The 144179-nt window shown below is 40.5% G+C and overlaps 3 protein-coding genes across 3 annotated transcripts in view; 1 reads left to right on the plus strand and 2 right to left on the minus strand.

Annotated features, from left to right (window-relative positions):
* Positions 1-5985: 5985 nt before the first annotated feature.
* Positions 5986-69595, plus strand: ST7L (suppression of tumorigenicity 7 like). The gene is made up of 14 exons (XM_052636754.1): positions 5986-6193; positions 7820-7902; positions 11205-11367; positions 16165-16219; positions 20329-20444; positions 26432-26510; positions 34610-34764; positions 36278-36375; positions 36759-36873; positions 39424-39496; positions 40409-40511; positions 59309-59459; positions 62850-62942; positions 68851-69595. Exons 1-14 carry the CDS (start codon positions 5986-5988, stop codon positions 69027-69029), a joined length of 1671 nt encoding a protein of 556 aa, XP_052492714.1. The 3' UTR covers positions 69030-69595.
* Positions 69596-89518: 19923 nt separating this feature from the next.
* On the minus strand, positions 89519-103493 carry WNT2B (Wnt family member 2B). The gene is made up of 5 exons (XM_052637390.1): positions 103303-103493; positions 97219-97439; positions 95903-96180; positions 94964-95228; positions 89519-89765 (listed from the first exon to the last, which is right to left on the minus strand). The coding sequence occupies exons 1-5, from the start codon at positions 103491-103493 to the stop codon at positions 89536-89538; spliced, it is 1185 nt and encodes a 394-aa protein (XP_052493350.1). The 3' UTR covers positions 89519-89535.
* Positions 103494-132733: 29240 nt separating this feature from the next.
* CTTNBP2NL (CTTNBP2 N-terminal like) overlaps positions 132734-144179 on the minus strand; it is a 50138-nt gene continuing 38692 nt past the window's right edge. Inside the window, exons 3-5 of the mRNA XM_052637433.1 lie at positions 139516-139746; positions 135875-135982; positions 132734-134662 (exon numbers count right to left, since the gene is read on the minus strand). Coding sequence (XP_052493393.1) covers positions 133181-134662; positions 135875-135982; positions 139516-139746 — 1821 coding nt within the window. The 3' untranslated portion in view covers positions 132734-133180. The remainder of the gene's footprint in view (positions 134663-135874; positions 135983-139515; positions 139747-144179) is intronic.

Below are 144179 nucleotides of genomic sequence, written 5' to 3' on the forward strand. Positions count from 1 at the left end.
AGTGAGTGGGAGGGGACTTTTTACTCATGTCCTTTTCTACCATTTTAATTTTATGCATCTGATTATAGCTCCTATATACTCAAAATAATTTTTAAAAGACTCATGGAAACAGAAGAATAAAGTCTAATGATAAGAAGAATTTACAAGACTGAAATACTAACTGAACATGAGAGGAGAGGTTATGAGTGAAAAAGATGATGACAATGTCCTGAGTCCATGTGACTAAATGAGAATAATGGTGGAAAGAACAGAAATGCAGAGGCTGGCAGGAGGTTCTGATAAAGGGAGAAGGGGAAATAACTGTAGGTATATATTCAAATCATCACCTAGTTCAGAAATCCCCAAGTAGTAAAACTGGCTTATCAAAAAATTATCATGACAAGTTTCCTCTGTCCAAGGTTTTTACTTTCAGGAATTGCTCCACATAAGGACTTTTTTTTCCAAAAAGATGAAGGAATTCGTGCACTTGAGACAGACAAGAGTAATGAAACCTAATTCTATGTGTTTTTCTGAGCTCTAAAGGAAAGGACATATGAAGGAAAAACTTTTATTAGGAGTTTTGCAAGGTATACATAGTCAGCCCTCTGTATCCATGAGTGCAGAAACAGAGAACTAACCTTACTACTTCTTATATAAGGGACTTGAACATCCGCAGGTTTTGGCATGGGGGGGCGGCGTGCGGTCCCTGAAACCACTCCCCCAGATACCTAGGGACAACTGTATAGATACTAATTTTGATATGCAATAAGGCTTCAAAACTTTATTGAGTTTACTAGGAAAATGCTCCCAGGGGGATCAAAGATTCTTAGCAGTGCTGTGACAGAGCACCATGACAGAGTAATTGCAGTAGATGCTTAGGCACTATGTATGCCCAAAGAGGCACCCATAGTGTGGACATATTCCTGAACACAAGAAATATCTACAGATTACCAGAAATAATTGGGGAAGGGGAATGAGGGAGCATGAGCCGGGGAAATACCAAAATGAATGAAGCTGTGATTGATTGGTGTCTTTCATGCCAATAGCTTGGGCCTACACTATGTACCTGGTGCTCTGCTAGGCACTAGATTTGCAGTAACCAAGGATTTCACAGCTTCGTTATCAGGGCAGATGTGCCAAAGCAGATAATGACAGAGACTCCTGGAACATTTTAACATTTCAGTTTTTAAAACAGAGTTTGTTTTAATTTGAAGAGTTTGAAAAGTTCATTAAACTTTGTTCAGTCAGTTTGATCCAATTCCCCTTACCTGTATTAAAAGAAAACTTTTGAGGTCCACCTATTTTAGAAGAAAACTTTCAAGGCTCAGAGATAAGTGATTTTTCCAAAATCACATTGGTAGCTAACAGCACAGCAAGAAGAGACCAAATATCCTGAGGCTTATTCTTGCCCACTACCCCACAATACCTCATTTATAGTTCTTTAAATAGGGGACTTCCCTGGTAGTCCAGTGGTTAAGGATCTGCCTTCCAATGCAGGGGACTCAGGTTGGATCCCTGGTTGGGGAACTAAGATCCCACATGCTGCAGGGCAACTAAGCCTCTGTGCCACAACTAGAGAAGGCTATGTGCTGCAACAAAGACCCAGAACACACACCCCCCACCCCCCCCCCCCCAAAAAAGAATCTAATTCATTAAATGAATTACTCTGATTTTTTTTCATTCATGGATATGTTAAAAATAGTATAGTGAGAAAAGCATGGCTTCTGAATCAGACTTACCTGGGGTCTCAATTATTTGACAAATGCTTTGCTTAGCCTTAAGACTAGCCCTAATGAAATAGCTAGATGTTCTTGAAGAAATATAATAAACCTACACTCTTCACCAAAAATGGGCACCTGAGTTTGTACCTGCTTAGGCTTTGTGCTCCTGTCCAAGATTTTGTAACAGATTATATGAATACTACACAGCAAAGCCAACATAAGATTTAAAAACTAGTATTAATTCTAATGAATGACTTGTTACAAAACAGCCATGGCCATTAAGCTTTAGGGTTTACTTTACTCTAAAGAGTAATCACTCAGGAGGTAACACATAATCAAGGAAATCTGCTTTAAAAGTGTAAGTATCTTCATGATCTCTAACAAAGCCTTCAAATTTCATCATCTATTTACAACATTTTCCACATCTCTCCTATATAATTTTGACAAACCCATTTCTCAAAAAGTGTCTTAAAGATGGTATTATCTAAACTTAAAGCATAGGAATCCAATTTTCAGTTATGGTACTTTTGAAGCTATACACAAACATTACACTTGTTAGGTTGAAGAAAAAAATGTACCAGTGGCACTTTTTTCAACCCTAAAATTCTGTGTGCATTTATGTGTTTAAAATGCTGAATCATGAATTAAAGGAAACAGTCAGTGCAAAGAATCCAAACAAGTAGTTTATCTCATACCTAAATGTCCTAATTATGGCATCTTTTCATTTTGGTCTTGTAAAGCATTTGGAACCATGTAACTGAAGACTCTAAGTACTAGATAAGTAGAGCTCATTCTCAGAAACTGAACTCTAGGATAAAACTAAAAGTATTTATTTCTGCAAGTTATCACACTTTCAACTTCCTGTTTTATTTAGGCAGCTCATCATGACCATTTCAGGTAACAATGCAGAAGTTAAAAAACCCAACTTCCTCTTTATAAAGTGACAAAAACTTCAGCAGTTAGTTATGAGAATGGTTGATCTTACTAGCTTTTACAGAAATATTTGCAAGGAAATCAGAGGCCCTCACCACCAAATTCAGCTCTGGGTTCACTGTTTTCAGAAAATATAACAAAGATAAAAAGCAGTATTAAAATATATTTGGCATCATGACACACGTGTGCTACAAAAAATAAAATCAAATGCAGTTGAGATCTTAGTTAATAAAAGAAAAAAATGAAAATTTTACAGTACCCTCAAGGAAGAATCAATATACAAACTAAGGCTGAAAATATCTTTTTTGTAATAGTGCCTTGGTTGTGAAAGTTTTGTACAACAAGCATCTTGCTTAAAGGTAACTTTTTGTTTATGAATGCTAAGGTAGTCATATCAACAAGTCTTTTCAGAAAAATACTTTTTCAGTTCTTGACTTCAGTTAAAAGGCCTGGAGGAAAAGAGGTCAAATATAAAGTTGAAGGAAAATGGAAGTAATCTTTGAAGTCAAAGCCCTTTATTTTCACCTACTGATCCACAATAGAGAAATACATATCAGTTCATCTCTAGGAATAAAGACTCTAACAAAATTTCAGTAATCTCAGTCATATGGATTTATTATATGAGATTTTTTTTATATCAGCTATTCTTAGTTATCTACTCTAATGAAGACAATGCAGTTAATCTAAAACCTGTTTACTGAATATAAAATTCATCAACATTTTTTGGGCAGTAGATTTACCTTACAATTATGATTTGTTTGCTATGTCATTATTAAAATTAAACTACAAAAGAAGTATGCTGGGCGATAAGAGAAAACTGGTCACACATCTGCTGCTATAAAATTAAGGCTATTTTTTTAATGTCACTAATTTCAACACTGTCAATATCCAGAGACATCTTAATTTACACTTTGAAGTATGTATTTTTTCTCCAAGTTTAATTAAAAAGGCATTCTAACCCTGTCAAAAACAAAAACCCAACACTGGTAAACTTCAAAGTTTATTATCTTAAATTCCTAGTGAAATTTTGCTTAAGTGGGCCATCAGGTTCACAAATGCTTTGCTATCCCATGATTTTCACTGTAATTTAACTTCATCTGAATTATAACTTTTTGCCTTTAGAATAAACTTTATTATGTTAACAGTTTTCTCTCTAGCGTAAGTTCACATACAGTATAAAATGTCCTTGCCCTGCTATATCTTACATTTATGAGAATCAATTTCCAAGTAAGAGAAAATCTAATTCTGAAGTGTTGTTCAATGGCTTGTGAATGTTCAGCGCTTTCTTCAGCATTTCAAAATGGCATGGTGTATATGATATATCAAGTTATTCCACACAGAGGACTCTTGGATCATGAACAGTCCAAGAAAACCCAGATACATTTACAGAGCATTCAGAGGTATACAATTTTTAAGAGTCACTGTGGGAAATTCCTTGTCCTACTACGAATAATGTTGTGAAATCATTGTAATATTCACAAGTTCTAAAATCTTTAACCTATTTACTGAAAAGCCTGACAAACTGTTATGAAAAGTTTGCAGTTGTCAGGAAAAAAATTATTCCACCTAAGGTGGAATATTCTCTTGTACTTAAGACACTCTTAAAGAAATAAGCATACAGAAAAAATAAAAAAAGCATACAAATTACACACTGACAAGTTCAACTATAATCAAAGACATCACAGTGGAGCACCAAAGAAAGCAGGAAGCTTTGTCCAGACTTGCATGTGTTAATATTGTTTATGTGCGACATAAAACCTTTCTGGAGTTAAAAAGAAAGAATTCGTTGGCTAATCTTGTTAAGAAAAAAGTCGAAAACTGTTTTTCAAAAATTATCGTTAAAAGACGCAAGGGACAGAGTCACCGCGGGGGCCGTATACGTACAATCAAAGGAGTGTTACAGAGAAAAGCGTGTTCAGATTCTGAAGCCAATGTCCCTGAGCCTTACACATTTATTACCGCGAGTTAGTTTAGCCGGTAGTATGTGGGAAAAGAGGTGTAGGAGGATAGGTGGCCGATATATTAGAGACCTCTCCCTGTCGAGGAGTCGTGACAGCAAAATCACTTCCTGAGGAAGGAGGAGCAAAAGGGAAGTTAAGAGGCCACCCTGACCAGGAAGTGACTCGCCCTAAACTAGCCCCAATCATATCTAAAAATGGGGGGATGGGGTGAGCCCCAACCGCTAAAGGCGGTAAAATAATTGCTTCTTGATTCGTCGCGACATCATCATCGCCCCCTTTCTCAAATACAAAAAAGGTCCACAGTCACAGTTCAATAACGGAAGGTCTCTTCTCTCGCAGGAAGGTCACCAGGTTGTGCCTCAGGCCCAGGAGTAAAAGAGAGTTGAGGAATGGGGAACTGGGGCCACCGTGAGGCAGAGGAAAGCCCCTAAAAGGGCAGCGAAGCGTCCCGACTGCGGAGAGCGTATGCCGGCACAGACCGAGAAGCTTTCTTCTCCTGGGTGCACTGCCGGGGTTCCCACCCCAGTCAGGTCGGGCCTCCCTGCCCTGTCCCGGGAAGAGGCAAGAGAGAGAGGCGAACCCCTTACCTTCTCCTCATCCGACACCCGATCCTCGAAGTCGGCCATCTTGGGCTGCTCTGGCCCAGCCCGGCCCTGGCGCGAGGGAGGCTGGGAAGAAAGCCGAGTGATGGAATCACAGCGAGGGGCGTCGGAAGGACCCGCCCGGAAACGCCGACCGCGAGAGCGCCATGTCAGTTACGGGCGGGGGTGATGGCCCCCGGCCTCGGCGCCCAAGGAAGTCGGCTAACTTTCATTTTAAATCTATCTTTCTCACTGAGTTACATTCATTTCCCCACTTATTTTGGGGACGTTGGGAGCGTGTTTCGACTGGAATTGCCAGAGCTGCAGCCATTTCCCTATTCATCTATGGGACGTTGGGAGAGTGTTTTGACTGGTATTGGCGCCCGAGCTCCAGCCGACCAAATTGCTGTCGCTACTCCTGTAGATTTTCCCAGTATCAGTGCTCTCCATGATAGCCGAGCCCAAAGGGCTTAGTGCTGCTCGGACTCTGGAACGGTTGGTGGGTTTTTCAACCCTAGGAATGGGGTGGAAGGCGACCCTCATTCGTCTGGAGGCTAAAACACTTCACTCCGGGGGTCACAGTTCAGTTCCTCCAGAATAGGTGTCGCCATCCACCCTTTCCCTCCCTCGGAAGGAATAGGTAGCTCAGTCCTGGGGCGTTCCTCCACTTTCCAGGTCTTCGTCCCCGTTCCCTGGGACAATCAGTTTTCACGGAGACCAACTTTAGGTCCGCCACTATCCCAGGATTCCCGACTCCCGCTTTCCTGCCCTTCTCCCCTCCCAACTCCCGGCGCCAGCGGGAGCGGCAAGATGGCGGACAGTGACGGCTTAGGTGAAGCAGCGATTGCTGCAGCGTCTCCTTCTGCCCCTGTTCCCGGCTTAAGCCCGCCGCTGGGCTGGAGGGAGCGGCTGCGGGCTGGTCTGGCGGGCACTGGGGCCTCACTGTGGTTCGTGGCGGGGCTGGGGCTGCTTTACGCTCTGAGGGTCCCGCTGAGGCTGTGTGAGAATTTGGCAGCGGGTGAGAGGCCCAGAGCTCCCCGGGGACGGGCGGCGGTCCGGGGAGGGGGCAGTTAGAGGTGTCGGGGGCAAAGGCCAAAGCGCTGAGATTTCCTTATCACTGGAGGGCCTCGGAGAATGAGTTAGTTTAAGCGACCGAGTGGATTCTTTTTCTTTGAGGCCGCAGCTGATTGTCAAACTTGAGCTGCAGCCGCCGGCTCCTCCCGGAACTCTTAAGATCCGCCCTCTCTCGTGTGCCCTCTTGCGCCCTAAGAGAAACCACCTGACAAGCAGTAAACTTCAGGTGATAGGGCAGATGAGAGCAATTTCAGACCTGGATGCAGAATTTATGTACACCCTTTGAGTCTCCCGCCACTCAGCTGAGAGAACCCACACCCAGACAACAAAACATCTAACAGAAAACACGATCGTAGCCAACTATTCTCATGTTTTAAAATAGCGTTGTCAAGAAATAGTTTCCGATATATTTTTGTCCGTTCTCTGTTTTAGGCTTTATCTTGAGTAATAAAATAGAACAATACGGGAAGTAAAGAGAAAGAGAGCCACAAACAGTAGTGGGTACTTTCCTTAGTTCTGTCTTTCAACATTCGTAGAGAGCTTGCTGTGTAGTGTGGGCTGAAGACCCAAAGACATCTAAGAGGTGACGATCCCCTGGATTCTGCAAATATCCTTTAGCTGTAGCAGGGTCAGAGTGGATGGGAGCCAGGGCCTCTTACTATGTCATTACAAATCGGCCACCTCAGATTAAAATGAAAGTATTTCTGTTGTGTGACGATTTTGCCTGTCAGTGCTGTTATATTTTTCTGTAGAAAGAGGAGGCAAGTGTTCCGTTTTCTATTCTGTGAGATAACATGAAAGACTGAGATAATATTCTGAAATATTTGGACTTTTAAAGAACTGAGCATGTAAATCAGATACAACTAACACACTAAAACAAGCTAGATAAATTGACCTTCCTAGACTGTTTGAAAATGCTAATTTGGTGTTTCTGTTACAGGTTAATGAAGTGTTTACTAGTGGTTTGTACGCTCAGTGAAATGTTACTCATTGAGTTCTTTTTTTTTTACATATTAATTAGATATGCCATTCAGCTGAGAGTCAATGACTTTACAGATTTTTGTTTCTTGCTAAAACCCAAAGTATTTATGAGACTGTTATTTGAAGTGAAGAGTCTGGTCCAGGTTTTCAGTGAATCAGATATAGGAACCATTTAGTGTGCTGTTCTCTTTGGGCTATTTTGCCTCTCTAGGTGACCTGTCAAATACTACACTATTTCCTTCTCTCTAATTTGAAACACTGATTTGGATGTCACCAAAATAATTAGAAAATAGTTTTAATCCTCCTTTGTAATATATGTGGTGGAACTGCAAAAGTTCTTGTCTAAATTATGATGTTCTTGGTTTTATTCTCAACAGCAAGCTAAATGATCTCCTTACATGTGTGAAGGCATTTTTAAGATATGATACAATGAGAATGCAAAGTAGCATTTTAAAAAATTACAACTTTTTCAAATGAATCTCATACTAGATATTAATCTACTTATATTCCTCCACTCATAAAGACACCTACATATTTGTAACTTCAATACTTTTAAACGTTGATTTTTCTTTTTTTTTTTTTTTGGCAGTGACAGTATTTTTAAATTCATTGACACCCAGATTCTATGTGGCACTTACAGGGACATCTTCTCTAATATCAGGACTAATATTTGTAAGTAGTTTCATTTCCTTCATGCTTTGGTGTTTATCTAAAAATCAGATCTCTTTAAATGGTTATAATAATTATAAATACTTATAGATTAGCATTCTTAAAATGTGAAAACATTTTAAAAAACACTGCAACTTCCTCTCTACTTTTAGAGATTGGTAGTATTCATTTGTATATAAAAGACTGTATGTTGTGGGGAGTGTAGCGGGAGGCGAATTCCCCAACTAAATGCTCATAAGCTTGGCTTAGTAACAAAAATGAGTAAAATGGGCAGAGTGTAAAAAATAAAATTTTTATTTACTTTGAAGACTTGATAATCTGGACAGTACATGTTCCTTCTAGAAAAGGCTATGGTCCTTCTAGAAAAGGCTAAAGATAATTGTTGCCATGTAGATTTGCAGACCGTATTACTGGAACTTTCAGTTTTTTTCAAATGATTTCAAGAAAACCTGGATGTAAAGTTTTTATCTAAAGTCTTCCAGTACTTTAATGCTGGCAACATTGAGCAGACTAAAAATTTATATGTGTCTTGAATTGGGCTTATAGTCTACTTGCCTAGAGTGTTTTATCTCTCTAGAGTGCTTAAGAGTAGAGTTTGGAAACTAGACTAACCATCACTTTAGTTGTGTAACTTCAAGCAAGTGAGTTAACTTTTCTAAAGCTCCAATTTCCTCATCTATACATTGGGGATTATAATAGTATCAACTTGGGAATTCCCTTGTGGTCCATTGGTTTAGGGCTCCCTGGTTTGACTGCTGAAGGCCAGGTTGGATCCCTGGTCCAGAACCTTTAAGATCCCATGAGCTGCCTGACTTGGCAAAAAAAAAATAATAGTATCAGTTTCACAGTTATGAAGATTAAATGAGATAATGTGTGTGAAAACTTGCAACAACATAGTAGCACTTGATGAATTTTGGCCATGTTATTCTAAGAAGTTACACAAAAACCTGTTTAATTCAGTTTCCTCTTGCTTTATTTAACCATGGTATCATTTTTAATTTAAAAAGATTTTTAAAAATTTTGTAATCTTTATTAATATCCTTAGGAGCTAGTGTTTCCTAGTATCAACTTTGGAAAAATACTGCTACAGATAAAAATCTTAGGAAGTATTATGGCATGCATGGCGAATGAAATTTTTCTGAATTTTTTCTCATCTCTAGGTGGTGCTCTGTAACTATAGTAGAAATGTAAAAATAATAGCATTTGTGTTGGAGGTTTGTTTTTTTTTTCCTATAGGGACACTTTACCATTTTGTTAAAGAGAAATGCCAGATGAAAAAGAGACTTTTCTCTTGACTTAAATTGTTGAATTCTGGATGAAACCTTTTCATAATTTAGCATATTTTGCCATAGAATAAACTGCAAGGAGATCTAACCAGTCCATCCTAAAAGAAATCAGTCCTGAATATTCATTGGAAGGACTGATGTTGAAGCTGAAACTCCAATACTTTGGCCACCTGATGGAAAGAACTGACTCATTTGAAAAGACGCTGATGCTAGGAAAGATTGAAGGTGGGAGGAGAAGGGGATGACAGAGGATGAGATGGTTGGATAATATCACTGACTCAATGTACATGAGTTTAAGTAAACCCTGGAAGTTTGTGAGGGACAGGGAGGCCTGGCATGCTGCAGTCCATGGGGTCGCAAAGAGTGGGACACAACTGAGTGACTGAACTGAACTGATAAAGATCTAAATAAAGGAGATAAACTATATTTAAACAGCTGATATAGTGGAAAAAGCACTGGTCTTGGAACCAGCAGATGTAGTTTTGAGTCTTGACCCTGCCATTTGGGCAAGTAACATGAATTGAGTCCTAATTTTCTCATTTATAAGGAGGGGAGAAAACTTAGACGCACACACACACATATATATATAATATTGATTCATAACATATAATATGTAATCAATTTTTAAAATTTGTTACTTTTTTCAAATCAGAGTTTTAAATTTATAAAAATTAGGAATTCAAGTAACATTTTAAAGGTTGAACTGTGTCATTACCCTTGAAATATTGATGAGTTTTTATTAGCAAAGTTTATTTATAATTTCTTTTACCACCTGAAATGAGGAGGCTAGTTGTGCTGTGTTATTTCTACCTGAAGAGGTTGTATGCTTGGGAGCTTGAAGAATAGCAGCAAAGCCAGTTGTTTAGTTATTATGAGTACAAAGATTACTCTGAAAAGGAAAAAAGAGCCTATGGGAGTGCATAAAATAGTTTTCCATTCTGTGGAATCAGGAAAAATTCCCTTTGGACATATCGTTTAAGCTCACACCCAAAGAAGCCAGCAAAGGGAGTTGAAAAGGCTGGAATATCCAAATATGAAACACTCTGCTAATTCAACACAGAGAGCTGCTTTCGATTGCCTCTTATAATAGTGATAAACTGTGGAAACAGAAAGAAAGGAATATCCTGATTTTTAAGTAGTTCAGTATGGGAAACAACCTGACTCTTAACCTACGTTAATAGTACTGCCAAATACTGGATTAGTACTTTATTGTTCAGAAGAACTTCTAATTCTTGTCAACCCCATTTGCTCGATAGGACATTGAGGCTCTGAGAATTTAAGTGACTTACACAAAACACACAGCTAAAGTATGGCTGAATTGGGAGTCACTGTGGGCATTCTAACCCTAGTCTAGTGGTTAAGCACATCATACTGCTGCTGCTGCTGCTGAGTCACTTCAGTCGTGTCTGACTCTGTGTGACCCCATAGACGGCAGCCCACCAGGCTTCCCCGTCCCTGGGATTCTCCAGGCAAGAACACTGGAGTGGGTTGCCATTTCCTCCTCCAATGCATGAAAGTGAAAAGTGAAAGGGAAGTCGCTCAGTCGTGTTGGACTCTTTGCGACCCCAGGGACCGCAGCCTACCAGGCTCCTCCATCCATGGGGTTTTCCAGGCAAGAGTACTGGAGAGGAGTACATCGCCTTCTCCAAAGCACATCATACTAGTTGTTTCAAAATTATTTTTCTTTTAGTTGTGCTACAGATAGACTAAAATGACATTGTAACATAACATATTATTAATAGCTTAGACACTTACTGTTTTTTAAATGCTTTATTTACAGGCCTATTTCTTCTAGTGTTGCCTAAGCTTGTCTGAATTTTATGACAAAGCTATAAAAAGGCATTTTACCTCAGCTTCGTATGTGTTATCAGGGAATCTTGTGTTTGGCTTGTTTTTTGAAAGGAAAGTACATTTAAAAGACTGAATTAAACAGGAATGTCTTGAGAGAATGTTTTGACTTGAGCTCATATCTGCTGATCAGTTCTGTTTTAAATGAAAGATGTTTTCTCTTTGTCACAGATATTTGAATGGTGGTACTTTCATAAGCATGGCACATCTTTTATTGAGCAAGTTTCTGTAAGCCATTTGCGACCATTGATGGGAGGAACAGAAAGCAGCATTGCAGAGCCAGGTTCTCCTTCCAACAACAGAGAGAGTGAAACCAGCAGGCAGAATTTGTCAGGTGAAATGAAATGTTTTCAGAGCTGTATAGTTAAGATTGTGTTTGACCATGGCAGATAGAAAACGTTTAACAATAGAAGTTTGTCTGTCCTTTAAATATAGGTTTAATGGCTGATATGGAGAGCAATGATCATCAGAGGCCTATTTTTTTTTTTTACTCCTTCTGTTTTATTAGCCTGCCAGCTCCTGTGCAGTTTTTCCTTGTGTTCCCAGATAGTTGCTCTGGCTTTAGCCATTAAGTCCACATTCTAGTCAGCAGGAAGGAGAACAGGCCAGGAGAAAGACACTTTCCCCACAGCAGCCAAGGATACTTCCCAGAAGCATTACATACTATTTTGACTTACTTTCTACTGGTCAGATCTTTATCAAATGGCTAGAACTAGCTGTAAGGGAGGTTAGAAATTGTAATCATTTTCTCAGTGTACATGTGCCCAGGTGATAAGGGGATCTTATTACTGATAAAGGAAAGAACAGAGACAATTAGCCATCTCTGCCAAGAGAGCAAAGTTAGGAAAAATATTTTTTCTTGTCAGTATATTTACAAAGACATCAAAATCTGTTATCAATGTATGAATATTCTGTTGTCATACTTAAATTGTAGACCATTCTTCTATATGTATCTAGTAATTATACAATTAGGAAAGTAAAATCTTTGAAGCCAAATAGAAGTGACATTTTTGGATTATTGTTCCTTTCATTTGGTATGAAAATCCCATGGACAGAGGAGCCTGGTAGGCTACAGTCCATGGGGTCTCAAAGAGTTGGACAGGACTGAGTGACTTCACTTTCACTTTCATTTGGTGTAGGTTATAATCATATGGTAATAATACAAATGAGTTAATTCTGTAGAATGCCATAATGTTTCATTTGTTCAGTAAACTAGACATGAAATTTATATTAGTTTAGTAGAAAAATACTACCTGAGTGAAATTGATGGCACTTTTTATGTGTGGTCAGGGAAGTTCTCTGAGAAAGAACCATTTAAACTGAGCCATAAAGCATGAGTGGGAGTTAACCAGGATTAGTAGGGATGGGATTGACAGCCATTCAGGAAGTACGGGAAGGAACAATGGTAATTTTCTTTCCTCTTCTCCTTTCTCCCCTTTCATAAAATAATTATAGAACTCTTAAGAATAAGGCATATTGGATGTGAGGGTGATCTGGTTGTGACATCTGTCACCCTGTTGATTGCCAGGGTTGATTCGGCTCATCTGGCTGGCTAGGCAGGTGTCCCCTTCCTCCCTCACTGCTCCATGTGCATCCCTCCCAAAGCTGCGCGCTCGGTGGAAGAGTATGACCATCCCCGAGAGAGGAGGACCAGTCTTTGGTCAAGGATATACGAGTAGCTGTGCTGCCCTGCTAGAACCTCCAAACAAGCTCTCAAGAATAAGGCATGTTAAAATGAATATGACATAGATCTGTCATAAGGAAGCTCATGGTCCAGTTGTAAATAATTATAACAATAATGCATTATACAGTCTTATACCCTATTATGAGACTGAGTCAAAGTTCTTTGGTTCCACTTTTTCTCCCTGGGTATCTGCATTTTACTCTATAATATTGTCTTCCATAGACGTATATATTGGGAGAGCCAATTTTAAATTTCTGCCCTCAAGATCTCTTTTATATTCTAGACCCACATTTCTAACTCTGCTAGAAATCTTCACCTTTGATGGCCCTCAGCAATCCTAAGCTTACAGTCCAAAGTGAAGCCACTAATTTTCTTTCAATAGATACTCTCCATAATCCTAAAATCTATTAATTTCCATAAGAGAAACCTTTGAATTGTTTTAGATAATATCTCTTTTATTTCCCCTTCTTCTCCAGACTATTGATCCTCATTGTTTTCCCCTCAAAAATTATCTTGACTCTGTTCTACCTTTTAGTTCAGCATTCATTGCCCATATCTGGGCCTTAAATATCTCTTTCCTGGATTATTGCTGTGCATCCTAACTAGTTTCCTTGCCTATGATACTTCTCCTTTTAGCACATTCTCTTCCCTTACTATAAGAAAGTGGTTCTCAAAAACTTTTTAAATCTAGGAATCTTTATACTCTTCAAAATGATTGAGTACCTCACAGAGCTTTTGTTTAAATAGTGATTATATGCCCAATATTTACCATATTAGAAATTGAAACAAATTTTAACAATATTAATTATTTTAAAAATAACAGAAACCCATTGCATGTTAACATATTTCTATGAACTGAACTCTCTCCCACCTCAAATTCATGTGTTGAAGCTCTAACCTCTAATATAACTATACCCAATCTATGGTATTTAGTTATGGTAGCCTGAGCTAATACACATATCATGAAAAATAATTACATTTCCCCAAATAGGAAATTTTAATCAGAAGACTGCCATTGCTTTACATTCATTTAAATCTCTTTATTATCTAGCTTAATTTAAAAAAAAATAGCTTATTCTCATATCTGCTTCTGGCATTGCCTGTTGTGAAATGTTCTGGTTGACATCTATGAAGAAAATCTGTTTTCACACAGATGCATAGTTGGAAAAAGGAAAAATAGTTTAATAACCTTTTCGGAAAGTTGTGGATATTCTTTTTTAATACAACAGCAAAATTTACTGAGAGATACTTTCTTAAAGTTTAGTTGCAGTATGAAATCTGATGCTATACCAATTAACTCTGCATGTTCTGTTACATTAAAATCCCTTGGTGTCCCATTTTGAATGGGTCTTTCATTGTTCATTTAGAAAATACTCATTCACTGAGTTATGTATGTCTTCCAAATATTGATTCATTGTTAGTTTTTTAAAATGAGATTTATTAATATCTCCACTAATTTCACAGAAAAGCCTGTAAGTATTGGGAAATTGTCAAGTTCATGGTAACTAATATAAGTTTTTCAAAATTCTAATATGTACTTGAAAGTTCAAATTTTATCATCAGCAGCAAGTACTGTTTTTTCTTCCTTGAATTTGGCAGACCTACTTTGTTCATTGAGAAAAATGTCTGCCAGGTATTTATCTGAATAATCATAAAGTTGTCTCTTGGTGATTCTTTCAGATAAAAGTGATACTCCACAGGAAAAAAAAGTTAGTTCAGCTCAAAAAACAATTGCTTATATTGAAGACAAGTTTCATATTTGTTTGCCTGTTTACTAGATTAGGGGTGAGGAATCCAATGACTACTAGTTTAAAATACCAGCAGTTAAAAAAAAAATACCAGCAGTTTTACAAACCATTGATTTTGTACCATCAGCCCAACTTTGCAGGACTTGCACTAGTATGAGGCAAGTCAGATGCTTGGGGCACAAAATTTAAGGACGCCCTCGCTCTCAGGGTGGCTCAGACGGTAAAGCATCTACCTACAATGAGGGACACCTGGGTTCAATCCCTGGTCAGGAAGATCTTCTGGAGAAGGAAATGACAACCCACTCCAATATTCTTGCCTGGAAAATCCCATGGACAGAGGAGCCTGGTAGGCTACAGTACGTGGGGTTGCAAAGAGTCAGACATGACTAAGCGACTTCACTCACTCAAAAAGTTAAAAAGGCAAATAATGCCTTCTCATTTATTATGAAATGTGTTGTTACTTTGTAGTTCCATGAATGGTACTTTGACAACTACTGATCTAAACAAAGACCTGATATTTGTTATCTTTCTATTTATAAACATTTGATGGCTTCTTACTAAGAATAATATCTAAGCTCTTTATGTAGTGTATAAGCTCCTTCATCAGTTTCCCCCAGTCTGTTCTGTAGCCTCATTTACATCTCTCCTCACCTTCTTAGGTGTTACTCAGTCATCTCCGACTCTTTGCAACCCATGGACTATAGCTTGCCAGGCTTCTCTGTCCCTGGAATTCTCCAAGCAAGAATACCGAAGTGGGTTGGCCTTCCATTCTCCAGGGCATCTTCCCAAACCAGGGGTTGAACTCAGGTCTCCCACATCGCAGGCAGGTTCTTTACCATCTGAGCCATCACAGAAGCCCTCTCACCTTCTACTGTGTACTTTAATCTTCCACCATGTACTCTAATTGAACTATGGTGTGTGATTTTCTAATACTACTTCTGCTTAGAATGTTCTTCATCTGGCAACAATCTACTCATTTTTTACAGTGGTTCAAGTTTAAAGCCTGGCACACTGCAGTCCATGAGGTTGCAAGGAATCAGACATGACCTAGTGACTAAGTTCAGTTCAGTCGCTCAGTCATGTCTGACTTTTTACAACCCCATGGAGCGCAGCATGCCAGGCTTCCCTGTCCTTCACCAGCTCCCGAAGCTTGCTCAGACTCATGTCCATCGAATGACTAAACAACAACAAAAACAAGTTTAACTGTCACCTCCTTTCTAAAGTCTCCTGTTATTTCTCCAGAGCAAACTTAATCACTTCCTTTTTATTCTTAGACCAAAACAGCTCTCTACCATAGCACTTTTCACACAGTTTAGGTGATACTTTACATAACTGATTCTCATGCCACATGTAATTCAGTTAAACAAGTTAGTTCAGATTCTGTGGTAGGTTCTAGAAATGCAAAAATGAGCAAAGTTTTAAAAGGAGAAACTTATATTTTAAAGGGAGAAACTGTAAACCAAACAGTCACTTTGTAATATGGTAAGCGCTGTACTTGAATTGTAGACCAAAGGTCATGGAGGCAGAAATAAGGGAATAACTAGATTTGATTACATGCTGTGTGACAGCAGGGATGATCCATGCCTTATTCTTCTTTGTGTTATACGTGGCCAGCACTGTGTTTACCATGTTGGCTAAATTAGTATTTAACTACATTAAACTGTCTTAATTCCCCCCTTTTTCTCTTTGTTTTTTTTAGAATGTAAAGTATGGAGAAATCCTCTAAATCTTTTCAGAGGAGCAGAATATAGAAGGTATTACATTTTGCTTTCAGTATAATTATGGCATTGGTTTTAGAGTAAATGTATTATGGAAACATTTATTTTTACAGATATATCAGCTCTTCTAGTTGGAGTTGTGGATATATAATAAGGTAAAATGATTAGCCCAGAGTTTAATTTTCTGCATCTTGAATATGTTTACTTTTATCATGAGAAACATTGCTTCAAGCCATGTTTGTGATATATAATAAGTGTACATTTGGTCCTTGGTTTATGACAGAAAGCCTTTTCAAAGAATTCATGAGGTTAAGAAAAATTATAAATGTCAGCATATTCCTGTGCATATGTGCTCAATTTCAAATTTGACAGTTATTTGACAGTTTACTAGAAGATATCAATCTGAATGTGAATATAAATTTCATTTGTGCAACAGTACAGGGTATGCTATTTTTATATTGTATTTTATATTACCATTCCCTGGCTACACTATTGTGTCCATTGTTCTTCTGGTTTTTACTCTAAATGAGAAAACTTTTGAAACTTATGACAAAAGATAACTTTATTTGTTTGGAAAGGGGCTGTGTTTTACCTGGGGATAGCATGGGGTATGTCATTTAATTCATTGAACAAGGAATAGTTTATGTCTACTGTATGTGGACATTGTACAAAATGACGGGGATGCAAAATGATTAAGCAGTAATCCCTGTGCCTAAGTACTTGATAGTGTAGGACAGTCACATCCTGGGAAGTCAAAGCTAGCCTTTTCTGATAGATGCAATTAGCCTATATTAAGGGATTCTGCAAGAAACAGGTCCTTGAACTTCTCACTGTGTTTATTAAAAAGCTTTTAGGCTATTATTCTTGTTATCTTATAGTATCTACTTCATGAAAATCTTAAAGAGAAATTTCTTATCTTAGTATAAGGAACTCTTTTTATAATTTTACTTGTTTATTTTTGGCTGTGCTGGGTCTTTGTTGCTGCGTGGGCTTTTCTCTAGTTGTGGTGTGCTGGCTTCTCATTGTCATGGCTTCTCTTGTTGTGGAACACAGGCTCTAGGCGCACAAGCTTCAGTAATTGTGGCACATGGGCTCAGTAGCTGTGGTTCCTGGGATCTAGAACAAAGGCTCAACTGTTGTGGTGCACAGGCTTTGTTGTTCTGCAGCCTGTGGGATCTTCCCGGATCAGGGATTGAACCCATGCCTGCATTGGCAGGCGGATTCTTGACCAGCGAGCCACCAGGGAAGCCCAGGATAAGGAACTCTTAATGCTTCTTTTTGAATGATTAGTTTGTCTTAATGTGAAAGTCTAAAATGCATTGGTAATTATTGTGTGGTTCTGGGAAGCTTCAGTTCAGTTCAGTCGCTCAGTCGTGTCCGACTTTTTGCAACCCCATGAATCGCAGCATGCCAGGGCTCCCTGTCCATCACCAACTCCCGGAGTTCACTCAGATTCACGTCCATCAAGTCAGTGATGCCATCCAGCCATCTCATCCTCTGTCGTCCCCTTCTTCTCCTGCCCCCAGTCCCTCCCAGCATCAGAGTCTTTTTCAATGAGTCAACTCTTCGCATGAGGTGGCCAAAGTACTGGAGGTTCAGCTTTAGCATCATTCCTTCCAAAGAAATCCCAGGGCTGATCTCCTTCAGAATGGACTGGTTGGATCTCCTTGCAGTCCAAGGGACTCTCAAGAGTCTTCTCCAACACCACAGTTCAAAAGCATCAATTCTTCAGTGCTCAGCCTTCATCACAGTCCAACTCTCACATCCACACATGACTACTGGAAAACCATAGCCTTGACTAGACGGACCTTAGTCGGCAAAGTCATGTCTCTGCTTTTGAATATGCTGTCTAGGTTGGTCATAACTTTTCTTCCAAGGAGTAAGCGTCTTTTAATTTCATGGTTGCAATCACCATCTGCAGTGATTTTGGAGCCCCCAAAAATAAAGTCTGACACTGTTTCCACTGTTTCCCCATCTATTTCCCATGAAGTGATGGGACTGGATGCCGTGATCTTTGTTTTCTGAATATTGAGCTTTAAGCCAACTTTTTCACTCTCCTCTTTCACTTTCATCAAGAGGCTTTTTGGTTCCTCTTCACTTTCTGCCATAAGGGTGGTGTCATCTGCATATGTGAGGTTGTTGATATTTCTCTGGGCAATCTTGATTCCAGCTTGTGTTTCTTCCAGGCCAGCGTTTCTCATGATGTACTCTGCATGTAAGTTAAATAAGCAGGGTGACAATATACAGCCTTGATGCACTCGTTAGACTTGTATTATAGCCCATCTTTAGCAAATTTATAGAACTCTTTGCTGTGGGCCATTTTATGGCCCAATCCTTGTTTTACTTTATTGAGAATTTTAAAATTTGCTTCTAATTTAGATTATTGATTTGTTGTTTTGTTGTGTAGTTGCTAAGTTGTATCTGATTTTTGTTACCTCATGGACTGTAGCCCGCCAGTCTCCTCTGTCCCTGAGATTTTCCAGGGAAGAATACTGGACTGGGTTGCCATTTCCTTCTCCAGGGGATCTTCCTGACCCAGGGATTGAATCCACATACTGCACTACAAGTGGATTCTTTACCGCTGAGCCACCAGGGAATCCCTAAGTTGTTGATACTATTCATGTATTTTTTAACTGCTTCAAATCATTTTGGGATTAATATAGATGGTTAACAGTTTTTATTATTTTAGAATGTGTACCAAACTTTGCTAAGTGAACAAATACTTGCTTTTTCTTTTTTCTTCATGATAATTTCTCGCAAAATAGCTAAAAACTTTAAATAGCAAGACAACTTATTAAATAACTTAAAAAATCTTTGATCATGTATATATAATGTGCTTTTAAAATACCTTTTCTGATTGCAAAATATATACCTATTCATAGAAAGTTGGAAAATAAAGAGATGTATAGGAAGAAAGTAAAAAAAAATCACCTTTTTCTACCATGAAGAGACAACTGCTATTAGTGTTTTCATCCAGACTCTCTTCTATATATGCATATATAGAAACAGAACTTGAGCATCATAATATATGAAATTTACCATATGTGAATTTCCCACAGAATTTCTTCAAAACATGAATTTTGACAGTTGTACTATATCTTATTGTAGAGGTAACATATATAACTTACCTACTGCTCCCCTCTCCAGATCACAAATTGTATAGTTCACTGTTAACACTTACTCTAGAAGGATATCTTTATATATAAATATTTTTTCACATATATGATTATTTTCTTAGGGTTGATTTGTAGCACTAGGATTACTGAATCGAAAGGTGTGAACAGTTTTTTTTCTTCCCTTTGAATTTTTTCTTCTTTTGATGTTGAAAAATTTCAAAAATAAAAGTAGAGTGGTAAAATGGAATTCCATTTGCCCATCCTCTAACTAGGTTTGACTATTTTTAAGCCTCTTTTAAAACTAATTGATTAATTAGTTTTTGGTTACGCTGAGTCTTCATAGCTGTGTCCAGGCTAATTGTGGCAAGTGGGGGCCACTCTTCCTTGCGGTGCACAGGCTGTTCATTGCTGTAGCTTCTCTTGTTGTGGAGCATAGGCTCTAGGCATGCAGGCTTCAGTAGTTGTGGTGCTAAGACTCTTGATACTATATAATTGATTTCTGGAAAGAGAAATGTATATACCAATTTATAACAGGAATATGTGTGAATCGATATCCGACTTCACTCTTGATGACATAGATTTGCCAATTTTATAGGTGAAAAGTAAAGATCAGTTATTTTAATTTATTAGCCAGGTTGTTATCTGCTATTAATTCCTGAGGGTTTTAGGGTGTTTTCTTATAGCTTCTTTGTAGTTTTACTTCTCATATTTAATTCTAATTCACTGAGAATTTAAGTATACTTAATGAGGTATATGTTTCAGTCAAATTGTTTTATCCATTCAGATTCAATTTTGAAGCACTGTTTGTTGAATAATCTAGCCCTTTCCCTTTTGGTTTTAGATGTTTTATTATTGTACTCTAAGTAGTTTGTGTAGGTTATCTCTTTTGTTTTATTGATTACAATAAGCTTTTGAAATATCCTTAAATAAAATTTGTAGTAGTAAATTTTGAATTTTAAGTAGTGTCTATTGTAGCTGATTGATGCTCTCTCACGTTCAATTTACATATTTTCTTGTGTTTTGGTAAAGATACACTTGGGTGACTGGTAAAGAGCCACTTACTTACTATGACATGAATTTGTCAGCTCAGGACCATCAGACCTTTTTCACCTGTGACACAGACTTTTTACGTCCTTCAGATACAGGTATGTGTCATATCTGTTCTTGGGGTAAATAGTAGTCATTAAAATTATTTTCAAAGTTTTTTAGTGTAATTTATTACACAGAGTTATTTGGCTTGGAGTTGTTTGTATCATTGATAAGAAACCCAGAATAAGTTGAAACTAATTATGATTGTAAACTAGGTTATTATTATACTCTTTTGTCTTATACAGAATTTAAATTATTTTATACAAAGTTAGTTGCTTCTTTTACAACTTAAAAAACCTTTCAGATCAAATCCAACAATTGCTTATGCAGAGAATAGTGTACCCAGTTTTGGTTGGGGAAATTAACACCTGAAATCATACACTGAAAAAAAAAAAGAGTAAGGCAGAGTTAAACATTGGGGCACAGCATGCAGAGAAAAATTGGGTATATTTTATTCCAGTCATAATTCAGAGAAACATTGTAAAGTTGTGCAATATCATAGAAGTGTCTGAGTTTAGTTCTCTCTAAACTTTTCTGTAGAAGTGAGTATGGAGACTCTTAAATATTTGGCTTAAAGTTGTTATTTTGTTGCTGAATCATGTCCAACTGATTGACAGGGATCTTTATCACAACTATTTTGCCCTCTTTCACCTTATCTATGCTTCTACTTTTATCATTCAAAATTAAAAGTCTTATTCTTTGGGAAGCCTTCTCTGATCTTCTCTGCAGTTCAACAGTACTTGGTCCAAACCTCAGTAAAATAATTTTAGTTAGTTTATTCAATTGTGAACACTTATTTGTTAATATTATGATGTTGCTTTAATGTTTGTCCTCCCTAATAATGTGTGAAACTTTGGAAATAAGAGACTATACTTGTCATCTTTGAATCCTTATCATCTAACACACTGCCTGGTGTACTGTAAATATTAATATTTATTCTTTGATGGAAATATAAGTGATTGAATAGCTTTGATGTTGCAGATGTCTTAAGCAGTTTCATTAATAATAGCTAACAATTGTATAATACTTATTATATATGAAGCACTGTTCTAAGCAATTTATATAAAGATACTAATTTAATCTTCCCAGTCACTTTATGTTGTTCAGTTGCTAAGTCATGTCCGACTGTTTGTGACCCCATGAACTGCACCATGCCAGGCTTCCCCGTCCTTTACTATCTTCTGGAGTTTGTTCAAACTACATCCATTGAGTCAGTGATGCTGTCCAACCATTTTATTCTTTGTTGCCCCCTTCTCTTCTTGCCATGAATCTTTCCCAGCTTCAGGGTCTTTTCCAGTGAGTTGGCACTTTCACACTCCAGAGTGTCTGGCTCTAGGTGAGTGACCACACCATCGTGGTTATCTGGGTCATTAAGATCTTGCCACTTCTTTGTCTCTTCTGCCTTTTATTGTACTTATCTTTGCATGAAATGTTCCCTTGCTATCTCTAATTTTCATGAAAAGATCTTTAGTCTTTCCCATCCTATTATTTTCCTCTATTTCTTTGCATTGTTCACTTAAGGCTTTCTCATCTCTTCGTGCTATTCTCTGGAACTCTGCATTCAGTTGGATATATCTTTCCTTTTCTCTTTTCCACTTCTCTACTTCCTTTTCTCTTTTCCTTTCTCTTTCCACTTCTCTTCTTTTGCATTTCTTTTTCTTGGGGTTGGTTTTGGTCACTATGTTCTGTACAGTGTTATGAGCCTCTGTCTGTAGTTCTTCAGGTACTCTTGTCTACCAGATCTAATCCCTTGACTCTGTCACTTTCACTGGGGCTTCCCCTGTGGCTCAGAGGTAAAGAATCCATCTGCAGTGCAGTACACACAGGAGACCTGGGTTTGACACCAGGGTTGGGAAGATCCAGGTGGAGAAGGAAATGGCAATCCAGTCCAGTATTCTTACCTGGAAGATCCTATGGACAGAGGACCCTGGAAGACTACAGTCTATGAGGTAGCAAAGAGTCAGACACAACTGAGCACTGTCTAATCATAACCTGAATGGCCTAATGGTTTCCCTATTTTCTTCAGTTTAAGCCTGAATTTTTCAGTAAGGAGCTGATGATCTGAGCCACAGTTAGCTACTGGCAACCTTCGAAAAGGACTTGTGCCAACACACACCTCCCAGGGCTGCTGCTGCCAGTGCCCCATCCCCCAGTAGGCCACTTCTGACCTATGCCTCTGCAGGAGAGTCTCAAACACTGACAGGCACGTCTGGCTCAGCCTTGTGAGGTCAGTGCTCCTTTCCCCTGGGTTCTGGTGCACACAAGATTTTGTTTGTGCCCTCCAAGAGTCTCTGTTTCCCCCAGTCCTGAACAGTTTTGTGTAATTTTTTTGTTAAAAATGTAAGTTTCTTTTGACCACATAGTTCTAAATGGAATCTTGTACTTTATATTTTTGTCAAATTCATAGAGCTCCATATTTGGCTCTTTCAGCTTTGAAAAAGGTCCTCCATATAACTTATTTGGCTGGGTGAGTTCTCATTGTCATTCCTGTCAACCAAATCAGACATATTTTCTGACAGAGAAGTCTGACTTCATTTTTTAAATTCAAATAGACATGTTAGCATTCATCCCTATGACAACCATCTCTCTTCTGAATTCAGATTCTAAGATGAAAAGATAGGTAAGTCTTGGAGCCTTGCCTTGAGCTTATCACTTGGCCAAAACAAGATTCCGCTGCCTTTATTATCCCTTACTAATGCTTTCTTTGCCTTACTATGAGAGAACCTTCCCTTAGGGACAGGGCATGCTTGATAGTAAGAGGAGAAAGGGTGCTGATAAATGAAACTGGTAAAAATTAATACTCCCTCCCCACTCTACAATATACTTGAATTCATAACTTCTAGCAGCCAGAGTACTCGGTTTCTGCATTGGCAGGTGGGTTCTTTACCAGCTGAGCCATGAGGGTAGCCCCTTGTATTTCTAATACTGAGCTTCCCTGTTAAATAAGTGAATGGCACAAATCTCTATTATAGGTTTCTTGATTAAAAACAGTTGCTCTGAAACCCAAACTAGTTCCTGAGGCACCTGTACATTTTTACACTCTAGGGCAATGCACCTTGGAAAGATTCAGGATGGGTGAAAAGTAAGCTTTTTTTAATGAAGTAGGAATAGGTAATATATCTTTAAAGGAGCAGGGTGAGGCAAGGAGCCTGTGTTGGGTAGGAAAGAGAAACCAGCGTAACACATAGACTAATCAGAGGAACATTCTTCAATTAGATCAGACACAGGAAAGAGTCATATAAAGTTGAAGCTTTAGAGGTTGATTCTCTTAAAATTATGTGTCCCATTTTGGTCATTGCAAAATTTTATGTAGTACTTCTAGAGGTATGAAAAATCCCCATTAAAGACTGAACTAGACTTTATCCATGAATGGTAATCCAGAAATGCACTACTGGTTCCATATTGATCTTTACAGATACTTATATAAATATAATGATTTATGTCTAAAGTTTTATATTAAAAAAAGAAAAATGTGTCTGTATGTGTGATGTGAGAAATTTCTCTTGACTATTGTCAGTTCAGTTCAGTCACTCATTCGTGTCCGACTCTTTGCGACCCCATGAATTGCAGCACACCAGGCCTCCCTGTCCATCACCAACTCCCGGAGTTCACTCAAACTCATGTCCATCGAGTCGGTGATGCCAGCCAGCCATCTCATCCTCTGTCATCCCCTTCTTCTCCTGCCCCCAATCCCTCCCAGCATCAGAGTCTTTTCCAATGAGTCAGCTCTTCACATGAGGTGGCCAAAGTATCGGAGTTTCAGCTTCAACATCACTCCTTCCAATGAAAACCCAGGGCTGATCTCCTTTAGGATGGACTGGTTAGACCTCCTTTGCAGTCCAAGGGACTCTAAGAGTCTTCTCCAACACCACAGTTCAAATGCATCAATTCTTCGGCGCTCAGCCTTCTTCACAGTCCGACTCTCACATCCATACATGACCACTGGACTAGACGGACTGTTGTCATTAGTAATTACTAACTTAGTAGATTTTTGTTCTTACTCTGTTGATTTATTTAGGTAGTGAAAAGACATAATCAAGAGGCTATTTAATGTTAAACTCCAGATTTACAATTTTAAGTTGGAAAATATGGACTCATGTTTCCACTTGGCAGTAATCAGTTAGACCTGAACTGTGATTCTTTCTTTTAGACAGTGCGTGTGCTTTTAGTTCTGCAAGGTCTCAAGGCATTTCTGTTTCTGACTCTGGTCTTAGATTGAATGGTAGTCCCTTCTGCTTGTTAGCGTATTAGAATAGTATTTAACTTGAAAAATAGATAAATTTGATTAAATTGTTAATGGCTAGTGTTATTTCTTAAGCATATCACAAATTCTTAACACAGTTCAGAACTTTTGAAGACTATAATAAGTTAGCAGTTAAGTACTAAATCAACTGTTGAATACTAAATGATTTCTAAACCTTATTTTAGAGGGAAGTAAATATTTTCCTTCCTCTTCTTTATTTCCTATTTCCTCTTTAGCTTAGAATTGCATTGGTTGTGAGAGATAATAAGGCTGGATAGAGCATTTGAAAACATATGAATAACAAAAAATAAATGCTTAATGGTAGATTAGATGACTTTACTAGGAATAGAAGAAATACAAATGAAACTGAGATCGTTTTCACGTATTAAACTAGCAAAGATTGACACTACTCAGTGTTACTAAGGAAGTGGGGAAATAGTCACTCTCCTGCACTGCCTGAAAAAATGTGAATTAATACAATCTCATTGAGAGGAATTTGGGAATATATATCCAAAGTCTTTTAAAAGATGCATATGTTTTTAACCATTCCACTTCCACTTCTGAAATATTTGGCCAGGTATACAAAGATAGATGTTAAAAGATGGTTATCATGGTATTTTTATATTAGCAAAAAATTAATTATCCATCAGAAGAGAACTGGTTAAATAAACTACTATGTATACTTAATATGCTAGAGTACCAGGTAACCATTTAAATTGTTAATAAAAAATTCAGTGTCAAAATTGAACCTGAAAATATTATGTAACTTATGGAACAGAGCCTCATCATTAAAAATGGCAAGTTAAGTATTATATTTGATTTTTAGGTAATATTTTAATGTTTAAGCAAAATGCTATTCTTTACCTGGTTATTATCATATGGGTGCTGACTTGCATCAGTTTGTCAAGTTCAGGAAGCATTAGCTGTCAGCTAGCTAGTGACATATTTGATATGAGAAATGTATTTTTGTTACACAAGTAGAATATATTGTCTCCTTTTCTAAGCCAAGACTAATATTTTGTTTCCAAAGGAAAACTCAAACGTTTTCCACATTATTCTTTCTGGACAGTTGTAGGTTTCCTTCCAAAAGCAACATTCATAGATTCTCTATTTTTCTTATCAAACTTGAAATAGACCAAATAGTTTCATGGATCTTCTTTATTTGTTTGTTTAATTTTAAAGAAACTTTGCTTAATGTGAAATTTTCAATTTGGTGTAGTAAATGATAACAAAACTAATATTGTTATTCCAGAGAGATCCTAATTCAGGCTTTTCTTGACTCTTAGTAGAGACTCATATTTTCCATGAATGTACTATATCCTAAATTAATTCATTTTTCCCCCTTTAATATAAAATACAAATTCAAGCGTTCTTTGTGGACTGAATCTTTGATTAGATAAAAACTTTGGTTTTTAAGGTTTTTGTGTATTTTTAGCAGTTCCATAGAACCTTTCCAAAAGGATAAAAGAACAAGAATATTTCATTAATTATAATCTGATGTCAATTTTAATATACATTTAGATATATAAATGTTCATGTATAATAATGATATAGTTAACTTGATTGAGTACCGCCTATGTTACTATTCATATAAATCAGAGAAATTAATTTCTATTATGTGAAGCTCTCAAATTTAGTGTAAACTTAAGGTTAATGTGAGCCATCACCCCAGTTTGTTGTTTATGTTTAAGAACATATTATTTAAATCTTTGTTTATTTTTCTAAATCATTCTTTGTATGTTTTGCATATGATAATTTATGTTTGCATCTCATCTACTTTTTGAAATGTTTTTCCTACAGTTATGCAGAAGGCATGGAGAGAAAGGAATCCTCCAGCTCGAATCAAAGCAGCCTATCAAGCTTTAGAATTAAACAATGAGTAAGTTTGAAATATAATATATGGAAAATAAGTTTGTTTTGAAGGAAACCCAAGCAAATGATTTTGTTTCCTTTTTTCTATCCTTAAGACATTTGGAGTCATTAATAGTCCCCTTTCTCTTTTTGCATACTAGGGACAAAATTTGCAGTGTTCATTGACATTTGTTTTTTGCTTCTGAAATTGTAAACTTATCTTCTATGCTTTTGAATAGAAATTATGTAGAAATATTTTTCAAAAAGGAGAATACTGATCTAGTTGATGATAATACTTGATAGTTAGAGTACTAAAATACTTATGCCACACATTTTAATTTTGTTTTTCATTTATATCGTTCACTGAAAGCATTCATTCAGTCCTAAGACCTGTAGTTGCTAGTAGGATTGGAGGATTGGGAAGGGAATACAAAATAAGAAAAACATGGCTCTAACCTTATTATTTTTAATGTTAGCAGCATTTATTTTTTTAAAGTTCCTTTTATCAACTTTATATTTTAAAAAGTATAAGTGAACTTAATATTTAAATAAAACAGATCAATAAATATTGATCTAATATTAAATAAATGCCAAGAGTAAAAAATGGGCCCAGTTGGGATTATCAAGGAATGCCTCCTGAATAATGTGAATTTAGCATTGTCCCCATACTCTTCCTTTCTCCCGTACTACAGATATATTAATCCTTATTAAGAAGACTTCCCCAAGGTAGAACAGAAATGTCAGTGTAGGGAACTCAACAAGCAGTGAATCAAGTTTATTGAGACTCTGAAAACTAATCAAAAGTTTATTGCAAACTGGAGAATGCTTAATCAATTTTAAGAAATAACTGAATTTCTTTAAGAGATCCTTATTTATTTATTTATTTTTGATGTTTTTAACTTAAGTGGAGAGTGAAAAAGTTGGCTTAAACCTCAACATTCAGAAAATGAAGATCATGGCATCTGGTCCCATCACTTCATGGCAAATTGATGGAGAAACAGTAGAAACAGTGTCAGACTTTATTTTTTTGGGCTCCAAAATCACTGCAGATGGTGACTGCAGCCATGAAATTAAAAGACGCTTACTCCTTGGAAGAAAAGTTATGACCAACCTAGATAGCATATTCAAAGGCAGAGACATTACTTTGCCGACTAAGGTCCGTCTAGTCAAGGCTATGGTTTTTCCTGTGGTCATGTATGGATGTGAGAGTTGGACTGTGAAGAAGGCTGAGCGCCGAAGAATTGATGCTTTTGAACTGTGGTGTTGGAGAAGACTCTTGAGAGTCCCTTGGACTGCAAGGAGATCCAACCAGTCCATTCTGAAGGAGATCAGCCCTGGGATTTCTTTGGAAGGAATGATGCTAAAGCTGAAACTCCAGTACTTTGGCCACCTCATGCAAAGAGTTGACTCATGGGAAAAGACTCTGATGCTGGGAAGGATTGGGGGCAGGAGGAGAAGGGGACGACCGAGGATGAGAGGGCTGGATGGCCTCGCTGACTCGATGGATGTGAGTCTGAGTGAACTCCGGGAGCTGGTGATGGACAGGGAGGCCTGGTGTGCTGTGATTCATGGGATCACAAAGAGTCGGACACGACTGAGTAACTGAACTGAACTGAACCCCATCGTCCACCCCCTAGCTCAGTGGTAGCCTTGAAGATAACAATCACCCTTCTGGGTATAATTCCATCTATCAAAGGAAGCAGACTGGATCATATTCTCAAAGAACTGTGGTCTAAAATGGTCTGATTGGCCTGATGAACCCGTGAAGGACCAGCTCTGAGGGCTTGCCTTTTTTACTTTGGTTAATTTGAAACTCTCCCAGCACTGACACAGCTATACTAAGGGAGGGGGTGCAGTTAGTGGGGTGAGTGGGCTGGCATTTGTTGAAAATATTTAACGGCAAATGTATTAGGGCCTGCTGCCAGGAGCAAGGGGTAACAACAGGCAAACAATAGACAAACTAGAAAGCTTGGGAGGAAAGGCTGAGGAATGAGAAACTGAGAAATAAAGATTTTTAAAAGCTTCCACGTATTCCTAGGAATCTCAACAGCTACACACATGCCCAAGTTTGGGGACTTGCTCAGAGAAGACTTAAGTCCCTAAGCTCTCATGTCTGTCTAACTTTCAGGTTCTGCGCAAACAGAAAGTGAAAGCTAAGGTAGAGTTGTAAACTGCCTGACTGAATGTTGAAGGCATGCCCCGTTTAACACACAGAACCCATCTGCAAAGACTTGTTTTTTGTTTTGTTTGTGATTTCAGGGGTTTAGGCAGTCTCTATCAAGTCACTAACTAACCATTATGCTAAAAGAGCAGAGATTTCACTAGTCATTCATGATAGAGAATATAAACTACAAAATCAGTTCAGAAGTTATTAAACAAACAACTATAAACAGCAACAACAATCCCTGGGGAGGATAGGAAATCTGATTTCTCGAGTTGCTAGATTATGTTATTTTAAATTTCCAGTTTTCAACAAAAAAAATTATAAGACATACAAAGCAGCAAAATATGCCTTTCACAGAGACAAGGAAATAAATAGAAACTGCCTTTGAGGAAGCCCAGACTTTGGACTTTCTAGACAAAAACTTTAAATCAATTTTTTAAAATATGCTCAAGGAGGTAAAGGAAGCCATGTACAAAGAATTAAAGGAAACCATGAGAATCTGTTTCAGATTAGAGAATATCAGTAAAGAGGTAGAAATAAGAAAAGCTAAATAGAAATTCTAGAGTTGAAAAGTTTAACTGAAATTTAAATTTTCCTATTGGGGTTCAGCAGCAGATCTAAACAGGCAGAAGAAGGAATTAGCAAACTTGATTTTGGTCAAAAATAAAAGAACGAAGCAAAGAGAACAGAGCCTAAGAAACCTGTGGGACACTGTTAAACATACTTACCTATGGATAATGGAGTCCCAGAAAGATAGAAAGAGGCAAAAAAGACTATTTGAAGAAATACTGGCTGAAAGGATCCCAAGTTTGATGAAAGGTATGAATCTACACATCAAAGAAGCTCAATGCACCCCACAGAAGACATACTCAAAGATATCCACAATGAGATACATTATAATCAAGCTTTCAAAAGCCAGAAATAAGGGCAGATACCTGAAAGCAGCAAGAAAGAAGCAACTCATCACGTATAAGTAATCCTAAAAATGATTTACAGCTAATTTCTCATCAGAAACCATATAAGGCAGTGGGATAATATAAAGTTCAGGAAGAAAAAGCTTGTTAGCTCAGGATTCTGTGTCCAGCAACCCTGTCCTTCAAAAAAAAAAAAAAAAAGAAGACAACGACATTCCCAGGTAAACAAAAACAGAGTTCAGTGCTAGTAGACCTGAACTCCTGCTACAGGAAACCTACAAGGAGGCCTTCAGGCTGAAATAAAATGATACTAGACAGTCTTGAGTCCACACAAAGCGGTAAAGAACACCAGAAGTGTAACTACAGAGGGAAATGAAGTCAATATTAATTTTTTTTTGGTTCGAAGTTCTTTTTATCTATATGATTTAAAAGACAGCTGTGTAAAACAGTCCTTGTAAATCTATGTTGATGGATGTACAGTTTATATAGTTGCAATTTGTGACCATAACAACATAAGGGGGGAGGAGCTATATAGGAGAAAAGTTTTGAAACTATTGAAACTAAATTATTATTAATTCATTCTTGGTTTTTGTAAGTTGTTAAATACAATTGTTAACTGTTAACCACTAAGAAATAAAAAATACAATAAATAAGGGAATCAAAGTGGTATACTAGAAAATATCTAGCACAAAAGAAGGCAATAATGCAGGAAATGAGAACAATAACAACAAAAAAGACAGGCTGTATAGAAAACAAATAGGAAAATGGAGGAAACAATTTTTTCCTTATCACTAATTACTTAAAGGTAAATAGATTAAGTTCTTCAGTTAAGAGGCATTGATTAGCAGAATGGATAGGGAAAAAAAGTAGTCCAACTATATGCTATCTGTAAGAGATTCATTCTTTAGATTCAAAGACACAAGTACAAAGTGAAAGTGTAGAGAAAAATATTCCATGCAAATAGTAACCAAAGAAAAATGGAGTGGTTAAACTAATACCAGACAAAATAGACTTTAAGACAAAAATTTTTACAAGATGAAGTTTGACATTATATAATGACAAAAGTTCAATTTATCAAGAAGATACTACAATTATAAACTTGTATACATCTAATAAGAGAGCCCCAAAGTGTATGAACCAAAAACTGACAGAATTGAGGGAGAAATAAAGAGTTCAACAATAGTAGTTGAAGACATCAACACCTCATTTTCAATAATGGATAGAATAACTACAAAAAGATACACAAAGAAGACTTGAAAAAACAATACTCTAAACCAACTGTATCTAACAGATATCTACCCAACATTTCCATATACCCGAAGTGTACATGGAACATTCTGCAGGATATATTGTAGTTAGGACATAAATAATTCTCAATAAACTTAAAATGATTGAAATCATATAAACTATCTACCCTCACTACCGTGAAATGAAACTAGAAGTCAGTAACAGAAGAAAGTTCAGAAATTTACCATATTGGAATTTGTGGAAATTAAACAACAAACTCTATAGACAGGAGAAATCACAAGATAAATTAGAAAAATGCTTTGGGATGAGTGAAAATGAAAACATAACATATCAAAAATCGTGAAATACAACAAAAGCAGTACATGCTCAGAGAAAAATTTATAGCTGTAAATACCTACATTAATAAAGAAAAAAGATCGTAAATCAAGGACTTAGCAAGGAGTTAGAAGATGAAGAGCCAACTAAACTCAAGGCAGAAGGGAGGGAGTGATAGAGATTCAGTTCATTTCAGTTGCTCAGTCATGTCCGACTCTGCGACCCCATGGACTGCAGCATACTAGGCTTCCCTGTCCATCACCAGCTCCCGGAGCTTGCTCAAACTGATGTCCATCGAGTCACTGATGCCATTCAACCATCTCATCCTCTGTCGTCCCCTTTTCCTCCTGCCTTCAATCTTTCCCAGCATCAAGGTCTTTTGCAAGGAGTCAGTTCTTTGCATCAGGTGGCCAAAGTATTGGAGTTTCAGCTTCAGCATCAGTTCTTTCAGTGAATATTCAGGATTGATTTCCTTTAAGATTGACTGTTTGGATCTTGCAGTCCAAGGGACTCTTGAGAGTCTTGTCCAACACCGCAGTTCAAAAGCATCAATTCTTCAGCACTCAGCTTTCATTATAGTCCAACTCTCACATCCATACATGACTACTGGAAAAACCATTGCTTTGATTAGGTGGACCTTTGTTGGTAAAGTAATGTCTCTGCTTTTTAATATGCTGTCTAGGTTGATCATAGCTTTTCTTCCAAGGAGCAAGCGTCTTTTTAATTTCATGGCTGCAGTCACCATCTGCAGTGATTTTGGAGCCCAAGAAAATAGTCTCTCTCTGTTTCCATTGTTTCCCCATCTATTTGCCCTGAAGTGATGGGAGCGGATGTCATGATCTTAGTTTTTTGAATGTCGAGTTTTAAGCCAGCTTTTTCACCCTCTTCTTTCACTTTAATCAAGAGGTTGTTTAGTTCTTTGCTTTCTGCCATAAGCGTGGTGTCATCTGTGTATCTGAGGTTATTGTTATTTCTCCCAGCAATCTTGATCCCAGCTTGTGCTTTATCCAGCCTGGCATTTTGCATGATGTACTCTGCATATAAGTTGAATAAGCAGGGTGACAATATACAGCCTTGACATACTCCTTTCCCAATTTGGAACCAGTCTGTTGTTCCATGTCCAGTTCTAACTGTTGCTTCTTGCCTGCATACAGACTTCTCAGGAGGCAGGTCAGGCGGTCTGGTATTTCCATCTCTTGAAGAATTTTCCAGTTTGTTGTGATCTACACAGTCAAAGGCTTTGGCATAATCAATAAAACAGAAGTAGATGTTTTTCTGGAACTCTCTTGCTTTTTCCAACTGGTGGCAATTTGATCTCTGGTTTCTCTGCCTTTTCTAAATCCAGCTTGAACATCTGGAAGCTCATGGTTCACGTACTATTGAAGCCTGACTTGGAGAATTTTGAGCAGTACTTTGCTAGCATGTGAGATGAGTGGAATTGTATGGTAGTTTGAGCATTCTTTGGCATTGTCTTCTTTGGGATTGAAATGAAAACTGACCTTTTCCAGTGTCATGGCCACTGCTGAGTTTTCCAAATTTGCTGGCATATTGAGTGCAGCACTTTCACAGCATCATCTTTTAGGATTTGAAATAGCTCAACTGGAACTCCATCACTTCCAGTTGCTTTATTCACAGTGATGCTTTCTAAGCATCAAGGCCCACTTGACTTCACATTCCAGGATGTCTGGCTCTAGGTGAGTGATCACACCATCGTGGTTATCTGGGTCGTGAAGATCTTTTTTGTATAGTTCTTCTGTGTATTCTTGCCACCCCTTCTTAATATCTTCTGCTTCTGTTAGGTCCATACCATTTTTGTCCTTTATTTTGCCCATCTTTGCATGAAATGTTCCCTTGATATCTCTAATTTTCTTGAAGAAATCTCTAGTCTTTCCCATTCTATTGCTTTCCTCTATTTCTTTGCATTGATCACTGAGGAAGGCTTTCTTATCTCTTCTTGCTATTCTTTGGAACTTTGCATTCAAATGGGTATATCTTTCCTTTTCTCCTTTGTCTTTAACTTCTCTTCTTTTCTCAACTAATTTTTAAGGCTTCCTCAGACAACTGTTTTGCCTTTTGCATTTCTTTTTCTTGGGGATGGTTTGATAAATTAGATTTCATCAAAATTAAAAGCTTTTGGGCAATCAAAGGATATTGTCAAAAAAGTGAAAATGCAAACCACAGGTTGAGAGAAAATATTTGCAAGCCATATTTAATAAGGGCCTAGTATTCGGAACATAGAAAGAACTCTTACAACTCAGTAACAAAGACAACCCAATTAAAAATGGGCAAAGGATTTGAATAGACCTTTTTTTCAAGGAAGATATATAAATGACCAAAAAGTACATAAAAAGGTGCTCAATGTCACTCATCATAAGAGAAATAAAAATGAAAAACACAATTTAATACCTCTTTACAAGAGGGGTATAACAACAGTAATAGAACAGAAACAAAAAATAGCAAGTGTTTATGAATAACTGAAATTTATTACCAAATCCGACCTCGTAGTGAGTGCTTGCCATATGACAGGCCAATAATTGAGCGATGAGTTGTTGGGGCAAGGAGTAACAGCTTTATTCTGAAAGCCAGAAAATCAAGAAGATGGTGCATTTATGCTTACAAAGAACTCTCTTACCTGAGCTAGAATTCAATCTTCTTTTATACTAAAAGGGGAAGGAGTGAAGTCAAATATTTCCTGGTTCCCATCCACCTCTGGAGGAGTGTGTTAATTTCTTCCTCCCAGGTGGGCCTGGCCAAGATATTTCCTGTGAGCTAAATAAAAGTCTTTTAGCATAATGCTCATATCCTGGGAGGCAGAATTCTGAGAGTTGTATTATTATGTATAATTTAAGTTTATAGGCAACATCCCTTTAGTGATTAACTTGTAATAGAATAGAAAATTTTCTTCCCTATTACAGAAAGTTTAGGTAAAGATAGGGAAATGTTATGTAAATAGACATACCCAAAAAAAACTACAAACAAAGGTCCGTCTAGTCAACTCTATGGTTTTTCCAGTGGTCATGTATAGATGTGAGAGTTGGACTATAAGGAACGCTCAGCGCCAAAGAATTGATGCTTTTGAACTGTGGTGTTGGAGAAGACTCTTGAGAGTCCCTTGGACTACAAGGAGATCCAACCATTCCATACTAAGGGAGATGTGTCCTGGATGTTCCTTGAAAGGACAAATGTTGAAGCTCAAACACCAATACTTTGGCCACCTGATGGGAAGAGCTGACTCATTGGAAAAGACCCTGGTGCTGGGAAAGATTGAAGGCAGGAGGAGAAGGGGATGACAGAGGGTGAGATGGTTGGATGGCATCACTGATTCAATGGACATGGGTTTCGGGAGCTGGTGATGGACAGGGAGGCCTGGCATGCTACAGTTCGTGCGGTTGCAGAGTTGGACATGACTGAGCGACTGAACTGAACTGAAAGAAACTACTTGCTTTACCATTTTCCTTAAAATTGTCTTGCTTGCTTTCTTTAAAGCTGTGCCACTGCATATGTTCTACTGGCTGAGGAAGAAGCAACAACTATTGTAGATGCTGAAAGGTTATTTAAACAGGCACTCAAGGCAGGAGAAACAATTTATAAGCGGTCACAACAGTGCCAGCACCAAAGTCCTCAGCATGAAGCTCAACTGAGTAAGTGACTATGAACTAATTTTCACCTGTCTTTTAGTTCCTGCAGTTGCCTCCTTTATGTGCAAAACACAAAACAATAAATTCTAAAAAACTTAATACTTAAAAGTTAGCTGCTCTTCATGAGATACAACAAATCTGTTCAAGTCAGCAAGACAGAAATGTGTATTAGGTAGAGAATGTTTGTGGAAGAGAATGGATCTGTTCTGGTTATTGAGAGATGTGCTGCTCTGAAACTTAACAGTAATTTATTTCATGCAAGAATTGGGCTGGTCATTGGAGAAACACAACTCAAAAATATTCAAGATTCAAGAGAAGCTTCTAATAATGATAAACAGCTGTTACTTTTATCCACCCTTACCTAAGCAGTAGTAGAGGTATATATATCATTTGGTTTGCTCTTCAGGCTGTAAAAACATCTCCATATAGTGCCAGGGAGTGGCTCTTTAGCACAGAAACCAGCCTTGCACTTGGTATTGACTCTTTCTCTGGTGGTTTTTTCTCTACAATATGTTTGAGATCATATGGGCCATAACAACTGACATCCTTTCTTTCCACTCGTAGGCATACTCTCCCAGTTGTGATTGAGACACTTACCAAAGATGTTAGGATCTGTAATGTTGTTGCTTCCTGCTGTATTGTGTGGCCAGAGGGTTTAATTTCGTGATTTTGGCAGAGAGTGGGCAATAAATTGAAATATGTTTATATAATGCATTATCTGTTGGGAGTTAAGTTTTAAATCTTTTGTTTGTGGAAATTAAAATTTGGATGTTTTCTCTCTAAACTAAATATTGATGTATATAGGATGTTTCATTAATGCATGTTGTTATAACACATAACTGTGGGAATATATAATCTTGAAGTCTGGAACTAATGAAACAGTTTCATCTGTTTCATCTGTAAAAAAGTCATGCCATTTGTCCTTGTATAATCTCTAATTTAGTTATGGGATAGGTTCAGAAATATTTGTTAGCCCTTTGTAGAAGTAATTTTGCCCTTGAGCAAAAATTTACACTAGTATATAAATTTTGTTTTGAATATCGTTTGTCAGTTAAGATAATAGATAATATTAAAATAGTAGATTGTTTATACAGAAACTTAATAGAGTCATGTTATTTCTTCCTATTAATGTATGTCTTTTATTTTAATAGTAAAATCTACTTGCCTAGTGTATACAAATTACTTTATATATACTGTACTCAGATTACTTAGAGTCAAAAGTAATCCTATATGTATATATATACATATATATATTTTAAGCTTTTAATATAAAAACTTCAAACATCTATAAAAATAGAGCAATATAATTAACTTTCACTCATTGTTCATTACGCAAATTCAATAATTATTAATATTCTTCCATTCTGACACAATTTAATTTTAATTGAACCTTCCAGGGTGTATAAAATTATTTGCCTTCCAGGCAAATAAAATTGATAGATAAATATATTAAGGAAATAGCTGGTCATAATATAAAAGTGATAGCTTTGGGTCATTTGTTGTTTTTTTTAAATAGGGAGAGATACCAATGTACTGGTGTATATTAAAAGAAGACTGGCAATGTGTGCAAGAAAATTGGGAAGAATAAGAGAGGCAGTAAAGATAATGAGAGATGTAAGTAAATTTGATGACTTAGCCTTTACCTTTATTCTTTCAAAACTGAAAATATGTTTTAAGTTGCTGGTTAAGTTAATGCATAATCACTGTGTGGCTTTTTATTTTGTAACATTTATTTATTGGCGGTACCATGCGTCTTGTTGCATCTTAGCTCCCCAACCAGGGATCAAACTTCAGGCCCTGGCAGAGGAAGCGCCAACCACTGGACTACTAGGGAATTCCCCAGAATCTTTTTTTTTTTAATTGATAGTTTGTAACAAGATACTTAATATACACAAATTTCTTAGAGGCTGAGCCTCCAAAATTTTAATAAAGAATTTCTACTTCTGTATTGAGTTCATTTGCGATAATTTTAATCTTTTTCTCCTTTTAATATACAGTTAATGAAAGAATGTCCTCCTCTTACCATGTTGAACATCCATGAAAATCTCCTAGAATCACTTTTAGAATTACAGGCCTATGCAGATGTCCAAGCAGTTCTAGCAAAATATGATGGTGAGTGATAATTTTCTTAGTTGATTCTTTACCAGCTGAGCTACCAGGGAAGCCCCTCTTAGTTGATAGCATAGTTAAAGTGTTTTTTTTTTTCTTTTTTTCAATATAAAGTGATCACAAATGGTATCCTACTCTGGTATTTCTGTGACTTTCTCTTTGCATTCTTTCCAGTCAGTATTTAGAATCTGTGGACACAAGTTACTATTAGGTTTCTTCTTCTTTTTGTAAATGTTTACTTATTTGGCCACGTCAGGTCTTCGTTGCCGCGTGGTCAAGTCTTTGTTGCTGTGTGCAGGATCTTTGCTGCATCATGCAGACCTTTTGTCGCTGTGCAGAGACTCTCTAGTTGTGGTGGGAGGGCCCAGTAGTTGTGGTACACAGGTTTAGTTGCTCTGTAGCATGTGGAATCTTAGTTCCCTGACCAGGGGTTGAACCCACGTCCCCTTGAATTGCAAGGCAGATTCTTAACCACTGGACCACCAGGGAAGCCCCTAAGTATCTTCTTTATCAATACTTTTGATAGCAAAAGTCTGCAAGGAGAAATTTTCCTTCTGTCAAAGTATATTCATTTGTTTTAGTGCCTGTGTGAGGCACTTAGAATACAGTGGTAAACAAGAAAACATGGACTTAACCCTTATAGGATTTGCAGTTTGGTAGAACATACAGACAAATGAATGGTAATTATATTGAAGCATAGTATGTTAGGTGAGGTAATTGGGAAAGTATGGAGCGCTATACACTTCATTTCTTTTGGAGTGATGGAGAAGGCTAACGGAAGTTGCTTAGCAGTGTATATGAGTAACTCAGAACAACATTTTACAATGCTTTTTAGTTAAAAAGTGTAATTTATTATCTCATCTGATGCTTACAACAATTTTGAGAGATGGTAGGACAAGTATTTTACTATTTCCAGTTAATAAATAAGGAAACTGGAGTTGAAGAAGGCTAAGTAATTGGGTAAGGTCTCCTAGCCAGTAAGTGACAAGCCTGAACTTAAATTTAGGTATTCGATTTCTTTACTAGTTTCCCCAAAGTAAGAAGTCAATATATGTTGGCTGTTTTTATTATTGTACTATAACAGTGCCAGTTTATCACAAATGGAGTTGAGATAATTTTTAAGAAGCATAGTCTTTCTCCTCATTCTAAGTGAGGCATTGGCTTTTAACCTGAAACTGAGAATATCCTAACTAGCATAATATTTCTTGTCATATCTTTCACTATATCAGAACACATATAAGTCACTTATTCATACTGTCCTGTTGTAAGCTCCTACCCATTAGCTTAGGAATCCCCATGACTTAGAAAGTTTGAAATGTATTACACTTGGAAAGAGAAGTTTATTTCTTTTAAACATCTGGAATTCTTAGGAAGTGCTTTAGTTAATATAGGCTCGTGGAGAAATTTGTGAGAAATTCTTTCCATATGTTACTTATCAGATGTATGGCCTGCTTATGATACGTATGATGAACAAGCTTAAGGACTGAATATGAAAAATCAGAATGGACCTATTCATTAAAAATAAAATAAAGCTAGCAACCTGGATATGCCTCTGTGTTTTCAGTTATTTTTATGAGTCCTCAGTCTTTGCTCTTCCAGAGTTCTGAGAAAGTTAAAAGCAAGTTTACTTCTTTGGTTCTCCATTTGCTAGTGTAACTCTGGAATCTGGAGAGAGAGTCCTGTAGTCTTACTCTCCTGATAACATTGTTTGGGGCGTTCTTTAAGATAATTTCATTATAGTTCTCAGTTTCTTTTTATTTTATAAAAGACTATCACTTAAGAAAATGTAGAAAATGCAAAAACATAGGAAGAAGAAAATGAAAATCACCCATGGTTATATCACTTAGATTTAACTACTGATAATTTTTTTTTAATCTTTTTTTTTCTTTGTGAATAGGTGGAGGTTTTATGTAGTTCTATCTATACAGTGCTTTTTTCCATGGATAGTATTATTGTAAGCAGCCTATTTGGAGAAGGAAATGGCAACCCACTAAAGTATTCTTGCCTGGAGAATCCCGTGGACAGGGGAGCCTGGTGGGCTGCTGTCCATGGGTTCGCACAGAGTTGGACACGACTGAAGTGACTTTGCATGCATGCATGCATGCATTGGAGAAGGAAATGGCAACCCACTCCAGTATTCTTGCCTGGAGAATCCCAGGGACAGAGGAGCCTCGTGGGCTGCTGTCTATGGGGTCGTACAGAGTCAGAAACAACTGATGCGACTTAGCAGCAGCAGCAGCAGCAGCAAGCAGCCTATTATAAATATTTGTTGAGTACTTTCTAACATTGTATGAGGACTTTCACAGACATCTCTGCTAGAAAATTATCATTTTGAGAAAACTGAGGTTAAAGAAGTTATGCCTAATTCAAGGATATATAGTTGGTAAATAGTAGAATCAAGATTTCAAACTCAGGTCTTCCAATTTCATGTCCATGTGCTTTTACTGCTTTATTATCAACATATCTGTTGAATTGAACTATGAATTATTCTTACTAAAAATTGTCTTAAGATATTTTTGTGTTTCTTACCTAAATTAAAAATTATTATTATAGATATAAGCCTTCCAAAGTCAGCAGCCATCTGTTATACAGCAGCACTATTGAAGACAAGGACTGTTTCAGATAAGTAAGTAGTTATGAAAACTACAAGTTTAGAAAGACTGCTAAAATCAACATTATGTTTTTCATTCACTGACTTTAAAAATGCTTTTTTCCCCCGACTTCCTGTTGAATAACCCTTAACTTACGGGGCTTTGAAGATTCTTACTATCTGTAACAGTGGAAACTGCAAGGTTTTTAGAGCTAAATAAACTTGGGTGCAAATTAAAAGTCTACAACATACCAGCTGTGGAACTTTGGTCAAATTAATTACCTTGAGTTTCTTCCTCATCTATAAAATAAGAATAATACTGTAGGGTGGTTGTGTGAAGATTATGTGTGTTAAATGCTGAAAGCATTGCTAGACAAAGTATATTCAGTACATAGTAGCTGTGATAGTAATGATAAGGTTGTATGGTAGGGAAATAGGTTTCATGTTATCTGTTCTAAGATTATAATTCTGAATTATTGTGATTTCCTTGTATTTTTGGCTGCCATTAATGAATTTCTCTTTGTTCCGCAGGTAAGATACTCAGAAACCAACCAAATGGCAAATGTTTTCTTTCACTTTAGATTACTATGCCTTAATGTGAATTAGAATGAAATGTTCACAGACTTTTTCCTCTCAGTGAATATTTGCTAAGAATATAATACTTCTATTTTCATGAGATTTTCCAGATGTCCTTGTATAGCATTTCTTATTTCATTACTTTGCCCAAAGTGTGACTTTAATGGACTTCTAAAGGCTTTCTTCACTTTGAGGATTTCTATCTCTTATGCTGCCGCCTTTTATATGTTGAACCAAAGTAGAGCAGCTATTTGACTTTGAGTTTTGCCGTCACCAGAAACCTCTGATTCAGGGGCTAGATTACCTTAATTAATTAATTAAAATATTTATCTATTTAAATATTTATTTCTTCATTTTGTTCTTTTCTTATAGATTCTCTCCAGAAACAGCCTCCAGAAGAGGGTTAAGCACAGCAGAAATTAATGCTGTGGAAGCAATTCATAGAGCTGTGGAATTTAATCCTCATGTTCCAAAAGTAAGAAATTTTATGATGAAATACTACTTTTATTTAAGTTAATCAGATTCATAACAGTGTATAGACCAAATTTTGGGTCTCCATAATTTGAGGCAGAATTGTTTTACTCCACTATGTTTTGATGTTTGCCTTAAAGGGGATGTTAAAAAGTATTTAGAAAGGTAGATAGGACCAGTATTTCACTATAGGCTTTATAATCGCTGTCAGAATAAAATTTGAGGTATGTTCAGTTAGCTGTTCCTTTTACTATAGTTACAGAGAAGAAATAAAATGACTTGGCCCTATGAAAGATGATTCATATTTCAGGTCATTAAATCAGATTTCCTGTTACTTTAAAAGCTTCTTATATCTAGGCAGATGCCTGGGTTTTAAATGAGGCCTAGGTAGACAAAGATTGAAGACAGATTAAAATAATCAGTGTTAGGAAACAGATGTGGAAGTTTCCGGTAAACTGCTGAATTGATGTTTATTTAGTCCCAGACAAAACTGTACTCATCTCATTTGTCTTTATTTTGTATACCTTGCAAACATACGGATTATTGGTTAATCTATGTGTGTTATCACCTAAGGTGAAATTTTGGGTTTTAAAAACAATGTTCCAAATTAGAAAGTATCATGTATTCAAGAATATGATTTTATTTAAAAATGTAATTGTAGATTTCAGTATAATGTGTTAGTGGAATTTGGAAACTAGCAAATATTAAAGGATTAACCTCTAAAAGATAATCTCTAAGAAATATGAGTTGTAAGTCTGTTTAGAGTAAATAAAGACAGAGTCAAGAATATTACTGAAATCTAAGAATGAAAGTCAACAATATTTATGCCGTTCTCTCATTAAGTGAAACTGGTTCCATAAATTTAAATAAAAATTTTAGTATAAATTGTAATACATAAAAAGCAAAGTATAAAAAAACAGAATGTGCATCTTAATGATTTATTATAAAGCAAATAAGTGGGAACTACCACTGAGGTCAAGAAACAACATTGTCATTCCCCAGAAACCCACCTGCCCTTTTCCAATTACAGCTTCTTCCCTCCTGCCTAAAGGCAACAACTATTCTTTTTTCTTTATTTAAACTTTTTATCGTGTGTTGAGGTTCAGTTCATATCAGTCGCTCAGTTGTGTCCGACTCTTTGCGACCCTATGGACTGCAGCAAACCAGGCCTCCCTGTCCATCGCCAGCTCCTGGAACTTACTCAAACTCATGTCCATTGAGTCAGTGATACCATCCGACTATCTTGTCCTCTGTCGTCCCCTTCTCCTCCCGCCTTCAATCTTTCCCAGCATCAGGGTCTTTTCTGATGAGTCAGTTCTTCACATCAAGTGGCCGGAGTATTGGAGTTTCAGCTTCAGCATCAGCCCTTCCAATGAATATTCAGGACTGATTTCCCTTAGGATGGACTGGTTGGATCGCCTTGCAGTCTAAGGGACTCTCAAGAGTCTTCTCCAACACCACAGTTCGAAAGTATCAATTCTTTGGCACTTAGCTTTCTTTATAGTGCAACTCTCACATCCATATCTGACTACTGGAAAAACCATAGCTTTGACCAGATGGACCCTTGTTGGTAAAGTAATGTCTCTGCTTTTTAATATGCTGTCTAGGTTGGTCATAGCTTTTCTTCCAAGGAGTAAGTGTCTTTTAATTTCATGGCTGCAGTTACCATCTGCAGTGATTTTGGAGCCCCCCAAAATAAAGTCTGTCACTGTTTCCACTGTTTTCCCATCTGTTTGCCATGAAGTGAGTTATTGAGGTATACCCAGTCAACAATGTTGTGACAGTTTTAGGTGAACAGCGAGGGAACTCAGCCATGCATATACATGTATCCATTCTCCCCTATTCTCCCTCTCTGTCTATTTACTCTCATCTAGGCTGCCACATAACATTGAGTAGAGTTCCATGTGCTATGATAGTAGGTCCTTGTTGGTTATCCATTTTAAATGTAACAGAGTGTCCATGTCCATCCCAAACTCCCTAACCATCCCTTCCTTCTGTTCCTCCTACTGCAACCACAAGTTCATTCTCTTAAGTCTGTGAATCTCTCTCCGTTTCGTAAGTAAGTTTATCTGTAGCATTCCTTTTTAGATTACTCACATAAGAGATGTCATACGATATTTCTCCTCTATCTGACTTGCTTCACTCAGTATGATGATTTCTAGGTCCATCCATGTTGCTGCAAATGGCATGATTTTATTGTTTTTAATGGCTGGGTAATATTCTATTATATATGTATACCACATCTTTTTTATCCATTCCTCTGTCAATGGACATGTAGGTTGCTTCCTTGTCTTGGCTGTAGTAAACAGTGCTGTGGTGAATATTGGTGGTGAATATATGTGGTAAATATGTATCCTATCAGATCATATTTTTCTTCATATACACCCAGGAGTGGATTGCAGGGTCATATGATATCTCTATTTTTAGTTTTTTAAGGAACCTCCATACTGTTCTCTGTAGCGCCTGTACCAGTTTGTTGCTGTTCACTCACTCAGTCACGTCCGACTGTTTGTGACCCCATGGACTGCAGCATGCCAGGCCTCCGTGTCCTTCACCATCTCCTGGAACTTGCTCAAACTCATGTCCATTGAATCGCTGATGCCATCCAGCCATCTCATCCTCTGTCGTCCCCTCCTCCTCCTGCCTTCAGTCTTTCCTGGCATCAGAGTCTTTTCCAATGAGTCAGCTCTTTGCATCAGGTGGCCAAAGTATTGAAGTTTCAGCTTCAGTGTCAGTCCTTCTAATGTACTCAGTATTCAGGATTGATTTCCTTTAGGTTTGACTGGTTTGATCTCCTTGCAGTCTAAGGGACTCTCAAGAGTCTCCTCCAACATCTCAGTTCAAAGGCATCAAAATGTACCAATTTACATTCCCACTAATAGTGTACGAGGGTGACCACCATCCTGACATTATGTTCACTTCCTTCTCTTCTTATATTTTTGATCAATACTTTTCCTTTATTGCTGGCTTTATAAACCAAATTAAGTAGTGAAAATGAAAGAAGAAAGTGAAGTCACTCAGTCATGTCTGACTCTTTGCGACCCCATAGACTGTAGCCTACCATAGACTGTAGCCTACAGGCTTCTCCATCCATGGGATTTTCCAGGCAAGAATACTGGAAGTGGGTTGCCATTTCCTTCTCCAGGGGATCTTCCTGACCCAGGGATCAAACCCAGGTCTTCCTACCAGGGAACCCCAAGTTAAGGAGTGGTCCCTGTTAACATTCTCAGGAATAATTTGTGTAAAAATTAGAATTATTTCTGCCTTCAGTGATTGGTAGAATTTGCTGATAAAGCCATCTGATTCTGTATTTTGGTTAGAAGGATTTCCTTTAAAAATTTCATATTATTTACAAATTCAGTTACTTAACCATTCCATAGCTATTCACATTTTTTATTTTTTCTTATGTTAGTTTTTGGTAAGATATATTTTTCTAGGAATTTATTTCATGCAAAATTTTTAAATTTACGGGCGTAAAGATTTCATAAAATCCTTTTATTAGCTTGTTAATATGTGCAGGATCAGTTCTAACATCCACTTTTTAATTCATAGCACTGGTTACTCGCCCCCCACCTCCCCCAACCCCCGCATTGGATTCCTCAGGGATTTGTCACTTTTATTAGTCTTTGCAAAGAACCAAGCTCTGGTTCTGTTGATCTTCTCTACTATTTGTTTTCTGGTCCATCTGTTTCTGCCCTTTATGGTCTTCTTTCAACTTTGTTTGGCCCCATCTTATTTTTTTCTATGTCATGTATCTTATTAAAGGTACTTAACTTGTTAATTTTTAGTCTTTCTTCTAATATATCCATTTAAGTCTCTTAACCTCTAATATTAATATAATTTTAACTGCATAGTATAGCATTACTTTTTATATAATTTAGTTCAAAATATTTTCTAATTTCCTCTATGACTTCCTCTTTGATTAGAGGTATATTTATTCCATTTAGAGATGTATTTAACTTCCAGACATATGAAGATTATCTTCTTATGAATGATTTCTGGCATAATTGCGTTTTGGCCAGAAAACATACTCTGTGTGATTTCACTCCTTTAAAACATTTTTTGATTCTTGAATTTCTGTTTATTTTTCACATTTCTTACATTATTTGTAGTTTTGAATTCTCTGCCAAAATTTTTAATGTAATCTACTGTCTCTTTGAAAATAATTTAAAGTAGTTATCTTGAATTCTTTCTCTGATAATCCTGATATGTAGAACCTCTCTGTATCTGTTTTTATTATCTGCTTTTTTTCTGCTGCATCATATTCATATTGCCTTTTCTCTTATGCCTCATTTTCTTTGACTATGTGCCAGATATTCTATTTGAAAAATTGTAGAAATAGCGTAAAACTTCAGGTAATATTATATTTCTTCAGAGAGAATTTTCTTTGCCCTTAGATGCCTGAAAGAATCACTGGCAGGTCATGATCACCGTAGTTCATTTTCAGGGATTGATATTTTATGGTCTACCTGGATGACTAAACTGACTTCAGTCATGAAATGTTTAGTTTGTTTCTGGTTCATTCTTACTCCTAAGATGTAGCCTTCAGAGCCCCAGTCTAATCCTGAGGGTTTTGCCAGGGCCCTCACTCTTGACAGGCCTTGAACTGTGAATTTTGTTCCTTTAGTCTTATGAAACTGATAAAAAAAAGGCTGAATAGCCTCCTAAGCATCTTTTCCAGAATTGTCAAATGTCCGTATAGTAAAAGAAGCCCTAAGTGTGGCTTACATCTTGATTTCTGCCTTCGCTTGACTGTGGCCTCATAATTCTTTACCTTTTGTTAGTTCTCTAATGTATTTAATTCAATTTTTTAAAATCAACAGCTTTTCTAGTTATCTGGTAGATTTTATCTGAGTTACCCAGTGTTCCATTACTGGAAACAGAGGTCTAAAAATACTTTTCTATGAAGTGCTCTGCTCTCTCGTGCTGCAGAGTGGTTAAGAATGGCGTATAATTTCTATACATCTGTGCCAACAGTTATTGTCTGTCTTTTGACTATAGTTGTCCTAGTAGGTATGAAATGGCATCTCACTGTGATTTTAATGTGCATTTCCTTAATGACTAATGACGTTGAACATCTTTTAATGTGCTTATTGGCTGTTTGTTTTTGAAAATTTTTAAAAATTATCTTTCTTGGAATATAACTGATTTACAATGTTGCGTTACTTTCAGTCGTACAGCAAAGTGAATCAGTTATACATATATACACTCTTTTTTAGATTATTTTCCCATACAAGCCATTACAGAACATTGAGTAGAGTACCCCATTCTATACAGTAGGCCCTTATTAGTTACTTATTTTATATGTAGTAGTGTACATGTCTCATCCCAATCTCTGAATTTATCCCTCCTCCCTGTTTCCCCAGTAACAATCAATTTGTTTTCCACATCTGTGACTATTTCTGTTTTACAAATAAGTTCATCTGTATCATTTCTTTTTCGATTTTACATATAAGTAATATTATATGACATTTGTCCTTCTCAGTCTGACTTACTTCACTTAGTATGACATGTTGCTGCAAATGGCATTATTTCATTCTTTTTAATGGCTAAATAGTATTCCATTGTGTATGTGTACCACATATTCTTTATCTAGTCATATGTCAATGAACATGTAGGTTGCTTTCATGTCTTAGCTATTGTAACTAGTACTACAGTGAACATTGGGATGCATGTATCTTTTCTAATTATGGTTTTCTCCAGGTATATGCCCAAGAATGGGATTGTATATCTTCTTTGGGTAAATGTTCAAATCCTTTGTGCATTTTTAAACTCATTTATAAAAAGTGTTCTTTAACATTTTTCTGCCATTGACATTCTTGATCAACATGATCCAAAACCATTGTGAATATCCATAGTTGAGAAATACCAGTGTAACATAATTTTACCCATGAAATGAAATCATGAGATTGGTCATGAACCTTGCTGAGATATGGATACCGAAGAGGCAGCTAGGGTTATTCCTTTGGTAAGTTACTTATGTGTAAACAAGCCTCAGAGCACATGATTCAGATTGTGCCTTAACAAAATTATAGCTTTATACATAATGGCTATTTAGAGATACCACAGATGATTGAAACCTTAAATATTAAATCCCCAGATATCAGTGGTTTACTGTAGATGTGGTAGTTCTTAGTATGACACTTTACACATCAGTTAGAATAGTATTGTCTAATTTAGGATGTAGCAATAGTTTGCTGCAATATTTCATTGAGAGTTTTTATTAGCATACTACCACCAAATTCCTCTAAATTTTATTAATTTTAGATTTAAATTTGAAATAGTTGCCTTAAAAGCCCAGAAATATATCCATATATATTTTATCATTTTATTTTTGAGAAAAGCACCAGTGCAATTCGGTGGGGAAAAGGAAATGCTTTTCAACAAATGATGATGGAACATCTGGATGTCTGAATGGGGAAAAAAAATCATGAAATATTCTCATAGCATGCATAATTTGAGATGGATCATTTACCTAAGTGTAAAGCTGGAAGAAGCATAAGCTGGAATCAAGATTGCAGAGAGAAATATCAATAACCTCAGATATGCAGATGACACCACCCTTATGGCAGAAAGTGAAGAGGAGCTAAAAAGACTCTTGATGAAAGTGAAAAAGGAGAGTGAAAAAGTTGGCTTAAAAAGCTCAACATTCAGAAAACAAAGATCATGGTATCTTGTCCCATCACTTCATGGGAAATAGATGGGGGAAACAGTGGAAACAGTGTCAGACTTTATTTTGGGGGGCTCCAAAATCACTGCAGATGGTGATTGCAGCCATGAAATTAAAAGACACTTACTCCTTGGAAGGAAAGTTATGACCAACCTAGAGAGCATATTGAAAATCAGAGACATTACTTTGCAAACAAAGGTCCATCTAGTCAAGGCTATGGTTTTCCCAGTAGTCATGTATGGATGTGAGAGTTGGACTGTGAAGAAAGCTGAGCGCTGAATAATTGATGCTTTTGAACTGTGGTGTTGGAGAAGACTCTTGAGAGTCCCTTAGACTGCAAGGAGGTCCAGCCAGTCCATCCTAAAGGAGATCAGTCCTGGGTGTTCATTCGAAGGACTGATGTTGAAGCTGAAACTCCAATCCTTTGGCCACCTCATGCGAAGAGTTGACTCATTGGAAAAGACTGATGCTGGGAGAGATTGGGGGAAGGAGGAGAAGGGGATGACAGTCGAGGATGAGATGGCTGGATGGCATCACCGACTCGATGGACATGAGTTTGAGTGAACTCTGGGAGTTGGTGATGGACAGGGAGGCCTGGCGTGCTGCGATTCATGGGGTCGCAAAGAGTCGGACACGACTGAGCAACTGAACTGAACTGAACCGAAAGCTAAAACTATACATTTAGAAGAAAACATCAAAGAATATCTTTGAAATTTTCAGGTAGACAAAAATTTCCTAGGACAGTATAGGCACTGAACTGTAAGAGAAAAATAATTGTATATTGGCCTTTTCAAAACTTTGAAATTCTTCTCACTGATGACAGTGTTAAAAATGAAAAGGCAGGGAATTCCCCAGTGGTCAAGTGGTTAGAACTTTGTGATTTCACTGCTGAGGGTACAAGTTCTATCCCTGGTCAGAGAACTAAGGTCCCATAAGTTGTGCATTGTGGCCAAAATAAATAAATAAAATCTTTACCATCATTCTTAAAATTTATTTATTTATTTATTTATTTATTTTTGGTTGCACTGGGTCTTTGTTGCTGTGTGCTTGCTTTCTCTAGTTGTGGTGCATGGGCTTCTCATTGCGATGGCTTCTCTTGTTGCAGAGCACAGGCTCTAGGCACACAAGCTTCAGTAGTTGCAACACACGGACTCAGGGGTTGTGGCTTGGGGGCTCAGTAGTTGTGGCACATGGGCTTAGTTGCTCTGTGGCATGTGGAATCTTCCTGGACCAGGGAGTGAACACATATCCCCTGCATTGGCAGGTAGATTCTTACTACTGTACCACCAGGGAAGTGCTTCACCGTCATTTCTTTTTAAATGAAAATGCAAACTGCAAACAGGAAAAAAGTATCTCCAATTTGCTTATTTGCCAAAGGACTCATATTCAGAATATATAAATATAAAATGACAACTTTAATCAAAAGCCTTGAACAGATACTTCAGAAAAGAAGATATTGGAATGTCCAATAAACACCCAAAGAGGTGCTCACCATCTTTGGTTGTCAGGAAAATGCATTATAAAATTGCAGTAAGGTATTATGCCTATCAGAATGGCTATAATTAAAAATACTATAAAATATTGGCAAGAGTGTGGAATATTTAGAACTCTAATACATTGCTGCCTTAATGTATAAAATGATACAACTACTTTGGCAATTTCTTATAAAATTAAACATATATCTCATCCTGTCACCCAGAAGTTTTACACCAAGGTATGTATCCAAGAGAATGAAAATTTATTTAGCAGTAAAAAGAAAAGAACAACTGATACAGCAAAACATGGATGAATCTTAAACATACAGTGTTGTGCAAAGGACTATATACTGAATGATTCCATTTATGTGCCGTTCAAGAAAAGGTAAAAGTGATCTATTGTGGTAGAAATCAGCACAGTAGTTTGCCTCAGGTGGTCAGGGTAGAGGTATTAACTGGAAAGGAAACTTTCTGGGGTGATGGTGTTGCTTATCTGTGTTTTTTTAAAAGTCATTGAACTGCAAACTTAAAGCCTGTGCATTTTACTGTTTTTAAATTATACCTCAATAAAGAAAAAAAAAAGATATGACTCAATGTGGAAAGCACTGTCACCTAATAAAATGAGATGATATTTGTGAAGTTCTTAAAGTTTGATCCCTGGGTTGGGAAGATCCTCTGGAGAAGGGAAGGGCAACCCACTCTAGTTTTCTTGCCTGGAGACTCCCACGGACAGAGGAGCCTGGTGAGCTATACAGTCTGTGGGGTCGCCAGGAGTCAGGGTCGCCAAGAGTCGGACACGACTGAGTGACTGATACTACTACTAGTACTAACAATGTCTGAGTAAAACAGTATTGATTATTACAGCTATTGTTGCTTTATTATGCTCTGTTAACCATTTTCTCTTCCTGTTTAAGCTGTTCCAGTTTGTCCTCTTTCCTTTTGAATATTATTTTAGTACTTTAGAATGTATGAGATTTGGGGATTCCTTTGTTGAGAAGAGGTGAAGGTGAAGATAGTTAGGTGAGACAGGAGTTAACTAATTTGAATTACTTAATACCCTGAGGACAGTTTATTTTGTCTTACAGAAGAAGCCCTTGAGAGAAGAGTGATATAGAACATTTAAAAACAAAACAATGACAAAAACTTGTTTAGTAAATCTTTATAAATTGAGTACATATTTAGGAATATGTAATCTGTAGCTTTTTAAAGTTATTATTTCTTATTTTATATTAAAACTGGCTTTGGCGTTGTGTTGCTAAGAAAGTAGACCATGCCAGGTGGCCTTTGTAAGTATAAGGGGAATTTTAAAAATAATACATAAAAGGTAAAATCCATTCTGGCTGGTCAGAAATTGAAGCCTATAGGATGAGTCCCATCCATCAGAGAAGCTACTGGGTCTTTAGCAGCAGACTTACATTTCTTCAGCCATACTGCCTATATTATAGCAGCATGTGTGAAAGAGGAGGGGAAGGGGCACTTGATTGAGATTCTGAGTGGCATAGCAGGAGTACAGAGAGAAAAGGGAAGTGGTATTAAAGGCTGTGACCCGTTCCTAGAGCACAGTGAGCCTTTTGCTTTCCATTATATTATACTGTGGACAGGTTGGAAGGGTTGAGATATCAAATGCTTATTTCTTGAGGTGTTGCTCCATAGGATGATGTGCTGTTTAGCCCCCATTCCCTCTCTTTTTAATGTAAGATCACTTTCACTTTGCTCCTGAGGCTGTTAGGTAGTATCATGTTTTTTTAGTTTATTCAGATAGCAGTTGTTTTTACTTTCTATCTAGGGACTTTCTTAGTCTCTCTATAGTACATCTCCATGTGGAATCTTTGCATTCAGCCTGCCTGTCCAATCTCATAGAATGTGCACTGAGAAAACTAATTGCAGAGATAAATTGGTTCTTGATGTGCATGACTGATCAAGAGCAAAGTACCTTAATTTCAGATGCCTTCAGAGAGATTTTTCTTTAACCTCTGCTTTTAAGAGGAAGATTATAAAGCATTATCATTACTTCGGGTCAGAATTATATTGCTTTTGGTCAAAAGCTGTTGTAAGATTTGCAAAGTAATAGAAACAAAGTAATCTAGAGATAAATTATAAAGATCAAAGCAATTCAAAATTAAAGTGAATTTGAGTGTAAGCATAGGTATAGAGTTATGAAAGAAACCATCAGGCGTACATCATTATGTCTTTTTAACTATAGCTCCCAAAGTAGCTTTAGTTTTTATTATTTTTAGTGAAAAGCAAGAGACTTGAGTGGTTATTTGCGTATCTTGTCCATAGTTGAGTACTAGTTAAAATTGGCCCCAGCAATTTCTGATTTATTCCCGATATAATGAGAAGGTGATTTGGAGGTAATCGGGAAGGCCCTGTAGCACATACTAGATGTTAGCTTTGGTTTATGTCTTTGACTGTGTTTTGTTTGCTGGTAATTTCCAAATGTATTTCTTTTAACTCTGGCTTTCTTCCTTGTCTAAGAGACTTGCATTTCTATCTAGTTGTGGAAGATTTTACCTGGATATCTAATAGGTACCTCAGAGATTTCAATGTGTCTCAAAGTAGATTTAAAAAAATTTTTTTTAGTGTTTTCTCCAACTTGCCTCTCCTTTCTATTTCTATATTTTGATTTATGGCTTTACTATTCTCTTCTCTAATTAACCTTTACTCTGTCCTTTCCAAATTACCCACTCATATCCTTCAAAATATCTTTCAGATCTAGTCATATACTCCAACCCTACCGTCACTGCTTATTGTGCACCTTTACTGCTTGTTCTTTTAAAAAATTATTGTTATCAAAGTAATGAATTTTTTTTTAAATTCATACTCTGTAGAAGTTATAAAGCAAAATAATCCCCTGTTTTTCCTCTCTGAGTTCTACTTCTCTCACGTAACCACTGTTTCTGTCTGGTGTATTTGTTGCCAGACATTCTCTGCATTTTCAAAATTAACTTTTATTGGAGTACAGCTGCTTTACAATGTTGTGTTAGTTTTTACTGAACAGCAAAATGAATCATCTATCTGCATATCCCCTCCTTTTGCTTGGTCTGTTAAAACAGATTCCTCAGTGGTCTCCATGCCATCCATCCCTCTCCACTCTGGCTATTGCCAGAGTTATCAATCTAAATAGAAAACCTTACTCTGCTAAAGAGCTCTGCTTACTCTGTATTGCCTATAGGATAAGGACCAACCCCTTAGTATTGGGTGTATAGAAGCCCTTCATAGTCTGGACCCAGTACCTGTCTCCAGTCTCTCTCCTTGCCACTTCTGCTTTGTGGCTTACCTCTAGCGCTACTATTCCCTGGATTAGTTAGGTCTCATTATGACTCCCTACCATTATATATATGCTTAATCTCTTTTCTACTTGGCAGATGTCTACTCATTCTTCGAGATCCTGCTCATCTGATGCCTCCTTTATAGAGATGTCTTTTCCACTTTTTCCAAGCAGAGATAATGTTCTTTCTTCTGTTTAGTGCCTTAATTATATATGTATATGATTAAATATATATATATGTGTGTGTATATATATATTTGGTCTGTTTATATGTCTATCCCTTAGTTATTTGTGAGCTTTTTAAAAAAGCAGGACTTTTGTCTTAACATCATTTTATGTCTGATATTCTACTTAGGACATAATGGGCATTCAGTAAACGTTTGGTAAATAGATATGTTTATAATTTAGATTTGCACTACTATAAAGACCTATATCTGAGGTAAAGAATATAAAATTTTAGATCCCATCATATGTTTAAGCCATTTGATATTTTGTAAATTTTACTACATTATGTCACTTTTGGCCTTTTAATGACAGAAGCGCAATTTCAGCATGACCTTATTTCTTAACTTATAAAAGAACTCAACTTTTAATGGAACAGTGTACTATATTTTAAAATAATGAGTTAGATCTACACAGAGACAGAAAAAGATACACAAGACATATTGTGAAGTAAAAAGGAGTTGTGTAACAATTTGGTACTATATTTAAGAAAAGTAGTGTTTTATGTTATGCTTAAGAAAAAGAAATCCAGACAAATGTAAATCAGATTATTATCTTTATTTTCTTTTATCACCAATCTTGTAATATATTCTTTTCTGTGTTACTCTGGAGTGTTTGCAGTTTTGTACTGTATGTCCTTTCATAAGCAAAAAAAAAAAAACAAAAAACGGCCAAACCAAATTACCCCTCAGTTTTTAACCTTTCATATTCTTCATTCTTCAAACAGAAATAAAGTCTTGAATTTATTTTCATTTTGTTTTAAGTTTGCCCAGAAAGTTAGAAAATATCTTTAAGTAAAAACTGAAATACAGGTATGAGTTTGAAGACATTTTTGATATATATATATATATGTCAGATCCAGTCAGTTAATAATTGTCTTAAGGCCTGCTTTGGGTGGATAGTGTAGTATGCTAGATGCTGAAGTAGAATATAAAGGATATGATTCTATTGTGTAATAACTTACAGCTTTTTTTGGGTAGCAAAAATTCCTGAGTAGTACTTTGTGGAGGACATAAAATAAGTAATAATCCTATAATTGGCTATTTTAAGTATATTTTCTTTAAGCTGAAAAATTTTCTTTATATTTTGAGGGTAAAATTTTATTTCAGTATCCTATTGGAAACTAAAAGATAAGAATTGCTTTGCTTTAAAGTCAAATTGTAAAGGACATTTGCTGGTAGGTAAGACATGATAGTAAAAAAAAGGTAGCATAAGGAAACAATTTTTTCATGATTAAATAATAAATATTTTAATATAAAATCCTAAAGTATCATTTTCTAATAATATCTATTTGATTACTATCTGAATTGTCACTTAGAATATTGCTCAGAAGTATAGATATATATTAATAATTGCTAAAAGTATTTGTATATATATTAAATTGATACTTTTTATAAGTTTTACTGAATAATTGTTAATATAATTGCTGAGTGGCTTAGCAAAGATAGGCATTAGTCTAAAGCTTCAGAATTCTAAAACTGATTGAAAATAATTGGAAATGTTTTTATCTGTAAAATAAAGCAAAATTCTAATGGAAAGGACTTGGTTAAGTATTGAACCTCTCTGAAAATAAGATATTCTTTTTATGATGGAGATTTGACTGTGATTGCCTCATTTTCTTTGCTTCCTACTGAAGAAGCTCTCGGTGCACTTGCAAAGAGCATAAGGAGTCATGTCAGAGGTCAGGTATTTGAGTCCATTTTCCCACAGCCTCCTGGTGTGAGTGATCTTTTACTGTGTTTTAAAAAAAATGGGCAAGGATTAAAGAGGATTAGAAAGAATATTACCCTCCTGAATATAGGTCCAAGGCACTAAGGGTAGAGAACCCAGCCAGGCAGCAAATGGGCTTTGCTTGACCAGGACACAACCTCTGCTGCATTCCTTTAAGAAACTGAATGGGAAATGTTAAGTCCCCAAACTGGATTAGTAAATAATCTCATAGCTTGTGACATCTACTAAAATAAATTGATGAGCAGACTGCATTCTTACACTTTGAGGAGAGGGCCAGAGACATCAAGACTAAGAGTAATTATTCTTTTATCTTTTTGCTTTTTAATTTCAGCTTTATTGGGTTATAGGAATAAAGGGTAATTAAAGATGAGCACTCAGCCCAGTAAGTGTTAGAAAGGCACATTCCATAAACAAAGAAAAATTACTTTATATGTATTAATGCCATGAGTCCATATGTATTAATAATTTGTCTTAAAATTTGAAAGCACTACTAATTTTTATTTTTCTAATTCTTCCTGTTTGTAGTACTTTTACAAAGTATTTCACAAATTCAACTGTTGAATTTATGCTGTTTATCTCATTGAAATGTAAGGATATATCTTTTAAGACACCTTTGGAATGTCTCTCTTTTTATATTTTATAATATACATTAATGTGGTTTGCACCATATGACACATAATTTGGTACCAAATTATTGAGACCCAAAAGGTAGTTTCAAACCTGTTCTAGTAGGGGAGATGTACTCTGGCCTCAGTCTTTGGAAGAAGTAGTTAACTAAGGAGGTGTACTGTGGTCTCAGTCATTGGAAGAAGAAGCTAGCTAACTATTTTTAAAAGATTTTAAGTTGACTACTTTAATAATAAAGATGGTGTAAAAGTTGGCTTCCCTGGTAGCTCAGTCAGTAAAGAATCTGCCTGCATTGCAGGAGAGCGGGGTTCGATCCCTTGGATGGGAATATCCACTGGAGAAGGAAATGGCAACCCACTCCAGTATTCTTGCTCGGAAAATCCTATGGATGGGGAGCCTAGAGGGCTATAGTCCGTGGGGTTGTAAGAACTGGACATGACTTAGCAACTAACCCACCACTGTGCATGTGTGCTAAGTTGTTTCAGTTGTGTCCAGTTCTTTGCGATCCTATGGACTGTAGCCCACTAGGCTCCTCTGCCCATGGGATTCTCCAGGCAAGAATACCGGAGTGGATTGCCATGCCCTTCTCCAGGGGATCTTCCCGACCCAGGGACTGAACCCTCACTAGCACCACCTGGGAAGACCCCCACCACAAGTAGTTAATTTTGCATCTTCATGTAATTAGTATATTTGACTAGTGCAATAACTGTGATTATGCTGCTTTTGATATGGATTGTAATATTAAGGGAAGCATTTCTTCAAGAGTTTAAGATCGAATTTCATTTCATATGTAAATAAGAATTGATAGGTTATAACTTTAACAGGCATGCTCACTTACTTAAATGCATCTTGTACTATGCTCTTTAGGCTCAAGAATTCAAGTTGGCCCTATACAATGAATATGTCTTCCTATTCTTCTCCCCACCACACCTCTCAATCTGCTGTCCACTTTCCACCTTTCCACCACTTCTGCAAAGCGAAAGTGAAATTTGCTCAGTTGAGTCCAGCTCTTTGCAACCCCATGGACTATACAATCTATAGAATTCTCCAGGCCAGAATACTGGAGTGGGTAGCTTTTCCCTTCTCCAGGGGATCTTCCCAACCCAGGGATCAAACCCAAGTCTCCCACATTGCAGGCAGATTCTTTACCAGCTGAGCCACCAGGGAAGCCCATCAGTGGTTTAAAACATAATTAATACCGCTTAAACATAGAATTACATATGACATAGCAATTCTACTCCTAGTAACCCAAGAGAGATGAAAACCTTTGTTCACATAAAAATCCATACACATGGTTCAGTTTAGTTCAGTCATTCAGTTGTGTCTGACCCTTTGCGACCCCATGAACCACAGCACGCCAGGCCTCCCTGTCCATCACCAACTCCCGGAGTTTACCCAGACTCATGTCCATAGAGTCGATGATGCCATCCAACCATCTCATCCTCTGTCATCCCCTTCTCCTTCTGCCCTCAGTCTTTCCCAGCATCAGGGTCTTTTCATATGGGTCAGCTCTTTGCATCAGGTGGCCAAAGTATTGGAGTTTCAGCTTCAACATCAGTCCTTCGAATGAACACCCAGGACTGATCTCCTTTAGGATGGACTGGTTGGATCTCCTTGCAGTCCAAGGGACTCTCAAGAGTCTTCTCCAACACCACAGTTCAAAAGCATCAATTCTTCAGCGCTCAGCTTTCTTTACAGTCCAACTCTCACATCCATATATGATCACTGGAAAAACCATAGCCTTGATTAGACGGATCTTTGTTGGCAAAGTAATGTCTCTTGCTTTTTAATATGCTGTCTAGGTTGGTCATAACTTTCCTTCCAAGGACTAAGTGTCTTTTAATTTCACGACTGCAGTGATTTTGGAGTCCCCAAAAATAAAGTCGGCCACTGTTTCCCCATCTACTTCCCATGAAGTGATGGGACCGGATGCCATGATCTTAGTTTTCTGAATGTTGAGCTTTAAGCCAACTTTTTCACTTTCTTCTTTAACTTTCATCAGGAGGCTCTTTAGTTCTTCACTTTCTGCCATAAGGGTGGTGTCATCTGCATATCTGAGGTTATTGATACTTCTCCCGGCAGTCTTAATTCCAGCTTGTGCTTCTTCCAGCCCAGCGTTTCTCATGATGTACTCTGCATATGAGTTAAATAAGCAGGGTGACAATATACAGCCTTCACGTACTCCTTCTCCTATTTGGAACCAGTCTGTTGGTTGTTCCATGTCCAGTTCTAACTGTTGCTTCCTGACCTGCATACAGGTTTCTCAAGAGGCAGGTCAGGTGGTCTGGTATTCCCATCTCTTTCAGAATTTTCCACAGTTAGTGGTGATCTACACAGTCAAAGGCTTTGGCATAGTCAATAAAGCAGAAATAGACGTTTTTCTGGAACTCTCTTGCTTTTTTGATGATCCAGTGGATGTTGGCAATTTGATCTCTGGTTTCTCTGCCTTTTCTAAAACCAGCTTGAACATCTGGAAGTTCACGGTTCACGTATCACTGAAGCCTGGCTTGGAGAATTTTGAGCATTACTTTACTTGCATGTGAGAGGAGTGCAATTGTGTGGTAGCTGAGCATTCTGTGGTATTGCCTTTCTTTGGGATTGGAATGAAAACTGACCTTTTCCAGTCGTGTGGCCACTGCTGAGTTTTCCAGATTTGCTGACATATTAACACTTTCACAGCATCAATGTTTATTGTAATACTATTCACAGTAGCCAAAAGGTGAAAACCAAATATCCATCAAATGATGAATGGACAAACAAATGTGGTGTATCCATATAATGGAATATTATTTATATCTATAATATTATTTATATTATACAATGGAATATTATTTTGTATAATATTATTCCACAAAAAGAATGGTGTCCTGATACATGCTACAACATGGATATATGCTAAGTGAATTAAACCGGTCACAAAAGACCATATATTAAATGATTCTGTTTGTATCAAATATCTGGAATGGGCAAATCTAGAGACAGAAACTATATTAGTGGTTGCTTAGAGCTGAGGGAGGTTGGGAGTGGAGAGGGTGATAACTAAAGACTACGGTGTTTCTTTTTTTTAAAATTTATGTTATTGACGTCTAGTTAATTTACATTGTTGTGTTAATTTCTACTGTGGAGCAAAGTGATTTCATTATACATATATATACATTCTTCTTCATATTCTTTTCCATTATGATTCATCACAGGATATTAAATACATTTCCCTGTGCTAAATCGAACTTTGTTGTTTATCCATTCTCTCTATAATCGTTTGCATCTGCTGATCTCAAACTCCCAATTCATCCCTCTCCCACCTCCCTTCCCCTGGCTTCCATAAGTCTGTTCTCTGTGTCTGTGAGTCTGTTTCTGTTTCATAAAATTTCATTTGTGCCATATTTTAGGGTCCACATATAAGTGAGATCATATGATATTTGTTTTTCTAACTTGGTTCCTTAAGTATGATCATCTCTAGGTCCATCCATGTTGCTACATTATTTCACTCTTTCTTATGGCTGAGTAGTATTCCATTATATGTATACACATATATATATATTTTGTATATATACATAACAGCTTTATCCATTCATCTGTCAGTGGACATTTAGACTGGCTTTTGTACATGTTGCCACAATGAACACTGAGGTGTATGAATCTTTTCAAATTATAGTTTACTGCAGATATATGCCCAGGAGTAGGATTGCCAGATCATATAGTAACTCTATTTTTAGTTTTTTGAGGAACCTCCTGTTTTCTGTAGTGGCTACCCTAATATACATTTGGGTTTCCTTTTGAAGTCATAAAAATATTCTGAAATTGTGGTGATGGTTGCACATATCTGTTAATGTACTAAAAACTATTGAATTGTGTACTTTAAATGGGTGAATGGTAAAGTATATAAATTATATCTCAATAAAGCTGTTACTAAAAGCTAAATTAAAAAGTAATACCTCCTATCCATATTCCTATATGTATCTATACCTATAGTAAAGCACATAGTCTGATTATAATTAATTTAAGAAATCTGTCTTTCTTGGGAATTCCCTGGTGGCCCATTGCTTGGGAATCTGTGCTTTCAACTGCCAAGGGGGCCAGATTTGATCCCAGGTTAGGGAACAAAGATCCCAGAAGCTGTGTAGCATGGCCTCCCTGCCCCACCCCAAAATCTGTCTCTCTCATTACATTAGGAAGCTCCAGAGAATAGTGTCTTGGCATTCCCTAACAAGCATAGTGCTTTGCCCTATGTTTAAGAATTGAACTTCTTAACAATTAAATTCCTTCACTGTAAAAAAGGGGCAACCCACTCCCGTATCTTGCCTGGAGAATCCCATGGACAGAGAAGCCTGGTGGGCTTGTAGTCCATGGGATTACAGAGAGGTGGACACGACTGAGTCTCACACACACACACACACACACACACACACTGTAAAGGAGAAATAAAAAAATATTGCCACAACATGTTGTTCCAAAATTGTGTTTTATAATTTTTTACATTTATGCTTTTTTGGAAAAATAAATAATTTTCTCATATATTATTTCTTCAGCTTAGTTTCCATTTTGTATTTAAAGTTGCGCATAAGTCATTTATTACCTTATTTTTACCTTTAGGCATATTCTGATCTTTGGGATTTGCATATATACAAGCATTTTATACACGTTATCAGTAAGACCTTCTTGTCATTTCAACTAGCTTAATGTTTGTTTTTTAAATCAAGTTAACTTAATGAAATTTGAATCTACACTTTTGTGGATGTTTGAATTTAACATAATTTTTCTTTTTGTGTGTGTGGTGTGTCTATGTGTGTATGTTATTTTTCTAGTATTTACTAGAGTTGAAAAGTCTCATTTTACCTCCAGAACACATTCTGAAACGGGGTGATAGTGAAGCAATTGCCTATGCTTTCTTTCATCTTCAGCACTGGAAGAGAATAGAAGGTGCTCTTAATCTGTTACAGTGCACGTGGGAAGGCAGTAAGTATTCTTTTCCAAATGCAATGCTAATCTTTCTGACTATTCATTGCATTCACAGGCAGTCTTTTTTTAATGAGATTGTCTGGGTTTCCTTAAGGATTTATTGTTCAGATTGGTTTGAAAGTGAACTCTGTGGTGTTCATTGGTTTATTGGTAGAAGAAATGTGTAATGTGCTTATATTAAAACCACATTTAGGAAAAGCAGGATGAAAAACTGCTTGGGTATTCTGCTGTATGTTCACTTGAATTAAATATTTATAAGGAAAAAAATTTAAATTTATATCCATTTATTTTTTAATGTGGCTTGCTACTCTAATATTTTTTAAATTGGACTTTTTTTGGTTTTGAGATGTGTACAATATGAAACTTTTTTTTCGTTACTGAAATCAACTTAATTCTTTAAAAATTAAAAAAAAAATACTTATTTTCAAAAATTGATGACTGTGCCAGGTCTTAGTTGTAGCATGTAGGATCTAGTCCCTGACCAGGGCTTGAACCCATGCCCCCTGCTTTGAGAGCTTTGAGTCTTAGCTACTACTGAATCAGTAGGGAAATCCCTCCCCAGTTTTTTAATTGTGGTAAAATATATATAACATAAAAGCATTTTAAACATTTTAAAATGCTCAGTTCTGTGAAATACATGTACATTGTTGTGCAACCATCACCATCATCCATCCTGAGTTTTTTCATCATCCCAAACTGAAATTGTGTACCAACTGAAATATAACTCCTCATTCTTTCCTCCTTCCCAGCCCCCTGGTAACCATTCTATTTTTGTCTCTATGAGTTTGACTATTCTAGGTATCTCATATAAGTGAAATCATACATTTGTCCTTTGATATGTGGCTTATTTCATTTACCATATTGTTGAAGTATGTGTAAGAGTTTTATTCTTTTTAAGGATGAATAATATTCCATTGTAAGTATATACAAAATTTTGTTTATCCATTCATCCATCAGTGGACATTTGGGCTGTTTCCACCTTTTGGCTATTGTGGATAATGGTGCTGTGAACATGGGTACATAAATACCTGTTCAGGTTCTTGCTTTAAGTTCTTTTGGGTGTACTCCTAGAAGTGGAATTGCTAGATCATATAATTTTGTGTTTAATTCTTTGAGGAACCACCGTACTATTTTCTATAGCAGGTAAACCATTTAACATTCCACTTGCAATGCACAGGGCTTTCACTTTCTTTATATCCTTGCCAATACTTGTTATTTTCTGGTTTTTGGTAATAGCACCCTAATGGGTATGAAATAGTACCTCATTTTGATTTGCATTTCCCTAATAATAATGTTGAACATATTTTTATGTGTTAATTGGCCATTTGTATATTTCTTTGGAAAATTGGATTATTTTCTACTAACTACCAGATCTCTCATTTGTAACTTCCTAAAATTAGCTGTAGATGAAAATTCAAAAATAAATTCAGTGCACATTCTAAGTAACAACTAAAACTTGTTAACCTCCTCAGTTCTCAAACATCGCACTGAGGCACTTTTGGATGTTATAGTAAATTCACAAGAGTGCCATGAGATTTTAAATTATTCATAGAAATGTAGCAATACACCATTCAAACTGTTGCTCTAGATAGTTAAAGGTTTCAACAGTACTCTCTGTTTTCTTTCAGTGTTGTCATAGCTTTGCAAAGCTGGGTTTTTGTTAGTTGCTATGATTAAAGGAAGTACCACACAAAACTCGGTGTGGAACAGGAAATGAGGATGGTATTATCCAAAGTGATTTTGAGGTTTGAGAAATTAGGTGGTGTCCCACAGGCTCATATATCCCATTAGGGAGAAATGATGGTTATTTAAAAATGAAATAACTTTTTTCCTTTAATTTATGTGTATTTTTTTCAACTTGCTGCTAAGCTGTTGGAGCCAAAGCTTTTGAAATTGATCAGACCCACTACTTAATAAGTGGAATTGTTAAATACTTCTTACAGCCTGGGGGCATCATAGCAAATTACTGAGACATGAATGGCACCATGTGTCCTTGAATCAAGAAAATTTGGGAACCTCTGTATTAACGTTTGCTGAGCGTTAGGCCCTGTGCTTGATACTGACAATATACAGATTAATGAAAGCGGAACTACTAAAACTGAGGAGCTCGATGTTTTGGGGTACTTAGATTTTCTTTTGCTTTTTCTCCAATAGTTTGCAAGCTTCTCAAAACTATGTAGCCTATCTTAATCCCTTTGTATGTGTCATCAACGCCTAGCCTGCTTGGTACGTAGGAAGTTATCCATAAGTATATGATTGATTTTGTGATTTAATGAATGATCTCCTAGTGTCACTAATTTAATTTGTTCTGTGACTTTGGACAAGTCACTGAATTTTATTGTAGCAAAACAAAAATCTGTATTTTGACAAAAGTTCATAGATCCAAGCATTAAAGAAAAAACAAAAACCTTATAATTTTGATAGTTGAGTAGATCAATAAAGATTTCTTCTTTAAGAAGTCTGTAGGAATGGATGGTAATCTAGATAAAGGATGCATAAACTTTTTCTGTAAAGGACTAGTTGGTAAATATTTAGTCTTTGTGGGCCATAGTCTTTGTCACAATTACCCAACTCTTACAGCATGAAAGCAGCCTTTTATAATATATAAATGAGGAGACATGGCTATATTCTAATATAATTTTATTTACAAAAACAGATAGTGGTCCAGGTCTGACCAAAGGTGACCCCTTTAGATACTTAATTTAGGTACTTTGGTGATCCCTGATCTAAGTTAAGCTCTGCTTACAGAAAACTTTGGTATCAGCTCAAATATGAAGTTAGGATCCATTGAAAACTCTTAGGTTGACAGAAGTTATGACTACAACAGTTGTGTGATTTCCCTAGAAGTGGAATTCACATGTGGAGAGTTAAATATTTTGTGTTTGTAATGAGGAGACTGAGGCAAGAAGGACACAGCCAGTCTTATCTTCCACTACTCCCTTTAGTTTTATTTCAGTTAGAACATTCACTATTCTCTAAATAAGTTTTATTCTTCTTATTTGTTCCTCTGCATATTTTGTTTCTTTCCTATAAAATGTGTCTCTAAAAAAGAAAACAAAATGCTATGTGGGGGCCTTCCCTGGTGGTCCAGTGTCTAAGACTCTATGCTCCCAATGCCAGGGGCCCAGGTTCCACCTGTAGTCCAGGAACTAGATTCCACATGCTGCAAAAAAAGAAAAAAGATCCCCCATGCTGCCTTGAAGATTGAAGATCCCGTATGCTGCAACTAAGACTGGGTACAACTGAACAAATATTTTTTTTTAATAAATTTTAAAAATGCTGTGAGACATTTTAATAAAAATACATCTCCAAAATAGCTTTGATTATAGTAGATGATGAAAGTGAGATTGAATTGCATGTCAACAAATGTGTATTTTTTTCCCTCAGCTTTTAGAATGATTCCATATCCATTAGAGAAAGGCCATCTATTTTATCCTTATCCCAGCTGCACAGAGACTGCTGATAGAGAGCTCTTACCTCGTAAGTAAATATTCAAGTTTTTCTAAACTTAAAATTAGTTGTGAGATTATTTTTCATAGTATTCTCCCATTTTAAAAGTACCTCTGGTTGAAGTTCAGGATACTGTTGAAATACTATTTTAACCAGTTCTTGGATATAGTTGCATAATTTAGTTTATATTTTTGTGGTAAAACCTTGTACTTGGTGCAATGAAGGACACATAGATGAAAGTTTTTGTTTTTCTTTTCTTATAAGCACTCATCTTAAAGAAAAAATAATACCAATCCTTCACAAACTCTTTTCAGAAAATGAAGAAGGAGCACTCTTCAGCTCATTCTGTGAGACCAGTATTACCCTGACAACACAGTCAGACAAAACATTACAAGAAAGCTATAGAACAATATCTCTCATGAACATAGACACAAGTATCTTCAACAAAATGTTAGCAAACTGAATCCAACAACATGTAAAAAGGATTATGCTCCATGGCCAATTGGGATTTACCTCACAAATGTGAGGTTGCTTTAACATCCGAAAATGTAATAGAATAAAGCACAATAGATGGAGAATAACATTTGACAAAAATCCTATACCCATTGATGATAAGAATTCTGAACAAACTGGGAATAAAAGGGAGCTTCCTCAACCTGATAAAGAGCTTCTACGAAAAACCCACAGCTAACATCCTACTTAATGATGAAAGATTGAATGCTTTCCCCCTAAGATCAGGAACAAGACAAGGATGTCTGCTCTTTTCTCTTCAGCATTGTAGTAAAGGTTCTAGTTAATGCCATCAAGCACGAAAAAGAAATAAAAGGCATTCATGTTCTAAAGAAAGAAGTAAAACTGTTTTTATTCACAGATGACATAATCTTCATGAATTCCATAAAAATACTATTACAACTAATAAACTAGTTTAGCAAGGTTGCAGGATATAATATTGATATATGTGTGTGTGTGTGTGTGTGTGTGTGTGTGTGTATGTATATATAACTCAGTCATATATTTATATACCAGCAATGAATAATCCAAATGAAAACTAGAAAACAGACCCAATGAGAGTAGCATCAAAAAGAACAATTTAGGAATAAATTAAAAGAAATGTGAAATTTTTAAAATCCACTAAATACTGCTTAGAAGAATTAAAGAAAATTAAATAGAGAGATAGTCCATGTTTATGAATTGGAAGCCCCAATATTATTTTTATGACAATTCTCTTCTAATTGATCTATTAATTCAATACAGTTCTTACAAATTGATAAGCTGATCCCAAAATGTATATGGCATGTTAAAGGACCCAGAACAGTCAAAATAAGCTTTACAAAGTAGAGTGAAATCGGAGGGACTGTACTTCTCAATATATTAAAAAAAAAAAAAAAAAGAAAGAATCAAAGAGTCAAGAGGAGAACAAGAAATACATAAGGGTTATGATTGCGGAAAGTGTTTTTGTCTAGTTCCTGCTTTTAGGAAGCTAAACTTTCAAAAGAATAGTCTGTGCTTTTTGTCTCAGCTGCCTTATCATCCACTCACTCTTTTTCTGTATGAGCTGGTAAATTTGTTGCAGAGTACATCATGAGAAACGCTGGGCTGGAAGAAGCACAAGCTGGAATCAAGACTGCCGGGAGAAATATCAATAACCTCAGATATGCAGATGACACTACCCTTATGGCAGAAAAGTGAAGAGGAGCTAAAAAGCCTCTTGATGAAAGTGAAAGTGGAGAGTGAAAAAGTTGGCTTCAAGCTCAACATTCGTGGCATCTGGTCCCATCACTTCGTGGGGAATAGATGGGGAAACAGTAGAAACAGCGTCAGACTTTATTTTGGGGGGCTCCAAAATCACTGCAGATGCTGACTGCAGCCATGAAATTAAAAGACGCTTACTCCTTGGAAGAAAAGTTATGACCAACCTAGATATTCAAAAGCAGAGACATTACTTTGCCTACTAAGGTCCGACTAGTCAAGGCTATGGTTTTTCCAGTAGTCATGTATGGATGTGAGAGTTGGACTGTGAAGAAGGCTGAGCGCCGAAGAATTGATGCTTTTGAACTGTGGTGCTGGAGAAGACTCTTGAGAGTCCCTTGGACTGCAAGGAGATCCAACCAGTCCATTCTGAAGGAGATCAGCCCTGGGTGCTCTTTGGAAGGAATGATGCTAAAGCTGAAATTCCAGTAGTTTGGCTACCTCATGCAAAGTGTTGACTCATTAGAAAAGACTTTGATGCTGGGAGGGATTGGGGGCAGGAGGAAAAGGGGACGACCGAGGATGAGATGGCTGGATGGCATCACTGACTCAATGGACGTGAATCTGAGTGAACTCCAGGAGATGGTGATGGACAGGGAGGCCTGGCGTGCTGCGATTCATGGGGTCGCAAAGAGTTGGACACAACTGAGCAACTGAACTGAATTGAACTGATCCTTTCTATGATTTGACTGATACGTAAGGATGCTAACAGTTATAAACACTAGTTTCCTCTTATAATATAAATCTGTACCACAGTTTTTACAATTCTGGGTCCATTAGAACTAAAGTCTAGGAAGGAAAGGTGCAGTTTTACAGCCATCAGACTTAAGAGCTGAAAAGTTCAAACAGACAGATAAAAACTTAGGAGAGCTTATGGAAGTTGAGTATGCTGATATTTTTCTCCCACAATTTTAATTTTTGAGTATGTTGCATATGTGACATGTCAACCATATATACACATCCATGTGTGTGTTATATGTTTACATATGCATACATAGCCTTTATATTTTATATCTCTACATACATGGGGTTAAGATATCTTTGTAAGTTATATAATATGTATATTATTAAATATATGTTTTATAAGTAGTAAATGTTGTAAGCACTCTGGGTATAAGAGAGCCACTTCATGTTAGCTTAAAAATAAAGAGAATTTGTTGGAAGAAGCCTGAGTTATCTCAAAAAACACAAAGGCAACAATTACAGTTGCACCTTGGAAGAGACCGGAACCAGAAGGCTATCAGGATTTTTATCAGGAGTCAGTTCTCTGTGTATCTCTGTCTCTGACTGCCTTTTTCAGTCTCTCCTATTCTTACTTTCCTTTTTCATTCCCCAACTCCATCTTTTCTTTGTATGAACTTTCATTTCTGCTTCTCTCGGTGTATCTGCTTCATTTTTATCCTTCTCTTTGCAGTTTGGCTCTCCCTTTCTTAGACACATGTAGCCAGGCTTGATTCTCCGGTGCAGCTCTGAATTTACATGTCATCAATTCAGGAGGATAATATAGAATGAAGAATATCTCAATCCTGCTTCTAAAACTTCTGGGAGAGTAAATCAGATTTACCCAGGTGTTCATCCCTAATCCAATCTTCTACGGCCTAGGCCTAGTAACAGGATCAGGTCGTGTAAACAAAATTACCAAAATCTCTCTTTGCCTCTACATCACAAAACTGACTTAGGGGTCGTTATTTTCTGGGAGTGAATGAGATCACTAAGGGAAACTGTATAGGGTGTGAGATGTAAATTAAGGGTGAACCATGGTGAAAATTTCTAAGGAATGGGTTGCCGATAAGGAGTCAGAAGATTCAGTGAAGGAGTGGTCTGAGACAGGACAAGAACCAGAACTAGATATCCTAGAAACTAAAAGGAGAAAAGAAATTCCAAGTGAGGAGGAGTATCCACAGTATTAAGTAAGGTAATTACTGAGAAGAATCCATTGACTTTGGCAATTAGAAGGTCATTAGTGTTAGAAATATTTTCCTTCCTCAGGAGAGGGTGGTGGTAGTAGGTGTTGTTTTTCTATTTTAATGGGAACAAGGATATTTGAGGCAGAGGAATGAATCTTTTATTGTGGAACATCAATATGCAAGAGTGTATTACATTAGGCTAATACATTTAACCTAAAATAATGCCCCCCAAATCATGACAGAAGTTGCCTGATAATATAAGGCAAGCTTTCATTGCAGTGTGAATAAAATCATCAAGTCATTATTTGGTATTGTCAGAGCCACAGGCTATAAGACAGAGAGTTTGTGTAATGGCAGGACTTTGGTATTTCTAGGGGTTTACTCATTTGCAAATTCTAGGAGCTATGAGAGGAGGGATGTTCTGGGGGGGTTAGTTTGATTATATTGTATATTCTTAGAGTATTTTTTCTGTCTTTATGATAAAATGAACAAATTTTTATTAATGTGGAACTTTAATACCCAAGAGTACTTAAGGTTTTTTGCTTTCAATTCTCCTTCAACCTTGATATGGCTTAAGGCATTCTGGAATTTGCTTATGAACGTCATAAGTTCAGACTTGAACTATTCCCTTAGTTCACATAGCTGTTTAGTTGTCTTTTATGCCTCCTGATAAATTTTTCTCTACAAGTCAGTGATGAAATTTGAACTTTACTTCTAAGGGAGTGTTTCTGTACTAGTCATCCATTATTTTGATGTATTAGCCAAACATTGACTGACAAATGAATCTACAGAAAGCAATCCAAAAAGAAACAATTGAATCTCTCCTATAGTATAAAAATTTCATATTTTAGAAAATTATCCTATTAAAACTATACAGTTTTCTACCTCATAAAGTAGGAATAATACTATCTATCTCCTAGGATTATTGAAAAAAAATAATATAAATAAAAGCACTTTGTAAGCCACAAAATGCTATAGTTTAATTAATATTATTAATTTTGCTGTCTTACGCAAAAGCAACTGTAGTAACATTGGCATATGTAAATATTTGTTCCCTGTCTTTGCAAATACCATGGTTTTTATCTTTTGATTTGCTAGAAGAAGTTGGCCTCTCATGGCTGAAGGACAGAGCAAAGGGGACTGATTTTTTTGGGGTACTGAAAGCACAGTGTTGTTCACAGCTTCTAATGTTTCTAACTTAAAAAAATTTCAGATTTGGTGTGCTTTTACTTTAAACATGACACAAGGCTCTGGAAATTTTCTGCATTTTTAATGAGTTTGCTTTTTGGTATGTACTTTCTGAAGATAGTATATAATACATAAAAAATAACCTGGCTACTGAAGGAAACTTAGGTGTAATCTTCTCTGTGAATCATTATGTTTTAAAACGTTAAATTTATAGTTGACCTTGATTCAACACTGAATTAGTCATTCCTTACTTATGCAGGATATTACATCAGGAATTCCTAGGTCTGTGTCCAACCCTGTGAGCAGCCAACTGAAGTCCCAGAATAGCTCTCAGTTTAACAGACATTTATTGAGCACCTACTGTGTACCAATCATTGTAATAGGCTCTGGTCATCATTGTTGTTCAAGTATTTTCACATTTCAAATAAGATAAAAATACTTGAATCCTATTGGTAATTAAATATCTAATCACTAGAAAAATAATAACCTTTGTAAGTGTGTAAATGTAAAAATAAGACAATAGACTCCATTTATGTTCAGAATCTAGGACTTTGATGTTCTGGTTAGATTTTTACAGTGCTCAATGAAATGCCACATATAGGACACTTATTAATAAGTGGGTAAAATTATTAACTGATTGTTCTAGGAAATCTCCAACCACACGTCTATTTCTTGATCTCTGTACTCATGTCTCAGCTCCCAAAGATCAAAAATTAAAACAGCACCTTTATAAAGTGCTTACAGTGTTCATCATAACAACTCCATGGCAACTGCTAGAGGGTTTAGCAACTTATTCAAGATCACACAGCCTATAAGTGACAAAGCTCTTTTTCAAAACCACCTCAGCATGACTACAATTACTGCTGTTTCCCACAGTGCCATCCTTTTCCCAGTTCCCAATAGTCATCTAACTATGTGCTCTTGATGCTATAAATAATGGATAACTTCTTTTTACCTTGCTTGACCAGAGACTTCTTGTGTTCTTTTTTATTTTTCCTTTTTAGTTTTTAGAAATGGATTTCACTTGAAAATATAAAAACTGGCTTACACTATATTCTGAAATAAAATCCATCTCCATCTTTTCTATCTTTCAGCGTTTCATCATGTTTCTGTTTACCCAAAGAAGGAGATTCCTTTTTTCATCCATTTCACAGCAGGACTATGTTCTTCTACAGCAATAATAGCTTTTCTTACACACCAGTTTCCTGAAATCATGGGTGTTTTTGCTAAAGCTGTAAGTATGATCTCAAGGACTTGTGTAGAATATTTGTAAAACACACAAGAAACCATCTCTGATCTGTTTGTGCTAAACCAGTTGAGCAGTGGAAGATATTTGTTATAAAGTAAATTACAGGAATTGATTTGTAAAGTTGCTGCCATAAATATGTGAAACATAAGTTTTTGGTGATTTGAGCTATATTTTTGTTGCTTAGAAGTTTTGAAAATATAATGTCATAAATTATAAAGCTGGTCTTTGTAGATCACTTTTGGTGGTAAACTTAACCCTTGTTACTAGTTAAAGAATAATCCAGCCCTTTTAAATGCATTTCTTTGGCATTAAAAAAAAAATTCCTTGTTTTGTACAAAAGCCTTTTGGTTTTTCCATTTAAATGAAATCATTAGTTCTAAGGATTTGCTGAATGTTATATTCAAGAGTGCAGCTAGGCTAGGGAATAAGTAGGTAAGATAGGACAGTTGAGACATTTGTCCTGGGTTCAGAATGTACCCCTTCACTCAAAAGTCCTCCTTGTTATTATATGTGCATATTCTTACTGATCTTCCCAACCTTGGATGTAAAACCATCTATAGACCTTTATTTTCATTTTTACCCTTTAGCTTTGAATTTCTTCCCTATTTCCAGACCCAGGCCCAGAAAGTACTTGAGGACTGATTTTAAAGAGAGTATATCCTGTGATTATTAACTTTTCTACATAAACTTATTAATTAATGTCACTGACTGAAAGCAAAATTACCAAAGAGAAGTCCCTTTAAGTCTCTAAGCCTAATAAAAAAGACATGTCTTGTACATCTTTGCATTTTTACCAAGTAATGAGTTCAAACCCCAAAATAAAATGTGAATTCATTATACTCCCAAATAGAAAAGCACTGAGAACCATAGAAATATTAGCCTTAATAGTAATGCAGTTTCTATATTTTTCTCTATGTGCCTCCATTATAACTCCCTGTGTCCTCACAGTTTCTTTTCCTGCCTTAAGAATAGTTTATTTTGTGCCTTAAAGATTAGCTGGTTTTCTTCTGGCACCAGTAGTGAGAGCACTGGTTTCTCTTTTTCCCTTAAGGTCAACTATTATAATGTGTTAAGTTGCCACTGGCTGTAGGCCTAAGAGTTTGAGACTACAGTTGATTCTGGGTCAGGCTTCAAGAAGGATGACTTTTTACTGTTGTTCAGGGAGTATAGATATTTGGGTTGGAAACTGACTCTTCTACTTCCTTTTAGTATAAAAAGAAAGGTTACTGATCACACCATAACTCTGTTGCTCGCAGTGGTGCTGATTGGCGAGTGTGTGTGTCTCAAACTGAAATGACCTGACTGTGTAATCTGGCATGGAAAAAAATGGACTAAACAGAGAATCCCGTCCATTTAACAAGCAGAAAAAAATATGCAGCTGTGTATTTGAGATCATAGAAAAGCAGTGGGAGAGATGGTCTCTCAGGGCATTGGGAAGGAGGTAAAATAGAGAGAAGAGGGAGATCTAGAATCTGGAGTAGAGATATAGAAATTGTTAGCAGTGTCCTTCCATGAAGTACTGGCTAAAATTAATGTGGAGTGTACTCACTGTCTGCTGTACCCATCAGTGTTAGTATATAGTGTCTGCCTTTGCCTAAGAGATCTCTGATGCACCAAAAGAGCCTTTAGGATTACATAACACAAGCTCCTAGCAGTGTCTGAGAATAAATAATTATCCATTTGAAAGTTGAATCTTCTTTTTTAGATCAAAAGTTATTAATTTACTGTGATTCTAGTTGATGAACAATAAACAGACATTTGTTTACTATCATTTGGTATGTGTTGCTGGTATGTAGTGTTTAAAATGTGCCTGACAGCAACTACAGCTAGATTTTATCCCCATGGCCTTTACATGTACAGTTTAAATTCCTAAAAGTTAAGTATTTACTCAAAGTACCTGCAGATCAATATACGGTATGTAGCAGTTCCAAGGGCTGTTTCCATTTAAGAATTAATGGGAAATGAAAATATAGGCAGACTCCAGTTTATAAACTCAATAAACAATTACCCTAGTAGAGAGACAGCAAGAGAACTAGAGGTTCACATTCTTTTTACCACTTAATATTTTGTGGTCTCTGCCTCAGGAGCATTACCATCACCCAGGACCTTGTTAGAAGCAAGATCCTCAGAGGATTCTATATACATTTAAAGCTTAAGAAGCCCTTGCTCTACCCCCAATAGAGGAATTTAGAATTCCTGGATGGTGCCACCTTATCAAAGTGGAGAAGGGACAAGATTGTAGAGTCGTTATGAGCAGAGGCTCTGGAGCCAGACTGTTTTGCTTTGGATTTCAGCTGTGATACTTATTGGCTGTGCAACCTTGGGTAAGTTGCTTAACCTTCCCCACCCCCCAGTTGTAAAATGAGAATAGTACTACCTCTTGGATTTTTGTGAGGGCTAAATGAGTTTAAAGTTTATCAAGAATTTAGAACTGTGTCTGCCCACAGTAAAATGTAGGTGTTAGCTGTTGTTGTCATCGTCATTGTCATTATCATCACGGAAGTGCAGCTGTAGTGAGAAACCCTACCCCCTTCATGTTTGGAAGAGCTATGTCCTACTAATAAACCAAAAATGCATTTTTCCATAGAAATAGTAGTAGAAATGACTGTTAGGTATCATTTAAACAATACTTTTAGTACTATACTTCTGGTACATTATGTGCACCAGAAAGTGAAGAAATGTTTCAAATTCTAGGCACTAGCAAATTGCCTTATGGAGCAGAACCCATTGGTAAGTTGCAAACTGCATGTGTTAAAAATTTTTAGTCAGATATTTGATAGCCAACTACAGTATCAATGAAATATAGAAATCAATGAAGAATCTTTGAAACATATTTATTCTTCTAAGGCAAAGCGGTTTAAGAAAATCTCCTAGTTCCTTCCATTGTTGCCATTGTCTCTTCTTCATCTAATAACCTCTTGTATTATTTCTCATGCTAGAGTAAATTCAGTCTGAATTTGTTAAAATGCATTTGTTACAAAAATTGCTTTTTCGTGAAGCAAGGCGCTAGGGATTAGTAATTTGTAGCGATCCTCACTGAACATCAGATTTAGATAAATGGAATGAACTAGAATGGTTAGTGTTTTAGTACCCCTTCTTTTGCATGATATAAAGATATGGAAAAAGATTTCATCTTCAGCACATTAGGACTCTTTCTCCTGATTTTTCTCCTGGCTGAGATGAAAACAGCCTGACAGTAGACATAGAGCAATGGAAAAAAAATTGCATAAATCCCTGGAGATGTGGAATGTGCTGATATCAGAGCTGATAGTCTCTTAAGGCCAGAATTCCTGAAAAAGGAAAAATTGCTTTTAAGTGGTAGGTCATTTTCTCACCTGCTTTGAAGCCTGCTGGGTTAAATATGAGAGTTCAAAGTAAGGGTAGCCAGCAAACCAATGAACTGGAATCTGATTCTGCTTATCTGAAAGGCGCTTCTTTATTTAAGAGCAGCACTGCCCTCTTCTTAGAGAACCAATCTTCATCTACTCTGACTCCTTTCATTCCTCTCTTGCAAGAAAAGCTTTCTTCTTAGTAAGCCTTGGGAGGGCGTTATTACAACAGTGAAAAGACTGAAGATGGTGTTTGGAAATTTCATTAACTTACAGATAAATTCAGGCTTATGGCATGTGCTTTTGTGTTTGAATATAAAAATCCCTAGTTGGGTTTTAACTAAATGGGGCAGCATTTGCAGTGTTGGCAGATAAGATGTTATGGGTAAAGACAGAAATTAAAAAGATTTCCAGATAAATTATTTGTTTCACTAAGGCAAAACTTGGTTAAAATTTGTTTCACTGAACACATATTGTAGCTGTGCTAGGGTGGGAATGGGCCCCGTTTCCACATATTTCTACTAATCTTTATGTGGGAAAATGTGGTTGGACATGCCAGTGATGAATTTCTGAGCAACTCATAATTGGCTGGCTTCACTGTAACTAGGGCCTAACAATCTGCTTGATTAATTCTTTAAGGACTACATTAGCCAAGTTGCATGATTTCCAAAGATATAGAAGGTCAGATGTTACACTAACAAAAGACCTCTCTACAGAATGTCTCACTGGGATTTCTTCAGTCCCGTCCCCCAAGTAATTAACATTTCTGTCCCTAAATTACATTTTAAAAAGTAATAAGCAGATATAAATGCCAAGTGTCTTTTACTGAATAGTAACGAGAACTTTTGAGAAGGTTTGTCCATTATTATAATTTTTTCCAGGACCAAGATTGTCTTCGTAACTAGGAGAGTTGATAGACAATTATAACCATGTATTGATATATATCAGTTTAAAGGTTCCTAATTTACTGTTGTCACAACCAGTGACATGAAATCTGTCTACAGGTGAAAGGCTTTTTGTATTCTTCATCTGACTTTACTAAAACCCTAAGAGAGTTGCATTCTAAATACCTAGGACCCCATCCAGAAATTAAACTGAAATTAAAATGTTTCTTCACTTTGAAAATGAATTATTTTCAAGAACTAATACAGTTTTTAAAACATCTTGAATTGTAACTAAGCATAAATTCTGGGAAAATACTCTTCTATAACATGCTGTTTCCACAGTAATATATCTGAGGTATTTCCCAGAGAATATCCTGATAATAAAATGAATCTATTGTAATAGGTCAAAAATTTTAAACGTTTACACTTTTGTTCCATTGTTAGTGCTGCTAAAGTCTTTATTTGGGCAGTCTGGCATATTCCAATTTTGATTTTCTCTTAATAAACTGGGATATTTGTAGCAAGAGAAAAGTTGTTCTCCGCTTTTTATAAGGGTAATTTCTCATACTTCATCCTCATTGTTCTCCTTCAAAAAGAACCAGAATGAGAGATTTATGGAATTGCTAATGTTCTTCTTCATCCAAATGTTCTAAGTACTGAACTCTTCAAAGACGAAAGAGAAAGAATAAAAGCCAGGGCAATGTACTTTTTAACGCATGTCTATATCCTTTCCCCAGGATTTAATTCAGTTTTGAAGTTTGTGGAAAGCACCCTCTTTCCCTAATAACACGTGCTTAACAAATATGAAATTCATAAAAGCTCTCCCTGAATTCATTCGGCAGAATATTTAATCATTTTCGCCCCCCTCAAAGTGAAAGCCTCAGTGCCAAAGTCTAAGTTACTCTATCACTAACTGCTGTGAATATATTTATTATTATTCATTAGCACTTGAGGCAAATGGACTGCATAGCACGTAGAAGAGTTGTGCCCGGATATTGATGTAAATCACTCATTCCAAATTTGTAATACTAGTGGTATTAGAATTCATATTAGGAAACCTGCTGATTTTTGTTTTAGAAAAGGTTTTTGCAGACCTAGCATAGTCCTCTAAATGGAACGAATAATGGGGTACAGAGGAAAATTAAAATCTTGAGGAATAGTTATTTTAGCTTTTTTCTTGAATGGAATTTTGCTCCTTCCCCCACCAATCAAATTTTTAATGCTCAAAAGAACTAAATTAGTACAACTAATTAATTTATTATAATTCTAAACAAGGAGTAATGTGGACTTCATTAGTTTTCTTTTTTTAAAGTTTATACTTACACTCATTAGTTCTTACCAGAGACATTGGAGGACAGATTGTGATCTTCCAATGTAATAGATGAGGAAGTTTGAGCCAGTCAAGTTAAGAGTTCCTTGAAATCACACAACAGATAGTCCTTTAGTCACATATATATTTGGTTTCAAAAATATGTCACCTCTCAACTTATACCAAAACAAGTACAGAAGAATAAATTTCAAACCAAATATAGTAATCCTGAAGGAATTATAGACTGACAGAGTGATGACAGTAAAGTGGTCTTATTAATGTCTTCCTATAGGAGATGAATTTGGAGAAGAGTTTTAAATAAAGAGGCCAGTGTGGATTGTCAGAAAGTAGAAAGGGCCCTTAGATTGCAGAAGTGCTTACTGAAAAGATCTAAGTAGACAAATAAACTACCTGGAAATGTTCTTCATTGTATAAGCCTATTTAATGAAGTCTGCTCTTTTAAAATAAAGAATGCCCATTTGCTTTTTTGTCTTTAAACTGGTTCACTTTAATTTCATTCCTATTCTGGTTAGTAAATCACTTAAAGTACACTGATCATTTATATCACATACTCATACAACCGTAAAAAGAACTTCATCCTTTCTAATTGTCTAAAATGTGCAGTAATACTGAATAAACAGTAGGCACTCATTTGTAGTGATTCAGAGGGAATTTAATTAACTCTTTGAAACAGTAAACCAAAGAAAAAGAAAAGCTTCAGTTCAGTTCAGTTCAGTCGCTCAGTCGTGTCCAACTCTTTGCGACCCCATGAACCGCAGGACACCAGGCCTCCTTGTCCACTCAAACCCGTGTCCATCAAGTCAACCATGATGCTATCCAACCATCTCATCCTCTGTCGTCCCCCTCTCCTCCTGCTCTCAATCTTTCCCAGCATCAGGGTCTTTTCCAATGAGTCAGCTCTTCGCATCAGGTGGCCAAAGTATTGGAGTTTCAGCCTCAACATCAGTCCTTCCAATGAACACCCAGGACTGATTTCCTTTAGGATGGACTGGTTGGACCTCCTTGCAGTCCAAGAGTCTTCTCCAACACCACAGTTCAAAAGCATCAATTCTTCGGCGCTCAGCTTTCTTTATAGTCCAACTCTCACATCCATACATGACCACTGGAAAAACCATAGCCTTGACTAGACAGACTTTTATTGGCAAAGTAATGTCTCTGCTGTTTAATATGCTGTCTAGGTTGGTCGTAACTTTCCTTCCAAGGAGTAAGCATCTTTTAATTTCATTGCTTAATATAAACTAAAAGCTGTATCTTATGTTCCAGCATCAATCTGTTTTCAAAATCAAAGGTGAAGTTTGTCAAGGATTGTGAGGGGAAGTTTAATTGAACAGAATAAACTTTTGGTCTAAAATAACATAACTCATGGGGCTTTTTTGTTTTGTTTTTCTAAAGTGAGATTTTTAGGTAATAGATGTACTTCTAGCAGTTGTAACAATACATTGGAAACTTCAATGTGTTCCTTAATGCTGATAAGGCCTCAGTGAAAGATTAGCTATTAATGGTATTCTGTCTGAATTTGAGGAAAAAATAATCTCTGTTAGTTCTCTAATTAATATTAAGATTGCATTATGTCTGTCTCGACTGCCAGCTTCAAGAAAAGAAATTATTTGGGCTTCAGGTGATGTTCAACAAAACTAAGAGAACTGATATTCAGAGAATTCAGACCACATAATCACCCTTTAACCTCATCCTGTAATTTCAAGCATTCTGGAAATGAAATGTATATGTACTATTCAAAGTGTAGAAAAGGGCTATATTCCCATTGAGCACTCTTGCATATTATAAATAGGATATGCAGAGAAAGAAGCAGTTTGGGGAAGAATTTAAGAAGGGAACATACTCTTATAGTCTTTGTTAGGCACTTGCCAGCTCTTGTTTTCATCTGTTCAGCATGCTGAAGTCCCTATTTCTTTCTGATGCCAGAGTTCAAGCTTTTACTCCCAGGTAGCAGCAGCTCTACTATTAAATTTTAATCCCTCAGTGTTGTTAAACTTCTATCTAGAGTATAGCCACAACTATTTTTGGCAGGCGAATACACTGCTGCTTTTCCTTCAGTCACAGTGAGATAGAAGAATGTTCTCTGGCTGGGGCGTGGATGAAGGCACTTTACTAATCTTATACATAATTCATCCTTGGTTGCTGGGGTATTCAAAGTTGAAACTTTGCCCTCTGATAAAATTCAGATGGATTTTTTATTTACTTGACTCTGATCCCTTTGGGATTTAGCCCTTATTGGGAGCCCAGGAATTCTAATTCAACAAAGCTCTAGCTGTGTAGATTTTTCTTATTAATTTACTCTTGGTGTATTTTAGCTTTGTAGTACTGACTCACAAAAAACAAAAAACGGCACTAGAACATGCAGTTCAGTGTCCTGGATACCCTGAAAAGATTCTTCTTTCAGTATTGGCTTATTGGATGAAAAGATTCCAATAGAGCTTATCTTAATTTGTTTTCAAAGTTTAGTTTTTAAAGAGTCTCAGCATGTAAAAATATGTTAACTATTGCTCTTTAACATACTATAATATGGTAATGATTATCCTGTAACATACCATAAGTTTTCAATGTTGAATTCATTGTACTAAGATGTTACTAATAATAAATTTGTTCATTCATTCAATGAGCAGATATTTATTGGATACCTTTTTGAAATATAAAATGCAACCCATGTTCACAAGTAACTCATAGTCTAGTGGTAGGAGTCTGAGGTAGGCAAGAGATGTATAAGACAGAGGCTTCTGCTGCATAAGTAAATTAGTTTATCCTTGCAGGTTCATTCATTTGGCTGGAAGTGACTGATGAGTTATTAATATTTTCACATGCCTCACATAAGGTTTAGTGACCCAAAAAGTCAATCTAGACTGATAGAGGCTTTTTCCTTTTAGAAGAATTTATTTGGTTAGGATTCCTTTCAGTCAAACAAGAGTAAATAGAAAGAGGTCTCTCTATTTTATTATTTTTCAAATATCAGACATGAAAGACTTTCATCATTACACCCAACTGATGAAGTTCATATTTTTGTAAACTGTGGTATTCATTGTGTTCATTTAAACAGTTTCAGTTCAGTTCAGTCGCTCAGTCGTGTCCGACTCTTTGCAACCCCATGAATCGCAGCACGCCAGGTTTAGAATTTGTTAAAAAATGAAGTGCTCCACAACTCAAGATTGAAATAAGAAATGTCACCCCTCAGATTCATATATAGTGGCTGCAGTAAGATTAAGCCTATTATCAGTTCAGTTCAGTTGTTCAGTTGTGTCCGACTCTTTGCGACCCTATGGACTGCAGCACGATAGGCCTCCCTGTCCATCACCAACTCCCAGTGTTTACTCAAACTCATGTCCATTGAGTCAGCGATGTCATCCAACCATCTAAACCTCTGATGTTCCCTTCTCTTCCTGCCTTCAATCTTTCCCAGCATCAGGGTTTTTTCAAATGAGTCAGTTCTTCACATCAGGTGGCCAAAGTATTGGAGTTTCAGCTTCAACATCAGCCCTTCCAATGAATATTCAGGACTGATTTCCTCTAGGGTGGACTGGTTGGACCTCCTTGCAGTCCAAGGGACTCTCAAGAGTCTTCTCCAACACCACAGTTCAAAAGCATCAATTCTTTGGCGCTCAGCTTTCTTTATAGTCCAACTCTCACATCCATACATGACCACTGGAAAAACCATAGCTTTGACTAGACCTTTGTCTAGTTTGATGGACTTTTGTTTGCAAAGTAATGTCTCTGCTTTTTAATATGCTGTCCAGGTTGGTCATAACTTTTCTTCCAAGGAATGAGCGTCTTTTAATTTCATGGCTGCAGTCACCATCTGCAGTGATTTTGGAGCCCCCCAAAATAAAGTCTGACACTGTTTCCACTGTTTCCCCATCTATTTGCCATGAAGTGATGGGACCAGATGCCATGATCTTACTTTTCTGAATGTAGAGCTTTAAGCCAACTTTTTCACTCTCTTCTTTAACTTTCATCAAGAGGCTCTTTAGTTTTTCTTTGCTTTCTGCCATAAGGGTGGTGTCATCTGCATATCTGAGGTTATTGATATTTCTCCTGGCAGTCTTGATTCCAGCTTGTGCTTCATCTAGCCCAGCGTTTCTCATGATATACTCTGCCATATAAGTGTAAATAAGTAGGGTGACAATATACAGCCTTGACGTACTCCTTTCCCAGTTTGGAACCAGTCTGTTGTTCCATGTCCAGTTCTAACTGTTGCTTCCTGATCTGCATACAGATTTCTGAAGAGGTAGGTCAGGTGGTCTGGTATTCCTGTTTCTTTCAGAATTTTCCACAGTCTGTGGTGATTCACACATTCAAAGACTTTGGCATAGTCAATAAAACAGAAATAGATGTTTTTCTGGAACTCTCTTGTTTTTCGATGATCCAACGGATGTTGGCAATTTGATCTCTGGTTTCTCTGCCTTTTCTAAAACCAGCTTGAACATCTGGAAGTTCACGGTTCACATACCGTTGAAAGCCTACCATACTCATTAATTTTTATCTTTGTTTTCTATATCCTCTCATTCCTAATAATGACAGATTAATAAGAGCTAAGGACCATCCTGGTTTAGAAAATGAAACAGTATGATGCCATTGTGAAACAGAATGGGACAGCTAAGAGTCAGTACTAAAATTATGTGCCTCTGTGGACATTTGAGAAAGAAGGGAAAAGAACCACTCAGAATTTCCCAGAGCCCACTGTTCATGTCAAAGCTGCACCCTGCAGTGACTGATTCTCAAAATATATCAGGTTAATTAAGAAAAATAAAAGGATATTGAGTCAAGGTACTAAGATAAGCTGCCTTTTCCCTTTCTTCCAAGCTAAATTTTACTGATCAATTCTGAATCCTGGACGATTCTACCTTTTAATAAGGGGAACTGTCAAGATTTTCTAAGCAACTGAAAAAGATTTCCTGTATTTATTGGGTTCAGTCAGTATATGTGCTAACTGGATAATTGGAGATATAACCCTGGAATACATATTAAAATATTTTTAAAAACAGGCACAGAACCTGTCCTTGGGGAATTTATACTGTTAGGCATGTAATCATTAGATGTGGTAAAATGATGACAGTCTTTTGAGTAGAAGAGGAGGCCTAAGGTTGTACTGGAGGGTCGAGGAGTATACTGACTTAACTCAGTGAGGCAGCAGGAGAAAGTGGAATGATTTGAACAGACTTAAAGGCAGAAGACTGAAGATCCAGCTTTGGGGTTTACTTGTAATTGTTACTTCTCTAGTAATTTATCTGAGTTTGCTATATCTGCTGGAATAAGAGGAAATTATTATTCTTTGGGTAGGTGAACAAAACATACATCTCCAAATAATGAGTTAAATCCCTCATGGCATTTTCCAGTTCAGAAGTCTAATTTGTAACCTGCTGGTAAGGAGGTGTATTCATGTTTCTGGGTTGTAAGGAGCCCACTCTTATCCATTCATCTGTGTTCCCATTTATATTAGGCTGTGTCTGCTAACACATTAGGTCTCTAGAGAAAGACTTAAGTAGACTTAAGGCCCCCTGAATTCCTATGGACTACCTCCTACTCCTATAGGACTTCAACAAGCATAATGAACACTTACAACAACAACAAAAAACTTTTATCCTTTTCATAGTATTTAGAGTAATAATATCACATTTGGTCTCAAGTTCCATATTGAATTATTTTTTTTAAACATTGCTTTTGAGCAGTAACTTTTCCCTGGTTGCTTAGCCAGTCATACAAGTTGAGACTTCTGTTTCTATGCCTGTTTTATAATAGCTGCTCTGGGAGAACAGATGAAAAATAATAAGTTAGATATTTTATGGGTATTGAAATCCCTTCCATTCAGAAATGTAAATAAAATAACCAGCATGAGCAATCAGCTTATGTCAGATTCCATGGGTTTATGTTACATACGGAAATTATAGTGCAACCTGAAACACGCTTCTTAATGAATTCATAGTGGTGTCACAGTTGAATGTAAACCCTTGAGCTTTTCTATTGTGAAGAATTTCACAAATCACCTTTTATAAACTGTTTAGGGGAGGAGGGAAAAACTAAGATGATACCAACAAATGCTATCACTGTTAAGTGGTTGCTTCCCTCCCTTCCAGCACTAAATTGTGGCAGTTAAGTAAAGCAGAAAGTTAATACATTGCTCACCTTTTGGCTTATTCAGTGTTCATAAATATATATATATATATATATACACACACACACACACACATACACACACAAATGTATATATGTATACACACACACATTTCAATATTCCGTTTTTGAAAGTGGCACCAGAAAAGTGCTATGGAAGAACAGGGTTGCCGTTATGGTTTTTATCCTCAGAGTTTAGCAAAGTTCAGTTAAAAAATGGCAGAAGCCCAATAAATAGCTCTGTTTTTACCTTCAACAAGTGCAAGAAGCCAGAGACCTAATTTGAAGATTATGAAATGAGAATTTGTATCTTATCTTTGGTTGTTGCTCTAGCAGCCTGTTGCTGTTGTTCAGTTGCTAAGTTGTATATCACTCTTTGTGACCCCATGGAGTGCAGCATGCCAGGCTCCTCTGTCCTCCACTGTTTTCTGGAGTTGGCTCAAATTCACGTCCATTGAATCAGTGATGCCATACAACCATCTCATCCTCTATCACCCCCTTCTCCTCCTGTCCTCAGTCTTTCCCAGCAACAAGGTCTTTTCCAGTGAGTCAGCTCTTCTTATCAGGTGGCCAAAGTATTGGATCTTCAGCATCAGTCCTTCCAATGAATATTCAGGGTTGATCTCCTTTAGGATTGACTGGTTTAATACCTTTCAGTCCAAGGGACTCGCAAGAGTCTTCTCTAGCACCACAATATGAAAGCCTCAGTTCTTCAGCACTCAGCATTCTTTATGGTCCAACTCTCACCAGAACCATCCTGTCACTCAGTGAATTGATTTTGTAGTCCCTAAAACTCTTTCATAGCTCTCCTCCTTTCCAGTATGGCCTCAGCTCACTCAGCTCTGATGAATGTGCTAGCCTCAAAAGTCCAATATGCCAAATGCAGTGTAGGAGACCAGTCAAATTTGAGAGTCAGGGAAAGAAGCATGTATTTTCTATTTTTAAAGAATTTCTTTTTTATATTCTAATTTCATAAGTGTTTGGCTTGATTTACACCAAGTTCTAGGCCTGTAAGCCTACATTAATGCATCACAGTTCTGGACAGGATATTTGATAGCTCTTATTTAGCCCAGAATCTCAAATGATAGGGAGCTAGAGTGAGCAATATTTAGCATTTGGGGCTTCACAGTGTAGCTCTCTTCTAGTCCCTCTGTCTGTAACAAATGGACTCATCCTTGTGTTTTCCCATAGCTGCCCTGGTGTTTGCTGACATAGATCAAGATGCTGTGTGGCTCTGTAGGGAACTCTTGAGCCATTTGACAATCTGGGCACATGTAGTCACCTCACATTATTTAAGCCCTGATCTCAGCATTCTAATTTCTCTGTATTCCCCAGTGTATATACTATGTACTTGCTTGAAATTCCTTATATATTGCTTGCACATTCTTGCTTCTAAGTTTCAGCATAAACCAATTCCTTCTACTTAGAATGCTTTCCTCTGTCTGTTCTCAACCAAAACATACTGTATCTTTTAAAAGTCCTGCTCAAAAGCCACCTCCTATAGAAAGACTGATTAATCTCATTCACTTGATTCCTTTAGTCTGAGAATTCTGTCTCTCAGTCTGTTGCTTAAACTGTTTTGTTTCTTTGTAGTTATTGATTCCACACATTGTCACTCAGTAAGCCTAACGGTTCTAGGAACGATGCGCCTCCTGCATCCCCATCCTTGTGTACATTATATTAATACATAGAGACTTTGAAGGCCTATTGACAACCTTTCAATTTCTCCTGAGTTCTAGTCCACTTTCCATACCCTTTCCCTTTCTTCATAGTTAGTCCTAGAGAAACGGGGTACGTGTTCAGGGTTTGGCCTCCACCTTACCATGTGTGTGGCAACCTGTTGAATAGGTTCCTACAGTTGGGCAAGATTTAACCCTTTGGTTTGACAGTCCCTGCATTCTATTCAAACACATTCAAAACGTAGATGTGAGACCAGAAGTAGAGAAATTTCCACTGAAAGCTAAGTTAGCTCTTTATCCAAGACTTCTGAAGCTGCTGTCGTCAGCAGCTCACGCGACACTCTCCTGCTCTGCCTCTTTTCCAGGAGTCAGGGTTAGTTTAAGAAAAAGCCTCTTGCTAGAAGCCATGACCTCGTACTTTTATCCCCTCCATCTGGTGTGTGGCCTCATGGGGCTGTGCTGCTATGCAGGAGGTGAGCAATGGAATTCTTTAGATGATGACTTCTGAGCCCACATGCAGAGGCAGTGGGGGTGGGAAGCAGAGAGAACAGTGAGCGCCAAGATCGATGGACCAAAAAGTAAGATTTGCCCTGAAAGGAATCTTAACTATAGGTAGATTGTTTTCATGAGGTGTTCTTCCCCTAGCTCAAGTTGGGGCCCGGGTCAGGGAGCTGCAGCATCCCAGATCTATGAATGATGAATGTTGTATTCCTGCAGTTTTCCCTTCTGCCTTCACAGTTGGGGTACAGGAGTAGGATAGGTAGGGTATGTAAGGGCTTATGCTGTCTCTAATGGAATGCATTCCAGGGTTGAACAGGGAAGGGTTCCTCTTGCACACATTATCTCTTAGAGCTGCTTTGTCTCACAGTCTCGGACCTAAACAGAAGTCTGATTTTGAATAAGTGTGGGAGGAGGGATTGAGGGCAGCAGCAAAAGTTTTTGATCAAGTGAAAATCTTTTTTCTGCCTTGTCTTTTAAGGGTTTCTCTGCAGGGTAGATACTCCTTACCTTGGTATAGATAAATAGCTTGTCTTGGTTCAAGGTCTCAGGATTTTTACTAGGCTGTGAGTAGGCATCTGATCTGGGATAAGACCATTTGTGTGTGTGTGTGGTTTTTTTGTTTGTTTTTTTGCTTGTTTAGCACTCTCATTCACTGTTCTTACTTACCTAGCCCAGGAGTTGACAGTAGTTTAAAAAAGATTGAAGTCTTAAAGGAAATTCTAATACATACTTTAGAAGCCCAAAGCCTTAATAACTTCCTCTCATGGCTTCTTGTGACTACTGCTCCGTCTACACATTTAGCATCTTTAAAAGGACTAGATAAAACTAAAACAAAAGATGAACTGTTAATCTGTAAAAGGAAAAAGGAGAACAGGAAGAATTGGAAACCAGAGCTGATTATACATGGGCCGCCTAAATGTAGTATAGTGATCATTCGGTGGTGGTTGTGTTAGTGATAGAAATGGCAGAAAAGGGATTCATTGATGAGATTAAGGAAGGCCTAAGCTGTTGCTTTTGTAAATTCTGCTCATGTGTACTCTCCTAGGATATTTTGTGTCAATTTCTGTCCTAAAGGTGCTAGGATTCTCCTGCCTCCAGCATAGGCACCCTCAGTTTCTGAGCAGAACACACAAGATTTGAAGTCAGAAGCCCTTGGTCTGAGTTCTGGCTGAGCTACTCAATATCCACAGGACTTTGGACAAATCACAGAGCCTCTCTGAACAGCACCTGCACAATGAGCATAATTCCTATCACAGGGTTGGTGAAACAATTACATATAAGCAAAAGCGTTTATACATAAGAAACCTGTATCAGTTATTCTTGGGGAAGCCTCACCTTGAAAGTTGTCAAAAAAAGAACAGCTGTGGATTAAACTCTTTTTATTCACTCAGTTGAGCTTTTCTGTTTGGTCAAGTCTGCTTACTGGGGTTGATGTAAAGTCATCCTATTTCTGTTTGTTCTGGCCAAAGAGGACTCCAATGCCTAGATGATCCATCTGTAGACTCGTAGGTGGAATAAAAGTGAGCAAAGGCAAATTTTAAGACAGAACAGTTCAGAGTTAGAGGACAAAAGGGAGAGTGCTTACCTTGCTTTCTCAAATTCAGGATGACTAAAACATCTCAAGTAACTGAGGAATAACCACAGTGATGTTCAGAGATCATTTAAGCCATAAATATGTGCTCAGTTGTGTCTGACTGTTTGTGACTTCATGGACTGTAGACCGACGGGCTTCTGTCCATGGGATTTCCCAGGCAAGAATACTGGAGTGGGTTGCCATTCCCTTTTCCAGGGGATCTTCCTGACCCAGGGATTGAACCCACGTCTCCTGCATTAGCAGGCGGATTCTTCACCACTGTGCCATCTGGGAAGCCCTAAGCCATAAATGAAAAGTGGGAAAACACACCGATAGACTTCCTCTCTTCTATCCCTTTGACCTTGGGGGCAGGGACAGGAATATTACTGACACTTCACTGGCCTCTGCCTGAAACCAGCCAATCACTAGCTTCTGGGAAAGCTCAGTCTAGTACAGCACCTGTGACATATTTACCCTAGTAAAGCCACAGCTTGCTCCCCTCTAGTGCCTTTCTCTTGTGGAAGTCATCGCTGGAACCCAAAGTTATCCTGTTTTCTAATCCAGGAAGAATTAAAAACAATGACAACAAAAGCTCATGAGCAACAGGCTTAGTAATCATACCTCAAGCAGTCATAGAAGACTGCCCTCTCATGCATAGCACAGAGGATACAAATTGCACTCTCTGCAGTGTGGAACAGCCATGGGAAGTTCTACAGTCTCAGGCATAGTGCCTGGGTGGGAATTGCCCACTGCTGATCTCTTTCCATGCCCTTTCTGTATCCTTCCCCTGCCATCTCCTAGAGGGGTACCAGTCCCAAGCCAACAGCTGCTTGCATGTTGTTAATTTTAAAATGTTCTTGGTTACAGCTGAACACCCTGTTGTTGATATAATTTTTGAAGTGTTTGATTGAAATCTAGTTGCTTATTTTTTTTTATTGTCGGGGAGAAGGAGGATGATGAGCACCCGAATGTAGCCTAAGAAAAGCTATGTGTATGTGCTATATTTGTGCATTTTGTGTGTATTTACCTTCATGATTGTGTGCAGGCTGATAGGGCAAAGAGAGAAAAGGAAACATCTCTTTCTTGTTTTCCACCACTGCTTCAAAGACGCCCAACCCCCATAGTAGCAGGCAGTTCCCAAGTGGAGGGCGGAGGCAGAGGCCTCACCAAGGCCATCAATAACCAGGTGTGAGCTACAGGTCTCTGTGTAATGTGAAGCTCTCCCGTATTTCATTTCTGCACCCAGGGAGCAGCTCTGCAGGATTGCTTACGGAGAGCTCTGTGTCTGGCACCTCTCTCCACAAGGCCCAGGCGCCCAGGGTCCCACCGACCTGTCCAGGAATGTACTACATTGTTCACTGGTGCTGTAATTTGGCTGCTGGAGCTAGGCCTCCCAGGGATGAGAAACATACTCTCTCCAGCTTCCTCCCTTGGGCTTCTGCCCTATGACCACTGAGGGCATTTAAATAAAACCTCAGAAAGGCTGAGAAAAAAAAAATTCCTTGTTATCTTTCTTATAATAAGGTCCTGAGTGGGTCTGAGAATTTGGCGAAGAACTTAGTGGCTGATGTGCTTACTTAGGGGAGGTGAAAGAACTGAGAAGAAAGTACTCTCTGTAACAGGGAGGAGGAGAAATGAGGCCATGAGTGGTCATGACTTTGCAAGCAGATCCTCAGGGCCAGGATATGTTTGATTCTTTGAAATAATCTGAAGTCCGTGATTTCATTTTTCTATATGAATACTCTCATATAGAGTATGGATTCATGCTATTAATCAAGCCCAGCAATAATACACTTTGGCTTTTATCTGCAGGACTATGTTAAGGCTGGCATTCTTAGTTTTACATAAGAGAAACTGGCCACAGGCTGTGCAGGTAAGGTGTTAAGTCATGTGCCTTCTCTAAAAGATTCTAAGGTCCTTAAAGGATAATATCTTTTAAGTTAACTTTGTATCCAAATAGTGTTTTCTACAATGCATTATACCTAAATATTAAAAGTCAAAAGAAATGAAGACCAACAGGAAGGACTGAAAGACAGGAGGCAGGCTAAGAGACTGCTGATCTGAGGGACAGGCCCCTATTAAACAGAAGAGAGATGGGCAGGGGGTGGCGGGTGGCAGTGGGGGATGGGATTAAAGGCAGTGAGTGAGTACCAGCAGGACTAATTGAGGCTCTGACTGCATCAAATCAAGTTCTCACTCTGCTGCTTGTTCCAAATAAATTAGTTTGTTTGTATAGTGCAGAATGGACGCCAGTTGTGTAAAGCCAGTCAGGATGTAGAGGCAAGCTAAGGAATAAGAGGAGAAATTAATTGCTTGGGCATCATTCCTTTCTGGAGCCACATTAGCCTCTGTAATAGGGCCTACATGGGCCTTTTCCCCCTCACTATCCACCACACTTTTCAGCCCCCTCACTGTCTGGAGAGCTTGCTCTTCTCAACCATTTATAGGAAATAGCAAAACTTGGTCTTTATGAACTAGAACTTGGAGCCCAGGGGAAAGCACATAGCAGTATGAGATGCCAGAAGAGGTCCACTTCCTCTCCCAGGGTAAGAAGCAAAGAGAGGATAAGATAACAGAGCACAGGTAGATTTAGCTCAGGTTAGTTTCCCATGGAAGGCCTAGGCTGTCATTTATATGGTAACCTGGATATTCTTACGAGAGCTGAAGCTGACTGGGACCTGAGAGCTCTTCCCAGTGGCCCAGCAGACCAGATAGCCTCCCTCTGTAATTCATTCAGCTCTGTTCTTGAGTCCAGCCTGTCTGTGACCCTTACCTTTCCACTACCTTAAAGCTTTCTTCCTCTTAATCCCAGCTCAAGATGTCAGAAGCTCTTCTTTTCCCCTCCTTCTTCCCCCTCCCTAATCCCACCATTGGCTCATCAGTTATCCAGTTGACTCCATTCTGCAAGGAAGACATTCCCCTGGCCTGACTCACTCAGTCCTATTTCTCCACAGGAATCCCCTCACCACAGACCACAAGGGCCCTGACTAGCTCATGTTTTGTGTTAATGGATGTGAAACCGGAGCAAACCCCCTCACCAAAAGAAAAACCACCCTCAACTCTCCCACACAGGTCTCAGCAGGTTACACAAATATTAGTCCTATCATCCAAATAAATCTGCCCCCACAGCCCAAAGCTATGGCTCCCCCATCCTCTTGCTGCCTGTGCAGAGAAAGCTGCTCCACAAACATGTGAGGACCCCAAGGGGTGCCAGAGAGGAATTAGGGAAAGGGGTGTGTGTGTGCTGCATTCCGAATTCCCTGTGCAGTCTCCTTAATCTGCAGCCTGCTGTCAGTACCTTACAGTACTGAACTGAAGATTCTGAGAGTCAGGATGGGCTAGACCAGCTAGGGGCTTTGGTAAGAGGGTCTATTAGCTGGATTTGGGGGCAGAATTAAAACTCAATATCTGAGGTAAGTTAACACTCTCATTTTAGAGATGAGAAGATAGAGGCTCAAGGAATTTGGGAATCTTGCTCAAAATATCGTAACTGGTACAACTGAGATTTTAGCCTAGGTATATCATAAATGCAAATTTCTACACCACTCTGCTCCCTTAAAATATCAACAGGCAAGAGACAACCACTGTCCAAGTCACATAAAAATAGGACATCGTGATTTTGGGGACTCGGTGTCCTACCCTCCTCTGGCTTACTAAGCCTGCTATCTCTGGAGATGCCACTACTGCAAGCTTAGTTAGGCAGTGGGTAGTAGCTTAGAAGGAACTGTGCTATTTAGGCCAAATGTGGATTGAAGGATAATAATCACCAAGACTTGGAGAGTCACTAAATAAAGATTTGTTGAATAAATGAGGAAAGGCTGCTTTCTAAGCTGTTTGGCCCCAAACCCCAGCTCTCCTTCCCTCTGTAACCACTGGTTTTTGCTCCCAGCTTCAAAGGCTAGGATCTTCTCCTAAAAATTGCTAAAGCCAGAGATGTTTACCTGCCTAGTTTACACTGATGCCTCATGTGGCCCTTGAGATCCGTCTTGTTACCCTCTCCCACCCTCGATGAGTCACGTTATCTTTTATTTAGTGTTTGCCAAATGTGAAGAGTTGACTCGTTGGAAAAGACTTTGATGCTGGGAGGGATTGGGGGCAGGAGAAGAAGGGGACAACAGAGGATGAGATGGCCGGATGGCATCACTGACTCGATGGACGCGAGTCTGAGTGAACTCCGGGAATTGGTGATGGACAGGGAGGCCTGGCGTGCTGCAATTCATGGGGTTGCAAAGAGTCGGACACGACTGAGCGACTGATCTGAACTGAACTGAAACCTGGATGACCACCAGAATAATGCATGGAAAGTTTTAAAAAAGTACAAATCCCAAGAGTAACCAAATTACTTTTTCTTAGGAGTGTTCTAATGATCTGTTAGGCTGACACTGCATGCCATTCAGTTTATACAGGCAGCAAGGGAGCAAAAGAGGCAGTGCTGGCTGATACAGGTTAAAAAGGAAAGATTGGAAGAGAATGTATGTTTGTATAGTTGTATAATTTTTTTTTCTCCTACAAAACACAGCAGTTTACAAACATATGAGCATGAAAATGGAACCTTGTCCACTATGCTAACTCGTATCTAGCAATCCCAGGCTCTTGATAGTGAAAGAATGTTGCAGAATTTCTTTTGGGGTACCAGGCAGTTAGCTAACACTAACCCAGGGAAAAGATACGTGGTTTCATCTCTGTCATCTACCCTCGGCCAGGTAGGAAAAGAAGTTCTCTCCAGGTACCCTTTCTCTTGCACCCACAAGAAGTATCAGGAAGCCAATGCAAGGGAAGGGAAGAATGAGCCTTGACCATGTGCTTTAGTGCAACTCATATCACTCTGAAGACTCCTACCTCTTCCACTCTCCCTTCTAGCCTCCACTGAGTGGGGAGTCAGGGAGCTGCTCGGTTTTTTTTTTTTTTTTTTTTTATAATACATCCCCTGTCAACTCCTTCCCAGGGCTAAGGAACCAGCTAGGACACCAGGGTCCCTCTGGAGTGTTCTCCAAGTCCTTAAATAGAGGCTGTCGCAGCCCAGGGTTGAGGGTGGAGGAAGGTGTGCATGCAAAGATCTTGTGCTTTTGAATCAGGAGGTTTGAAGTGGAGGGATGAGTGAGGTATTTTTATGTTCAGGTCTGATCCAGCCACTCTGCCTTCTTGGGGGCCTTGCAAGTATGGACGTCCACAGTGTTTCTGCACTCCTTGCACCGCACAGCACAGCACCAGTGGAATTTGCACTCACACTGGGTGACACGGGTAACTCGAGTTGTGTCATACCCTCGGCCGCAGCACATGATTTCACAACCGTCTGTCCCTTTAGATGTCTTGCTACAGACTCGGCCTGCAGTGCCTAGGGAACCTGGGTTGGGGAAGAGAGAGTGAGAACCAAGTTACCTCTTCCTTCAGCTGCTCTGGGTTCCCTTACCCACATCCTCATGAGGAAACCATAAAGCATCTCATTTCCTGAAAATATATCCAGTAGCCAAAATGACCATCTCATTGCCCTCTGCACCAGGCCTATTTCCTCCCACCATCAAGGCTCCCCAAAGACCACTGACTTTTCCTGCAGTGCACTCCCTACCAATACATATCTCCATATTCCCTTCAAGACTTAGCCTGAAAATGTCATAACTTAAAGCTGGGTGAAGGTTCTCTACTTGATGTGTGAAATTTTATATAATAAAAAGTTAAAATAAAAAACTTAGCCAATAATTTATCTTTTCTAAGAAGTCTGGCTACAACTTGGTTTATATTTCATTAAGTTGTACTATATGAGAAAGTAAAATTAAAAGCATAGGCCCAATGTCAAATTATCTAGGATTAAAACCCAATTCTACATTTCTTAGCTATGAGGTCTAGCAAGTTAGTTAATAGCACCTAACTCAGTAGATGAAGTGTGTGTGTAAAAGTTGCTCAGTTGTGTCCAACTCTTTGTGACCCCATGGACTGTATAGTCCATGGAATTCTCTAGGCCAGAACACTGGAGTGGGTAGCCTTTCCCCTCTCCAGGGGATCTTCCCAACCTAGGGATCAAACCCAGGTCTCCTGCATTGCAGGCAGATTCTTTACCAGCTGAGCCACAAGGGAAGCCCAAGAATATCTAATCATCTGAGGGGACAAATTGATAAGCATTTCTGGCAGGAGGCTTCTCCCTAAGGAATTCCTAAAGAATATCCCTTGCTTTACCCTCTATGGTAGGTACTCTTTTTTTTTTTTTTTTTTATGGTAGGTACTCTTGAAGGGTATGGATGGTGTTACTCCCCTTCCAGAGAATGCTCACAACCTCATTCTGACTGACTTTTGCCAAAGAGATCCTGCCAACAGATCACAAAATCCTAGAATTTTGGATAGGATGGATCCCAGAGAGTATCTACTTTAGCCCTTTCCTGGAGATGGGAAAGTGACTAGCCTGGGGGTTCAAAAAGGGTATAATAACTTAACTGGTTTCTGTTAGTAGTCTCCACATGCCACTAAATATGGATAGAAAATACTCTTACTTCTATATTTTTTAATCTCATCAATTTAAAATATCTGCTTTGTATGTTTTATGGTATACATGTTAGTACAGTGAAACATAGACATAATTCATAAGTAAATATACATGTATTGGATGTACATGCTCAAATTTTTTTTAACCATAGGAGTATACAAACCAAAACATTAGGGACCACTGCTCTAGAGTGTGGAGTGACTAGATCTACTTCATATGTTTTTCACCTAACTCCAGGAGTTAGGTCCTAACTCTCTCTCTTGTACACCAGAAGCCTCTTCAATACTCTGGAGCTGAGCTGGCCTATGTAGTAGCCATTAGCCAATTGTGATCATTTAGATTTAAGTTAATTAAAATTAGGGCTTCCCCAACCTAGATGTCCATCCACAGATGAATGGATAAGAAAGCTGTGGTACATGTACACAATGGAATATTACTCAGCCATTAAAAAGAACGCGTTTGATTCGGTTCTAATGAGGTGGATGAAATTGGAGCCTATTATACAGAGTGAAGTAAGCCAGAAAGAAAAACACATATATTTGAAATTTAGAAAGATGGTAATGATGATCTTATATGCGAGACAGCGAAAGAGACACAGATGTATAGAACAGCCTTTTGGACTCTGTGGGAGAAGGCGAGGGTGGGATGATTTGAGGGAATAGCATTGAAACATGTATATTATCATATGTGAAATAGATTGCTAGTCCAAGTTCAATGCATGAGACAGAGTGCTCAGAGCTGGTGCACTGGGATGACCCTGAGGGATGGGAGGGGAGGGAGGTGGGAGGGAGGGTCAGGATGGGGAACACATGTACACCCTTGGCTGGTTCATGTCAATGTATGGCAAAAACCACCACAATACTGTAAAGTAATTAGCTTCCAATTAAGATTTAAAAAAAAAAAACTCATGGAACTACCAAAAAAAAAAAATTAGGGCTTCCCTGGTGACTCAGTCAGTAAAGAATCTGCCTGCAATTCAGGAGACCTGGGTTCGATCCCTGGGTCAAGAAGGTGCCCTGAAGAAGGAAACGGCAATCCACTCCAGTATTCTTATCTGGAAAATTCCATGGACAGAGGAGCCTAGCGGGCTAAGTTCATGGGGTCACAAAGAGTTGGGACACAACAAAGTAACTAAACCACAATTAAAAGCACATAAATTTTAATATTTAGTTCCTCAGTCACACTAGCTATATTTCACGTGCTCAGTAATCACACATAACTAAATGGTTACTGTATTGAAGAGCACAGATGTCGAGTATTTCTATCATCACAGAAAGTTCAATAGGACTGTACTGCTTTAGAGGGAAATCCTGGATCCATACTCCCTTCTGGGATGACTCATACCCTTTAAATTCCAGGCCCCACTCTGGGTTTTATGAGATTTAATTTTATGCCTCTGAGAACACCCCACATACATTTGAGTCACCTTCCCTCCTGACTCGAAAGATCCTTCTCCAAAGGTGCATTTTAGGATGATAGCATAGGTTTACACCTGGGTGATGTATAACTATTTCTAGGCATTTATAGAGTAACTATCTAATTACGGCACATGGGAAGAAAACAAACTTGGTGATAGGAAATAATGACAGGTGACTCCACCCTTATGGCAGAAAGCGAAGAAGAACTAAAGAGCCTCTTGATGAACTTGAAAGAGGAGAGTGAAAAAGTTGGCTTAAAACTCAACTTTAATAAAACTAAGGTCATGGCATACGGTCCCATCACTTCACGGCAAATAGATGGAGAAACAATGGAAACAGTGACAGACTTTATTTTTGGGGACTCCAAAATCACTGCAGATGGTGACTACAGCCATGAAATTAAAAGACTTACTCCTTTGAAGAAAAGCTATGACCAACCTAGACATTGTATTAAAAAGCAGAGACGTTACTTTGCCAAAAAAGGTCCGTCTAGTCAAGGCTATTGGAGAAGGCAATGGCACCCCACTCCAGTACTCTTGCCTGGAAAATCCCATGGACAGAGGAACCTGGTGGGCTGCAGTCCATGGGGTCGCTAAGAGTTGGACACAACTGAGCAACTTCACTTTCACTTTTCACTTTCATGCATTGGAGAAGGAAATGGCAACCCACTCCAGTGTTCTTGCCTGGAGAATCCCAGGGATGGCGGAGCCTGGTGGGCTGCTGTCTATGGGGTCGCACAGAGTCGGACACGACTGAAGCAACTTAGCAGCAGCAGCAGTCAAGGCTATGATTGTTCCAGTGGTCATGTATGGATGTGAGAGTTGGACTATAAAGAAAGCTGAGCACCAAAGAATTGATGCTTTTGAACTGTGGTGTTGGAGAAGACTCTTGAGAGTCCCTTGGACTTCAAGGAGATCTAACCAGTCAGTCCTAAAGGAGATCAGTCCTGAATATTCACTGGAAGGGCTGATGTTGAAGCTGAAACTCCAATACTTTGGCCACCTGATGCGAAGAACTGACTCCTTGGAAAAGACCCTGATGCTGGGAAAGACTGAAGGCAGGAGGAGAAGGGGATGACAGAGTATAAGATGGTTGGATGGCATCACCAACTCGACGGACATGAGTTTGAGCAAGCTCCAGGAGTTGGTGATGGACAAGGAAGCCTGGCATGCTGTAGTCCATGAGGTCACAAAGAGTTGGACACGACTGAATAACTGAACTGAACTGAACTGACAGGAAATCACTAGGAGAATCAGAAGTGCTTCCTCAACCTTTTTTCTCCTGCAAGTGAAAGTGTTAGTCACTCAAGTCATTTCTGATGCTTTGCAACCCCATGGACTATAGCCTGCCAGGCTCCTCTGTCCAAGGGATTCTCCAGGCAAGAATACTGGAGTGGATAGCCACTCCCTTCTCCAGTAGATGTTCCCAACCCAGGGATCAAACCTGGGTCTCCTACATTGCAGGCAGATTCTTTACAGTCTGAGTCAACAGGGAAGCCTCTAGCACCCTTCAAAGTACACAGGCTACTTTTCTCTGTGGCTTGGGTAGAGCTCCACCCTGTTTCTGTGCCCAGTTTTGCTCCTAGCCAGTTGCCTGTCGGGGGATGACAGTGATAGGTGAAAACAAATAGTGTGGAAGACAGCTAAGGTTTTGGCTTCCCCTTACTGAAGTCCTGACTGCTGATACTGCAGAGATGAGCCTGAGAGCCGTAAGAATAACCAGGGGAAGAGCAGTTCTGTTCCACTGCAGGTTGTATTTAGTTTAACCCATCTGAAGCTGAAATACAAGCCATGATGGTGACTTCCACTTTTCTAGGGGAATACTACATCACCTTCCAGCATTCCCAAGAATTCCACCACAAATACATGGGACAGATTCAAAAATGATTTGCTGCTTTCTGCTGACGGTCAGCCACTGCTAGGGATCTCCTCTCTCCTTGCTTCCCCAATTCCATTTTAGAATTTTCAGTGGCAGCACATTGGATAAGCTCTCTCGGGGTCACTCATGGTCTATTTCCCACCTATCTTTCTACCTTTCATCTCCCCTGCCCCAAACCTTACTCAGTCAGGTTAACCTGCATTCTGCTTGTGGAACAGATCACGTGCTTTTCTACCTACCATTCTACTCATGTGTAGAGAATATCTACCTATTGTCCTCTCTAGCTATCCAGATAATCTCCACACTTCAAGAAACAACTTAAAGGCGACATTTTCAAATAAACCTTTTTTTGCTGTCTTTTGCAGCTGCATTATCTGCCTGTTATCTCTCATTTATTTAGCTAGATTGTAAAGAGCCAAAACTCGGTCTGCATCCTATGCCTCTGCATAGCCCATACATTAGCTTGGTACTGAAATGGGTGAATCATTTGAACATTCACCAAGCAGTAACTACTGTATCCCAGATGCTGGGAATGTAAAGGAGTGCTAGATGACCTCAGGTCTCAGGGAGACCTCTCCTCTCCTCTCTAGGCAGCTTTGGGCCTGGCAGACTGAGGCATAAATCAGTAATCTTATTACAAGATTATTCTCACATCTGACTGACTCCTCCAACTTCCATCCCTAACTCCTGATGCTGAATGGACCATGATTAACTAGAGGTGCCTGCACTGAGACCTGGGGCTCCATGTCCCTACCTGCTTTCCTTACTCACCTGCAGCCTTGTCCAAGACACAGTAGTCTGGGGAGTTGTCAAAGTAGACCAGGTCAGTCCGGGTAGCACGGCGATAGCCTTGGCGAGCTGCCGTGAAGTTTGCGCCATCTTGGGTGGCTGTTACTTGCACAGCCCCGTCATAGCGCCGCCGCAGGTAATCACCTGTGCGGCGGAAATCTGAGAGCGCGCGCCAGCAGGTGCGCAGAGTACAGGAGCCACTCACGCCATGGCACTTACACTCCAGCTTCAGAAACCGCCGCACAGCCTGGAAGGTGGGGACGCAGCGAAGGGAAAGGCAGTCAGGATACTTTGTGGTCATCCCTAGGACTAAAAGCATGAGTGCCCTGAGGTCTGCTGGCCCTGGTCAGCTGGTGGAGCCACTGGTTCTTCTGTTCTCTCCCCAGTCAGATCGCACCCATTCTTCCTGACCAGATTCTTCCAGGAAACCTTCCTAGACCAACAGTGCTTTTATTTTCATGAAAGCCCATTTGAACTTTCAAGCCCCAGGATTCTGTTCATAGCTATTGGCACATCCTCTGTTTTTCTTATGTCTCAGAGTTCAAGGTACCATGCCTTCTGCTTTTGTGGCATGTCATTTTCCAGCACAGTGCTAGGCATATAGGTGGTGCTCAAAGGCCAGTGCACTGACTGGAATAAGCTCTAATCCTCCTCAGACTTTAGGAGGTGATTTCTTTAAAAGTTATTTCCCTTCTTTTCTCCACCTTTCCTTAATTCCCACCTATGTGAAGACTCTTTATGCTCCAGGTTGAACCTTGGCATTCCCAAAGGTCCCTTGCATTTCCTGCTCCTCTTCCAAGGGTTGGGGCTTTTGGAAGTAATCCAGAAGCCTTCAGCCCTTCTACCTTCACATTCACTCCATGGTCATAGGTACTGGCCACCCCCAAATACGCATGTACGTGCACACACATCAGTACTGACCGTGCGACCACAGCGATTGTTATGTAAGTTCATGAGAGCCCGGGCATCCTTAAGCCTCTTCTCCTTGGCATCCACGAAGGCTTTGGCAAAGCGAACACCATAGTGGATGTTGTCACTGCAGCCACCCCAGTCAAAGTCCCCACGTTGGTCATGGTGTCGGCCACGGGTATAGGGGTCACAGCTGCACACACTCAGTTCACCCTGGCTACAGGCACGAGTGATAGCATGGACCACCCCTGCTGATGAGATGGCATATACAAATGCTGCCTCCCGGCTACCTAGAGAGAGAAAAGGAGAAGCATGTTTCAGGAAAGAGCCCCACGTCTGTCTCCTTCTTCAGCCCACACAACCTCCAACTCTAAAACCTCTTTTCCTTTTCTTTCCCAGGGAAACCCCTATGCTTCCTTTATTCAGAGTACCCTTGCCTTCTGAGAATGTTCCCCAGAGTGTCTACCCCCTTCCCCTCAGCCCTCACAACTCTCTATCTACTTCTTTGTACATCTGACCTCTTGGGCTGACCTGTACTCCTGCTTCCTTCCAAACTCCCTGGGTCCAGCCATTGAAAACTTTCACAGTGAATCTTTCCCTCCCACTGAGTGCCAACCCCTGCTTAGCCAAGTCAGCCTCAGTCCACATTCCAGGCCTTTTCAGGCCCACTCTGCTGGACAGTTCCCCTGCAGTGGAGCCCCCAGCCCAGGGGTCATCCTATTTGAAGAGACAGGCTACTTTCTCCAGCCAGCTTTCTTCCTTCTCTCCTCTTGGGGATTGATGAATCATCACTCTTGTCCCTCTGACACCTCCAGAATCTCGTCTCATTCCCTTTCTCCTAGTTTACTGTTTAGCTCTGCTTAGCTCTTCTGCTGAGCCAAGTCCAAGCCGCTGACTTCCCAAATATTTACATATCACCTTTCTGTTTATCTCTCCCTCCCATTACTATAATGTTGGGAGTGTTGGGCTGAGGGCAGTGATGGTGTTGGTAAGAACAGAGCAGCCATTTCCAGTCCTCAGTCTTACAGTTCATGGATGGAAGTCTGAAGGCTGGGGGGTTGGGGAGGGAAGGAAAAGGGAGGATGAAGGATGGAGGTTACCAGAGAATGCTGTTGCTCTGACCCGTCATCCTGGAACCCTGGGATTTAGAAGGGCCACTGACTACATATCAAAGGTACTGAGGGTCTGTTTCCAACTGTATCCTGGGCTCTGCCCACAGTTTTTACTCTTAATTATGAGGCAGAATGTAGGAAAGAGGCACTCCACCCACTACCCACTTACCACCCCAACCAAGCACAGAAAGAGAAGGAACTGGAAGAAGCCCCTACTTCTGAGCATGACACGGCCAAAGACAGTGTGGTCCCGGTCCAGGGTGGTGCAGTTCCAGCGATGGTGGCGGAACTGGTGCTGACACTCTCGGATCCACTCTCGGGCACCCTCGCCCACGGAGCGCATGATGTCTGGGTAACGCTGGCACAGCTGCCGCTGCCGGCTCACCAGCCCCGGGATATTGTCACAGATCACACGGGCCCCTAGTGCCCCGATGTACCTGCAAGGTGGAGAGGGCCCTGTCAGAGCATCTGGCTTTATTCTGCAATCCAGGGGCAGGGCGCGGGGTGGGGGGGAGTAACTAGGGGAAAGGCTTGGCACTCAGACCTTTAGAGGTTCCTTCCCCCTCCTCCAACCCATATTCCTCAAGGCCTCAGGGAAGAACCAATCCCCACAAGCCTTCAAGAAACATTCTGTTTCAGAGAGAGTAATTGAGTGGTCTCCCACCATCACCAGTTCCCCAGCCAAAAACCAAAGGGACACACACTCCCAAAACACAGGCCAGGCATGTGTCACGTACACAGAAGCTATGGGCATGTCACACAAACCCCATTGCCTGTTCATCTAATCAATGTTAAGAGCCTCATGGAAAAATAGCAGAATTAGTGTCTGAGACAGCATTGTTACACCCACATGTCAGAGGCATGTCCTACATAAACTGGTTCATATAGCATGGTTTGGGGGAAGAAGGATGGAGGTGGGGAGGGGTCAGTGGGAAGACAGATAAGTGGGCAATTCTGAGTGATGTTTACAGCTCCAGTCAGACCCATATAGCTAAAAGTCCTCATTCCCAATGGTGAGATCTGGGAAGGAAGACCCCCATGCCACTCTCTTCCCCATACCCTTTACTTCTACGTCCCATGACCTTTCTTAACTAATGAGTCTTTCAAAATCATCCTTCCCAATTTATAGGGCATAATGTCCTGGATGAATGTGCATGGGCAGAGGGCTGTTTGCAGTGGGAAACCAAAGGCCAAGATTAAGCAACAGAGTGACACTCCCCATATTCCAGTCCCCAGTCTGCCTAGGTGAACAATTATAAGAAGATCAATTAGATTAGGAGAGCTACTAAAAGATATGTGGGTTGCTACAGTCATTATTCATTTTCTTAGGAAGTGTTTTTTTCTTCATTCAAACACAGTTAGCCCTGGACTCCACCACAAGCCTCAGGAAGAACATTTCAGAGAGAAGGCAGGAGTTCATCATCACCTTTTCTCCCCACAAGGCCATCAAATGAGATCTGACCCATACACTCATTCCCCACCCCCTTTCTCTGTTTCCAGCACCGCCCTTGATTCACTGGGAATTCTTTATTCTCCTGTCCTAACACATCAAGGGATGCCTTCATGCCCCTTTTCTGCACAGGTGGGGGCCCTGGAGGGTTGTTGCTGCTACAGACAGAAAAGATTCGATCTGAGCTGTGAATGAGCCTGTGGTTTGGGAAAGGCCCCAGAATGGGCCTAGAAGTGGGTGAGGAGAAGGGAGGGCAGCCAGAGGGGAGAGGGAAAAGCTGGACTGCCCTGGGCTCTGTGTCCTCTGCAACACTTCCCCCTCCCCCTGCACTCGCAAACCCAGCCCTCACCCACAGACTGGATCACCACTGGTGACACCAACTCAAACAAACACAAGGAGGGCTGATGCTTGCCTCTTCTGGAACTCAGCAGGGCTGATGGGGCCCATCTGTCCCGGGGAGGGGTGAGAGGGCTGGTCCACCACTAGCAAATCCCATGGAATCAGCGTCCCCAGCACTGTCCATCAGGGCAACAGCTTCCAGGAACAAACAAAATAAACACCCTGGTCTGGGCCAGGCCGGAAAGGGCTGCCTGACGCACAGCCGGGAGTTACACCCACTGCCGCGGTGCTTTGTTTGGAGAATCAGGACCGTTGGAGTTGGAGCCTGTCCCTGTCTCACCACCATTCTGCTTTCCCAGTTCAGCCCTGAGTACTGCTCTAGGCAATGGGTGTTTGTTTTTTTAACTGGGGCTTGGGAAGAGGGGGGTTGGACGGGAATGGGAGACCAGTAATCCAGCCCTCATGAGACAGTCTGGAGTAGGGCAGGCCAAACTCTGGTAAAAAGTCCTTCCTGTGGTCTAACTTAACTCCATTCTGCTGCAGCCCACATCGGTTCTTCCTCGTTATATCCTCGCTGAGCGTGGGAATATCTGCTCAGTATCTCCTATGGGAAGATAATTTCCTCTACTACCACTCTTAACCCACTGCATATGCTGCTTTGAGAATATGCAGACCAGGACTTCCAATGGTCAACACCTCGTAGTCAGTGTGGGGGCCTCCAATAAAGCAGCTTGAGGTCCACCCACCCCTATGTTCCTCTAAATTCAGCATGTGCCTACAAGATGCCAACCATGTGCTAAGCACTGACTTCAGCTGTTAGGGGCACAAAGATATTTAAGGCATCTCCCAGCTGATGGGCCAGTAGAAATGCCCCTGACTCTCTAGCTCTGTTCCCCTTCCAGAAGTTTTTACTTTCTTCTCAGCTTCCTGCTCCAGAATGCTCTCTTTGCCTGCCTTTGACCAGTTCCTATCCCTTCCTCTGACAAAGTGACTCATACCCTACTCTAGCTCCTTGCTACTCAAAGTGTGCTCCCCAGAACAGCAGCATCAGCATCTCCTGGGAACCTGTTAGAAATTCAGTGCCTCAGGCCCCATTCCAGGCCTACTGAACTGACATTTTACCAACATCCCCAGATGATTAGGACATGCTGCTCTTTCAAGGCAGGGATTTGTATTTATTTTGTTCAGTATCTCCAGTACCTTGAACAATGTCTGGCACAAAACAGGTACTCAATAACTATTTGTTGAATAAAACAAAACCTGACTGCTCTGATTTATTCCCCAACTCCATACTCCTCCTAGCTAGCCATAAGCATCATTTCAACTACAGCTTTACTCCTTGTTGACACTGCAGGTGTTTTAAGTTTGTATCTTTTGAATAAGGCCAGGGATCCTCTTTTTGTTCACTTCCTTTCTTTTACAGTCCTTAGTGTATGTACATGGTTTAGCCCAGCCCATATTGGACGTTGAACACAAGGATAAAACTATTATCCTCCCTGAATATCTTAAGACAGTATCATTTATATGATACTTGACAGTTCACAAAACATTTTTCTACACAAAAATCCTATGAGAGAGAGCTCCATTTTACAGGTGAAGAAACTGAGGTCTGGGAGATTAACAATACTCAGCGCTGTCCATCAGGGCTAGTCAAAGGAGAACTGGGGTGAACCAAGGACTTCGGACTCCAAAGTCCAAGCTTATTTTCAATTCCAAGCATAAGAGAAGCACACAATGCTTAACCAGTCGTAGACCAATCAGGCTCCAAAATTGGTGTGAACTTGAATTTCTTATTATGCCCCTCCTATCCTTCAGTTTCTTCGTGTGTGAAATGGGGATAATATTATCTGTCTTGCTGTATTATTTTAGGAATTGAAGAAGATTGTGCTTATAAGCGTTTGGCTATAGTATCAGGAACTTAGGAAGGGCTCATTAAATAACAGTTGTTGATAAGTAATGTTAATATTGAGGAATTCCCCAGGAGTGGGGAGGGTGCAGGTTGGGGAACTGAGATCCCAGAAGCCTGGTGGCAAGGCCCCCAAAAACACACCCAATAATATTAATGTCGCGATACCACTTTGTTCCTCTTTCTGTGAACCACAGTCCTGAATACAGTCCTGCTCTTGTGATTCCCGACATCCAAGCCCCTGCAGAATACAGACTAGTACAGGGAGGCACATGCCAGGAGACCCCCATTTCTTGTTCTGTTTTTCTTGGTTAGAAGAGACCATCCGTTTCCTCCTCCACTTAAAGATCAGAAGAGGAAGGGAGTGGTTGGAGAGTAAGGGGAAGGGCTGTGAGGAAGATCAGATTGTTAACTAGTGATAGTGATGACATTCTGCTCCTGAGTGGAACATGGATACACACAGAGTCAACAGGCATCTATCTCTTCAGAGGGTTGTACAGAATATCAATCTAGCTGATTTTTTTGTTTGTTTCCTAAGAGAAAGAGAATCACCTTGGGGGCCTAACCTGCCTTTGGAAAGCAGCTTTCTACTTTATCCCAGAAGTGATGACTACTGAGGCAGGCATCTGGGGCCTGCAGCTATGACCCCTATGAGGCAAGCAGACTGAAATGGCCTCACACTCACTGACCATCCTGGCCCTGTTGCTGCCTTCCTCCAGTTCACAGGGACTGCTGAATCCCTCCGTATCACCCACTCATCTGCTTCCCTCCCTCCCTAGCTAGCTCTTTCACCCAGGAGTTTTTCCAAAATCTTTAATATGAACCACATGGGGGGAGAGTAATAGAGGGAGAAAGGAAAAGAGAGGGTAGCCTAGGGGACAAAATGGGGGCTCGGAAGAGCCCCAGTTAGGCCTTTAGGAGCTGCTTAACCAGGATGCTGAAATTACCAGAGTGACACTTCCTCACCTAAACAGCAAGTGGACCAAGGCTGCCTCCCAAATTGGTAAGCAATCAAGAGTCCCTAAAAGCAAACTGTTATCCGGGATGGATAAAGATGCACAGTGATCACTTCATTCTCCGTCTACAAGGCCACCGAAGGCACAAGTCTCCAGCCAAAACTGAGCCCATGAAAGTAAAGGGTAGCTTTGATCTCACACAGAACTTTGAAGGGCTTTTCTCCTCATCCCCTTCTTCCTTTTCCTTTTCTAAAAGAATGTTTCAAGCCAGATGTAAGATATGGGCCTCCCTGCTCCCCCATCCAGAACCCCCCTCCTTGCCTTCCCCAACACTGCAGAGATAAAAAAGATCCCAAGAAGAGATTTTTCTGAAACAGGAAAGCAGGGAGGGGGGCAGGGCAGGGGGAAGATGGGGATGGAGAAAGACGCATCTTGAAATGATAGGAATCTGCGGCCCAAGCTCGCTGGCCCTTCAGCCAGCTACCTCTCACCCTTCTTCAGCCAAGATTCCAAATCCAGAGAGAAGCCACAGGGTACAAGCGGGAAAGAGACCACACTCTGTGGAGGAGGTGGAGGTCTGGGGGGAGGGGCAGAGTAAGGAGAGGAAGGCGGGCATTGCATGGGTAGAGAGGGGTAACAGCCCAGTCAAAGAGGCCAGTTTAATTGGGGGGTGAAGAGGAAAGACAAGACTACTAAGTCATTTCTCAGTCCCACTCTCCCCCTGCTCAGCCCCTAGGAGGTAGGGGAGGAGAGAGGGCAGCTCAGTTCTGGGAGAAAAAGATGGGTGCCATCTAGACCCCGGGGGAGCGGAGAGAAGAACAGATACCCAGTGGATTCGTAATTCCTTCTGCCTCATTTGCCCTCATGTGAAATGCCTGGTGTCTAAGGCCTGCAAGAAATCTGAGGAGAGGATCTCTTAATGCTTTGAGACTAGAAGCCTCTAGTTCTTAGAGGGGAAAAGATGGGAGATGGGCTCATCTAGGGAAGAAAAAGGAAGCAGAGAAGGAGATAAAGGTTCGAAGTGAGATCCGCAAAATAGGCTAAAGACAAAATGTCTAAAGTATGCAAACCCAAGTAATCTGTTTGTTTTAGTTGTGGGAGTTAATGGGGTAGTTTTTGCCTTAATTCCATTTCTAAACCTTGCGCTGGGTACCGCTGCCTCACCCGCGCCTTACTGCGTGGTGGGGTGAGGGTCGACCAACGAGAGGCTCGTCCAAGCTTGCCAGCTGCCTCTTTCTCCACCTCCCGAGGGCAGGCGGGGACAACCTCAGGGGATCGGAGAGTTCTCTTGGACGGCCACCGCGGCCCCAGATGGGCGACTGGTTCCTTGAATCCATCCTAAGAGAAACTCGTAAGGTAGCTTTTGCCCTACGAGAACTGAGCTGAAATAGAGGAGGTCTGAGAAGCCTCGATTACCCCGCGCCCTCATCACCGGACGGGGAAGGAGCGGCGCCACCTTACCCCCTCCCCATGCCCCTGCGCCCCTTGGCGACTTCAGTGACAGTTGAGCCCGGATCGTCTCTAATTCCCGTTACAGCGACAACCTGGTCTCCTGAGCAGCGGGTGCCGGGAGCTGTATATTCCCTTTGGGCGCGTCTGGCCTCTTTAACCCAGGACCTCACCCTCCCAACCCCGAGAGCCACACTCACCACCAGGACGTGTCTACGCGGGCCGGCAGCGTCAGCAGCAGTAGCAGCAACAGAAGGCAGGCAAGACTTAGGCGGGCCGAAGCCCGAGAGCCGTCGGGGGCCGTGGGTCTGGCAGCCGACTCGCGGACAGGGGAGCGAACGCGTCGAGGGGGTAGCTGCGCGGATTCCTCCGCACCACCCGGCCTCAGCATAGCTCCCCGAAGACTCCCGCCACGCGGCCCGGAGGGGCGTGGACGGGGCACCGGCTGAGGGTACTCAGGCTGCTCCTACTTCACCCCCCTGGGGGGCCATAAGGCTCGCCGCCGGCCGGGGACCCAAGGGCACCTAGAGTCCAGGAGCCGGGGCGCCGGGTCCCGGAGAGGGGCACAGGGAGCCGTGTCTGGAAGCCGACGACACCGCGCCGAACTCGGGATCTGGGGCGAGCTGCCCAGGCAGGGTTGCGGTGTCAGGGGGTCGGCAGCGCGGAGTGGGGCTGCGGACAGAGTGTGCGGACAGCCCCTCCGGCCGCGGGCTCTCATTGGACGGCGCGGGGCGGGGCCGAAGCCCCGGACACGCGCGGCCCTCAGGGCGGCTCCGCCCGCGCCAGCTCCCGGCGCTCCGCGGCGCCCTAGGTGTGGCGGCCGCCTCCGCCCCCCGGCGCCCCTAGCACCGCGCCGCGCCCCCACCTGCCCGGGACTGACGGGGCGCAGCGGCGCCCTTCTGCGCCCGGAGCACCCAGTCCCTGCCCACGCCGCGCCACCGGGTCCTAGCGCCCTGCATTCGGCGACGCCAGCCTCCGTGGGTGATGGCCAGGGGGGCCGGGTGAGGGGAGCTGCAGACGCTTTCCCCTACAGTCAGCTAACCTACAGTGACACTGGAGTGAGCCACAGAGGACTTGGTCATTTCCTCGGGCTCTCTCTCCCTCGGTTCTTGCGCTTCTGTGAAATGGGTAGAAGCTCTGCCGCGGGGAGTTGCGGGAGAATCTTGATTCCCTTTCCAACGCCGCCAACGCGGGCGCCACCGGCTGCCGACCTCAGGTAGGGCTTCTCTCATCGACCACCCGCTGCCCCTGGTTCTCTCTCTCTCTCTCTCTCTCTCACACACACACAGCCGACTTCAGGTAGGGGCTTCTCTCGTCGACGACCCGCTGCCCCTGGTATACACACACACACACACACACACCCCGTTTAGACACAGGTCCCGCCTGCCGGCCGGCGACGACCAAAGCCGAGAAGCACACCTGCGGGCCGGACGCGAACTCCCAGCCCTTTGCTGCCCGGGTTCAGCACAGCTCAGTCGCTCCCAGCTCTCCCGAAGCTTCGGTCCCCCACCCCTTCGGGCGGGGCTGCGAGTACAAGAGAATCAGAAACAGCTGGGCGGCTTTCCCGAACCAGAGGCCAGGGTGGGGGTCCTGCTGAGAGAGTGGGAGTCCCTGAGCCATTTCTCTCCTTCGCCTTTCCACCCTTCCTCCTCCCCACTGCTCCCTTCCTTCCTCCCTCCTCCGCCCCCCGCCAGCCCCCCAGCAGCCTGGAGGCGTGGTAAATTGTGAAGGGCTTGGGGGGCTGGCAGCTGTAGAAACTGACCCCCTCCTTCCCTCCACACTTCTTAGGTTGGCAGGTAGAGCTTCTGGAGACAGGGTGCCCTTACTGAGACCTAAAAATTCTTTTTGAAAAATCCTGGATCTTCCAACTTCCAGAGTACACCTGGGGTCTGGCCCCAACCGCTTCTCCAGCCTCAGTTTCTCCTGCCTAGCCCCTCATTCCCAGGTGTCTTTCCCGCCTCTCCCCTTGATTTATCTAAACTATAAAGCCCTGGTGTAAACAACGCGCTGGAAACTGCCCAGCCCCTTCAACCCCAAACTCATTGTCAGTTCTTGGTTGGGGGGGAAGGGGGGTCGGTGTTAGAGACTCCGGAGTGTGAGCGGACAGGGCGCAGCTGGCTGCAGAGAGGCTGCAGACATCCCAGAGGCAGACATGAGGGAGAAGGGCTCAGGGAGACCTTTATCCCCTCTCGCCATCTCTCACCCCTTCACCTCACTTTCTGCGGCAGGGGGCGGAGTGAGTTCATTAATTCAACAAATATTTATTCCCTACCATGTGCCAGACTGTGCTAGGCACATCAGTGAAACAAAGCAAAAGGAACAATGTCAGCCTGTATGGAGTTTCACTTATATTGGAAGAAGATCGACAATAACCAGTAAACATCATAAGTAAAACATACAGCATGTTAGAAAGTGGTAAGTAGAGGGGGAAACAAGAGTTGTTCAGGGTAGGCCCCATTAAGGGGACATTCAAAGCCTCATGCAACAGGGAAAGTGCCCACCCCTGGGGGAACGTAGGAAATGGGGGCTGGACAGGAATTGGATGGGAGTGAGCGACGGCGAATACAGAGACCAAGCAGGGTCCGCATGCTAGCCACATTCTTCCCTGCCAACCGACCCATCCCCTCTCTTCTCTCTGTCAGTCTGGGAAGCTCCAGTCCATCCTTCTGTTTCCCCGAAAAGAAGCCAACTCTATCCTGAGCTTCCTTGAGAGGGGCAGGTGAAAGAGGAGTAGGCCCAGGCTCTTTCCTGTCGAGACCCCTTTCCTTCCACCCTTCTTTCACCTCCTCCCAGCCCAGCCCCACCCTGATGCTGGGCAGCAGTCTGCAAGCTCTGGCAGCCTCTCCTAGACTCCCCTGTGTGCGGAGGCCTGGGTGTGACTCTGGCCCTGTATTTATTTCTACATATGGGCCTGAGGTTGTGGGGTGGGGAACTGGAGATGACCACATCAACCCTAACCTTGGGTGGACTCGCCCACATGGGCCCCAAACTCACTTACGAGGCCCCTTCTTTGGCTTCAGCTGTCCTCATAGTCAAGTGGGACCGTGTCTTGGCACAACATAGATGCTCAACTATTAAAGCATATTGCTGAACTGAGGGTGGCCCCAGAAACATCAGCAGCTCCAAGAGGGAGGGAAGTGGGTGAGGGGACAAGACTTTCCCCCAGTGCTTGCAGGCTACCTCTGCCCTAGAGTGGACAACCAGGATGGGGCTTCTCTCCTTCTCCCCCCTCACCTCTGAGCCCCTAGTTCCCCAGGAGGAACCCCAGGCTGCAGGAGCCAGCTGACTGCAAGAGCTGCACTCAGCCACTTAACTAGAGAACAAATACGGAGTCAGAGAAGAGGTTTTCTGGGATCTGCCACTTTGGAGTTCAAATCTCAAAATAAACTTCCAGTCTCAAGGTCCTAGACTCTACTGGAGAGCTCAGCTCCTCACGCAAGGGCCTGCTGTGGGGCTTCCAGGCAGAGGGTCAAGGCCAGAGGCTCAGGCTAGCGCCTGACCTGCTCCTCCCTCCCACCGCCACCCCTACTCCACCACAATGGGAGCCAGGGGAGGAGTCACCGGCTTGGGAGTCAAGTTCTGCTCTGCAGGGTCCTGCCTGGAGTCAGGTCACTCACTGAGGTCCTGCTGTGCTGTGTGCCCAGCCTGGCCAGGGCCTCCTAAATGACACCGAAGGAGTGAAAGGGTCTTACCCCCAGGGTATCTTCATGCAAATACAATAATAAAGTCATCTGAGGCCTCAGAGGCTGGGCTTTCACTGCTGACCTCCCCTTGCCCCAGGCCTCTAGATTCCCTGGGGCCTCCAACAGGACTGCTTCCACCAGGCTGGCAAAGCCAAACTTTCCTCCTCCCTCAAGATGCACCAAAGCCTCCTGCCCTCTCTAAAGTGGGTGCCCCATAGAAAAGGGTCTCCCTCTCCCCTGTACCCTACCCCCTGCTCCACTTCCCCCAGGGGGCCACTCAGAACGGTGAGTAGCCACTTGATTTTCAGCTGTGTGTGGCTGAATGATTTTAAATTTTGACTGGCCCTTGGATGGGAGAGGAGATGAGCTAAGGGGAGCTAGGGTGTGAGTAAACAGCTCTTTCTCCACCCAGGCCTGCCCCCCTTAAAGGCCCCCCTTCCCTGGGCCCCTTTGGCGATGACCTTCTCTCTTTCCCCGTGGGTGGGAGGTGGTGTGGATGGTAACGAGCAGAGAGAAAGGCCGAGAAGGGGCTGGGGGGAGGTTTGGATAGGAGTCAAGGAATTCCTGAGCCTGCTGCTTGCACAAGGGGCCCTGAGACGCCTTTCCTGAGATTTCTTTGCAAACCTAGGCAAATCTCATTTGAAATGGGGCCAGGTTGACCCAGGCCCCTAGCGCCAACCCCCCCCCCCCTCCCATTTCTTCCTCTCCAGCCACCCCAGGCAGGTGTCTGGGGAAGAGTGGGGAGCTTGGGAAGAACCCAGGGGCTATTAAGGGGTGTGGGGTGGGGATCTATGCTTTGTACACAGCCTGACCCAGCCTCTCCTTGGTATTTATGAGCTCCCAGGCGAGGCATGGAACGTGTCTCAAAGAGGCCAGGCCAAGAGGGCTTTGGAGGAAGGAGCATCCAGCCCCAAACCAGGGAAGGGGGCTTGGTGGGGCAGGGCTTGAGACCCTTTTCTTCCCAGCCGGTGATCAAATAGGGGAGTAGACAGCTCCCCTAGGGGGCCTGGAGAAAGGAAAAGAGAGCCAAGGGAGATGGGGGAAGAGGAGGCCTGGGGAGGCGGAGCCATGGGGCGGGGCATGGGGGGGCTGTTGGCTGGAGCCTTTTAGCACTTTGGCTGTAATCAGACTGGAGCCAGGCGGTGGGCGGGCTGACAGCCATCCTGGGCGGGTGGCCCAGGTTCTGTGTGAGGCCACTGGGTGTGCTGCTGGGATCCTGGGTGGTCACTGACCAGCCTAACCCCAAGGGAGGGTGGTCCCACATTGCCCCCAGCGCCGCCCGCCCCCATCTCCCTGTATCAGATAGGCTACGCTGAGCTCTCTTTCTCTCCCCACCACCTGTTCTGGGCCCCAGAACAATTCTGGAAGTGAGGTTTGCTTCCAGTAGAACAATTTGCAGAGCCTGCTGTCTGCCTCCCTCCCACTCTGCCTTCCTTGGTTCATTGTGCCTCTGCTTCCCAGTCTCTCTTCCGAGTCTCCATCTCTCTGGGTCGGTCTCTCTCCGGCTCATATTTCTGTCATTCTGTGTCTGTTCCTCTTGGTGTTTGTCTTCATTTGTCTGTGTGTCTATATCAGCAGTCTTCCCTCTTCTGTCGGAAGCTCTCTCCCTATCCATCTCTGTCACTCATCTCTTGATATCTCTGTCTCTCCATCTTTCTCTCTAAGAATCTGTATAACTGTCTCCTGAAGCTCCGTTCACTTGCCTCATCCCTCTTTCTGTGTCTTTTCTGACTCTCTCTCTCGCTCTGTGTCTGTGTTCCTATTTTTCTTGGTGTGTATCTTTATTTCTCTTTGTGTCTGTCTCTCTCCTGCCCTCTGCTTCACACCTTCTTCTGCAGTCCGTCCAACACAGTAAGTACCAAGAGCACTGAAAGAAATCAGCCCCCCCGCCCCCCCCAAGAATATGCATGACTCTGTAAGGCACTTTGCCACTCCTGGCCTCAGTTTCCTCACTGGTGAAACACGTACGGCAGATATCTAGTTGCCCTCTGTCAGTCTTTATCTTTCTGCCTTTGTCTCTGGTTTCTTGCAGCACAGCCCATCCTGTCTTCTGAGGGTTCTGCTTCTCTGCTATCTAAACTTCGCCCTGAAGTTAGGACTTCAGCCTCCTCAGATCCTGTCAGCCAGCAGGCCCCCAGAGGAGGATCCCTCACTTCTTCACCCTCTTGAACATCAGGGTAGACAAGGTCCCTTTCTGGGGCCATGTCTGGGATACAAACCAGATTAGCTCATCTCTCTAATCCTCTTTGTGCTGGGGCCTCTGCCAGGCAGGGACACCCACAGCGAAGAGCAACTGTGTGTGTGTGTGTGTGTTCTTGCATACGCGCAGATTCTTGGAGAAGGCAGAACCAAGGTTCTCTTCCTTCTGTTACTCCCTCCTGCCTGAAAAGCCCAAATTAAGCCCTCTTGTATAAGAAACCTCATCTGGCTTGAACCAAATCAGGGTTTTCATAATCCCAGTCGGTTCCTCTCCTTCCCTGCCCTCATCTCTTTTTTCTTTTACGGCCTCTTTAGGGCTCAAGAAATCATCCCAGCCATCCCCTTTTTCCTAAACAGCCCAGAACCCCACCCCTTCTACACATATATATTCTTCTCTAGTCATTTTCTGAGAAGGATCTTTCCATCCCTTGTGTAAAAGTCTGGGTGTCTGGTCAGGGAGCAGGGTGTTTGGGGGAGGAGGGGAGGCAAGTAGGTAGTCCTTGGATTTCACACTTGAAGTCAGAGGCCTCCAGCCCCCTCTCTGAAATTTCATTTGGAGAGGTCTTTCTTGGCTGATAAGATCAAAGCATTCCCTCTGCCAAATCATTACCTTATTTTCGAGGCAATTATAGAACTTATTGTATCAATTAGTCTGGTCTCCAGCTGCAGCCGTTTATCTCTGTCTCTCGTGGTGCGCTTGCCGAAGAAAGGGTCTGCCCAGCCCCGCGCAGCCAGCCAGGCCGGGGAGGGGAGGGCTAGGGCCGCGGCCCCGGGAGCTGTCCGGCTTCTTTCAGCAGGGAAGGGGTAGGTGGAGAACCTAGCGGGTGCGCTTTTGAGGTTTGGAGATCCGGCCAGCTCCTTCTTGCGCGCCCAGCCAGTGCCGCAGGCGCGCTCTTTCCCGCGGGCGCCACACCTGCACGCCCGATGTGGCCCAGAAGGACGCGCCAGCACAGCCTGGCGCGGGGATGAGAGCCACCAGGCCAGACCAGGGCGCGGGCTCCGCGGAGGAAAACGCTGAGCGGGAGCCAAGATGCAGGCCCCTTCCTGACTCTCGGGTGGGTGACTCATTCTGTGAGCCGTGCGCCCCGCAGTGGCGTTTTCTGGAAAGGCGTGGTGGCCTGAGTTTCGCCTCCGTGGAGACTCGTGCGTTTAAAACTGGAAGAAAACCTTAGGAGGGGATGGGTGGCACGGAGAAGTGGTGCCCCATGGGTGCGGGGAGCGTGGCCTGCTTTCCCTTGGCCCGGTCTGCAGCCTCTTCCTAAAGAAGAACCATGCCCACACCCCGGTGCTGGGGTCAGGTGAGGGTCTCTTAGAAAAGTGTTTCTTTGAAACTTTTGATACTTCTTGATAACTTCAAAATTATCCAGGACCCCAAAGAGCTTTTATTTATATGAATTCTATCTATTCATATTAAAAATTAAAATGAATGCAAGCGCCAAGTTGAAAGTGGTCCCAGTGGCCAAGGGTTTCCCTTGTGGCTCAGCTGGTAAAGACTCCGCCTGCAATGAGGGAGACACGGTTTTGATCCCTGGGTTCCCAGGAAGATTCCCCTGGAGAAGGGAGCAGCTACCCACTCCAGTAGTATGGCGTGGAGAATTCCATGGACTATGGACACGACTGAGTGACTTTCACCAGTGGCCAAAGCAGGACAATTTGAGCAACAGAATAGTTTTAGATTGTAACCCAAAGTATAAAATATGCATGAGTCCATACTGATCTAAATAAATGATTGAATAAATATATTGGGAGAAGAGACGGATCTCCCATACAGAATTCCAAATAATTTACTTTGCTTCCTTAGGGGAGGTGGTGTCCCTGGTGGCTCAGATGGTAAAGAATCTGCCTGCAATGCAGGAGACACAGGTTCCATCCCTGGGTTGGGAAGATCCCCTGGAGAAGGAAATAGCAACACACTCCAGTATTTTTGCCTAGAGAATTCCCATGGAGAGGGGAGCCTGACGGGCTACAGTCCATGGGGTGGCAAAGACTGGAATAGGACTGAGTGACTAACACCTTCACTCTTTTCACTTTAAGGAGGTAAAGTGCAACTCCCCATTTCTACGTGTGGGCTGCAGGTTGTGACTTCCTTCCAGAGTACGGAACCAAAAAAGAGGGTGTGTGGGCGTTAGGGGACAGGGAGTAGAGGGGGGAGTAACTTTCCAGTGGAGAAACCCGACAAGCCTCAGTCAGGTGTCAAGATCAGCGCCAACAGTGACAAGGTGTGTTGCTAGTTGTGTCCTGGATACATGTGATGAGAATGACACCACCTCTGTGGGTTTCCCCCCTTAACCCACACTTTCTTGTTTCTTTATTTGGCATGTGGGATCTTCAGTTGCAGCATGTGCTGTGAGATCTAGTTCTCTGACCAGGGATGGAACCCAGGCCCCCTGCATTGGGAGCGCAGAGTCTTAGCCACTGGACCACCAGGGAAGTCCCCACGCTTTCTAGGAAACACATCAGACCAATTCCATCAGAGGGACGTTCTACGACATACCTGACCAGGAAGTACTCCTCAACGGTCAGGGTCATTTAGGAACAGGGAAAGTCTCCCGGACTTCCCTGGTGGCCAGTGGTTAAGACTTTGTGCGTCCGATGCAGGGGGCGGGGAAGTTCCATCTGTTGAAGGGGAACTAAAATTCCACATGTCTCATGGCCAAAAAATGTAAACAAACAAAAACTAAGAAACATCTGAGAAACTGTCATGGCCAAGAGGTACCTAAGAAGTCATGACAACTACGTATACTGTTGTATCCTGGTTGGGATCCTGGAAAAGATAAAGGACATTAGGGGAAAACTGAGGAAATTTGAATAAGGTATAAGGTATGGATTTGAGTAAATAATAATAATGTGTCAATATTAATTAATTTTGACAAATGCATCACACATTTGTAATGTGAGACGTTAATAATAGGGGGATGTGAGGAAACGGGCACTCTGTACTATCTTCGTAATTTTTCTACAACTATAAAACTTCTAAAAATAGTTTATTTTAAATGATTATAATATTTATATATTTTAATTAATTTAAAATTAATAATAAACCCAATACTTGCTAATATTAATGTCATGTTTTTATGAAAAATAACTATTGGGTTGGCCAAAAATTTCATTTGGGATTTTCCGTAAGATGTTATGGAAAAACCCAAGTGAACTTTGGGGGCAACCCAATATAATTTTCGAAACAAAAACAGAAGAATGGTATTATGTAACAGTTTTGCAACTGTCTTTAAGATCTGGCTTAATAGCAGGATTCTCATATTTGCTTCTACATTCAACCAGTTGTGATATCACAACCAGTTGTGATACTGCATGTCTTATAGCGTCTGGAAAACTCCACTGTACACTCAGGAAAGGTCAAGTAACATCTTAGTATTATTATGAACCTCCTTGAGAACTGCCGCCTTAGTGATTTCATCCATTCCTGTGACTCTAGATTCCCAGTTCAGAATCCCTAGCTTCGAAACAGCTGTGTTGAGTTCTCTGGTCACATTTGTCTCTATACCCTTGCCTTCCTCTCACCCTCAATTATCTGCCCTTTAGACACTTCGCAGTCCATGTCAGCATGATCACATCATTCCTCTGGTCATGGTAGCTCTGTGAAGTTAATGTGCAAAACACGGCTCCCATCCCATGGTGCAAAATCACTGAGTAATGGGACAGCTGCCTCTCTCATTTTTCCCAGACAGCTAAGTGTCACAAACCCTAAAATACCAAACGCATAATAAGTGATTGTTGGATGACTGTAGATGATTCCAGAATCAGAGCTCTTTCCTTCTGATGAAGTCTCCCTCTTGCCCCTGCATATCAGCCCGAGTTTCCACTGTGGACGATAACAGTCTGCGATTTAGTAAGTTTGATGTCCACTTTGATTTAGCAAAGATTAATTTCTCTCATTGCCATAGCCAGGCCAAAATACCCAATTTGGACAAGGGATACACCTTGAGGGCAGATTCCTGACTTCAGAAATTAGGTTTGGGGCATTCAGTTTCGGCAGAGATGTTTCCATCCACAGAATGTTATACAAACCACAAAGGCTGCCGTCCTCTCACCCAAATAATGAGCATTGTTAGTCCACTTGACAAATAGCTTTTGGGTTTCAGTCTCCCAAATGACCCAGATACCACCGTCATTTTTTAAGTCATCTTGCATGCTTTTGTGCCTCAGATTTTATTATGTGGTTTTCCTTCAATGTCTCTCCCATATGCTGTTCTGTTCCCAGAGCTTCTGCCCTCTAGCAGTCCTTAGACCCTCTTCCCTGAGCTATCGGAGAAACCTCCGCTGGATATGCTCAGGAATTTCTGTGTCACCATTCAGGCAGTGGGAAACTAATGAAGGTTATTAATGATGGAGCAGTGTGGTAAAGGCAGACATCTGAGGAGAAGAGTCTGACTGCAGGCTGAGTTCAGTTATATTCTTACTGATTTTCCGCCTGCTAGATTTAGCCATTTTCTGGTAGAGAGGTGTTTGAAGTCTTCTGTAATGGTGGATCCATCTCCGTCTATTTCTCTTTGCAGTTCTATCCATTTTTCCTGCATGCATATTTCCTTTTCCCCTGTTCAGTTAGGCTTTGAAGAAACACCAATAGTTTAGGCTCAAGCGAATTAGTTTCTCCTCAGGACAGGTGATGTTAAAAAATGCTTTGAGGGGTATAAACCAGATGGTAAAGTAGGAAGACCCTAAGCTCACCTCCTCCTCTGGGCACACCAAAATTAAAACTATTTGCAGAACAACTGTCGATAAGAATGACCTGAAGACTGGCAAAAAAAAGATCTTCTGCAACTAAAGGTATAAAGAAGGAAGCACAACCAGATGGGTAGAAGGGGCAGAGACACAGTATAGTCAAGACCCACACCCCCAGGCTGGTGACCCACAAGTAGGAAGATAATCACAACTGCAGAGTTTCTCTCTAAGGAATGAGGGGTTCAAGCACTGTATCAGGCTCCTCAGCCTGGGGGTCCTGCACTGGGAAGATGAACCCTGCAGATCATTTGGCTTTGAACGTCAGTGGGGCTTGCTTTGGGGAGAGCCAGCGGGTAACAGAGAACTCTCTGTTAAAGAGCACATACGATGTCTCACACACTCGGAGACCAAGAGCGGAAGTGGTCATTTGAAAGAAGCCTGAGTTAGACACACTTGCTGGTCTCGAAGAGCCTCCTGCTGAGCCTCCCTCTTGGAGAGGCAGGAGGGAACTGGAGCTCACTCTGGGGACGTAGACACTGTGGCAGGCGTTTGGGGGAGCTCATTCTACTCCAAGGACACTGGAGCTGGCAAGCACCATTTTGGAATCCTCCTTCTAGCTTATTAGTGCTGGGACCTGCCCCCACCCAACAGCCTGTTGGCTCCAGACTTGGATGAAAAATAAGTGAAAGTGTTAGCCACTCAGTCATGTCTGATTCTTTGTGACCCCATGGACTGTAGCCCACCAGGCTCCTCTGTCCATGGGATTTTCCAGGCAAGAATACTGGAGTGGGTTGCCATGCCCTCCTCCAGGGGATCTTCCCCACCCAGGGATCGAACCTGCGTCTCTTACATGTCCTGCATTGGCAGGCAGGTTCTTTACCACTAGTGCCACCTGGGAAGCCCCAGATTTGACCCAGACTTCACACCATATATAAAAATTCCAGTTTTATTGAGATATAATTGGCATGTAGCATTGAGTTTAGGTGTACAGCATAATGATTTGACTTACGTACATCCTGAAATGATTACCATGGTAAGTTTAATGGAAGTCCATCATCTCATACAGACACCAAATTAAAGAAATAGAGAAAAAATTTTTTTCCTAGTGATGAGACCTCTTAGTACTTACTCTGTAAACAACCTTCATATATAACATATCACAGTATTAATTTTTATGTTGTATATTACATCCCTAGTATTTATTGGAAGTTTGTACCTTTGGAATTTTGTACCTTTTTACCACCTGATCTAATTCCTTCCACCATCGACCTCTGGTAGCCACAAGTCTGATCTCTTTCTATGGATTTGTTTGTTTGTTTTTGAAGTACAGTTGACCTACAATACCGTATAAGTTCCTGGTGCATAACATAGTGATTCAGTATTTCTATGCATTGGAAAATAGTTACCATGAAAAGTCTAGTTAGTATCTGTCACCGTATAAAGATATGGCATAATTATTTACTATATTCCCAACTGTACGTTTCATAGCCACACTTGTTGATGTTGTAACTGAAAGCTGGTGCCTCTGAATCTCCCTCACCTATCTCTTCCCGTCCCCCATTCCTCTCCCCTCTGCCAACCACCCATTGTTCTCTGTGCCAGTGACTCTGTTTCAGTTTTCTTGTGCTTGTTCATTAGTTTTGATTTTAGATTCCGCATATAAGTGAGATCACACAGTATTTGGCTATTGTAAGTAATGCTGCAACAAATACAGGGAATCATAAGTCTTCGATTTCTTTTTCAGTTTCTCCCAGCAATGTTTTGTCATTTTCAGTGTGTGAGTCTTGCACATTTTTTGGTCATCTTTATCCTTAAGTATTTCATATTGTTGATGCTATTATAAATGGTACTATTTATTCATTACTATCTCCATTGCTAGCATAAAGACAAATGATCTATTTTGTAATCTTGCTAAATTCACTTATTAGTTCTGGTAGCTTTTTGAGTGAGTGAGTGAAGTCGCTCAGCTGTGTCTGACTCTTGTAGCCTACAAGGCTCCTCTGTCCATGGAATTTTCCAGGCAAGAGTGCTGGAGTGGGTTGCCATTTCCTTCTCCAGGGGATCTTCCCAGACCAGGGATTGAACCTGGGTCTCCCGCATTGCAGGCAGACGCTTTACTGTCTGAGCCACCAGGTAGCTTTTTAGGGGGTGGAATTGCACGGCATGTGGGATCTTAGTTCCCTGACCAGGGATGGAACTCATACCTGCTTCAGTGGAAGCCCAGAGTCTTAACTACTGGACCACCAGGAAAGTCCCTCTGGTAACTTTTTAAAGAAAAATAGAATCAGTTACATTTTCTACTTAGGCAATTATGTTTTCTACAAATAGATACAGTTGTACTCCTCCCTTTCTAAGCTGAATGCATTTATGTCTTTTTCTTGCTTTACTGCATGGGCTAATACCTCCAATATAATAGTTGAATAGGAAAGTGGTAAAAGGAGGCCCTATTGCCCTTTTCCTAATCTTGAAAAAGTGAAAGTGAAAGTGTTAGTCAGTTGTGTCTGACTCTTTGTGACCGCATGGACTGCAGCCCACCAGGCTCCAAGCAAGAATACTGGAGTGGGTAGCCTATTTCTTCTCCAGGGGATCTTTCTTACCCAAGGATCAAACCCAGGTTTCCCGCATCACAGCCAGATTCTTTACCACCTGAGCCTAAAGGTCTAGACATATTCCTAATCTTAGGGAAAATTATTTAGTCTTTTATGATTAAATTTGATGTAAGTTGTAGGTTTTTTCTTTGATGTCTACTATTAGATTAAGGAAGTTCCCTTCTATTTCTAGTTTGCTATGTTTTTATCTGAAATGGATGTTGGATTTTGTTAGATTTTTTTTCTGAATCTATTTTTCACTAAAAATCTGCATTTATTTTCCTCAAAACCAAATGTTTTGACATGATTACATTTAAAGACTAACCAATTGCATCAGACATTGGATTTATTTATTTATAATTATTCAATACAATAGATCATTTAAAAAATCTGGTTTTTTTCATTGAGAGTAAACTGTATTAAACTTACTTTTCCTGAAGATACATTCAATAAATATATTCAGCAACAAACTTGGGCTCATAAGCCTTTGAAAATTTTAAGTAATCTTCAATGATGTTGATCAGGAAATTCTTTCATTGGTGGAATCAGTTACCACCAGAATTGTATCACTGGGAATATTGACATTGATCATATAGTTTTTATTTTTTGAACTGTTAATATGGTGAATTACATTGCTTGGTTTTCAAATGTTAAACCAGTCTTACATTCCTGAGATAAACCTCATTATGGTTGTTTGGTTATTATGCATTATATTTTTATACACTATTAGATTTGATTTGATAAAATTTTACTAAGATTTGTTTTGCATGTTTGTTCATGAGGGAAGTTGGGTTTGTACCTTTCTTTGTCATGTTATTGCTTGGTCTCATAGAATGAGTTGGAAAGTGGAGAAATTTCTGTACAATTAGTATTTTGTCTCTTTAAATGCTTGTAGGATTCATAAAGGAAACTATCTGGGCTTTTTGAAGAAAAGCTTTAAACTAAGAAATCAGTTTCTTTCATAGGTGTGGACCTGTTCTGGTTACCTATTTCTTCTTTAGGTAATTTGTGTCTAATTCGTGTCTTTCAAGGAGTTGGTCATTTCATATAAGTTATTAAATTTATTGATATAAAAATTATAATATTCCTTATTCTCCTTTTAAAATCTGTGCAGTCTGTAATGATGACACCTCTCTTTTCTGATGTTAGCCATTTGTGTCTTTTCTATTCTATTCCTAATTACTCTGGTTAGAGGTTTGTCAATTTTATTGATCTTAAAGAACCAGCTTTTGGTTTCATTGATTTTTCTTTATTGTTTTTGCTTTCCATTTCATTGATTTCTGCAGTTCCTTTTCCTCTGCTCATGTATTTCTACTTAACTGACTTTAATCCTTTTTTTAAATGTAGACATTTAATGTTATAAATTTCTCTCTATGTACTGCCTTATCTGTATCCTGCAAGAATTGATATGTTGTATTTTCATTTATTTTCAAATATTTTCTAATTTTCTCTGATTTCCTTATTGACCCATGGATTATTTAGAATTGTGTTATTTTCCAAATATTTTGGGATTCTCCAGAGATCTTTCTGTTATTATCATTATTATTATTTTTGCCATGCTGCCTGGCATGTGGGATCTCCGTTCCCCAACCAGGGACTGAACCCAGGCATGGCAGTGAAATCCCAGAAGCCTAACCACTAGGTCACCAAGGAGCTCCCTCTGTTATTAACTTCTAATTTAATTCCATCATAGTCAGAAAATATGCTTTGTATGATTTAAATTCTTTTAAACGCACTGAGACATTTTAATGGTCTATCATAATACATGTTCTATGTGCACTAAAAATAAAACATGGATTCTGCTCCATTTGGTTGGAGACTTCTGTAACAATTTACCTTGTTTGTGTCTTTATATTTAAAGCGGATTTCTTGTAGGCAGCACATATCTGGGTCTTGCCTTTTTATAGGCAGTCTCTTCCTTTAATTAGATTGTTTAGATCATTTACACTTTCATGTGGTGATTGAGATGGTTGGTTTTCAATCAACAATCTTACTATTTGTCTATCATCTCTTCTTCTCTCTCCTCTCCCTTTTTTCTTTTTGGATTACTTTTTATAATTACCCTTTTTTTCACTGATGAAAAGGCATTATAATCTGTTGGCAGCACAGAGAAAGATATTAATGAGACCAGAACGTCTGCATAGCAGTGGGCAGTGGTATGCAGCTGTTTTGTGGGGAACTGTGTATGGTTCATCATCTCATCATGTTTAGTTGCTCTGTTCCTTGCTTGTGCTGCTCAGCATCTCTCTGCAGGTGCTCAGTCTCCTTCATATGGTGAGTGAGCTCATCTTCATGGTGTTCTTCAAGGCTGTCAGTTGTTCTTTAGTCTTGGTTTGGATTTATCCTTCCTCTTCAGCCTGTTCTCTCTTTCCAAAGGCCCAAAGTTCTGGATGACATCCTCGCTGGGGTGGAAATTTTCTGACCCCTCGGGACTGAGACCATTGGTAACGGAAGTCTAGGGCTTGCCTGGTTCTGATGTGCCATACGCTGAGCAGCATCTGTGCGCATACCTCCGTGACTGATCTTGTCAGCGCAGTACCTGTCCAGTTGCTATGATTCCATGTTTATCTCGTTCATCTTGTTTTGCTTCTTAGAGATTGCTGTAACTTATCACGTACTTCCTCCATGTTATCGTACTGATTCACACATCATATAAGAATCCTACTTTCTCCTCTCTCAGTCTTTGTGCTGTTGTTGGCATACATTTTACTTCTGGGTATTTTATAAACCCTACAGTGCATTTTTATAAAATTTAAAGAGATTTAAAGAATAAGAAAAATAATATTTCAAATTTACCCACATAGTTACTATTTCTAGTGCTCTTCATTTTCCTTTTGCCTTGTATAGCTAAAGGAATTTGTATTTCTGTATTGCAGATTTGCTGGTGATGAGTTCTTTCAGATTGTGCATATTTGAGAAAAGTCTCTTATTTTGCCTTTGTTTTGAAAGGTTTTTTTTTTTTTTAACCAGGTACAGAATTCTAGGTTGACAGTTTTTTCCTTAGTACTGTAAAGCTATCACTCCACTGTCTTCAGGATTATATTGTTATCAAAGAGAATTCTGTCGTAATTATTATCCTTGTTCATCTGCATAGAATATGGTCTTTCCCTTTTGCTTGTTTTGAAGATTTTTTTCTTTTGTTTTAAGCAATTTGATATGGTTGGATTGTGTGTAGTTTCCTTCATGTTTCCTGTGCTTGGGGTTCTCATTTTTATCATATTTGAAAAAATTTGGCTATTATTTGTTAAAATATTTTCCTTCAGGGATTTCGATTACATTTATATTATGTAACTTTAATTTGTACCAAAGCACACTAATGTTCTGTTCATTGTTAAAAAATCTTTTTTTGTGTTCTGCTGCTGCTGCTGCTGCTGCTAAGTCGCTTCAGTCATGTACGTCTCTGCGTGACCCCATAGACAGCAGCCCACCAGGCGCCCCCGTCCCTGGGATTTTCGAGGCAAGAACACTGGAGTGGGTTGCCATTTCCTTCTCCAGTTCAGGAAAGTGAAAAGTGAAAGTGAAGTTGCTCAGTCGTGTCTGACTCTTAGCGACCCCATGGACTGCAGCCTTCCAGGCTCCTCCGTCCATGGGATTTTCCAGGCAAGAGTACTGGAGTGGGGTGCCATTGTCTTCTCCCTTTTTATGTTCTATGTTTCACTATTAATTTTTTATTGCTTTTTTTTCAAGTATTTCTTCCATAGTATGTAATCTGCTATTACTACCATCCAATTTTTTTTTTTTTCATCTTAGATAGTGTGGTTTTCATTTCTAGAAGTTTGAGTTAGGTCTTTTCTTTATCTTTCATGTCTCAAATTAACAAACTCAGTTTTTCCTCTGTCTTCTTAAACATAAGGAATACAGTAATGATAACTGTTTTAATATGATAAGTAAGAATGTGTGTGTGCTCACTCAGTCGTGTCTGTCTCTTTGCAACCCCATGGACTAGCCTGCTGGGTTTCTCGGTCCATCAGATTTTTCAGGCAAGAATACTGGATCCGGTTGCCATTTCCTTCTCCAGGGGATCTTCCTGACCCAGAGATCAAACCCGTGTCTCCTGCATCTCCTGCATTGGCAGGCAGATTCTTTATCACTGAGCCACCATGGAAGCCCACATTTTTTTGGCTGCATCTTGCAGCATGTGCGACTTTAGTTCCCTGACCAGGGATTGAAACTGTGCCCTTTGCAGTGGAAGCTCAGAGTCCAAATCACAGGACTACCAGGGCTACCATCATGTCATTTTTGATTAATTTCCAATTGATTGTATTTTCTCCTAGTTATGGTCCAAATTTTTCTGCTTCTTTGTGCGCCTGGTAATTTTTGATTAGATGCTTTTTTATTGTGATTTTAGCTTTTTGGGTGCAGGTTTTTTTTTTTTTTTTTTTTTCTTATACAAATTCTGGAGCTTTGTTCTGGGACATAGTTATTTAGAAATAGTTTACCCTTTTGAGTCTTGTAAACTTTTAAGGCAGGAGCAGAACAGCATTTAGTCCAGGGCTAATTTTGGCCCACTATCGAGACAGAAACCTTCTACTTGAATACTCTATCTCATGCTCCATGAATTATGAGATTTGTCATTCTGGTTAGTGAGGACAAAAACTACCCGTAGTCTCTTGAGAGCTCTGAGTATTGTTCCCTCTGATCCTTTGGGAGGTTCTCTCACTGGCCTTTGGTCCTTTCCTCACATCCATATATTGATTAGTCCTCAGTTGAAGATCTAGAGGAAGCCTTTGAAGACCTCTGGACATCCTGCTCGTTGCAGCTGTCTTATCTTCTCTCCCAGCTATCAGCTTCATTTCCTCTACTTAGGGAGGTTGCCAGGCATGCCTTGATCCCCTTTTCACTGTTTAGTCAATCAGAGGACTCACTCCATTTGTTTTCCATCTCTATTCTTTGTTGCCTGATATCTAATCTCTTGAAAATTGTTGTTTGATATATTTTGCCCAGTGTTTGTTTAGTTGTTTTAGATGGGAAAATAATTAATAGTTGCTATTATTCCATCTTGGTCAGAGGTAGAATTCTCTAAAAATTTAAAAAACATATTTTGTTTCCATACTCTAATTATATCTTCATATTATGATGTATTTTTAGTTGTATATACTGCATTGTTGAATATTTTCCTGACAAAAGGGAAATTTTGTTTTGACTAGCATTGATGAGCTATTAATTGCCCATCTATAATTTTACACATCCAATAACTGGAGGAATTTTCTAGAGACCAACTTCTGACTTCATACATTTAAAATATTGTCCTCCATTTCAGATTTTACTTTTAGAGTCAGGTGCTATAAGATATGGGCTTTCCTGGTGGCACAGATGGTAAAGAATCTGCCAGCAATGTGGGAGACCCACAGCAATATAACCTTTGATGCTTCTCCTTCATGTCATTATGCCTGCAAGGTGAGGAAGCACAGTGACACGACCACTCCTGGAAGCCATTTCTACGCTGGGATAACTAGCAAAAACTCAACTGTACATGAAGGTGACTGCAAACCACATAAATATATTTTACTCAAAAATAACCCGTTATTCAACTTACCTTTAGCTGAATTCTCAACATGCTTTGGTCACCACTCCAAGATTGCCCAGTACAGAGGAAAGTGTGATATAGATGCCAGAGTAAAAAGAGACGGCAGTCTTAACTGACTTCATTTAAAATGTCTTAGTTTAGCGAATTTTATAAAAACATTTGACCAGTGAACACATTGCTTGGGCTTTTTAGGTCTGGAGGGGCTGTACCAATGATAGCCCTTAAAGCTTAACTTCATGGTAAATCTGCCTCTGCTAAAGATGCTGCTTCAGTTCAGGCTCCCTGTGGCTGACCAAAGTGAAGTGAAGTCACTCAGTCGTGTCTGAATCTTTTTGACCCCATGGACTGTAGCCTACCAGGCTCCTCCATCCATGGGATTTTCAGGCAAGAGTACTGGAGTGGGGTGCCATTTCCTTTTCCAGAGGATCTTCCCGATCCAGGGATTGAACCCAGGTCTCCCACATTGTAGGCAGCTGCATTGTAGGCTTTACCATCTGAGCCACCAGGGAAATCCCAAACAGAGTCGAAATTCTTTCCCTCAACAGATCTTGCCTTTTCCTGAACTCATTTACTTTTCCAGATCCGCACTTCCATCCCAGAGTTCCCACCATGTAGGCTGGCAACTTGGTGCATTGCGTATGTTGTTCACATTACCTGGAATACTCTTCACTGACTTCATCTCCTGGGAGCAGCTACCCCTCCTTCAAGACCAGGATGAGTGTCATTTCCTCTATGAGGCCGTTCCTGACTCCCCTGGGGATGAATTGTGTCAACACAGTGTATTCCTATTTTTAGTTTATTTATTTTTCAAGCTTTATTCTTTGAATGAAGAATGGAGAGTTGTGAGCTAATATTCTTGGGTACAATATCTTCCTGAAAGGCCCTCAGTAGGGCTGTTTTATACGGAGAAGGCAATGGCACGCCACTCTAGTACTCTTGCCTGGAAAATCCCATGGACGGAGGAGCCTGGTAGGCTGCAGTCCATGGGGTCTCTAAGAGTAGGACACCACCGAGCGACTTCACTTTCACTTTTCACTTTCATTCATTGGAGAAGGAAATGGCAACCCACTCCAGTGTTCTTGCCTCGAGAATCCCAGGGCCGGGGGAGTCTGGTGGGCTGTCGTCTATGGGGGTCGCACAGAGTCGGACACGACTGAAGCGACTTAGCAGCAGCAGGCCTATTTTATAAGGATCTTGTCAGCAGAGAGGGGAGAGAGTTCTGACAAGTCTGGTGCAGCTGTGCTCTCCCAGAACCCACTGGAGATCTCGCAGCGCCTGGGTGCACATCTCTGCATGTGGCCTACTGGCGCCATCTCGGGGGAGGCGTCTCTGCACATGGGCCACGGAGCTGAAGTCTTGAGCACAGTATTTGACATGAACGCAGGTCTGAAGTGCCAGCCAGTGGCAGGGTCAGCACTCTAGGAGCAAGTGAAACCAGTGCCAGGACTTCCTGAAGTTCAGATTCTTTATTTCTCATACAGAAGAAATTCGGCAAGAGGGAAAGTGAGAGGTAAGAAATAGCTTTGCTGAGAGCCACACTCTGTAGAAGAGCGGGTGCCATCTCAGAAGGTGAGAGGCCCTGGGAGATACACAGTCCATAGAATGTGGTGCCTGTGGAAAGACGTGAGAGCGGCTTCCTATTTTTTATCACAGTCCCTCACAGTCCGCCTGGTACCATGTTTTGTACTGTCTCTCCCACCATCATTTTAAACCCCTAAGGCCTTGTAAACTTAATTATTTCTCTATCCCAGTGCCTAAGTCAGTGAGTTCTACTTAGTAGGAGCTAGTGTGTGGATGTTTGAACAAGTGAAATCTCTTTCTTTTCTTCCCACAGAGTGCTGGCTCTTGCTCACTTGTTTGGCTTAATAAGGTTTATTCTCTAGACAACCCCCCCCCCCCATAAACTGTATAAAGGAGCAAGATATTTTTGAAGCATAATTAAAGGGATGAATGAATATACAAATATGTATTGATAGTCATCCTGACCCCTGTGTAACAGAGAGTTTATGGAGCACCTACTATTAGGAGGCATTATTAGTATTATTAGGAGGTAATTAGGAGTAGGAGATCACCTACTATTAGGAGCCACCGTGGTCACTCAGATTGTAAAGAGTCTGCCCACAATTCAGGAGACCCAGATTCCATCCCTGGGTGGGCAAGATCCCCTGGAGAAGGGACTGGCAAACCACTCCAGTATTTTTGCCTGGAGAATCCTGTGGACGGAAGAACCTGGTGGGCTTCAGTCCGTGGGGTCGCATAGAGTCGCATATGACTGAGCAACTAACGTGTGTATATGTACTATTAGGCGCTACATAATACTAGGAACTATCCTTTCTGCGTGCTTTGTGTGTTGTTTGGTCGCTAAGTTATGTCCATCTCTTTTGCGACCCCAGGGACTGTAAACCTGCCAAGCTCCTCTGTCCATGGGATTTTCCAGGCAAGAATACTGGAGTGGGTTGCCATTGCTTTCTCTAAGGGACCTTCCTTACCTAGGGATCAAAGTCGCGTCGCCTGCATTGGCAAGCAGGTTCTTTACTACTAAGCCACCAGGGAAGCCCTTTTGAGTGCTTACTTATGCCTTAACTGGTTTGGAGTCTTAAGAGTTTCTCAGTTAAGGCACACAGCAACCCCACGAGGCAATTTCTGTTGTTGACTACCCTTCTAGGAATTTGGGCTTCCACGCCTAAGGCGGCGACTGGTGATTGAGCTGCAGGAGGCGGCAGGGTGCGCACGTGGGGAAGGGACACAACCCTGCCCACGCCAGTCCGTCTGAAGCGGGTCCCTTCCAGACCGCTGACCGGTCCTATCCTAGGGAAGTGGGTGTGCGGCCAGACTTGGGTGCAGAGAAAATCTTAGCGACTGAAACACCAGGGGGCGCTAGCGATTCAGCTTTCCGATGAAGAGCGAGGCTGCCCGTGGCAACCTCTCAGCTTCCCTTCTAGACCCTTTGGCCGGTTGCTCCATTCCCCAAAAGCGAAGTCGCGCAGTCGTGTCCGACTCTTTGTGACCCCATGGACTGTAGCCTGCCAGGCTCCTCCGTCTATGGGATTTTCCAGGCAAGAGTACTGGAGTGGGTTGCCATTTCCTTCCCCAGAGGATCTTCAAGGGATCCAACCTGGGCCTCCCGCATTGTAGGCAGATACTTGACTGTCTGAGCCACCAGGGAAATCCATACCCCAGCGGCTGCAAATAATCTGCCTGCACTCACCGTGTCCTACGTACTTTCCCGCTTAATGTCAGAAAACCTCAAAGGAAGTTTCTCATAGCTTCTTTGCCTTGATGCTGAAATGAAGGCTAGCAAGGTTAGCTCCTGCTCAAGGTTACACAGAGGATGGCAAATCCTTGTTCTGAACTTTTCCTGCTGCTCCTAACTTCCCATCCCCGGGTCCTACATACCTATACGTACACCCCGATCAGTACGACCCTGTATCCCTCTGCCTTCTGTTTATTTAAATCCTGAACTTCTTAGGCACTTGAGGCCCTGCCACCCGTTTGGGGAACTTGCTGCCTGGCATGTCACCTGGGCAAGGGTTCCCTCATCAGAGTGTAAATGCCAGCCTTTAGCATGAGGCTTTACACAGAGTCAGTGCTTAATAAACATAAGCTGTGTCAGTGTCAGGCAGGCACAACAAATGTCCAGGGGATGTGTGTGTGTGTGTGTGTGTGTGTCTGTGTGTGTCTGTGTGTGTGTGTGTGTGTCTGTGTGTGTGTCTCCTCAGTATAGCCCAGGGTCTGCATAGAGCCAGCAACAACAAACACCCGTTAAAAATATGTGAATGAGGATTTAACAGTTTAACATTTCTACTTTGTTCTACCTCTTGTTTGTACCCAGCTGGGACTGACAACTCCCAGAAGGTAAAGATGAGGAATGTGGGTGTGTGTGTTGGGGGTGGGGGAGGGGGCAGTATTGGGAGAAACCAAAGAGGCATAGGGCAGGGAGCAGAGCTTTCCCATGCTGAGAATAAGGCTCACATAGAGAATGAGAGGGGGAGAGAGAGAGATGCCAAGATCTAAGTCAGAGCGGAAGGAAAATGAGCCCTGAATAGGAGCCTTGTGTGTGGCCCTGTGGTGCTGACTCACCAAGACTTGGGAGAAGAAAACACACCAGGGATGAAGAAGGGGCCTGTGTGCTGTGGCTACCAGTCTGCCACCCCAAGGACACCCGGTCTGCCCTGAGGCCCAGATGGTCTTGAGAGGTTTTGATTTGGGTTAGGTGGGCTGGGGGTGGGGGTGGCCACTATAAGGGAGATAGGGAAGTCTTTGGAGAATACAGAAGACCCTTGCTGGGAGAGCTGTGGGTCTGAGTTCAGGTGGGCAGGAGGAGCAGGGGAAGGAGGTGTCTCTCCCCAAATATTCAGTTGCAGTCTCCTTCACAGGCAGGTCAGACTCACAAGCCGGGAGAGGTAGGTGCTCATGGCTTCAGTGGCTTCTTGTCCATACCGGAGGAAGAAGTCATGCCTTGTGAGTAAGTGCTTCCCAGAGCTGATGCTACAGATGGAGGCATGGCCTGGGAGTAGAAGCTCTGCAATCCTCCCACTACCAGCCTCACCTTGGCTGTCAAACCGGTTCATAGACATGAGGATGGGATTTTTGTGGCAACCAGAATGGCAGGTGGCCCTAGGCCAGCAGGCGGAGGGCAGAGCCCTGGTGGACAGGATCAAAGGTCAGACATTGTGGAGAAACAGGTGAGAGGAGGAAAGAGCGCCTGAGGGAGCAGCCGGGGCTGGGCTAGGAATTCTGGTCCCAGGTCGGCTCAGGAAAGGCGCAGGTGGCTGAAGCAGGAAGAGGGAGCTAGACTGACTCTTTAGACCTAGCCTTGTTCTCCCCATCTGCAGTACAAGGGAGCTAGAGTCAAGGGGCTCTAAGCTTCCTTCTCACTCTAACACTTGATGATGCCATGTGTCATCCCTCTCTCTTCTCCCCACCAAAGCCTCTTCTCTTTCAGTGTCCTGTTCCTAGCTCCAAGTCTCAGAAGAAAGCTAACAAACCAGGGGATTCATACTTAAATGTATTACTGTCCACAAACTAATGTTCTGAACTTCCCAAATGTATTACATATTAAAAAATACATATGTATTTACTCATTTGGTTGCACCGGGCCTTAGTTGCAGGATCTTCGATCTTTCTTGTGGCGTGTAGGATCTAGTTCCCTAAGGGCTGAGCCCCAGGCCCTTGCACTGCGAGTGCCGAGTCTTAGTCACTGGAAATCCCAAACGTCCTGCATCCTCTCTACTATAGTATGGCCACTGGAGGGCGAGTGGCCTTGAAGGCCTAATGAATGAAGGCTTGAATCCCAGCGGTGCCCCTGACTCTCAGCCCAGCTGAGTTGTAGGACCTTGAGCAATGTCCTGGGCCTCAGTAGGCCTTCATTATTTACGGATCGAGCAGCAATAACCTGCCTGTTTCAGTAGTTGTGTTGATTAAATGAAGTAACACATGTAATATACATGATTGACAGCTTGGTACCAAATAAAATACTCAGAAAATGTGTCCGCCCACATTAGGGGACTTAGTCATGACCAGAAAGAACAGAGTCTGAGAGATTAAGGTGCAGGAGGCTCACCAGGAGCTTCCCTGTTGGCTCAGAAGGTAGAGAATCTGCCTGTGCTGCGGGAGACCTGGGTTTGATCCCTGGGCTGGGAAGATCCCCTGGAGGAGGGCGTGGCAACCCACTCCAGTATTCTTGCCTGGAGAATCGAGAATCCCCATGGACAGAGGAGCCTGGCAGTGTAGAGTCCTTGGGGGTCGCAGAGTCTGACACAACTGAGCAACTGAACACACACAGGCTTATCAGAGAGAACCCTTGGGATCCACAGGAAGGAAGAGGGGAGGGAGGAAAAAGAAGAGGTGGGGACAGTTGAGCTGCAGCAGTCTCAACGGAGGGCTTAGTCAGCTCTACAGGGAGTTTAGAAGCTCGGATGACCCTTCAGAGCTCTCTTGATTTGGGACAAGGGGGCCAGGTCTTTATGCTCCATATCAGTCTTTGGATGTGGACTGCCCATGAAAGGAGATGTGACCTTGGTGTCAAATTGCTTTCCAAAGGGCTTACAGCCAAGAGCTGTTTCCTGTCAGCATTTCCTACAGCTAGGAAAATAAATCCTTCATTCCAGAAGGCGGACCTGTGTGTTTACCATGCTGAGTTAATTAGTAGGACTCTTGTCAGATTAAGTAGGCGACTCCCCAGGGAGAAGGCCAGTCTTGCTGCTACACTTCCCAGTAATTTTTCCAAGCCAGCCATTTCACAGTGGTGTGGGCAGAGCCACGCGACCTTCCCAGTGCCCCTCCAGTCTTAACAGCAGCACAGACGTTCACACCACTGGGACAAAAGGAGAAACTGCTTTCACATCCCTCCAAGGGAAGCAGTCACTTGCAGGTATCCCAGGATCCACTGGATTCTGTTCAAACCTTGTCATTCCCCTTTTGCTTATGGAGACTTACAGGGTAGGAGGGGACATTTATGGGTAATGTATTTTGGCAGGAGGTCCTTTCTCAGCGTGGCTTTTACACATTCCTAGGTCTTCTCTACAGGTTACTTGATAATGTTTTTGCAGACTGCTGTGGCCTGGGAGCTCTGTCAGTCTCTCTGAAACAGGACTTAGCTATCATCCGAAGACCAAGACAAGCCAACTGAAACATATTGGAAACACAGGGAGATGGTGTGGAAGTCCAGGTAAATAATACTTTGGAGAGAGGAGAAAAGGCATTTGCTTCTTCTCTAGTTAACTGTTTCCACCCACAAGCAGCTATTTTTGCTAGGACCGCCTTTAGTGACCCTATATGGCATTTCCACCCTAGCTGCATTATTGTCTCGTCTCTTTTTATAACATTGTGTGTCCCCCAACTGGATTGTGAGTACCTTGAGGTTTTTCTCTAATAGCTATGTTGGTTTCTGTCTCTATCTTAATTATATAAGAGATCTCAGTTGCTTTAGGGGAATTGTTTTTTGTTCCTTACCTGAGCTGATAAATGCCTCTAGGTTAGGGTGGTAAAGCAGCAGCATGGTGTCCTGCGAGGTATAAACCTGCCTCATGCTAAGCAGCAGCCCAGACACTTATCTTGAGCTCCACCTTGGTCCACTGATTGGAATCTCTATGGGGAGGGGCCTGGAACTGGCGTAATGAGTGACTCAGGAGATTCTCATTTGGGAAACAGGTAGTGGAAGCAGCAAAGCACTGGGTTTTCAGTCCAGCGCTGTCACCTACTAAGGTGCCCGGTACAAACCTCTGGTATTCACCACTACCTCATGTGTACACCGGGGATACCACTTTGCAGCACCCTTGTGCAAATTACTAAGGGAAGATGTGAGTGAAATCATTAACATGGTCCTTGGAATCCAAGTAGGCACTCTTGACTTCAAATACCACTGACATTCTTGCAAGACAGATTCCAGAGCTTTAAGTCATTTCCTTCTGTTAGAGGCAAGTGAGTTCTTGTGAAAGAACAAGTGAGGGTTATGAGGAACTATTTCTCAAAATGTGATCTTCAAATCACCTGCATCAGCTGGCCCTCAGGCCCAGTCCCCAGGAATCTCTATTTTTAGCAGGATTCCTGTAAGTACAACACAAGTTTGAGAACCAGTACCCCAGTGTCCTTTCTCTTCCTTTGCTTTTACCAGTAAACTGGCCATTGATATGTGAGCAAATGGGTGGACAGGCTCTCAGGTTTTCTCAACTAGTTTTATAGCAACTAAAATTCTTCTTTTGGAACAAATGATGCTCATTTCCTACCTCTGATGCATTTTTCAAAAGACATTTGAAATTCTGTTTCAAGAGCCAAGCATCAGAAGTACTCTTTATAAGTTACATATGTGTACTAAGTCACTTCAGTTATGTCTGACTCTTTGCGACCCTATAGACTGTAGCCTGCCAGGCTCCCTGGTCCATGGGATTCTCCAGGCAAGAACACTGGAGGGGTTTGCCATGTCCTCCTCCAGGGGATCTTCTCGACCCAGGTAGTACTTGCTGAAAAATGGATATAACCAGTAATTGGCTTAAATGCTAGGAATGTAGATATGTAAACAACCACACTGTGTGAACATCTTTTGTACATCAAAGGATTTTCAAGTGCTCTTATCTGGCTACACTTGCATTTGCTAACAGCGTAGCAGCAATAGCATTGGACCAAGACCAGAGTCATGAGTCATCTGTGAAATGAGAGGGCTGGACAAGATCAGGCGTTCTTATCTTACAGGACAGGATTTTACGGATGGCTTCAGGGTCTCTGGACGCCATGAAGCCATCAACTGAATTTTGCACATAAGCATATACATTTTTATGGAGACAGTGTCCAGCTATTCTTAAGATCCTCAAAAGGTCCAGAACCCCCAAATGATTTAAAAATTATAGACTGGACTATTGTGAAGGCTTCTCTCAGCTTCAAGATTCTAAGGAAAACCAATGTCCCATGTCCTTTTGGGGTCTAACCTGGATGGGTCGTGTATCTTCGTTTGCTTTTTTTGAAGCCAGGAGCCAGTGGTCCCTTTTCCCCAATCTGCTCCTTCCCCAACAAAATGGGCCCTGCTGTGCAGCACTCTCCACTTGGTGCAAACAAGACTGCTTCTGCCCAGACAGTACGGTTTAAGTTGCTTTAATGTAGTCTGCTATGAAAATGGATGAAGACTTCTGCACGGTACATTTGGTTTTACAGATGTTAATAACTAGTGCTTGCGCTATGCGCTGCACATCATGATGATCTGTTGGCCAGGAACAGCTCTTGCAACGTGGGTTAAGACCAGAACTGTGAATCATGGAACTCTCACTTAGCACACACACAGTCTACGGCAAACTTAAATACTAATCTATAATACCTAATTGGATTATTTGATCCATTGCAGTATTGTGCTTGTTTATCTCGGAAGATAGGCAACTAGCAAAAATACACATTTCTTTTGCACTTCCCCACCCCCATATTACACTGTAGAAGTAATACATTATTCAGTGCACTTTCTAAGAAATAAACTTCCTTATAGTATCTCTCTCTATATATATATCTATGCCAAAACAAAAGAAGAGCACAATGCAACTTGTAAGATTACCATTTAAAGCAAGAGAGGTTAACAATACTCTGGGATTATAGCCCCCCTCCTGTTTAGAGAAGTTCCAGTTCATGTGACAATGCACGGGAATAAGCTTTAATGCATGACTGCTCTGGGAAGTTTAAGATAACCTCTTTATCATTTGGTAGACATGCTAGGGCATTACCAGTATTTTCATTTTTCCTTGATGCATTGGCTTTTGTCAAACCATAAGCTATGCAGACACCAGTGTACTCCAGAGGGATTCATCTTGATTTCCATCACCTGCTTTCCTCCCATCAACTCATATTGGGTTATGAGGAAATAGGTTTAAATCATAACAGGTCGTGCTGTGTTCTTAGTCACTCAGTCGAGTCCGACTCTTTGTGACCCCATGGACTGTAGCCCACCAGGCACTTCTGTCCAAGGGGATTCTCCAGGCAAGAATACTGGAGTAGGTTGCCATGCCCTCCTCCAGGGGATCTTCCCAACCCAGGGATTGAACCCAGGTCTCCAGCATCGCGGGCAGATTCTTTACCAACTGAGCCACCAGGGAAGCCCTGGGTGCTGGATAAGTGTTGACTAGAACAATGTATGTGAGATCTCTCCATCCTTGTGGACACAAAATCAGGTAACCACCATGTCTGAGGTGGACAGTCATTATACTCTAGGAGTTTGTTGGTTGTGCTAGCCAACAAATTGGAAAGTTTGGAGGCTTTTGTCCACACAAACTCACTGTGATGGAAATGACAGAAGTTTCTAGAATTAAAAAGGCTGCAGCTTGGCAGCTTGTGAGCTAAATCCAGCTGCAGAAATGTTTAGCAGTATTTTAAAAATATTTTGATCAGTTCTTGATATTTAAAAATGAGAATGTTTCTCATGAAAATTTGGATTTCATAAAAATCTTAGGAGCTGGTAACCCTGGTCTAGCATTCTTGCGCAGCAACAAGCAGTTGAAGCGGCACAGGAGGTGCCCTTTTCAGCGGGGCATGGGCACTTCACTTTACTAGGGCTCTCACTGCTCCCAGCTGTTATACGTCATTTGAGTCAGTGGCTTGTTTTTCTCATTTATATGACCAGTTGAGCTTTGTGACACTGGGTTGGTTTGGCCTTGTCTTCATGATGGACCTGATTTCATGTGAAATTTCCCCCTCCCCATGGACAAGATTCTATCTTTGATTGGGTCCCAGCTACATCTAGTTGCTTTGGTAGGTAATCTTAACATGCATTTCTACTCATCCTTTACACTATATTGCAAACTCCAAAGATACAGTCACACTAATATTTATGTGTTTAAGTGTGTGTATGTTAAACACGTAAAGGGGTGTGTATTTATACAGATAGATATATGTATACTTTCATTTAGGTAAAAGTTAATTTGGCTCCACAGATAGGGACACCAAGTGCTGGCAGCTTGGAGAATAAGTGTAGAACAACTGGCTAAAACCTGTATAATTCTGACATAATACTACAAAGACGGTGAACTTTAAGTTATTGCTTTTGGATTACAGAATAAAGATCTCATTCTGTTGCAAAACTTTTACACAGAATGAGTAACCATTTCCTATTCAAGTAATAGCAACCGGAATCAGAAGTTCCTTACAAAACAGTAGATGCCTGAAGACATTTTTGAAGGAGATGTGATTTCATTCTATTCAAGAACTTATGCAGGAAACTGGGAGTGATGAAATTTCTCCAAAGTACAAGAAAATCAGCACCCCAACTGCTTAATGTTCAGGAGGGTTTTTCAAGGGCTCTATAAAGCTCACTTTGTGGTGAGTTTTCATTCACCTTTAGCATTCCCATTCTACTTATGCAGCCTTATTTCTGAACACAAAGCTTGTATTAAAACAGTAAAAGAGGATTAAAAGCAGTGTTGGTTTTTAACATTCAGAATTCACAGAGGATCTCATTTTTTTTTTTTTTTTTTGCAGTTAAATGATCCATTCTGTGCTTTTGCTGCAGAATCACATTCATATGGCAGTCTCATTTCAGGCACTTTTAAAACATGTTCATCTGGAATAAAAAATCTGCATGAACCACTTCCGCATAATTCAAAATGAGTGTTGAGTGATTTGAGTCTCCAGACAGACAGCAAATCACCACCTGGTACTCAGTTAGCTTTCTCCATCATAACATGATGGTGACTGTGAAGCTTAGGTGTCTTTGAGGTGCCCTTCTAGCTTTAGCACAAAGATGGGAATCATAAAATTCCAAACTACTTAGTTTCTACTTATAAAATACAAAAAGGTGAAATACACTAAATGTATTATAAGACGGTTTCAGCTAAGATCAAAATAAATAACATGATCTGACTCAATGGTTTGACTCTTGAGCTCCTGGACGAAATCTGATGGAATGTCAAACGCAGAGACTCCCTCCTAGGCACTAGCTGTTGGTAGGCAAAAGTATCTCAACATCTTTGCCATTGGCGACAACAGCATTAGAAGAGCAGCTGCTGCCAAGGTCTTCTGCAGTGGTCAAAGAGGACGCCTGGGAGTGAGCTTTGGTCAGGGGCGTGGTAGTGGATGGAGAGGGAGTGAGGCCAGGCTTTTTGGGTGGGATGGGTGGAGGGTTTCCTCTCTCAGCTCTGGGGATGGTAGGGGACTTGATCCCTGGAGACAGGGGGCTCAGAGGACTGGACACTTTTCCTGGAGTAGGTGAATGGCTGGTGTCACCTCTCGCATTGGCAGTGCTGGCCAGATTTCGGTAGTCTGTGCCAAAGGGAGAGCTGTTAGGAGACACGGGCTTTATCGGTCCTTGTTGGTTAGTGAATCTGGAGAGCACCTGAGTGACCGTGTTTCGGGCCAGCTGCTTGGCAGCAGAGTTGTCTATGAGGGTGGGGGACAGATCCCTGGATGGAGGGCTCTGCAGCCCGCTGGCTTGTTGGTCCTGATCTGCTTGGGACTGAAATTTGTGCCGAGCTGCATGGAACCGCTGGTTGATCCCTACTTGGTAGGATGACTGGTAGCCAGGGCTGCTAGCTGATGACCCCAGTAAGCGCTTAGTTAGTACTGGTGACGAGCAAGGAGAGGAGGTGAGAGAGGAAGAGGCAGTGCTGCTGGGAGATGGTGAGCTCCCGCTGGAAGGCAGATGACTAGGCGCTGGGCCTGGTGTCTCCATTCCCACAGGACACCCGCCGTTCTCCACTGCTTTTTCTTGGGCCAGTTCCACAGGCTTCTCTCGTGGAGGCACTTGGTTTTCTGCATTGCTGCCTGCAATCAACTCCTTGGTAGTCTGCATTTCTGGCTCAAAATGTCCATTGGTTTTTGCGTAAGAGTAAGTGGGAGCGGTGGGACCAGGCAGCTCGCTGGCCGTCACCTTGGCTGTGCTGCCCCCATGTGTTTTCTCTGCCTGAAAACTCTCTGTTTGGCAAAATACAGACACTAGCACGGGTGGCTCAGTTACCGTGCCTTTAGACACGGTTACTGGTTTCTTCACTTGCTCACTGGGGCCACTTTGCTGGTGCAAAGCCTCTAGATTCTTCACCACCTTCTTCAAACTCTCCATTTCTTCTTTCAGAGTTCTGGTCCGGTTCTCTTCTCGGTTCAGCTTTGCTCTTAGTTGTTCCCTTTCAATGTCAAACTCAGATAACTGCTTCTCCACCTGGGCCTCCGTCTGCAAGCCCCGCTTCCTCTCGGCGGCCAGCTCTTCCTCCAGCTTGCTCACTCGGCTCTTCTCCTTCTCCAGTTTCAGGCTCAGCTCTCCTGCCTTCTGGCCTTCCTCTGCAGCCTTGCTGGTGGCCTTCTTGCACTCACGGACCAGCATGGAGGACAGCTGCTTGTGGCGGGAGCGCTCCTCTTCCAGCTGACTGGAGAGTTTCTTCTGCTCTTTTTCAAACTTTTTCACTTGGGACTTTTCAAATTCCAACTGCAAAAGAATGCCACCACACATCTGGATTAGAGTAAGGAAACAAAGAGACACTGACAACTGTTACATGCCATGTGCTTACATCAACTATTTCTTAAGTATTACAACACCTAACGTAAAAATGTACACACGACGACTTAATCTTGCTTTGATGATTTAGGAGCCACTTCTAGTTCTTACTGTCTCAGGATTATTAGTGGGAATCTGAATTGTCATTGTGTTCTAGGTCTGTGGAAAGTTCAGAGGATTAGAACCAATCAAAACAGAAAGCAGAAAGCCATATAAACTGGATTTTGTGATGAATGCTGATGAAAACAAAACCTTTAAAGCTTCAGTAATAATTCTTTCTGGTCTTAAAAACAAACAAACATAAGTAGCTGCATATGAATCATTCTTCTACACAAATGCCATTGGCTTTAACCATCATCCCAACCCTACTTAAAGAACAAAATGAGAGGGAAAGGGTTCAAGGAACCCTATTAGTCAGTGTTTTTCAAACTCTGAGACCCATGAATGGATGGGGAAACCATTTAGTGAGCCAACAAGGATGTGAACAAATGAAACAGAAGTGAAAATATTAATGTGTATTATAAGCAGTAAGGGTTATGTATGATTTAATGAGATTTTTGTTTCAAGCGTATGTATATATGTGTATGTGATGTAAAATGTATTTTTTACTAGGAGTCCTAAGTCAAAAAAAGTTTTGAGAGTTCAAAGTTAGTGTTGCCCAAAGTGTGTTCTATGGAATGATGGTCCATAGTGAATGATCTATATTAACAGATTTTATGAAAATATAGATTTGCTAAACACAGATTACCCTATATTAATCTTGAAGACTCACAGCATGCTTTGGCATACTACAAAGTCTAAACAATTGAAGCTAGAAACCTCTTTGTGTGTTAGTCGCTCAGTCGTGTCTGACTCTTTGTGGCTCCATGGATTGTAGCTTGTCCATGGGATTCTCCAGGCATGAACACTGGATCAAACATGAACACTGGGGATCAAACCCAGGTCTCCTGCACTGCAGGCAGGTTCTTTACCATCTGAGTCACCAGAGAAGCTTCTTTAACTTTGTTTAATACAGTAATCCCCAGAGTTATCTGATCACAAAGCCCTTTTTTTCTGAGTAACACCAATTTATACCCTGCAGAATAATCTTCAGGAAATGCTACTCTAGGCAAACGCTGCTCCGAGCCCTTCCACCTTAATTACCTGTTGAGTCAGCCGCTCTCGCTCCTTCTCCAGCATGTAGGTGACATCATCGCCTTCAGCTGTGTCCTGTGCATGCCTCTGCCTTTCTTCTTCAAGGTCTAGGATTACCTTTAAAGAATTAAAAAAATCATTTCCAAATATAGGGAGTCACACTTAGAATACGATGTAACAGTAAGTGCCTATCTAAACATCCAAGATCATATTCCATAGATAAATAAGTAAGTAAATCTTAGTCAGGGCCATCAAAGAGCACACTGGCTAGAAGGGTGAAAGATGTTCTAGAAAAAATACAATATATATTTTACCTCACACAAAGTGGCATGTAAACAGAAAAGAGGAACTCATTAGCTATAGGGACTGAAAAGGTTTCAGAGAATTAATAAGTTTGTTGGGATTAGGGGACAGGTGAAGTAAAGCAGATTCATGGAAAGCTGAAAGCTGAGGCTTTCCCCGTGATGCTCAAATCACTGGAGGTACCAGAGAATGAAGCCTGAAATTAAACACTTCAAATAGGTGACATCCTAACTGTGTCTTGCTTAATTATTATATACGTCTTATATACAGTTAGATAAGGAGTAAAAAGATTCTCTAGACTTCATCCTGCATACGAGAAGGCTTAATTATTGAGATCTGAAGTCGAGATTTTTCAGATGGCCTTTTAATTAACTGTCTACCCATTCCACTTACCCTGGTGCCAAGCAATTAAGCCCAACTTTAAGGAGAGTACAGGTTTAAAGGGGCACTTCCCCACATAATCCTGGCCTACAACTGCATACTATTCCAATAATTATGGATTTCTTCGTAGCTTCTGCTCATGATTCAGAGGTGGGTTGGCCCAGACCTCCCCAAGCCAGAGCACTGCCATCCCCATGGCCATTTCTCATCGTTTGTCTTCACTAACAACTGTTATGAATGGAGGAAGAAGACTTTCTGGGACTCCTCTTTAAATACAAAAATGAAAACATTCTGGTTTATTTCCTTCTGGTTAAAAAAAGATTTTGGCTTCTCCTCTCCAGAGAGGCTTCTAAAATTATAGAAATGGGATGAAAAGAAAAAAAAAACCCTAAAAAGAGAGACTTTGGCAGACAAATTTTTAATATTCTGAAGAAAGAAAGAGGCTGGAGGGGTGGTAGCTACTTGGTATGAGGAAGCTGTTTTGCCCTGTAGGACCCCAAAGACATAGGGGTATCTGCAGGTGGCAGATACTGCAGAGAAGAGGTAAGGTGTAGGATGGAAGACAAGGGAACTAGGTCCAGGTGTGTATTCTCAAGAGTTACCTGTCCCTTCAACCTGATTCCTGTACACAAAATGCCCAGCCAGGCATCTACCGCCCAGGAATACACCAGATGTTTATACTCTGAAGAGACAGAATGTGACAGCCTCCAGATTTGGTAATAACAGATATGACAGAGAATAAAGGTGAGGAAAGAGGATTATTTTTATTTTGGGAAGATGGCAGGGTGAAGAGGAAAGGGAAGTGGGGTGCTAAAAAATCCACATCTATAATAAAAGGAAGTAAATATAAGTGTCTAAAATTATCTGATAAAGTGAGAGAGCAATGTATTAGTTAGAAATATGGAAAAAATATATGGAAGTTAGCTAACAAAATAACACATTACAAGAAAAGTGGCTGTCTCTAATATTGAGGAAGAGAGGGAATGGGAAGAGGTAGACTCAGTTCAGTTCAGTCGCTCAGTCGTGTCCAACTCTCCGTGACCCCATGACTCGCAGCATGCCAGGCCTGCCTGCCCATCACCAACTCCCGGAGTTCACTCAGACTCACGTCCATCGAGTCGGTGATGCCATCCAGCCATCTCATCCTCTGTCGTCCCCTTCTTCTCCTGCCCCCAATCCCTCCCAGCATCAGAGTCTTTTCCAATGAGTCAACTCTTCACATGAGGTGGCCAAAGTACAGGAGTTTCAGCTTTAGCAACATTCCTTCCAAAGAAATCCCAGGGCTGATCTAAGCAGAGTAACCATGTAATTCACTGTTTAAATCACTAATATGTCTAAGAGCCAAAGTGGGTATTGTTAACAACTCTGCCAAGGCACCAGGCTTAAACTGGAATTCTCTCAGGAAAACTGGGACTATATGCATGCTAATTATAAGCCTCTAGGTACTATGTGATGTCTAATGAAGTCAATGTTCTACTTTGATAAAACACTTAAGAATAGATAGGCAGTGATTTAAAACATTTAATGCTATCTTACACTGAAATATAGTATTAGGAAATCTTGAAAATTTTAACTCTTTTTCTCCCCAATCACCTAGGACCATAAATTATCCCAACACTATTTCAACAGGCTTGATAGCCAGCCAGCCCTTCAGTACCACTCAATTACTTTAGGTATGAAGTGGAAAACAGGCTTGCCTATTAAATAAAGATGTTGTGTAGATTTTCTTATAATATGTAAAAGCCCCCAAATTTAGGCAACTAATCCTAACTCAGTGACATCTTTTAAATTGGAGCATAAATGTCTTCAGATTACTTCAGTCTAAACCAGAGGTTAAACTTTTCTGGGTCTTGGAGAACTCTGAGAATTCTAGTAAGGATAGGAAAAAAAAATTCATTTTCTATAAAATGCATAAATTTTGGCATTCACTGTATTTTCTGGGGGGTCATGGAACATCTGAGACCTATTTGTGGTTAAGAACTCCCATTCTGGCTTTTTGTTTGGACTCTGTGAAGGGAAAGAAAAATTGTGGGCAAGACCTAAGACCTTAAGCACTTTGTCAGATGCACTTTAAGCAGATGGCTCTCTAAAGCAGGTAACCATAAAGTAAACGAAGATCTATCAAACTGCAGCTGCTAACCCAATTTTTTCTGAATAAAACACTTCCTACTAAATGCACTGATGTCCCCCCACCTTGTTGATATAAATCTAAACCAACAGTTCTTAAAAATGCATATTCTCGCCAAGCATCTTTTCCAGGCCAAATGTGAGCTATAAATGACAAGTTGGGGGATGAAATCACAAGCACTAGAAGAATTCCAATGAGATGAGGTAGAGGAAAGCACAGGTCCTATCTTAGATGCTGTAAGACCTGGAGACAGACAGACAGACACACACATACACACACACACATTCCTAATAGAGAACAGCTTTAAGGTAAACAACCGTAAGGACTGTTTATGGTTTCATGAGAGGTAAAATGCAATGAAACTCAAAACCAGAAATTTAATAAAAATAATCTATTGGCTTGTATGTTTACAGTCAGGTAAATTCTCTCTCTCTGATACAGCATTCCCCAAATACCCAAATACCTATTAATCTTTCTATTTATCACTTAAGTAAGCAAACAGAGAACACTCTGTTCAGCTACAAGGCTTGGTCAAGCCCCAGTTTGTTGCCAAAGTTTGGGTGATCAAGAGTTGAAAAAACAAACCAAGTGTTTTGGAGTGTCGTATCAAGAAGGAATGTCATCTGAAACAATGTGTCTGACATACTCCCTAAATTTAACCTTTGGAATAACCTGCATTTTCTATCTCCTGGCTCCTAGGTAAGCTGATTTTTCTCTTTGGACACCTGTGAGACCTCCCAGTTGAACTACCATGAGACCTGGCAGCTGACAGAGAAGTATCAGGCACTATTTAGAAAGCTGTCCCAGGAGCCTGCGGGCTCGTGTCAGCGTCACCCACCTTGCGGTGCCGGCTCTCAGCAGCAGCCAGCTGCGACAGCATGCGCTCCTGCATGTTCTTGCACTGTTTCATCACCACCTTAAGAACTGAGAGCGGGTTCGTGCACACTGGCTGCTTCTCGCCATCATTCTTCTCTTTTAGGGTTTCAAAGTCTCTCTGGAGCGCCATTAAAGGATCACTGATGTTGTATTTTCCATAGCGTTCTTCAATGAAAGTATCTCTGTGTTGGGCCTGGGAAAGAAGGAAAAATAAGCATTTTGCTTTCAAATATTACTGAAGAGGGGATTTGCTAGCAGTTAGACATCAAAGGTGGTGATGTTGGTATGAAGTAACCTGTGGACTACAAATCAGATGGGCCATCTAAGTATAGATACAGCATCAGAATAGGGGCACAGCATACTAATGAGAACAAATACTTATACAGTGCTAATTACATGTTAGATGCTGATCCAAGTGTTCAGATTCAGATTACCTTACTCAAGTTTTACTTTGACTTTTAAAGTGGTACTATCATTTCCATTTTGCAGATGAATAAATTACTATGCAGAGGTCAAGTGACTTGCTTCAGGTTGCTCCGCTAGCAAGTTGTCAGGATTGGGATTTAAACTCCTCTGGGTAGCCTGGCTCTAAAGTCTGTGACCTGAACTGCCATGCTTACTGCCTCAGCTTATGAATGCTTATATTACCAACGGGTATATCTTATCTTTCCTTGCTGAGTTATGGCATTTGCATTTCTAAAATATGGTAAACATAATATCTTTATGAGTTTACAAATTTAGAGACCTAACAAGGTGACCATAGGTAAGTAAAGGATGCTAAAAATAATTCTACATTATAATCGAGGACTGGTTGTGATTTCTCCACACAGAACTTCACTCGACTGCTGATGGGTCAAGAGGGTGGAGGCTCTTGGCACTAGGGCTGCAGACAGAATCCCTCCACCCCCTCTTCCAGCCTCCGTCCGGCTGCTGTCTTTCATCTCCATCCTGTCTCCTTCAGGGCTTGGGGAACTGGAGCGGGGAATGTGGACTGGTGCTCGGAGCCTGGCCTAGGGCTTCGGGCCTGGGCACCAAGTCAGGTCAAATGATCAGGAAGGCAGTCGAAGGAGATTCTTAAGCTACCCTCTTGTCCCTGCTAGGAAAAATCTGAAGTACTATTTCATTTGAGCATCATATATTATGTGCAGGTGAACAAAGGCCATTAACAATCATGTAAACAGACATTTAAATGTTTCCTAAGACATTTTACACACACAAAAAAAGAATTGTTCATAGAGGGTTGAGGAAACTTCCTCAAAAGTCACAGCAAAGTACTGTATAATTTAAGCTTTCAAATGACATCTAGTTACAAAAACTATTGTCATTTCTCAATTAAAAAATTATTTTATCAGGAGCTACATATATATTTTTACTACCACTACCCACAAGTGGGAACCCATTTGAAAAGAAAAATACACAATCCAATGACCATGCTTAAAAAACAGAACAAAAACCCTCAAGAAAATAAAGCGAACATGGGTTTCTTTGACACAGAAACAGGTTTCAGTGCTGAACATGTGATGCCTTCTTCTTCAATAGAGACTGTTAAAGTTTAAGACTCAGGAATTAGCCTTGAGTTACAAATTTGTATTGGTACTGGTTGGCAAATGCTCAAAGCAGAGTTAGAAGCCCTGGGTTTTACTTCTGGCTTGACTACAACCATCTTAAGCAATGACATTATTGGAGTATTTGGATAATATCTGTATAGTAGAAATTTGAAACTCATTTGTTGCTGTAAGTTACTGTTAACTAACCCCCTAACCTTATTACAAGTATGTATGTGTGCACATGTGAGCATGTAAATTAAAAGACAGAATCCTATTTTGAGGTCCAAATTAAAAAGAAAATTCTCAGTAAAATTTCAAAAATTTCAAAATCAAGTCCATTTAGGATGGAGAAAGACAAGACCAATTCCAAAACTATTTATCATCATCACCATCATTATTTTGGTTGCACCTCGCAGCATGCTGGATCTTAGTTCCCTGACCAGGGACTGAACCCATGCCCCCTGCATTGGGAGTTGGGAGTCTTAACCACTGGACTGCCAGGGAAGTCCTATTATTTTTAAAAAATCATAGCAAGAGTAGACAAAAAAGCCAATTTTAATTATGTATATAAGAGCATTAATGTCAAACCAATGTGACTCATCAATGTTTTCATGAAGAACGTCTGTTTCTTTAAATTCAGATATAAAAACATGAGATTGAAAAAAAAAAAAACATGAGATTGATAATCCAGGATTCCATGAAAGTTTCTATCTGTGGCTAGTAACGTCCTATGGCAAATCCTTATTTAGCAAAATAGACAAAGGAAGTAAGAGAGGAAAAAAAAAACTCTTTAAGGAGTTGAAATCCCACTCTTCTGTCACATCTTTTACTCATGATTACTATTTCTGTAAGATTAGCTATGGAAAAGAAACGATTATTGGTACTGAAATTGGTTTAGTAGGGCAAAAAGGAAAAAGCAAACCTGAATATTTTATGACCTTTTCCTTTTCAGAACACCATGGAGAAAGTGGTATGGGAGAGCAGAGCTGGGAGTACAATTCAAGACTGATATCAGATCTGCTGAGAAGCTCCTCTCAGGTTTGAGTACATAGTTAACTCACCCTTAAAAATATGACTTTTTAAAACCCACACCTTTATTATCCTGTAGAATTAATAAGCATCACAGGGTTACAAGTAATGGATGCGGAGCTTCTGTGGTGAGGTCTCAGACTTCCCTGAGAATAGCTATCAAGCTGTCTGTTTTCTCTTGAAGTACTTCACTGTAATTCCATAATCACTTGTACAGTAATTACAAGTTATATAAAATTGGTAGCTTCAATATAAGTGAAAAGAATCTGTGAAATAATTGAAAAAAGGTTCCTTATCATGAAACAATTCTCTTAAGTATATTTTAATAAGGGCCCGAATATGGGAAAAGTGAATTCTGTATTTATTATACCAAACAGTGAATTGGAAAATGAGATGGAATATAGTATTTTCCAACCAACTTAATGCGTCAGTCAAGTGAATTGGATGGGTTATACACTTAACAACCTAAATAATAACAACAAAAATAGATGTTATGATTTGATAAATGAAAGAAGAGCTTTAGTGGAAGTATGTATGGTTATTTGGGCTTCCTTGGTGGCTCAGATGGTAAAGAGTCTGCCTGCATTGCGGGAGACCTGGGATCGATCCCTGGAAAAGGAAATGGGAACCCACTCCAGTATTCATCCTGGAAAATCCCATGGATGGAGAAGCCTGGCAGGGTACAGTCCATAGAGTTGCAGAGTCAGACATGACTGAGCGACTTCACTTCACTTCACATGGTTATTTATTCCTATTTAACAAATTACCCCCAATTTAAATGTTTAGTGAACCGTTTTTAATCTCATACAGTTTCTGAGGGTCAGGAATCTTGGAGGAATTGAGGGCTGAGCTGGGTAGTTCTGGCTCAGGGTCTCATGAGATTGCAGTCAAGCTGCTGGCCAGGACTGCAGGCATCTGAAGGTATAAGTAGGGCTGGAGGATCCACTTCCAAGCTTGGTTGCTGGGCTAGGCCTTGTCCCCGAGCATGTGCTGCTTTCCCACAGAGCAAGTGATGTGAGACAGTGAGACAGATAGACACAGGCACATCAAGAGGGAAGTCTCTGTCTTATGACTCACCATCATATCTGATGTGTTCTAGCAACCACACAGACCAACCCTGGTAAATATGGCCAGTGGGGACTACATAATGGTGTGACTACCAGGAACGGGATCATTCATTGAGGGTCATCTTCGAAGCTGACTATCAAGGTGAATGACTACACATGCTACCACTACCTTTCACATTTCAAGTCAAAATTTAGACTTAAATACCTGTTCTAAAATCTGTCAAAGCTGAGCTTAATATTTTAATGATATCTCAGCTATTTTATAAGAACTTTAAAATGATCTAGATTTCACTTTTAGGGGGAAGAGATCAGGAGTGCTGCTAAAACCAGTCAGTTCCTTGCAATTTCATTATTTTCACTTTAGTGACAATATGTATTTTAACTGAACACAAATTCCTACCTTGTCAGAAAACACAATGATCTTTGATTCCAGATAACAATAAAGTAATTGGCTGATCAGACAGATTCAATAATAGAGGATATTACCACAGCAGACAAAACGTACTAGTCACCTGCTGCTCGCTCATTTCCACTGTTACAGGCCGAATGGGACACACCACTACTGAAAACTTAAGACCACATAATATCCTTGGATATGCCATGCTTGCTCTTCAAAAATTTCAGCTTTGCTATGATAAACTACAAAAAGAAATATGAAGGAGTTACCTTCTCTCTATAATGAATAATTTATTATGCTAAATAATTATGTATGTATAATATGTATATATACACATAAATAATAGTTAATAATACATAAATAATAGTATAAATTATATATATTTAGATCTTAAAATAAGAAATCAACTTCTTTATTCTTTGGATAATAATCACCAACATAAGAAGTGGTCCCAAATGTAAAGGTGGAAGAATTATGGCCCATTTATTTAATTGAGGGCTTATATTCAAGTAGAAGGTTTTATTTTCAAGACTCAGGTTGATATCATAACTGTATTAGGATATGCATCTTTGCCATTTACCACCAA

The sequence above is a fragment of the Budorcas taxicolor genome, chromosome 3, assembly GCF_023091745.1.
Source record: "Budorcas taxicolor isolate Tak-1 chromosome 3, Takin1.1, whole genome shotgun sequence".
In the NCBI taxonomy this organism is placed as follows: Eukaryota; Metazoa; Chordata; class Mammalia; order Artiodactyla; family Bovidae; genus Budorcas; species Budorcas taxicolor.

What these genes read in the sequence shown, in the direction of transcription:
- ST7L (XM_052636754.1), top strand. Translation starts at nt 5,986, where the DNA reads ATGGCGGACAGTGACGGCTTAGGTGAAGCAGCGATTGCTGCAGCGTCT. An exon ending in TTTACGTCCTTCAGATACAG is followed by an intron (nt 20,445 to 26,431) that starts GTATGTGTCATA and finishes TTTTTCCTACAG; the next exon opens with TTATGCAGAAGGCATGGAGA. An exon ending in TTAATCCTCATGTTCCAAAA is followed by an intron (nt 40,512 to 59,308) that starts GTAAGAAATTTT and finishes TTATTTTTCTAG; the next exon opens with TATTTACTAGAGTTGAAAAG.
- WNT2B (XM_052637390.1), bottom strand. Translation starts at nt 103,493, where the DNA reads ATGCTGAGGCCGGGTGGTGCGGAGGAATCCGCGCAGCTACCCCCTCGA. An exon ending in CGCGTAGACACGTCCTGGTG is followed by an intron (nt 97,440 to 103,302) that starts GTGAGTGTGGCT and finishes TCCACCTTGCAG; the next exon opens with GTACATCGGGGCACTAGGGG. An exon ending in TGGCCGTGTCATGCTCAGAA is followed by an intron (nt 96,181 to 97,218) that starts GTAGGGGCTTCT and finishes TTCTCTCTCTAG; the next exon opens with GTAGCCGGGAGGCAGCATTT.